Source organism: Heptranchias perlo, chromosome 4 (genome assembly GCF_035084215.1).
Source record: "Heptranchias perlo isolate sHepPer1 chromosome 4, sHepPer1.hap1, whole genome shotgun sequence".
Classification (NCBI taxonomy): domain Eukaryota; kingdom Metazoa; phylum Chordata; class Chondrichthyes; order Hexanchiformes; family Hexanchidae; genus Heptranchias; species Heptranchias perlo.
The window spans coordinates 38995777-39139955 of record NC_090328.1 but is presented as its reverse complement, the minus strand read 5'-3'; the positions used below and the strand labels follow the sequence as shown (position 1 = coordinate 39139955).

General features: G+C 44.6%; 1 long non-coding RNA gene across 2 annotated transcripts; it reads right to left on the bottom strand.

Moving 5' to 3' along the window:
• Window positions 1–26233: 26233 nt before the first annotated feature.
• On the bottom strand, window positions 26234–143580 carry LOC137320474 (uncharacterized). Of its 2 annotated transcripts, XR_010962537.1 has the most exons (6): window positions 143435–143580; window positions 68248–68391; window positions 68072–68143; window positions 66121–66210; window positions 26702–26771; window positions 26234–26570 (listed from the first exon to the last, which is right to left on the bottom strand). It is a non-coding gene; the product is annotated as an uncharacterized lncRNA (long non-coding RNA). The 2 variants fall into 2 exon arrangements; XR_010962538.1 differs by lacking the exon at window positions 66121–66210.
• Window positions 143581–144179: the final 599 nt, after the last annotated feature.

The following is a 144179-nucleotide window of genomic DNA, read 5'->3' as shown; positions in this document are numbered from 1 at the left end:
CAGCACCAGGCGTACTGAAAAATGAGGTGCCAATCTGGTGAAGCTACAACACAGCACTACATGCATCCTAAAGAGCAGAAGCAACATGTTACAGACAGAGTTAAGCGATTCCACAACCAACGGATCAGATCAATGCTCTGCAGTCCTGCCACATCCAGTCGTTAATGGTGGTGGACAATTAAACATCTAACGGGAGGAGCAGGCTCCGTGAACATCCCCATCCTCAATGACAGCAGAGTCCAGCACGTGAGTGCAAAAGTCAAGGCTGAAGCATTTGCAACAATCTTCAGCCAGAAGTGCCGAGTGGATGATCCATCTCGGCCTCCTCCCGATATCCCCACCATCATAGAAGCCAGTCTTCAGCCAATTTGATTCATTCCACGTGATATCAAGAAACGGCTGAGTGCACTGGATACAACAAAGGCTATGGGCCCCGACAACACCCCGGTTGTAGTGCTAAAGACTTGTGCTCCAGAACTAGCCGCACCTCTGGCCAAGCTGTTCCAGTACAGCCACAATACTGGCATCTACCCAACAATATGGAAAATTGCCCAGGCATGTCCTGTCCACAAAAAGCAGGAGAAATCCAATCCGGCCAATTACCGCCCCATCAGTCTACTCTCAATCATCAGCAAAGTGATGGAAGGTGTCATCAACAGTGCTATCAAGCAGCACTTACTCACCAATAACCTGTTCACCGATGCTCAGTTTGGGTTCCGCCAGGACCACTCGGCTCCAGACCTCATTACAGCCTTGGTCCAAACATGGACAAAAGAGCTGAATTCCAGAGGTGAGGTGGGAGTGACTGCCCTTGACATCAAGGCAGCATTTGACCAAGTGTGGCACCAAGGAGCCCTAGTAAAATTGAAGTCAATAGGAATCAGGGGAAAAACTCTCCAGTGGCTGGAGTCACACCTAGCACAAAGGAAGATGGTAGTGGTTGTTGGAGGCCAATCATCTCAGCCCCAGGACATTGCTGCAGGAGTTCCTCAGGGCAGTGTCTGAGGCCCAACCATCTTCAGCTGCTTCATCAATGACCTTCCCTCCATCATAAGGTCAGAAATGGGGATGTTTGCTGATGATTGCACAGTGTTCAGTTCCATTCGCAACTCCTCAGATAATGAAGCAGTCCGTGCCCATATGCAGTAAGACCTGGACAACATCCAGGCTTGGGCTGATAAATGGCAAGTAACATTCGCGCCAGACAAGTGCCAGGCAATGACCATCTCCTTGACATTCAACGACATTACCATCGCCGAATACTCCACCATCAACATCCTGGGGGTCACCGTTGACCAGAAATTTAACTGGACCAGCTATATAAATACAGTGGCTACAAGAGCAGGTCAGAGGCTGGGTATTCTGCAGCGAGTGACTCACCTCCTGACTCCCCAAAGCCTTTCCACCATCTACAAGACACAAGTCAGGAGTGTGATGGAATACTCTCCACTTGCCTGGATGAGTACAGCTCCAACAACACTCAAGACGTTCGACACCATCCAGGACAAAGCAACCCGCTTGATTGGCACCCCATCCACCACCCTAAACATTCACTCCCTTCACCACCGGCGCACTGTGGCTGCAGTGTGTACCATCTACAGGATGCACTGCAGCAACTCGCCAAGGCTTCTTCAACAGCACCTCCCAAACCCGCGACCTCTACCACCTAGAAGGACAAGGGCAGCAGGCACATGGGAAAAACACCACCTGCACGTTCCCCTCCAAGTCACACACCATCGCGACTTGGAAATATATCGCCGTTCCTTCATAGTCGCTGAGTCAAAATCCTGGAACTCCCTTCCTAACAGCAATGTGGGAGAATCTTCACCACACGGACTGCAGCGGTTCAAGAATGCGGCTCACCACCACCTTCTCAAGGGCAATTATGGATGGGCAATAAAGGCTGGCCTTGCCAGCGACGCCCACATCTCATGAATGAATAATTTTAAAAATCGGCTCTCACTTCCTTACAAGACAAAAATGTTTTGAGCTGAAGATTGCAGGAAAAAGTTTAACTTCCTGTCCAATATTTACCCACATGTTTTCCTTTTGCAAGACTAACATTTGTGCTTGCCCAGTATCAGTTATTGCAGCTCCCTGAAACGTAGGAACCAGTATGCAGATGGCACGTCTTTAGTTCCCTCATTGAGCAGATGTTCACTTCACTCTGAACCTGGCCATTACTGTCGGGTCAGTCTTAGTTCCAAAGTTCAGTGGCCACTGCTTTGAAATGGAATCATACTTCCTTGCTTAACAACAAATTCTAAAAGCTAGCATTACTACAATGTGAAGAAAAATCAATAGCAGTATTACATTAGCATGCATCCTCTGATTAACCCTTTCCTTATAGAAATGCTTAAAATTATGAAAGGATGGGGCATGGTAGAGAGATGCAGACTGTTGCCTATAGTTGAGGGGTCTAGATTGAAGGGCCATTGAAACAAAATTAAATGTAAGAACTTTAGAACAGACAGGACAAACTTCATTAAGCAGAGAGTTGTGAGGCAGCGGAAGTTCAGTTGCTAATAATCACTGATTGCTCCATGGGCTATTCCATTTGTACCCAGGCAAAGGGATTTTTCCTACTGTAGTAAACTATCCATTCCCCTATGTTGTTCTACCCTGGTTGAAATCAGGGTTGGTTGCACACGAGTCCATTACCTCGATTTTGTGCATCACAAAATAAGCAGATTGAATATAATAAAAGCTTGATGTTAATCAGGTTCTGACTGAACTACATTCAAACTGGGGGTTACCACTGAGCAGAAACTTAACTGGACCAGCCACATAAATACTGTGGCTACAAGAGCAGATCAGAGGCTGGGTATTCTGCGGTGAGTGACTCACCTCCTGATTCCCCAAAGCCTTTCCACCATCTAAAAGGCACAAGTCAGGAGTGTGATGGAATACTCTCCACTTGCATGGTTGAGTGCAGCTCCAACAACACTCAAGAAGCTCGACACCATCCAGGACAAAGCAGTCCACTTGATTGGCACCCCATCCACCACCTTAAACATTCACTCCCTCCATGGCTGCAGTGTGCACCATCTACAAGATGCACTGCAGCAACTCGACAAGGCTTCTTCGACAGCACCTCCCAAACCCGCGACCTCTACCACCTAGAAGGACAAGAGCAGCAGGCACATGGGAACAACACCACCTGCACCTTCCCCTCCAAGGCACACACCATCTTGACTTGGAATTATATCGCCGTTCCTTCATCGTCGCTGGGTCAAAATCCTGGAACTTCCTTCCGAACAGCACCGTGGGAGAACCTTCACCACACAGACTGCAGCGGCTCAAGAAGGCGGCTCACCACCACCTTCTCAAGGGCAATTAGGGATGGGCAATAAATGCTGGCCTTGCCAGCGATGCTCACATCCCATGAACGAATTTTTAAAATATTACTGTGTAAACTATGCAGCTCTGACCATTAGAAAATAAACAAATGCAGATGGACATCTTGCTAACATACAAACAAATAAGAACATAAGAACATAAGAAATAGGAGCAGGAGTAGGCCAATCGGCCCCTCGTGCCTGCTCCGCCATTCAATAAGATCATGGCTGATCTGATCCTAACCTCAAATCTAAATTCATGTCCAATTTCCTGCCTGCTCCCCGTAACCCCTAATTCCCTTTACTTCGAGGAAACTGTCTATTTCTGTTTTAAATTTATTTAATGATGTAGCTTCCACAGCTTCCTGGGGCAGCAAATTCCACAGACCTACTACCCTCTGAGTGAAGAAGTTTCTCCTCATCTCAGCTTTGAAAGAGCAGCCCCTTATTCTAAGATTATGCCCCCTAGTTCTAGTTTCACCCATCCTTGGGAACATCCTTACCGCATCCACCCGTTCAAGCCCCTTCACAATCTTATATGTTTCAATAAGATCGCCTCTCATTCTTCTGAACTCCAATGAGTGGAGTCCCAATCTACTCAACCTCTACTCATATGTCCACCCCCTCATCCCCGGGATTAACCGAGCGAACCTTCTTTGTACTGCCTCGAGAGCAAGTATGTCTTTTCTTAAGTATGGACACCAAAACTGTATGCAGTATTCCAGGTGCGGTCTCACCAATACCTTATATAACTGCAGCAATACCTCCCTGTTTTTATATTCTATCCCCTTAGCAATAAAAGCCAACATTCAGTTGGCCTTCTTGATCACCTGCTGCACCTGCATACTAACTTTTTGATTTTCTTGCACTTGGACCCCCAGATCCCTTTGTACTGCGGTACTTTCCAGTTTCTCGCCTTTAAAATAATAACTTGCTCTCTGATTTTTCCTACCAAAGTGCATAACCTCACATTTTCCAATATTGTATTGCATCTGCCAAATCTCCGCCCACTCACCCAGCCTGTCGATATCCCCTTGTAGGTTTTTTATGTCCTCCTCACTCTCTACTTTCCCTCCCATCTTTGTATCATCTGCAAACTTTGATATGTTACACTCGGTCCCCTCCTCCAAATCGTTAATATAGATTGTAAAGAGTTGGGGACCCAGCACCGACCCCTGCGGAACACCACTGGCTACTGGTTGCCAGTCCAAGAATGAACCATTTATCCCAACTCTCTGCTTCCTGTTAGATAACCAATCCTCCACCCATGCCAGAATATTACCCCCAATCCAGTGATTCTTTATCTTGAGCAATAATCTTTTATGTGGCACCTTGTCGAATGCCTTCTGGAAGTCTAAATACACTACGTCCACTGGTTCCCCTTTATCAACCCTGTACGTTATGTCCTCAAAGAACTCAAGAAAATTTGTCAGACATGACTTCCCCTTCATATAGCCATGCTGACTTTGTCCTATTAAATTATTTTTATCCAAATGTTCCGTTACTGTCTCCTTAATAATAGACTCCAAAATTTTACCCACCACAGATGAGATTTTTAATATAACCTTTGCTAAATACTTGAAAGAAAAGTAATTATTTTCAATCGTGTAAACTACATTAAACAGTTATATCAGAGTGAATGTACACATATTCTCAAGTAATTTTATATCTGTCAAATAAAAATTTCCTCAAAGTAAATGACAGTTGTCTTATAAAGGTCATCTGCCACTTTTATTTATTGACTTGTAAAAAGATTACCTTGAAGCACAAAATCTATTTTGAAATAACTGGTATGGTTCTGGCTGAAATATCTTGGCTAGGTCAAGCAAACAGTAAGCTGTCTCTATGAGGTCAAAAAATGGCTCATGTTTGCTAACACTCTGGCATCACAATGCACCATACTGCTGGAGACTGTCAGCTCGGAGACAAAGCCTTCCCTTGGTATTGAGCAGGCATCTGGTCCATTACTCTCACTGTGGATAGTGTGTCTCTTCGCATATATAATGATACAGTAAATCAAACACCAGTGAAGGCTCGGTGATGGAGGCCTTTGTTAGACTTTGAAGGAAGGACAAAGGCAATAAAATGCTGAGTGCATTTCCTCTCAGTCACTCACTCACATTCTGATTAAATTCTGTAGCCACCTTTTTTGAATAAGCAAAAATTTTATTGTCCTTTAATGTATAATTTCCATGGAATTATTTGAAAATCTGCGATAAACCAGTTGTAAAGACTCAACTCAATCAAATTAGAGTTAATTTCAGCAACACAAAACCTCGATCAGCAAAGGATTTTTAATTTACTTCCTGTCATACGCCTGTCAAAATTATAACAGATATTTTTGGTTCATCAGGGTCTATTTTTCTCAGTTGAAGCAAATAGAGAGAAATTAAACCAGTAAATTTGGAATCATTTGTACAAATCTGTCAGTCCAGCTCAGGGTGTCTATATATGGGGGAAGAATTGCTCTGTAGCAATGTAGTAAATGCATTCAATAGGATTTTGAACTTCCACCCAAAAATGGGCCTGGAGACAGCGTCAGGTGGCCCATACCATTTTCAGATTCAGGCCTCAATTGAATGCAATTATCAAGCTACAGGTGGCCAACAGACGCTCTGCTGCAGCTTGCCAGTTTTGGAAGGGCAGGAAATCAGCCATCTCCTACACTGAGCCAGCTGGCAGGTCAGGTCAGGAAGAGGGGAGCTGATCCCACAGGGAGGCAAGTGCGGGCTGGCAGTAATTTTGTGAAGCAAGGAGGAGTACCCGTGAAAATAAAAGACAAAGAGATCTGGGGTTCTTTTGTGGAGTAGCCCCAATGGTCCCTTTAAAAATCACTGGGTAGGTCACTCACCGCATGGTAGGACGATGCAACGTGTTCATGTTGCATCATCCACCCACTTGTACATCAAAATTGCTACTTGTATCCTACAATGGCACAGGATCCCGACTTGCTTATTTAAGCAGCCTCCTGCTTGAAACAGGCAAGTGTGCTGTGCGCCCATTTACAGACCCGCGTGAAAATTGCATGAAGCGGGCTTGGGGCACCCATGGGGTGGCTGAGATTCCCCCTACCCCCCACGATTTTCATCTGCTGGCCGCCTGTTTTGCAGGCAAGAAACGGGGATGGGAGGCGAGAGGGATACAGTTGAAAATCACCCCCAATATGTTTACAATGTTATATACAGTGACCAGAACAATTCTTTCCCCTTTTAGAGGTCAGTAAAACATTTCTCATGAAGAACTAGAAGCACACATAACTGACTGCCATGCAAGTAACAGCTGGTTTGCAAAGGTGTTTCTGGACACTATTTACACCATTTTCCAAATTTTGAGGTTTGATAGGGCCAAAAAGCCTTCACACCACTGGGGAAAAACATAATTTAGCCAATTACTGGGGACTAATACAACTAATTCTAGTAACACTGCAAATTTTTACTAGTTGTGAGGTATTTTTAGCTGAAGATATGAATCATATTTAGACCAGACCCTAATCTACATCAGTGGAGGAAAGTCAGTGTGATGGCAGTTATATTTTACTTTTACTTTGTGCAGAATTTATTAGTAAAATAGGATGAATATTGCCTGATGCATGTGGAGATATCATGAGGTAAAATTGACAAACATAAATGGTAGAAACTGCTGTATGTTCAATATTCTTTGGGCAACAATTTTCTGAATAGACTGCTAAAAATGGATGCAAGCATAAAATGTAAGTGGAGGAAATAATTTCTTTTGGCAACTGGCACCAGGCAGAACATCCCTCATAAGAATTCTTTAATATCATCAAGGACTCCAAGAGAACAGAGCAACAAATTGACCTGATCATTCCAAAAACCTCAACGCTTTATGACTGAGCAGGGGAAGGGTGAACGCTAGGGTAGATTTTACAGTGGGCGGCAAGTGGGCAATATGCTGTGATTTTCTGAGATGCACTCCAACAAGGATTGAAAAATTGCCCTGAAGGGAGGAAAAGAAGACATGACCGAGAAGAATAAAGGCTAGAAATTATTGTTGGTGATATTAGCAAACACTTCAGGGGATTGTATGGCATTCCTCTTTCCACTATGCTAACAGAGTTGTTAAAGCAAGCAATGTGTTCGCAATATTGTAAACATTGCAAGAAGATCTCCACTGATGGCTAGTTATAACAAAATTGTAAGCATGTTTCTTTAGAATGCACATAGGAATTTTGCTAGAGATAGAGAACCGCGGAAATCTAACCACCATGTTTACGATGTTGGTAACGTTTGGTGTCTAAACAAACACTTCCCCCACTCATCCCAGAGGTTCCACTTCTATATCATAGATGTCATCCTGATTACTTGTAAGAACCAGGTCTAGATATGAGTTCCTCCTAATACCTCTATAACACATTTGGGTTGAGATCATGCTGTGCTAGTAGTAGCAAACAAATTTTCATGTGAAATTCCTGTTTGCTCTCTAAACAAAGGCATTAAAGTATTGCTAACAAAGGAGAGAAAATGTTATACAAATGAGTTAACATGTTAATTTTAATATCTGGATGCAGTAAAGGCTATGGGCTTTGATAATATTCTAGCTGTGATGGTGATGACCTGTACATCAGATAGCTGCTCCTCTAGCTAACCTGTTCCAGTGGAGCTATGACCCATTGGCATTTACCTGACAATGTGAAAGTTTGTCCAGGTATGTCCTATCCATAGAGAACAGGGTAAAGTAACCCAGCCAATTACCACCCTATCAGCCTCCTCCCAGTCATCAGCAAAGTGATGGAAGGAGTCATCAATAGTGCCATCAAGCAACACCTCCTCACCAGTAATCTGCTCACTGGCGTTCAGTCCTCGAATTCCCTGCCTAGCACTATTGTGGGAGCACCATCAACACAAAGACTCCAGTGGTTGAAGCCAAAGGTCCAGCACCACCTTCTCAGGGGAACTAGGGGTGGGCAATTAATGCAGCCTTGCCAGTTTTGCCCACACCTGAGAAAAATAATTTAAAAAAATTTACAGTTTGATTTACCCAGTTGTGCCAAGAAGTAGTCTTGTAGCAAATTTGCTTGGACAACTGGAAATTATTACAGGAATGAAGTATCACATCTTGAGCTGTAATTATCCCGCTGCAATCTAAGATATCCATTCAACTGAACAAATGATCTATACAGAACAATAAATGTGTTCAAGTGTAATCTCTGCCATACTCTAGTGATTCTGTGGAACCATATGTGAAAATGATAAGCAGTGCCAATTAAGCAATAATGTTATTCCACCAACGTCAGTAAAAGATTTCCATCATAATTGGACTATTTTCCAGTTGTTCAAGTGTAAAACTACAATATGTTTTCTTATTTTCAGGATTAAACTGCTATGTTTAAGGAAGACTCATCTATATGAAGGAAGTTCCACAGCGTTATTCTTTTGAAAGGGAGGGGTGGAAATTGAAGGTCACTTCAGCAAGGATGATGCAGATGCTGTTCCCACTGCATACAAAGTCCTTCTGATCCCTGTAATAAGCTTTGAACAGGGAATGTTAAAATAAGTCACAAGTTGTACCAGTTGGTGAGCAGGTTAACTAGAGAGATCTTCTTTTAACTGTGTCCAACCCAATTACATATCATCATGCATCTGTGTTGTGTCTGTCCATCTAGGTGCTCTCAAGTTCCACACAGGAACTAAAATTATACATGTCTGCTTCAGCTGATATGAACACTACTCTCATAGAATCATAGAATCATAGAAGTTTACAACATGGAAACAGGCCCTTCGGCCCAACATGTCCATGTCACCCAGTTTATACCACTAAGCTAGTCCCAATTGCCTGAACTTGGCCCATATCCCTCTATACCCATCTTACCCATGTAACTGTACAAATGCTTTTTAAAAGACAAAATTGTACCCGCCTCTACTACTGCCTCTGGCAGCTCGTTCCAGACACTCACCACCCTTTGAGTGAAAAAATTGCCCCTCTGGACCCTTTTGTATCTCTCCCCTCTCACCTAAAATCTATGCCCCCTCGTTATAGACTCCCCTACCTTTGGGAAAAGATTTTGACTATCTACCTTATCGATGCACTCTGCAAGGTTCTGGGATATTCCAGGGCACAAAAGAGAAGAAAAAAGGGCAGAAACTCATGATGCCAGATCTCTGGCCCATTAACACTGCCCTAGGATTCCCTGGGAATCCCCTTTGAGTGGGAGTGTAGAATACTTGCTCCAGGAGCAGCATGTCAGCCATATAAATGAGCTGGGGGAGGCCCTAACAGATTGTTCTGCCTCATTTTCCTGCAGGCATGCAAAATAGGTGCCCAAATGTAAGGATGTCAGAGGAAGCTGACATTATGACTTGAGCTTGGCCCCCTTCAGGTACAATGATCAGAAAAAGGCCTCTCAGCTCTGCTGCAGTGGTTAGATTTCTGTTCCAGTTTTGGGTACAGGCCCCTACGAAGGAACAGGTATGTATCTGAGGAATGTCATGCCTGTACAATTGACCTGAACCTAGACATCTAGGTGGGTTCTTTTTTTTTTATTCGTTCACGGGATGTGGGCTTCGCTGGCAAGGCCGGCATTTATTGCCCATCCCTAATTACCCTTGAGAAGGTGGTGGTGAGCCGCCTTCTTCAACCGCTGCAGTCCGTGTGGTGAAGGTTCTCCCACAGTGCTGTTAGGAAGGGAGTTCCAGGATTTTGACCCAGCGACGATAAAGGAACGGCGATATATTTCCAAGTCGGGATGGTGTGTGACTTGGAGGGGAACATGCAGGTGGTGTTGTTCCCATGTGCCTGCTGCTCTTGTCCTTCTAGGTGGTAGAGGTCGCGGGTTTGGGAGGTGCTGTCGAAGAAGCCTTGGCGAGATGCTGCAGTGCATCCTGTGGATGGTACACACTGCAGCCACGGTGCGCCGGTGGTGAAGGGAGTGAATGTTTAGGGTGGTGGATGGGGTGCCAATCAAGCAGGCTGCTTTGTCCTGGATGGTGTTGAGCTTCTTGAGTGTTGTTGGGGCTGCACTCATCCAGGCAAGTGGAGTGTATTCCATCACACTCCTGACTTGTGCCTTGTAGATGGTGGAAATGTTTTGGGGAGTCAGGAGGTGCGTCACTCGCCAAAGAATACCCAGCCTCTGACCTGCTCTTGTAGCCACAGTATTTATACGGCTGGTCCAGTTAAGTTTCTGGTCAATGGTGACCCCCAGGATGTTGATGGTGGGGTATTCGGCGATGGTAATGCCGTTGAACGTCAAGGAGAGGTGGTTAGACTCTCTCTTGTTGGAGATGGTCATTGCCTGGCACTTGTCTGGTGCGAATGTTACTTGCCATTTATCAGCCCAAGCCTGGATGTTGTCCAGGTCTTGCTGCATGCGGGCACAGACTGCTTCATTATCTGAGGGGTTGCGAATGGAACTGAATACTGTGCAATCATCAGCAAACATCCCCATTTCTGACCTTATGATGGAGGGAAGGTCATTGATGAAGCAGCTGAAGATGGTTGGGCCTAGGACACTGCCCTGAGGAACTCCTGCAGCAATGTCCTGGGGCTGAGATGATTGGCCTCCAACAACCACGACCATCTTCCTTTGTGCTACGTATGACTCCAGCCACTGGAGAGTTTACCCCCTGATTCCTATTGACTTCAATTTTACTAGGGCTCCTTGGTGCCACACTCAGTCAAATGCTGCCTTGATGTCAAGGGCAGTCACTCTCATCTTCACTGGAATTCAGCTCTTTTGTCCACGTTTGGACCAAGGCAGTGATGAGATCTGGAGCCGAGTGGCCCTGGTGGAACCCAAATTGAGCATTGGTGAGCAGGTTATTGGTGAGTAAGTGCCGCTTGATCGCACTGTTGACGACACCTTCCATCACTTTGCTGATGATTGAGAGTAGACTGATGGGGCGGTAATTGGCCGGATTGGATTTGTCATGCTTTTTGTGGACAGGACATACCTGGGCAATTTTCCACATTGTCGGGTAGATGCCAGTGTTGTAGCTGTACTGGAACAGCTTGGCTAGAGGTGCAACTAGTTCTGGAGCACAAGTCTTCAGCACTACAGCTGGGATGTTGTCGGGGCCCATAGCCTTTGCTGTATCCAGTGCACTCAGCTGTTTCTTGATATCACATGGAGTGAATCGAATTGGCTGAAGTCTCATGTCAGGTCATGTTCAGGTGGAGTGTCATTTTGGTTTAAGGTTAAGATAAAGATGCATATAATTCATACCAAATTAACTAGCTAGATTTAGAACTATTATTGAACTCAAAAGCAGTAAGTGATAATATATGAATTAGACTCCATCTAGTGAAGTGCTGCAAGGGGCTTCATTCTGTATATAATATAGAGCAAGGCTACTTCATGTAATGCAATAAAATTTGCTGCTAATTGCAAGTTCTGTGATCGTAAGGGAAACCGGCAAGTTTTAGAGAGGTCTGGATAAATGAAATGGGTGGGTTGGTGAAAGAAGGATTGTAATGTGGATAAATGCAATATGATGTACAATGGAACAAGAAACATAAATATGAAATATATACATTGTGAATGGGTGTCTGTTAACAAAAGTGGAAAAAAATTTTGGAGTGATTATTGCTCATTCACAGAAAATATGAAGCCAATGTGAAGCTTTTTTTTGTGCTTGAGATAGGAGAAACACTGACCAGAATGTGTTTATTATGAATTCCAAGTTGCCCTGAGTGAACCAAATTGTCTAGACATTGACGTCTATAGGGACTCTGAAGGAGGCTGAGTGTTGTCATCCACTTGTCACTTTTAATTGAAGACACTTGCTAACATTTCAGCCTTGCCTCTTGCATTCACATGTTGGGCTCCACCATAGCTGAAGAGAGGGGGTTATGCATGGAGCCTCCTCCTCCCTTTAGTTTCCTGATTGTCCACCACCATTCTTGACTAGATGTAGTGGGGCTACAGAGCTTTGTTCTGAAGCACCACCTATTATCAAAATGAACAAAACTCATTGGGGTAGGTTTACATCTTCACTCCATCGGCTGTAATTTGGGGGAGCAGATCATCAGCCTATTATAGGTATAAGAGCGAATTACATTTCTTAATCTTTCATTGCCGGTTTCATTGTGCATCATCTTATTGTGAATGTCCACCATAACACCAACTGCTAATCAATTGTGGAAGTTCAAGATTATCAAATTCAGATTTATTACTCATCATATATTCAAGGTAAAAGGCGGGAGGTTTAGAGGGGATTTGAGAAAGAACTTTTTCACCCAGAGGGTGGTTGGAGTCTGGAACTCACTGCCTGAAAGGGTTGTGGAGGCAGGAACCCTCACAACATTCAAGAAGCATTTGGATGAGCACTTGAAATGCCATAGCATACAAGGCTACGGACCAAATGCTGGAATATGGGATTAGAGTAGACAGGGCTTGATGGCCGGCGCGGACATGATGGGCCGAAGGGCCTCTATCCGTGCTGTATAACTCTATGACTCTATGACTCTATTCTGAATTATGTGTGCTGTTTGGGTAACCTACAACTACATCCTAAATCAGTTGTTCTGGTGCAGGAGGTAACATGTTTGGGATTTATTTGAAATTGATCTTTGTTAACAACATCAATTCTTAAATTTATGGGGCCCCACAAAAATAATCTGGGCCACTGCCACACCAGGACCTCCACTCTCGGCAATCGCACCGCCCCCCCCCCCCCCCCCCCCCCCCGCCACTTACCTTGCTGGCGACCGGGGCGGCCTGATATTGGGAGGCCTCAATCAGCGTGCTGCATTGGAATGCCCGTTTGATGCCCCACAGTTCTCCGGCCCGATGTTAATAAGGATGGTGCCTCAAAATCACAACTGCCTTTTTGCCACGGATATGGGGACCTGCTCCATGGTCATCCCCAGTAAGTGTAGAAATTCATAGGATCTGTTAGAGGTTTTGTCATGGGATGTTACACCACTTGTCCTAGTAAAATGTTAAAGTGAGCACAAATACTCAAAGAGTGGTTAGAGTATGGAACTTGCTACCACATGGAGTGGTTGAGGCGAATAGCATAGATGCATTTAAGGGGACGCTAGATAAGTAAATGAAGGAGAAAGGAATAGAAGGGTATGTTGATCGGGTGAGATGAAGTAAGTTGGGAGGAGGCTCGTGTGGAGCATAAGCACATGTATAGACCAGTTGGGCCGAATGGCCTGTTTCTGTGCTGTAATCTCTACGTAATTCTATGTAAAGATCTGTTAATATTCTGGCATGGGTGGAGGATTGGTTATCTAACAGGAAGCAGAGAGTTGGGATAAATGGTTCATTCTCAGACTGGCAACCAGTAGCCAGTGGTGTTCCGCAGGGGTCGGTGCTGGGTCCCCAACTCTTTACAATCTATATTAACGATTTGGAGGAGGGGACCGAGTGTAACATATCAAAGTTTGCAGATGATACAAAGATGGGAGGGAAAGTAAAGAGTGAGGAGGACATAAAAAACCTACAAGGGGATATAGACAGGCTGGGTGAGTGGGCGGAGATTTGGCAGATGCAATACAATATTGGAAAATGGTGAGGTTATGCACTTTGGCAGGAAAAATCAGAGAGCAAGTTATTATCTTAATGGTGAGAAACTGGAAAGTACTGCAGTACAAAGGGATCTGGGGGTCCTAGTGCAAGAAAATCAAAAAGTTAGTATGCAGGTGCAGCAGGTGATCAAGAAGGCCAACGGAATGTTGGCTTTTATTGCTAAGGGGATAGAATATAAAAACAGGGAGGTATTGCTGCAGTTATATAAGGTATTGGTGAGACCGCACCTGGAATACTGCATACAGTCTTGGTGTCCATACTTAAGAAAAGTCAACCATGCTCTCGAGGCAGTACAAAGAAGGTTCACTAGGTTAATCCTGGGGATGAGGGGGCGGACATATGAGGAGAGGTTGAGTAGATTGGGACTCTACTCATTGGAGTTCAGAAGAATGAGAGGCAATCTTATTGAAATATATAAGATTGTGAAGGGGCTTGATCGGGTGGATGCAGTAAGGATGTTCCCAAGGATGGGTGAAACGAGAACTAGGGGGCATAATCTTAGAATAAGAGGCTGCTCTTTCAAATCTGAGATGAGGAGAAACTTCTTCACTCAGAGGGTAGTAGGTCTGTGGAATTTGCTGCCCCAGGAAGCTGTGGAAGCTACATCATTAAATAAATTTAAAACAGAAATCAACAGTTTCCTAGAAGTAAAGGGAATTAGGGGTTACGGGGAGCGGGCAGGAAATTGGACATGAATTTAGATTTGAGGTTAGGATCAGATCAGCCATGATCTTATTGAATGGCGGAGCAGGCTCGAGGGGCCGATTGGCCTACTCCTGCTCCTATTTCTTCTGTTCTTATGTTCTTATATGGTTGGCTGCTCTCACTTGCCTATGGTTAGCTGAACAGTTATCCAATTTTTACATATCAGGATAGACTTTATGAATTTGTGTTTCTGGCATGAAGGTACTTTCACAGGGAGGACATTTTGGGAGTTCATTTTAATGGATAGAATATCTATACTTAGCCCTCTGGCTTCTGTACCTGAATTCTCTATTTGTGCTTCAGGTGGGTAAAGCACCGCCCTGGGAGCGCAAATTCATAAAACCTAACCTGTAAGGTATTCAAATGTATGTGCATTAAAAGGACTGAAGGAGCTTGCTGAACTTCATCCATACCAATCAGACCTAAGGTCTTTTGGGGGATTAAAGCAATGGATAAGAAAACGTGTTTCATGCCTGATCCTGTTAATAGAATGCTCTGAACAAAGATTTAACTGCAAATCTCAGGGAAATCTTCTGGATATTTGATTGCAAAAATGTCAGCAGCTCTATACCCAATGTATGACTGTGCTTTACATTTAAATAGGCATTCTTTAAGTTGCATGGTTGATATATAAATACCCATTGAGATAAGAAGTGTTGACAGTATAAGGATAGTAAAAATACTTTGTCTTACAAGACTGCTTGCTTGTTCATTTTTACAAGGCTCTTAATATCATTAATAGTCCTAAGAAATACAATTCCCCTGAATCAATCATGTCTAAGAGTTTATCTATTATGCAAATTACATTTTGTACTCAACAGTCCAATGTTCGACAAGCGCTAAGTAAGGGAGCATTTGAATACAAGGAGGCAGTGCTACCATTTAAACTGCTCAGCCTATTGAAACAAACATCGAGGGATGGATTTTAACATGCAGTGGGTTTTCCAGTGGGAAACCACTCCTACAAATTAATTTCCTGCCCACTAGAGGAAGCAGGAGGCCACAAATTTAAAATGCCATCAAGATCCTATTGATGTAATAGGACCCCGATTTACATAAATTCATGAGGCTTCATCCTGCTTTAGGCGAGCGCCTCATCCACCTGTCAAACCCTGCAGGTTAATATCGAAGATGGCAGCAAAGTGTCGAGTTCTGAGCGGGTAAGTAACTTGCTCGGTTTTAACTGACCACCTGCCCAGTTTCTGCCGGATGGGCAGGATAAAAATGGACCTCCTAATAATCTTTTGTGTAATTTTATGGATATAACCATATTGGTAATTCTTGCTATCTATTCACTTCTTATGGTTGCAGTTACGTACATTGATCGATCAATTGGTTGACCAAATTCAGCTATTACTCCATGTGGGCCTTTTAAAAATCACCTATATACATTTGTCTTCTCATATCTAGCATATTTGCTTTTTTTAAGGGAAAGGTTGAATTGTGTTTTTGTTACACTGAGTAATAATGGTGCTAAGGAATAGAATCTTTTTCCTCTTTGCATTCACTCTTCAACATGATTTAGCAGCCCTCTTCGGTCAGGAAAGTTGACTAGGAGACAAGTTCTGCCCTAGGTTGCAAGGATATTTCACCTGAATTCTACCTCTTTTCATCACCCTAATCAGTATCTGTTGGTCTTTTAAATGGCAGCCATTACCTGGGGTTTTGTCTTCTTTTCATAATTTAATCTTTTGATTATTAATTATTTACATGCAATTAACCAGTCTCTCCAGATAGTTATTATTTATATGTTACTTAATAATTGAGTGTAAGTGCTGAAATAGATCCAATTTTTGATCCATCGCTAAAGTTATGTTACTGGTTGAAAAACTATTACCTAAAGGCAAACATGAGAAAGAATTCAGCAGGAATACTTCAGTGGATTATAAACTTGAATCTGATTATTTAACTATCGAGAGTGAGCCACATTTAACTGCACTGACAGAAGCACAAAATTTTCGAAATTTCCCTTGTTCCTCCATCCCTTTACATTGTACTTATTACCCAAGCCCCCAAATAGAATACGGAATGATGGTTATTCAGTACTGTTAAGAACCAAGGATTGATGAGATACTTCATCCAGAATCAAAACTATCAACAAGGCTATTATCCACAACATGGTGCATGAAATGCAACTGTAAGCTTGTGGTTAAATTGCACATCAGATATAAAGCACTTAAACCCTTATGAAATGTTGGCATACAGACACATGAAGCGGAAAGGCTTCTGGGGAACATTAGTGCTTAAAAAGCTGTATTATTCTTGAAGCACTGATAAAAAATTGCATATCCTTCAAGAGGCTTTGTAACTAGGCAAGGCCATATGAAAGATTTATCACGGGCATGGCTTCAGCCCAGCTTATTTTCAGGATAAAGGATGGTTTTTATTGAAATGCTGATGTTGAGAAGAATCAATGCTACTTAGTTTACAGCTCAGCAGCAGCAAAGGCATCTGGGAGCACGCATTAACACAACTACAGATACTGTTACGGATAACATGCTTGGGCAGCTTCCAAGGCAGCTTGATGAGATGATGCTGACGTATGCACTACAAAGTCAAAAAGTACAGACAGTTCTTTGGTGGATTTTATAGCAGGAATCAAGGGTCGTATTTAAGAAAAGGCAGCTTTGTGACACGAAACTAGGTTACTGCTATGATTTACATTTCCTGCCAAATGTCTTCATACCACAAATGCCAATGCTATTTTTAGCAATCATGAACAAACAGTTTCATTAACATTAACCAAATTCGATGAGGCATTCAAGGGCAAATTGCAGTTTGTCGTTTGACACAGATTTATGTAAAGAAATGTTGCTTAACTTCTATATCTCTTGCCTCTGTTTTGCCATAAGTATGATGTGGAGATGGTTTATATTTTTCATTAAGAATATGGAAAACAAATTATTTATTTCAGTAATTGGAATGCAGTATCTATGGCAGCTTAACTCTAAAACAAAATCCGAATAAATTCTCTAACATAAGATAAAGCAATGGCTGAAAAATAAACCCATCAGGTTAATTAAATGAACATTCACAATTTAGCTGAAATTACTTCTTAAAATATTTCACTCCGTTTTTTAATATCAGAAATGAAACAAAAGGACACTGTATGTGTTAGTGCTTTTTGCAACGGTAACTTTGTAATGATGCTGGATATGTAGCTTTGTCCCAGTGGATCAGCATTCTGTACAAACAATAAATGAACATTGTTCATAGAAAATCCAATCTATAGAATGTTCCCTTATCTTGATCCCTCACAATATTATAATTATCAGGAATTAAACGGTGCATATAAGTCAGCAAAGTTATGTAGAAAACAATCTTGCCAATGCAATAGCACCTGTCTTACAAGATGAAATCCTTCTGCTCAAATGTCACAATATGAAGTAGCATTTTTTGACATGACAGTGCCTCAGCCTTGGAGCTATAAAGCAGCACAACGGCATAAAAAATATTTTTACGGCTACTGCCTGACTGCTTGCCTGACATCCATTTCTGGATAAGCCTTAACTTCCTCCAGCTAAACATTGAAAGACTGAAGCTATCATTTTCAGCCCCTACCACAAACTTGGGACCCTCACCACCAACTCCATTGCTTCCCTGGCCACTGTCTCAGGCTGAACCAGACTGTACACAACATCACCATTCTGTTTAATGTCAAGCTGAATTTCTGACCCCCATATCCTCTTCATGGCAAAGACCACCTACTTCTACCTCCATAACATTGCCTGCCTCCACCCCTACTTCTGCCCATCTGCTGCTGAAACTCTCATTCGTGTCACTGCTAAATTGGGTTACTCCATTGCTTTCCTGGCCAGCCTCCCATCCTTTACGCTCCATAACCTTCAGTTCATCCAAAACTCTGCTGCCTCCGCATACCCTATCCTACACCATACCACCCCGTCCTCGCTGACCTATATTGAATCTCAGCCACTCAAATTAGTAAAATTTAATCCTAGTATTTGAATTCCTCCATAGCCTTGCTGCTTCATCTTTGTAACCTCCCCCAATCCTACAACCCTTCCCCCCAGAATTCTCCATTCCTCTGACGCCAGCCTCTTATACTTCCCTTTCTCCCTTTGTCCCACCATTGGCAGCTGTGCCTTCAGCCACGTACATCCCACTCACTGGAATTTCCACCCTTACTTCCCTCAGCAACCTAGGATGCATCCCATCTGGACCGGGTGACTTAGCTACTTTAAATACAGCCAGCCTTTCTAGTACCTCCTCTTTATCAATTTTTAGCCCATCCAGTATCTCAACGACCTCCTCTTTTACTGTCGCTTAGGCAGGATCTTCTTCCTTGATAAAGACAGATGCAAAGTATTCATTTAGTACCTCAGCCATACCCTCTGCCTCCATGCATAGAACTTCTTTTTGGTCCCTAATTGGCCGCCACCCCCTCTTCTTACTACCCGTTTACTATTTATAAGCCTATAGAAGACTTTTGGATTCCCTTTTATGTTAGCCACCAGTCTATTCTCAGACTCTCTCTTTGTCCCTCTTATTTCCTATTTCACCTCTGTGTACTTTCTATATTTAGCCTGTTTCTCACTTGTGTTATCAACCTGACATCCGGCATACGCCCCCTTTTCCTGCTTCATCTTACTCTCTATCTCTTTCGTCATCCAGAGAGCTCTGGCTTTGGTTGCCCTACCTTTCCCCCTCATGGGAATGTACCTAGACTGTACCCGAACCATCTCCTCTTTAAAGGCCATGTATTGTTCAATTGCAGTTTTGTCTGCCAATCTTGGATTCCAATTTATCCGGGCCAGATCCGTTCTCAACCCATTGAAATTGGCCCTCCGCCAATTAAGAATTTTTTCTCTAAATTGCTCCTTGTCCTTTTCCATAACTGATCTAGACCTTATTATACTATGATCCCTGTTCCCTAAATGTTCCCCCACTGACACTTGCTCCACTTGACCCACTTTATTCCCCAGAACTAGATCCAGCAATGCCTCCTTCCTCGTTGGGCTGGAAACATACCGATCAATAAAGTTCTCCTGAACACACTTCAGAAATTCCTCCCCCTCTTTGCCTTTTACACTATTACTATCCCAGTCTATATTAGGATAGTTGAAGTCCCCATTATCACTACTCTATAGTTCTTGTATCTCTCTGTAATTTCCGTGCAAATTTGCTCCTCTATACCCTTCCCACTAGTTGGTGGCCTATACACCCAGTAGTGTAATGGCGCCGCTATTGTTTCAAATCCATCCAAAGCCATGCTTTGCTTTAATTCTGCAACCCCTTCCAGCCTTACATCCCCTCCATACCTTGGCCTTTTGTGTGTAACCCCTTCCTTTGCCCCACCATTGGTGCAGAACATAAAACCGCCTCAGCCCTCATTTGGGAATTCCCCCCACAAACCTCCTTTTATTTATATTGATTTGTTTTCTCCCACCTCTGTAAAGTACCTTGGGACGTTTTCTATATGAAAGGCACAATACATTTTGCATCCTGAAACATGGGGGTAACTTTTACTTTCAGTGGGGAAGTAAACCTGGCCGTATCCAATCAGCGATCTGTGATGTACCTCACCGAATTTTCCTTTCTATTGAAGTCAAATCGTATTAGGAGTGAATTTCCTCATGGCTTCTCCAGTTCTGCTGCTGTTCGACTGAAGCCTTGTTTACGTGCTTATACAGGGTTTCTGATGAACTTCTGATAAAGTTATGGCAGTGGAACTGGAGAAGCCCATAGGAAAGTCACCCCAATTGTCTTCCCATTACAGATTTAATAACCACCTAACCGATAAGATGACACCTGTTTAACATCTCATGCAAAAAAACAGCATCCCCAGCAATGCAGCATTGCCCTAAAGTGTCAGCCAAGATTATGTGCCCAACTCCTTAAGTGGGTATTAGAAACCATCACCACGTGACTCAGAGGTAAGACTGCTACAAGCTGACACCCTAACAGAGGCTGGCACCCTCAATAACTAGAAATGAAGAAGGTCAGTTTAAGAAAATATTATACTTAGTGCCAAAATATTAATATAACATCCAGCATGTGAAACTCTGAAAGGCTGAGATGCATTTTCTAGCTAACCATTGATTGAGCCTAATTACTAAATTATAGTTAGCATGGATATGGGGGCAAAGTAACATCTTTTACATCAATTTTTATAACACACTACCTTCTCATGCTGATTTTCAATCTATGTATGCCTGAAACTTTGTGATATGCTTTGGCTCTCTGATAATTTCTCCATCATTTATCAAATCTCATGTGACCGTCTTTATTAATGTTCAACGTTTATAAGGAATTGTGTCTCTCCACAGAGCTGCTTGATGAAAGCATCTGTCATTTCTGTTAGGTGATTCAACACATTTCTAGCCTTCACCAGCATATCAATGAGGAGATGTTACTAACTTACCCGTCTCATTGCAAAATGCTCCAGCAGAAAAAAAGCTTCATGTTCCCCCAAAGCTGCATTAGTTTTTTTACGATGGCAGTGATGCTTCCCAGCAGACCACTATATCTGAAAAGATCCATAAATTGTTTTCTGTGATATATGATTTGTAGGCTGAAGCTGTAATAGATATGTGGATAGCAGTCTGAGAAACAAGATTGTATATTACCTACTTACAGCTAACTGTGCAATTTGGGTGCATTTCTGATAATTTTAACACAGAACTGAGAGGGGTAGCTCCTGGTTATCATAGGCTACTGTAAAATCTAGAAATAATTTGGGTGTTAGAAAACAGCCTACCTCAGTTGGTAGCACTCCAGGACTTGAGCACCTAATCTATGTTGACACCCGAGTGCAGTACTGAGGGAGTGCTGCATTGTCAGAGGTGATGTCCTTTGTTAAACTGCCAGTCTGGTGAATGGCAAAGAATCCAGGGCATTATTTGACTAAAAGGAGGGCGTTTACCTTGTGTCCTGGACTCAAAAGGCAGATTAACTGTCATTCATTTCAGTGCTGTGTACAAAGTGGTCACTGCATTTGCCTATATAATAGTTACTCTACTTCAAAAATTTTCATTGCATCTGAAGTACAATGTGAAGTACAAGAAATGTGACAAATGCTTTTTCTGACCTTTGCTTCCAGGAATGCCTATTTTCCAAGTGCAAAGGTCAGAAATATAGCAATGGATGCCCTTGCACTGGGTCTCCAGCCACTTTCCATTGCCTTAGGGTTTCTAGGCTTCTCCTGAAGGGTAGAGTTGGCCTCGAGCCTGCAATAGGTGACACCCAGAGTACCAATATCAGTAAGATGGAAGAAGTAGTTCCCAGTCTCCTGCCTCAGTATACTGTCATAGCGACCTTGGGGTGCTGAGAGGTGGCGTGCTTCAAGAAGCTTGAAGTGGACCTTAAAGGTAGGTTCAAAACTTTTTTCTAGAGATCTACCAGATCTTTGGAACTTGGATCCTTATGGATGCTGGTGGAGAAAGCAGACAGGATGCTCTGAAGACAATGGCCAGGACCATTGCTGTTGGCATCTTCCTCGTTCCACCCCATTTCCTGTTGCAAGGGCACACAACCAGGCCATGTTAATAGCCCAGCCCACCAAATTTGGGTTCAGCTTGGACTGGATAAGTGCAGCACTCTTCAGGCAGGCTGTGCTTGTATAGGATCAGGACCAAGGGGGAGGTTAGAAAATTTCCTCTCATGTCTTTCTTTGTTCACTCTGTTCTGGTGTTAGACCTGTAAGCCTGTGTAGCAAGTGCTATGAGCTTATGGATTACTGCGTCACCAAGATGTAGACCATCTATTCAGTTGGCTCTGCTGCTCTCCCCCTTCTCTTTGTCCACCAAGCCAAACCTCCCCCTGTCCCCCTCATACTCCAGCCCTGAATCCCCCTCTCTCCCAAGTTTCTCCCATATCTCTCCCATGCCCTCTCTAAATTCATCTTGATTGCAAGACCCACCTCCGACTTACTCAATCCCATTTCCACTAAACCCATCTTCGCTTCCTAGCCCCCATGCTGGCTGACATCGTAAATGGTTCCATCTCCTGGGGCACTGTCCCCCTAAGTTACCCTTGTGAAGAAAAGTTGCTTGGGTTAAATATCAAAAGAGTTGCTGGCACCCTTAGAACTGTACCCCAGCATACTTCATTCCTCAAGAGGAGACAGGAGAAATTGAAATAACAGTGGGACAATGCCTTACAAGTTAAAAGGGATCAATTGTGAAATCAAATTGAGCTAAACATGAATATTGAAGTATATTATTAAAAAAAAGCTGCCAGAACTTTGAAATAAAAAACAGGATTTTTTTTTATTATTCGTTCACGGGATGTGGGCGTCGCTGGTGAGGCCGGCATTTATTGCCCATCCCTAATTGCCCTCGAGAAGGTGGTGGTGAGCCGCCTTCTTGAACCGCTGCAGTCCGTGTGGTGACGGTTCTCCCACAGTGCTGTTAGGAAGGGAGTTCAAGGATTTTGACCCAGCGATGATGAAGGAACGTGACAAAGAAATGTGACAAAGATGTACATCCAAAGTGTTAACCTACCTTTTCTCTTGTGTCTTCTCCGACACTGGCGGACTCCTGTGTATTTCCAACATTTTTTGTTTTTAATCCAAGTGTACTTCTGATATAAAATAGAATTCTCGTGCTGTTTTCATGGAGTTCCATTGTGTAACAGCCCTGATCCTAGCATAAAATGTCTTGACAAACTAAATATTTATCAGGATTCAAGTACAATTTATATTCAAAATAATGCTGTGCTCTCTGAGAAATGCAAAAAAGCAGATGAACTATTTGACAATCTGTAGAAAAAGACTCCGATGTGTATATGGCTTTTTACTGCTGCAAAAAAAAACATAAAATGTTTGCTTAAGATGCATTTTATTTGCAGGAAGGCAGCATTGCTTTTCTTTGAAATGGGACGAAATAACAGAAATTTTGATTCACTCACTCTTATGGTTACATGGGCAGAACTCATTTAAGAGACAATAAAGCTTCATTCTGCACACATGCATACCATCTGAGTCCTGCTGTTTTGTATTTTTAATCTTAATGTAATGTGCTGATGTTACTTCAGTAGAAAAGGTAGCTTCTTGAGGAGAATGTCATATTTGTTTGTCTGGAGTCCAATATAAAGTTGGCCATCTAAGAGTATTTTCTGAGAGCAATAAAGCCTGGAGTGTTCACAAGGAGAAAGAGTCAACATTCACTTGAGAATGGATCATCCATCAGAGGAATCAATCACTGCGGGTTGTTCCACTGGTTGTTGCTGGGATATATGCCAGGGTTAGAAGTCCGCATCAGTCATCCCATGAGTGTTTATTGGGGTATCTATTGAGGAAGAAGAAAGCACTGGTCAGCAGGTCGGTCCTAATTGCCCTGTTTGAATAGAAATTAAGTGATCCTTGAGAGCTGCAATAAATGAAAATTTTGGCAATAAAGTTCCTAGTCAGCTTGTAATAAGATGACTGTAACAAATTGTACAATTCAAACAAATTACAGAGAATCAATACTCTGACGTGAAGAAAAAGAGCTCAGGATTAACCAAATAATGGAACATCTATAGAGTTAAAAGTTAGCATTATCCTTGGGTTCGGACTACCCATTAGGAGAAGTTAGCAGCATTACTCACTCTGGATTGCCCACTGAAGGGAAACAGTCAGCAGGCATTCATCAGGGGATTGAGGCCTGAACTACTGGTCAGAGAAACTAATATAGATAACACCAAAAAAAGAGTGTTCTTTTTCACATGTCAAGGTATTGATTCTCTTTAATTTGTTTAAGTTGTACAATTTGCTACAGTCATCTTGTTACAAGGCGACTGGGAGCTTTGCTGCCCAAATTTTCATTTAACGTTTTCTGATTACAATTCTTAAAGATCATCTGATGTCTAATCAAACATGACAATCACTAGAATATGCAACTGCACTACTGTAATGAGATATTTGTACCAGTCTGGCCAGGGAACTGAAAATTACTACCACAGACTGGTGATATACAGTGGAGCCATTTTAAAATCAATTTTTATTTGCCAGAAAGAACCAGATTTTAAGCAGGATTTCTCGACATTGTAGTTCCAAGAATAATAATAAAACACAGGTTTTGGCATGCTGTGGTAACCAGGCGGGTGGCAGGCATTGTGATCAATTGCACCAGCGAGAGGCCCGAATCATCTCGGTGGTCAGGCCTCATTAGTATATGGTCAGTGAGCTGCAAGCACTTGACAGGCGTTTCGAGGCAGCTCGCCTGTCCGGGAGGCCGGAAAATTGGCCTGCTCGGCATAGAAGACATATCTGGGCGGGGGAGGGGGAAGGTGATCCCAGGGTGGGTGGGGTTCCGTGTGGGAACCGTTAGCGAGTCAGAATATTTTTGTGGGTCCAGGAGCTGTACTCCTGCTCCGTCTGGCCCCGCAAAAATGAAAGAGAAATTTATTTGTCCCTTTAAGAACCGCTGATCAGGCCACTCCACACCTAGGACCAATGGACAAGGGTGTCTGTGGCACACCATCCACCCATTGGTACATGAAAATCACATCGGGGTCTTACAATGGGCATAGGACACCGATTTAAATAGTTTTGAGCAGGTGTGTTGTCCACCCACTTCAAGGCCTGCTCAAAAATTGAGTTGGGCGGGCCTCGGGCAGCCAATGGGTGGGACATTTAAAAAAACATTTGTTTGCCTATCGCTCTGTTTTCCAGGATAAACGAGGTGGCAGTCCAATGCAAAATTAGCCCCAGCATCTTACTGACAATGGGGTGAAATTTTTCTTTTGATGAAAATTGAGCTAATGTCTGTTTTCTCAAAAGCTAATTACCACAAATGAAATCATCTGAAATACTTTTAACCCCATATTGGCCTCGGAAGATTTTTAGGCGTCCCAGGCATCCGCCTTAAACAGGCGTTAGTCTCCTTGCATATGCTAATGAGGGGCCTAATGCCAATTTAAGAACCCCTTGGCAAAATTCATCAGCACTGAGTGCAGCAGCCGCCAGGTCTGCTCTGCTCATGATTTGTTAAGATTGCTGCTGCCTAACAAGCGGCCACCACCAATAACTCATTTTTTTTATCTACCAGGAGTAGGAGTGCTCCTCCCAGTTCCACAGCACTCCTGAGGGCTGCTGCGGCCTGCGATCAGCCCCCTTCAATTCATCTCTTCCTCTAGGACTTACCTGAGGGCCGGTGCCGGCAAGACAGATGACCCCAATTGAAGCACAGCTAACGGCCAAACTGTCACTAGAGGCATGAGAGATCACCCCAATTATTACAATGAGGCCCAATTTAGGGTGAGACTCTGGCTTCCTGGTTCGGGTGCATGCTACATGCGCGTGGTGAGTTATGCGCCTGAAATCGGACCATAACAAATTTCTACACCTGGGATCCAACATGGGATCAATGGAATAATCTAGCCTGGAGGTGATAAAGGCATGATTGAGGATTTCAACAGTGATGAGGGCGAGTTAGGAACAGAGGTTAGCAGTGTCATGGAAGTGATAATAGCTGATTTTGGGGACGGATAGAACGGGTGGTTTAAAATTCAGCTCCGGGTCAGATAGGACAGTGAGATTAAAATAATGAAGTTACTGCAAACAAATGCAGTCAAATCTTTATTATCATAATAATGGAAGGCACTCCTGATGGATAATGGAAATTGGTGGATAATTGAAAGTCCACAAATTATGGGTTTACACATATAGTACAACAATACCCTAGGCACAAAAATGAAGACAAATACAATACAAATAACATAATCACATTTAATATTTATTTGAATTGGGTTGATTTACATCAGACAGGAAGGGACTGATACCAGTTGGACATGAAATAAATCGACAACTCACACAAGGTTTTGTCTCACAAAAATTCTGGTGGATAATCAAGAAGATGGATAATTGGAACACATTCATTTGAGACTTCACATACACACTTAACCCCACAACTTCGGCAGGGTGAACACTGGAGGGCACCAACGGTTGTGATCCTAATGTGACTGCTGGCATCTCGGCCTACAAATTTTTAGGACCAAGTTCTTTGCATCTTTCTTACATTCTTTCTTGCTTTCTATCCTTCCCGCTCTTCCTCCTTCCATAGGCATTTTTTTTCAGAACAGGCTCTCAACTAAAGAGCAGAACAGAATATTATATTATGTAGAATATTAAAGGCAGAGCAGAGCTGGTAAAATGGATAAGTGCAGCATTAGGTAAACGTGTTTAATAAGGGTAAGGCACACATGTGAATGATACTTTCACCTTTTGGTTTCAAGCAGCAGCAAGAGAGTTGATGTTGTCCAAGAAAAACATTGAAACCGAGAATATCTGACTGGAAAGAAGAGTTTTTAAAAAATAAGTAAGACATACACATCAAAATCAATTTAACCAGCAATAGAGCTAAGCTTTCCCTTTCCTTTCCATTAAACATACTAATCATATCACTGACTTCAATTCTGTGTTATTACAAGAACTGATGTTAATAGATTCTTCAGAAATTAAATATTAATCACTTACGTAGCTTTTAAAAAATAATTTTCTGTGGTAATTTCGGTGTGTAATGGACAGTTCCATGCAATTCCCATTGATTAAGAATCCAATATTAATATTTTCCTGTTAGCATGTAGTGTATTTCTGTTCTTAATTAACAAAATTTCTGTTTAATTAGGTTGGGGCCAAAAATCCACTGCACCTCCAACACACTCCCAGTTTTTGCAGTTGCACCAGAAAGAGCTAAATTAGGCAGGGGCCTGGATAGGCTGGATTCCTCGGCCTTAGGGCAGAGATTCCAGAATGGCCTGTTGGAGGCGGAGCTTCCACTCACCCCAAACAAAGCCATCAGCATAAGAGGGGGCATGGAGTGCGTACAATAGGAGTTACCACTTTCCTGACCTTCAAAGGGACTAAGCACAGGGTCAGTGGAGATACATTTCATGAGAGCAGGCCGACCAATGGCAGCAGTGGGGCTCACCAGGTTCGGATCTATTTTTTAAAAATCATTTTAACGCAACCACCTTACAACGTGGACTGTGCAAGGTCTTTCTAATGGGGACCTGGTATCCCCCTCACCCCTGGAACTGGCTACTTTCACCTAACTCCTCAGCATCGCCAAAATGGCAGATGCCTTAGATGCACCCCTAGAGCACCCACCATTCCCATGGTAATGTGACCTACTCTGACCTCTGAACTTTGGCGGGGTGAGCAGAAGAGGTCCCAAACAGGCACACAGTGGCATGTATGCCGTGATGTTTCCCCACCGCCCCCCCACACACACACACAGATTTTTAGTTCCATCAAATTTTACAATACTGATTTTTTGGTTTTATCATTCAAAGTTCTATGTACACAATATAACAGAAATCTCAAACTGCCTTTCCTTTCACCAGTGCTTGGGGATATTGTTAATGCCCTCGCTTTGTACACGTACTGTTCTGCAGCCCTTTTAAACTACTGTTAACACCCTATTCCTTAAAAAGACCACTGTTAACTCCTGCATCCTCTCCTATTACAGTCCCACATCTGACCACTCTTTCCTCTCTAAAGTCTTTAAATGCATAATTGCTCATTTGTCCCACAATTCCCTATTTGAATTTCTTCAGTCCAGATTCTGGTCTCTCCACAGTACTGTGATCACCCTGGTCAAAGTCACCATTGAGATCCTTTGTGATGGTGACTTTGGCATGTTATGCCTTCTTTCTCTTCTCGATCTCTCCAGGGCACTCAGTGCGGTTGTCCTTGCATGGTTTTATTCCTATCTGTCCCAACATAGTCAGCGCTTCTCTAGACTTGCTTCTCTTCCCTCCCCTGTATCGTCTTATCGGGAGTACCCCAAGGATCCATTCTTGGATCTCTGCTTCTCCTTATTCACATGTTGCCCCTTGGCAACATTACCCATAGGCATAGCATCAGCTTCTATATTTATGCTGATGTCACAAAGCTGTACCTTTCCACCACTACTCTACTGTACCTCTACTCTCACATTGTTTGTCCAACATCATGCTTATGGTCTCCTAAATCTTCTATTATTGCTCAGTGTCCATTCCTCGTCTGTGAATACCTTAGGCAGTTTACCATTTATAAAGTGAAAGGGGTGTGAAACGGGCTGCCGATTCACTATTGCCCATTTTGTGCTACCAAAGACCAATTTCACCCCCACAGAATTAAAACAAGATCGAGTCCACCGAAAATAATACCAATTTTCAAAATATTTGGCCATTTTTCCACAATTAATCACAGATATACTGGGTTGGATTTTCCTGTGAAAATAATGGTGAGGCTAACCGGGCTCACCATTATTTCTGTACAAATCGTACAGTGACTTCCGGCAATTGCACATGTGCAGTCAAATGCGGAAATCCTGAAGTTGCTGCACCAGGTGCCCTGCTCCTCCGTAAACTCCGCGAGTACGACATCTCGCTGGCTGCCTCCCCATTCAAATGAATGTAACAGCATGAAGTTCCTGCACTGACCTCATGGATATGAACTAATCTCACCAAAAAAAGGTACGTCAAGTCAGTTTAAGTCTAAGCACACTTTTAATGGCGTGGTAAGTTTTAATCACTGCTAAACAACCTCTCTGGCACTGAAAATTAACTTTTACAAGTGTGGAGTCTCATTCCTTCAGATTTTAATTATTGTTGGACATTTAAAAAAAAGTTTTTATTTTTAGTTTTTACTTTTTCTTTCTGTCTCGTTTATCTTAATTCAATATTTCTTACTGTCTCTTTATTTCACTTACTGTACCTGATTTTACACTGACTTCACTATTCTGACTTACACTTCCTGGTTCTGACTCTGTGCTGCTTATTAACATGCTTCGCTCTGACTGGTTAAGGAGATACACAGTTGCTTACCCCGTTCACACAGGTTCCAGATGCCCGGGAGGGGGCGCCGCGCTGGACTGAATGCCCCACGAGAGGAACTTGCATTGCAAAAGCCCGTGAAAAGTACACGGGCAAGTCCAAGTCCAACAAACGGCGGACGCCATTCATTCGCCACTCACCAGAAAATCCGGCCCATTAGTTTATAATAAAAAGTAAATAAATTATACAATCAATACAAAAAGTTTTCAGCAGGGATAGTTTGTTTTCTGGGCTGGGAAAGCCATGAAAGCTGCTTCTTAGGAATTCATTTTATAGTAGGAAAAATCCCAATTTTTTTATCATGCAAGTGAATGAAATGTATTAATGAGTAATATTACTGCCTGAATACAATGAAAAGCTCAGCGTAAACATCCTGCCTATAAGAAGAAAAAGAATGTCTCCAGCAGATAAATAGAAACTAATTCCTCCTGTCTGCATTGAATGATTCTTTCAATTACGCCCTATAGACATGTTCACTTCAGTTTATCTACTGCAAATACTGATTCTCATGATTGGAAGCCAGTTTCTGACACATGCAATTAGTTTCAGGTCAGGCTCATTGCCTGAAAGAATACAGAATTGCACCTTCTTTGAATTAGAGATATCTTAGGCTGGATTTTCTCCAAATTACCACCTTTTTTGGGGCAGATTTGGGGCAGTAAACAAAATAAAATGGATCCTTAGAGGCTGAAACCCACTGCACCTAAATTATCCTCCAAAAGAATTGCCAGTGCCCTTTAAGGCCCTCTGGGAACATAATCCATTACATACAAATGTTGCCTTTGGGCATGGTTAACCCTTCCAACTCATTTCTTCCAACTTCTATCGCAAACTCTCCTGCCAAATAATTGCCACCACTATATAAATAGTCTAAGAAGCGGCAGGAAATGGATACCACATTGAGGAGGCCATTTTGTGTTGCTACTGAAGGCTGTTGTTACTTTGCCTGCATATTGATCTGCTTTGGCGATTCAGTCAGGATCTTTGTTATTAGTTTTACTCTGCTTTGCTCGAAGTACTGCTTTTCATTATGTACATGGATTTCCCATTAGGAATCCCTCTATTCTTACGCTATGAAGAGGAGAATGAGCACAAGGAATTTTCTAAAATGGAGGCTCTTAGATTGAAGCATCACAGAAGCAATCCCTTCTCAATATACTCTCAAACCCACCCAGTATTTATAAGCCAAGAAGGTCTTGCTTAGATTTTTCTGACTGTCAATGCCTCAAAAGGCTGCACTTCCCCCAAAGGCCATTAGGAAAATACATCAACTACTGGCTGAAGACCTGCCGCCCACTTCCACCAAGAGAACAGCATTGTCTGCACCAGTCAAGGTCACCACTGCCCTGAATTTCTTTGCAACTAGGTCCTTCCAGGAAATATCTGGTGATCTGGTGATCTTTGTCATATCAGTCAGGCAGCTGCTCACCACTTCATCAAGAAGGTAATTGATGTTCTACTTAAGAGGGGTGCGCAATTCATATTCTTCCCAATGAAAGTATACAAACTAAAAGGGAGAGAGAGCTATCCAGTTCTACAAGGCTGGCAGAGTTCCCACAGGTCCAAGAAGCATTTGATGGAAAGCGTGTGTCACTCAAAGCCCTAGATATAACTCTCTTGATGTTATGCATAGGAAAGGCTTTCATTGTATTAGTGTCCTGTTTGTGTGCAATACCAATCACCTCATTCTGCACATCACTGCCAGATACCCAGGATCCTGCCTGACACCATGCAACAGTCCACCATATCATGATGACTTTAATAAGACTTCCACAAACAGAGAACAGATATGATGAGGCTCGAGTCAGCACAAGAAGTGCCATAGAACAGACTGTAGGAATTCTTAAATTCTATTTTAGGTACCTAACAAATCTCATGGAGAAGTCTACATTTCTCCTGCCATCATACAAAATCCCCCAAAAAGTGAAAGCATATGCAGAAATGAACTCAGAACTCTGTTCACAAGCCACGTTTTCTTACAGAACAAAATTCACCATAACGTGCCATAAATTCCTGTCCACAACCATTTCATAACACCATGTCTACCTTTTGTGCTTACGCTCCTAATCTACTACTGTTATGAGGTGCTCCTTGAGAACGATGAGGTTGTTGAGATGGTCCCCTGGAGGTTTGAGATGACTCTTGTCTCATGGAAGCAGCTGACTCAGAGGCATTAGCTTCTAGCAGCCTTTCTCTTTCACTGGCCGCCTCATGTCTAAAGCTCCCTCGTGTAGGCACTGAAAGGGACGTTAATGCAACAGGTTTAATGCCAGTCTCTGGAGATGATGTGGAGATGCCGGTGATGGACTGGGGTTGACAATTGTAAACAATTTTACAACACCAAGTTATAGTCCAACAATTTTATTTTTAATCCCACAAGCTTTCGGGGGCTTCCCCCTTCCTCAGGCGGTGTGGAAATGACATTTTCGAATCCTTCGCATTTTAAGATCACAGAACAATGCCTGGTGATTACTGCCCGTTGCCAAGGCAATCACAGTGAGCAGACAGAAAGGTGTCACCTAAAAAGGCCACCGAATATACAAACCCCCCAAAAAAAGAGAGAGAGAGATAAGGAAGACAGTCAATGATCCGTTATATTAAAAACAGATAGCATTTGTTCGCTGGTGGGGTTACGTGTAGTGTGACATGAACCCAAGATCCCTAGTTGGTGTCTTTGTGCTGGTGCATGAACAAGTAAGATGCCACAACACAGTTGGTGAGGCTTGGCAGCAGGTGAAGTTTTGAAATTGGCAGGAGATTCCCCATTGGGAGTACCTGGTGGTCATCATTGTGACCAGACTCTTCATGCAAGGTACCCCCTATGATGTGAAACACAGAAGAGCTTGTTTAACTGCTCACACAGGGACATTCACCCTTGAAATAGTTGCTGTGTGTAAGGGCATTGCAATACATTGAGAAAGCACATAGCTGACATTACCTATAATGAGCAATTCCCAGCTTTTATCAACCTTCTGTTACCACACCCTTTTCCATAGGCTCTCCTGTCTGCCTGCCCATGATTTGTAGTTCCTCCTCTTCATGTGCACTCTGGGTTTTCAGCACTACCTTTGGTTATATTTCTGTGGTACTGGATGTAGTTTGGCTTTTCCTTGTGAGAGAGAGAAGACAATATTAAGGGCATATGTGATGATAAGATGTGGAAGTGCATTGTCCCTTTAAATTAACTATCCTTTACAATTAGCAGCAGAACTTGTGGCAGGCAATGTGAGTTGGCCAAATAGTTTTGAGTAAAGATGATGCTTGAGTGTATATAGAAGTTGCTCCTTGCAAAAGTGAGTTCCCCTAACAGCCAGATGTTGAGCGAGAAAGAGTATGATCGGCATGGAGCTAAGAGAAGGCCCTATGAGTGGCCAAAGATGTGTATTGGCACCAGAACGATGACTTACCTTGGCCACCCTTGTGTGGTTATCGAACCTCTTTCTGCACTGTGTGGCAGTTCTTGGGGATGAGTCAGATTGCACTGACTGCCTCTGCCATTTCCCTTCAGAAAGCCTGCACCACTCTCTTGTGGGACTTCCTGCCCTCAGTACCCAACAGTTTGTCTGTCCTGGCCTTCAGTTCCATCACCAGCACCTCCAGAGATCCATCTGAGAATCGAGAGACCCTTTCAGATGCTGACCTCCCCCCCACCCCATCCCCTCCCCCCCACCCCATCCCCTCCCCCACCCCATCCCCTCCCCCATTTCCCCCCACTACCTCCACACATTCCACCACCCCCCTCCCCCCCCACCGAGATGCTGCTGATGCTTCAGACATTCCTGTCATTCTTCTTCCTGCTGCTCAGAAAGTGATGCTGCCCTTTACCCAGCTGCAGCCTGCTTCCGGGAGGAAATTACAGTGCTAAATGGCAAAATCACATGGGTAGGTGGCATTCCTGCTCTGCCACGAACCCACCAACAGAAGGAGAATTCAGCCCCCGGAATCACCACCTCCACCTGTCACCTCCTCTTAAAGGCAAGGCGAAAATTAGGAACTAACGGTAGTAATTCCCCTGGCAGTACTCCTGATCTGTCACACTAACCTTGGTGGAAGGTCAGTGGAAACTCCATGGTGTATCCGAAACCCGATCAGGAGAACCCCTGAGGAAATTCCCAGCATTAGTGTCCACTCAGTCACTCGTTCAAGCACGCACCATCCCAAAGACACACACTCCACTTTTAGTGATTTGGAAGAGAAATCACAGGGTGAGTCACTTCTCACAGTTATGAAGAGGCAGAGATGGTGGCTACCGAGCAAAGTGCATAGCATTGCCAAGGACCCTATTGAGTTGCTTTGTGATTCTGACTTCATGGAGCCAGCTATCAAAAGGAGAATTCTTCGGGTTCACAAATTAGTGCATCAGTCACATGCCTCCTTGCAGATGTTGATACAAACTGTACCTCCAGTTGGACAATATTGAGCAGACGAGTTCTGTCTTCTGCAGATTGCCATTGAGCAGCATATAGCATCAGTGGCATTTATAGAAAAGACCTCTGGAATGCCAGTAATGAGCACATTTACAGCGTCTCTCATAAATGCTACTGATAATTTAGAGGTATTGGATCCAATATGCAAGACACAATAGTAGCTGTCTGCAATGTATATTGAGACAGACTCTAGGGGGTCATTTTTCATTTTTGAACAATGGGTGTTAGTGGATCATACACCCCGCCCAATTAGAAGACCTCATGACAGCACAATGCTCTGTGCTTGAATGGTAACGTGTTAGAACTTGGCCTCCAGCAGGAGAATGTGGCTAGCAGCACAGGAACAGGCAGGTGGCGTTCTATTGCCATCAGCCACCTCTGGACAAGTATAGGAGAAACCCCTGAAAGCAAGCAAGTTCCCCCAGCTGGAATAAAATAGACTACTCCTTTCACACAGGCTGGACTGAATGGGTCTGTTACATGTAGATGTAAATGGGCAGCTGAATCGCAAGCAGTTCTGAAGCCACCTACTCCTTCCAGTATGTATCATGTATGGGTAGGAGAGTAGAACATATATATTTTGAATGTCTCCTCCAGCATGCTGTGGTGTTGAAGGGCCAATACCTGTCAACTATGGCTGATGAGTTCCCTTGTCTTTTGTGGCATCCTTTTTAACTGTATGATGTTATCCAAAGATAGTCCCATGGTGAAAACCATGACAGCTTAGCAGCACAATAATATTTGATCACTTGTCTTCAAGAACAAGGGCATGTTGCTTCTTTCCAGACATCTCTGCCCCAACATTTTGCTGCCAGCGATCCCAGTGGTTGGCTGGGATCATGCCCACTGGTGCCCTCCAAGATTGACCCCTGTCGGAGTTTCAGGATCATTGGGAAGGCCCCTCATTTGCATGGGGCAGCGGGTGGAATTGCCATTTGGGGCAATTCTTTGACACCGTGCCAGTGAAAATTGTGCTGGCCACACACCCATGCAGGAAGTTGTCTAGACAACCCCATCCAACCCAGTACTGCTCCAATCAGCCCTTTGGCAAGAGGGCTTATCCATGATATTTCCCTCTTTAGTAGTCCAGACCATTTACCAGGCCTGATCCGCACCAGTGGAACCCACATGTGCCCTTGGCAAGGCAGGTACACTTCATCTCACTCAGTGTACTGGCTGCAACTGATAAGATAAGTCTCCTTCCTGCATCTGCTCGGTGCGGCATCTTTGAGATTAGGGAGTCCCCACCCCAAGATCTACTTCAGCCCATCATTACTCTTGTAAGGGGCGGTTGGAAGTTCTGCCTTTTACAAGGCATCTCAGAAATGGTGAAGACCTGTCCTAACTGGCTTTCCTCCACTTTCATGGGGATTCCACCAGTCTCCCGCTGATGGGAGATGAGTAGAACCCTATGGAATTTTGAGGCACTCATTAGTATTCTCAACTATCTCATTGCATCTTCCAGTATGGTGAAGGATTCGAGATGTGACTGTGAGGAACAGGATCTGGAAGAATCACCTGCAGAACTAAGGAAGACTATCAATCTCTTACCTTTGTTGGTATTACTTTTATACCCTTCTTCATCTATCAACGTTCTAGATCTCACTATCTCTTAAGATCTCCATAGAATCCCTACATCTCCTCCATTGCTAAAGCTGTCTCCACTTTTTTCCTTTAACAACTTTTAATTGCCTGTAAGGCCCAAGTCTGCCCAAGACTTGAATACTGCAGCTATATGTGAAAGGGAAAGCTTCTCTAACATCTCCAATGAACTGCTGGGCAGGAAACAAGAAAACCTGTGATCTGATAGGCAATTTCTGTCTCACCTCTGGAGTCCACCTTGCTTATGCCTCTATATTTTGTTGGTGGTAGTACAGTCGAATAGTCTCGACACACTGGGGGGTAATTTTAACTTTCTTTGCCAGGCGAAATACACGATAGCGAACCGACAGCCCGTTTTTACACCGCGCCCGATTTTCTGTTCCATGCATTTATAGCTTTGTGGTAAATATAAGATGGCTATAGCCACGACACTGACTACAGTGACTTTATGCCTGACATACTGCCTGTCCCTCCAGTCCCTCTGCAGTTACTGCTACTTTATATTCAGCACTTGTCCTTCTTAAATCCCAGTAAGGCTGGACAATTTTTGTTCACTATATCACTAAAGTCATCTTTCACTTGGATTTCTGAATTCAGTTTACCAAAGATGGCATTTTTGCAATCTGTCAGTGCCACCTTCTTCTGGACATTTCATATGTTCGATGATTGAAAAGGAGAGATTATTGCCCCATTAGATTTATCAAACTGCTGGCGAGAAGTTCAAAACACTTGAGAAATAAATCAAAATGAAGCAATCTGCAAAAAAATAAAACATGGCAGAAAGACGGTCCTCACTGCACACTATGCATTAGTGCATTTTAATAGAATTTCAAAATTTACTAGACTTTTAATGGCCATGCTTGAAAGTTTGAATGAACATTATATAATTTTCTGAAAATTACATTGCGGTTCTAAGCTTTTACTAAAGGGATGGATGGAAATTCCTTTACGCCCATTTTCGGGCCCTAAATGAGCACTGAGCGTGGACCCCCATCCCAGTTTGGGACTGGCCTCGGACCACATTAATATTATTTGGGCGAGCTGCCAGCACCTGTCATGCCTCTACAGGTAGCTCGTCCATTTTAAAAAGATGATTGGCGGGCCGTTTGCTTCGATGGTAAGTCCCAGGAGTAGGCGGGGGTGGGGGGGGGCTGTGGGTGGTGGAGCAGCAACATATTCATTTCCACCACCCAGGCATCACTCTGGCAGGGCGTATCGCCCACACTCTGCAGAACCCACCTGACCCCCATGTATTATTCAGTCAACATAGGCCCTGAATTTGCTCAATGTCCGTAGCGCCATTACAATGCTGTTATATCGCAGGAAAATAAAACCATTCACAAGCAGGGGAAGCAGCACGGAAATTTCCTGGGTAAATTCATTTGCATACGAAGTGGTGTTAATTGTGGCATAATAGCATTGTAAGGGCGCTCTAAGCAGCGTAGGCCCCAGGAAATGTTAGTGCAGAAACGGCACAGCTTCTGCAAAGACTGCATTCTTCATCAGAGCATTTAGGGACAGCAAGCAGAGACTGGATCACTCAAGGCATTTCTCACCTTTATCTGAAGTGCCTCTTGCCAGAAGCATGACCAGTCAATGGCCAGATGTGCCCATTGGGGCACCGTGACAGGGCAGCAAGTCCCCAAAGAGCTGTGCATTTTTCTCAAGAAGAACTGCAAGCTCTCCTGGAAGAATTGGAAGACAGGAGGGGTAGACCCCTTGGTGTGCCAGGCAGAACTTCACCCAGGGGTGTCAGCCTTGTCACCTGGAGGGAGGTGGCCCAGGCACTCAATCCCAATTCCCTCACACTGAGGACTGCGCAGCAATGCCGAAAGAAGTTCAACAGCTTGATCAGGGCAGGCAAGGTAAAGTCCAAAAAAAGTGACGTTTAGTCAGCAAGGGGAATCAAATTGTAAATACAAGCACTATGTTTGTTAGTTTCAAGTGAAAACATGTTTTTATCACTGTACATTTTACACTGATCTTGTACTTTGTTGTTCACGGACATTAAAGTCATTTTTGAAAGGAACCGTTCCACTGGTATGGACATTTATACTCAGGTGATGAATATTGGCACAGTCCTGTTGGGGCATCGAGGGCTGCCTAGTAGTTATATGCTGAGGTTGGTAATGGTTTCAAGGACGATCACTTTCTTGGCAACTGGCACAGAGGTACAATATGCCACTACAGATGATCAGTGGTCGAACACCTCCTGCACAATCTGATTTCGGATGATGCTTGCAGCAGCCACGAATGATCCTTTTGAGCGTTCATCCTTTCAAATTGCTCGGGCCTGCAGCTACCTTTCCTCGGGCAGCATTGGCTGCATTGATGGCCTTTCCTCAGTGCAAAATTGTGCAGAGCACAACGTGCTCTTATGATCCTCGCGACTCTTTGGGATGCGTAATGCAGTTCTCCACTGGATCTGTCCGGACACTGAAATCTGCTCTTCAACAGTCCTATGGTCCTCTCCACAACAAGTCTTGTTGCTGAGTAGGCCTGCTTGTATGCGTCCTCTGCTTGCGTTCTCGATCGCCTTTGTGAAGTCACGAGCCACGGCTGGCAGGCATTTGCCTTGTTTCCGAGGAGCCGTCTTTGGATATGGTTGACCTCATGGAAGAGGTCAGCGAGTGTAGAGTGGCTAATCATGAAAGAATCATGGCAGCTGCCGGCATGCCTGGCATTCACATGCAGGATGTTTTGGTTGGCATTGCAGACAATCACAACATTAAGTGAATAGGACCCTTTCCTGTTCACGAATGTCAGCAGATTTTCTTGCCATGTGTGTGCCATCTACAGCACCCTGCTCCCTGGGGAATCCAGCATTGCGGTAGAACTCTTTGGCTCTCTCCTTCTGCTGTTTGAGTGTGATGCCAAAGTTGATAAACTCTGCCACTCTGCTGAAGAGCACATCCGTGACCTGTCATAACCACTACCTGACTGATGCTGCACAGAGCTCCTGTGGCACCTTAAAAAGATTTGGTGCATTAAACAATTCAGGACTGTGGTCACTTCCATTGCGACAAACAGAGCTGTTCTGGCAGTGAAGCAAGGTTGAAGATCTTTGTGAAGAAGGTCGCAGATATATCCAATGACATCCTTGGACATTCGCAATCTTTGAACACAGAGCTCCTCTGTGCTGTCGATAGACACATGGTCAACGGTAGTACCTGGTGAGCTGGCGCCTTCTGCCATGTTGCTTTATTCACCTCAACTCCACTCAATGCTGTTGCTCTTCCACCTCCATAATGATGGCATCAAGCTGTATACTCAAGGCGAATCCTTTACCTGCTCCAAAGTTACTCCAAGTACGTGGGGGGTCGGGGGGACTGGAGACGTTAAAAGATGTGAGGTTGGGGTGAGACTGTGGGGGACGGTGAAGTACAAGTCTCAATGAGCAAAACTGTAAAACAATGGGTTGAAAAAATGTTTGTGAAGCCAGAAATCAGCAAAGAAAGTTTGGGGACTCAGCAAAACTTTTAAACCTCTCAATACTACTTGCATCAGGTATCTCGATTTTAAAATTACCTTCTTTGTGTTCAATTCCCTCCACGGCCTCGCCCCTCCCTATCTCTATAACCTCCTCCAGCCCTACAACTCTCTGAGATCTCTACACTCCTCCAATTCTGGCCTCTTGTGCATCCCTCCTTTCCATCGCTCCACCTTTGGTGGCCGTGCCTTCAGCTGCCTAGGCCCAAAGTTCTGGAATTCCCTCCCTAAACCTCTCCGCCTCTCTACCTCTGTCTCCTCTTTTAAGACGCTGCTTAAAACATACCTGTCCTAATATCTCTTTACTTGGCTCGGTGTCAAATTTTGTTTGAAAGCACTCCTGGGGAGCGCCTTGGGACATTTTACTAAGTTAAAGGCGGGATATAAATGCAAATTGTTGTCCGGGGGAGCAGCTGCACCTGGTTCACATAGATTTAATTTACCCAGAGTGCAGTAGTGCTATTAAAGCAGAAAATTCTCGTGCATGACACCACCAGATGATTGGCGCTCTTGTGCAAATGAACCTATAACAGTATAATAGTATAACTACAGCATTACTGCCAAAGATTGTGAGGAATTTCACCACCAAAGTTTTAAAACATACCTAAGAGAGTCTAGAACTAGGGGTCATAGTCTCAAGATAAGGGGCTGAGATGAGGAAGAATTTCTTCACTCAGAGGGTTGTGAATCTTTAGAATTCTCTACTCCAGAGGACTGCGGATGCTCAGTCGTTGAGTATGTTCAAGACTGAGGTCGATAGATTTTTGGACACTAAGGGTATCAAGAGATATGGAGACAGGGCAGGAAAGTGGAGTTGAGGTAAAAGATCAGTCATGATTGTATTGAATGGTGGAGCAGGCTAGAGGGGCCGTATGGCCTACTCCTGCTCCTATTTCTTATGTTCTTATGTACCTCTGCATTTCCCGCATCTAAGGTTTAACTTTAATAGATTTGATAGGTAAAAGGTTATTTGAAATAAATGGAATGTTAAGTACAATAGTACAAAATAACTTATAGTAGATCAATTTTTTTGGCAAAATTAAATGGCAAATTCAACTCTTAAAACACCTTCTTTAAGAGGTAATATGAACAATGCAGCACAATAGTTGACATTTTTATCCAAATAAACTTTTGGATAGAGATAATTCCCCACTGCTAAATTGCAGGGATGGATGTTTGTAGTCATGCAGAATGGTCCAACTCATTATACACTGCTGGATTTTCATTAAAAACAATTAGTTAAATTAACAGCTAAGGGAATTAATTAACGTATTATAGCATGTATTCATTGTGTGTAACAATACTGTGCAAATTATTCACTCAGGAGTATGTTAAAAAAATATAATTAAATACTTAACCTTGCCATACTGATCTTTAAGCACAGACCTTGGTGATAGTTGCTTGAATCTGCTAAACGGAGTGTCTTGCTCAACCCTGATGACGGGAATTTGGTGAGAGTGGGAATTCAGTGCAGAGGGGGAAGGAGGTACTAAATAATTTAAACCAAGAAGCAACAATAAGTAAATATATAAATAATCAGAATAATTAATTATGCCTAAAGGGATAAATTAATGCGAGGCAGATTAAGTTGAGTTTGGAGTGCATGTGCGTAAATGCCTGGCTCAAATAAGGGGAGGAATGAGCACTTAATATTCCTGGCTACAATGTATTCAGGAAAGATAGGGAAGAAAAAAAGGAGGAGGGGTGGCAATATTGATCAAAGATTCTGTTACAGCACTAGAAAGGGATGATGGACTTGAGGGCTCGAAGACAGAATCTATTTGGTTAGAATTAAGGAACAACAGAGGAGCTTTTACACTGCTGGCTGCAGGATGTATACTATAGGCAACCAGATAGTGGGAAGGAGATAGAGGAGCTAAATTGCAGGCAAATTGCAAAAGAATTTCAAGAAGTTTAGGGTAGTGATAATGGGGGACTTCAATTATCCAATATGGGAAAATAAGAATGTAAAGGGAAAAGAGGGGTAGGAATTCCTGAAATTTGTACAAGAGAATTTTCTAGATCAGTATATTTCCAGCCCAACGAGGAAGGAAGCAGTCCTGGATCTAGTTCTGGGGAATGAATTGGGCAAGTGGAGCATGTTTCAGTGGGAGAGCATTTGGGAAACATTGATCACAATATCATTAGGTTTAGAGTAGTTACGGAACAGGACAAGGAAAAATCAAACGTGAAAATACTCGACTGGAGGCGGGTTAATTTCAGTGAGTTGAAAAGGTATCTGGCCCAGGTGGATTGGAATCAAAGATTGGAAGGTAAAACAGTAAATGAGCAATGGGAGTCCTTCAAAGAGGAGATAGTTCGGGTACAGACTAGACTCATTCCAACAAGGGAAAAAGGAAGGGCATTAAAAACTAGAGCTCCCTGGATGACTAAAGATATAGAGATTAAAATGAAACAGAAAAAGAAGGATTATGATAAATGTTGGGTTCATAATTCAGTAGAGAATATAAAAAAATACAGAGGAGAACTGAAAAAGGAAATAAGAGAGGCAAAGAGAATATATGAGAATAGCTTACTGGGTAACATAAAAGGGAACCCAAAAGTCTTTTAAAAACATATAAATAGTAAAAGGATAGTAAAAGGAAGAGTGGGATTGATTAGGGACCAAAAGGATCATCTTGTGGAGCCAAAGGGCATGGCTGAGGTACTAAATGAGTACTTTGCATCTATCTTCACTAAAGAAGACGATGCTGCCAATGTCACAGTAAGGGAGGAGGTAGAAGAGAAATTAGATAGGATAAAAATAGACAAAGAGGAGGTACTTGGCAATGCTCAAAGTAGAAAAGTCACCTTGATGGGATGCATTTTAGTTTGCTAAGGGAAGTAAGGGTGGAAATTCAGGAGGCACTGGCCACAATCTTCCAATCCTCCTTAAATATGGGAGTAGTGCCAGAGGACTAGAGGATTGCAAATGTTACACCCTTGTTCAAAAAGGGGAGAGGGATAAACCCGGCAACAATAGGCCAGTCAGCCTAACGTCAGGGGTGGGGAAAATTTTAGAGACATTAACCAGGGACAAAATTCATTGGCACTGGAAAAATATGGGTCAATAAATGAAAGTCAGCATGGATTTGTTAAAGGCAAATCATGTTTGAACAACTTGATTGGGTTCTTTGATGAAGTAACAGAGAGAATTGATGAGGATGGTGCGGTTGATGTGTATGTTGACTTTCAAAAGGCATTTGATAAAGTACCACATAATAGACTTGTTAGCAAAATTGAAGTCCATGGGATTAAAGGGACAGTGACTGCGTGGATACACAATTGGCTAAGAGACAGAAAGCAGAGAGTAGTGGTGAACGGTTGTTTTTCAGACTGAAGGGAAGTGTGTAGTGATGTCCCCCATGGGTCAGTATTAGGACCACTGCTCTTTTTGATATATATTAATCATAGAATCATAGAATCATAGAAGTTACAACATGGAAACAGGCCCTTCGGCCCAACATGTCCATGTCGCCCAGTTTATACCACTAAGCTAGTCCCAATTGCCTGCACTTGGCCCATATCCCTCGATACCCATCTTCCCCATGTAACTGTCCAAATGCTTTTTAAAAGACAAAATTGTACCCGCCTCTACTACTGCCTCTGGCAGCTCGTTCCAGACACTCACCACCCTTTGAGTGAAAAAATTGCCCCTCTGGATCCTTTTGTATCTCTCCCCTCTCACCTTAAATCTGTGCCCCCTCGTTATAGACTCCCCTACCTTTGGGAAAAGATTTTGACTATCGACCTTATCTATGCCCCTCATTATTTTATAGACTTCTATAAGATCACCCCTTAACCTCCTACTCTCCAGGGAAAAATGTCCCAGTCTGTCTAACCTCTCCCTGTAAGTCAAACCATCAAGTCCCGGTAGCATCCTAGTAAATCTTTTCTGCACTCTTTCTAGTTTAATAATATCCTTTCTATAATAGGGTGACCAGAACTGTACACAGTACTCCAAGTGTGGCCTCACCAATGCCCTGTACAACTTCAACAAGACATCCCAACTCCTGCATTCAATGTTCTGACCAATGAAACCAAGCATGCTGAATGCCTTCTTCACCACCCTATCCACCTGTGACTCCACTTTCAAGGAGCTATGAATCTGTACTCCTAGATCTCTTTGTTCTATAACTCTCCCCAATGCCCTACCATTAACGGAGTAGGTCCTGGCCCGATTCGATCTACCAAAATGCATCACCTCACATTTATCTAAATTAAACTCCATCTGCCATTCATCGGCCCACTGGCCCAATTTATCAAGATCCCGTTGCAATCCTAGATAACCTTCTTCACTGTCCACAATGCCACCAATCTTGGTGTCATCTGCAAACTTACTAACCATGCCTCCTAAATTCTCATCCAAATCATTAATATAAATAACAAATAACAGCGGACCCAGCACCGATCCCTGAGGCACACCGCTGGACACAGGCATCCAGTTTGAAAAACAACCCTCCACAACCACCCTCTGTCTTCTGTCGTCAAGCCAATTTTGTATCCAATTGGCTACCTCACCTTGGATCCCATGAGATTTAACCTTATGTAACAACCTACCATGCGGTACCTTGTCAAATGCTTTGCTGAAGTCCATGTAGACCACGTCTACTGCACAGCCCTCATCTATCTTCTTGGTTACCCCTTCAAAAAACTCAATCAAATTCGTGAGACATGATTTTCCTCTCACAAAACCATGCTGACTGTTCCTAATTAGTCCCTGCCTCTCCAAATGCCTGTAGATCCTGTCCCTCAGAATACCCTCTAACAACTTACCCACTACAGATGTCAGGCTCACTGGTCTGTAGTTCCCAGGCTTTTCCCTGCCGCCCTTCTTAAACAAAGGCACAACATTTGCTACCCTCCAATCTTCAGGCACCTCACCTGTAGCGGTGGATGATTCAAATATCTCTGCTAGGGGACCCGCAATTTCCTCCCGAACCTCCCATAACGTCCTGGGATACATTTCATCAGGTCCCGGAGATTTATCTACCTTGATGCGCGTTAAGACTTCCAGCACCTCCCTCTCTGTAATATGTACACTCCTCAAGACATCACTATTTATTTCCCCAAGTTCCCTAACATCCATGCCTTTCTCAACCGTAAATACCGATGTGAAATATTCATTCAGGATCTCACCCATCTCTTGTGGTTCCGCACATAGATGACCTTGTTGATCCTTAAGAGGCCCTACTCTCTCCCTAGTTACCCTTTTGCCCTTTATGTATTTGTAGAAGCTCTTTGGATTCACCTTTGCCTGATCTGCCAAAGCAATCTCATATCCCCTTTTTGCCCTCCTGATTTCTCTCTTAACTCTTAATGACCTGGACTTGGGCATACAGGGCAAAGTTTGCAGATGACATGAAACTTGGAAATGTAGTAAACAGTGAGGAGGACAGTAACAGATTTCAGGAGGGCATAGACAGACTGGTGAAATGGGCAGACACATGGCAGATGAAATTTAACGCAGGGAAGTATGAAATGATTCATTTTGGTAGGAAGAATGAGGAGAGGCAATATAACAACATCAACAACAACTTGCATTTATATACCGCCTTTAATGTAGTGAAATGTCCCAAGGCTCTTTACAGGAGCGTTATCAAACAAAATTTGACACCGAGCCACATAACGAGATATTAGGACAGGTGACCAAAAGCTTGGTCAAAGAGGTAGGTTTCAAGGAGCATCTTAAAGGAGGAGAGGGAGGCAGAGAGGTGGAGAGGTTTAGGAACGGATTTCCAGAGCTTAGGGCCTAGGCAGCTGAAGGCACAGCCGCCAATGGTGGAGCAAAAATTAAAAATCAGGGATGCGCAACAGACATGAATTGGAGGAGCGTAGAGATCTCGGAGGGTTGTAGGGCTGGAGGAGGTTACTGAGATAGGGAGGGGCGAGACCATGGAGGGATTTGAAAACAATGATGAGAATTTTAAAATCGAGGCGTTCCCGGACCGGGAGCCAATGTAGGTCAGCGAGCACAGGTATGTTGGGTGAACAGAACTTGGTGTGAGTTAGGATACGGGCAGCAGAGTTTTGGATGAGCTCAAGTTTATGGAGAGCGGAAGATGGGAGGCTAAATGGTACAATTTTAAAGGGATTGCAGGAACAGAGAGACCTGGGGATGTATGCACACAAGTCTTTGAAGGTGACAGGACAAGTTGAGAACGCTGTTAAAAAGGCATACAGGATCCATGGCATTATAAATAGAGGCATAGTGTACAAAAGCAAGGAAGTTATGCTAAACCTCCATGAAACACTAGTTAGGCCCCATCTGGAGTATTATGTCCAATTCTGGGCACCACACTTTGGGAAGGATATCATGGCCTTAGAGAGGGTGCAGAGGAGATTACTAGAATGGTAGCAGGGATGAAAGACTTCAGTTACATGGAGAGACTGGAGAAACTGGGGTTATTCTCCTTAGAACAGAGAAGGTTAAGGGGAGATTTGATAGAGGTGTTCAAAATCATGAAGGGTTTTGACAGAGTAAATAAGAAGAAACTGTTTCCGGTGGCAGAAGGGTTGGTAACCAGAGGACACAGATTTAAGGTAACTGGCAAAAGAACCAGAGGTGACATGAGGAAAAAAATGGGGGTGATTTTAAACCCCAAGAATGAGTAGCTTGGGGACGGGTGGGAGTTGAAAATAGTTGTTTTTTGGGTCGCGACCGCAACCCGGTTTAACGTCGGCACGTAAAAGTCCAGGCTTCCCACTGGGAATGCAAAGTCTTAAATTTTTGCGGTTGCGACCCAAATAAACAACTGTTTTCAACTCCCACCCGCCCCCAACCCACTCGTTCTTGGGGTTTAAAATCACCCCCAATGTTTACGCAGCGAGTTGTTATGATCTGGAATGCACTGCCTGAAAGGGTGGTTGAAGCAGATTCAATAATAACTTTCAAAAGGGAATTGGATAAGTGGAAAAAATTGTAGGGCCGTAGGGAAAGAGCAAGGGGGTGGGACTAATTGAATAGCTCTTTCAAGGAGCCGGCACAGGCACAATGGGCCGAATGGCCTCCTGAACTGCATCATTCTATATTTCTATGATTCTATGATACTATACACAAATGTATGTTAACTTGTTGAACTTTGAGGAACAGAATAATAAGGTTAGTTCTGGTTCCATACAGTGTGAAATATTGGCAAAGAATATGCATTGTTAGCATATTTGAGCCCAGAAAGTACCGTGGGCTGAATGCTTAATACATTCTTATGACATTCCTTTGTCCACTATTTCAGTAGAGGCCGTGACCCATTTAAAATAAATAAGTTAATGTCTGCACTGAGAGTAGATTGAGGAATTTCATATGAACAGGTTAAGCATCCACTATTATTGCCAACTGTAATTACTAGTCTTTATTTTGTAATTTATTTGTACCTCAGTTTTGAACTTTAAGAAAATGACTCTATTACAATGGCCTGTGGAAATGGCTACCATCAGGAATTACAAATAGCCTGAGATTTTAACCTGCACCAACGAAGCCCTATACCAGACCTACATACAGCGAGGTACAAACTACAGATAGACTTGTAACATAAACGATGAAATTGCAAACAGAATCCAACATGGTACGAGTATTAAAGACTCCTGTGAAACAATTACACATCAGAACAACTTTTGGAGATTGAATGGTATCCAACTAGTCACAATATTGTGAGTGATTGCCAACAAAAAAAAGTGGTGTACAAGAATCAATTGAAAGATGACTGGAAAGAATCGTTATTGCAGTAAACTGAAACATAAGTAGAAAGAAGTGAGAAACAAGCCAGAGAAAGTTTAAACTCCAGAGGAAACCATGAGGCACATCTCCCCTGCAAGGCAATCAAGACACAAAGGTAAAGGCATCTAGGAGCTTTGATTCAATTATTGATATTATTGTCAATTTTGGTAAAGGATTTGTACAGGAACTGTTTGTTCCTTTCTGTTGAAAAAACCTGGAAAAAATTACAGAGCTACATGCAAATGTTAGAAAAGACAAAGGCTTGCAAAAAATAGCTTCTGCCAAATGTTGGCAATAAGAACACACAGTTAAGTTGAGTACATCCTGGCCCTATCCTCCCACTGAATGAAGAATCTTCAAAGTTCAGTAACTGGCTGTTAAGCTTATCTAAGAAACTAAATAAAACAATCAGATTTATTTTTAAAAGGGAATGAAAGTTCGGCTAGTCCCAAAACCCATGGGGCCAATTTTCATCTGCAGATCTAAGTCAGTTTTAAATGCTACAAATCCCATCCAAAAGATCAAGTGCAAATTGTATTTCATTCTCTGGTGTAAGCTCATTTGTATAATTATTCACAGCAACAGGTGCAGATTCAAACAGGTCTAGGGAGAATTTAGTGGTGGGAAAGGAAAATTGGAAATAAATTAAATTTCAAGCAAGGGGGGCAATTAAAGGAGAGTGTCGCAATAGGGGGGCAAAAATTCAGAAAGCCTTTGGAGAGCCTTAAAAGGCATCTCAATCCATCAGCAGCCTGTGACAATTTTGAAGAGGCAGACGATTTAGAAGTGGCAGGCAAAAATGAAGGGAAAGGGAACTATGTGCAGGCATGAGTCTGCAGAAAAGTGACCAATGCAATAACCCCCTGTTTCATGGCTGCTGAAGTTGCAATACTGCTGCATGAGGTGCTTGTGAAGAGGATGCTCTCTGTACCATTCAACTGCATTACCACCATAAGTTAGCACTACAGCAACAACAACAACTCGCATTTTTATAATGTCTTTAATTAGTAAAACATCCCAAGGCACTTCATGAGAGCGTAATCAGACAGAAAATTGCCTGCAAAGAGCTGCAGCCAAGCTTTAGGCCACAGATGTCCATTACTGCCCCTAATCATAGCATCCCTGTGCTGCAGGGCAGTCACAGGTTTCTCTGAAGCAGATGGAAAAGCTCTGCATCTGCCTCCCTGCTGACACAGACCCTGGCTATCATCATTGGCAGGTAGGTGTGCCAGGGTCTCCAGAAATGGTTGGTGGCATCTTGTGAATCAGCCAACACTAATTCTTGATCTCTCTGGCATGCCTTCTTTCATACAGTTTCACCTATAGCATGACATGCTGTGATTGGGGTGCTTCTGAAGAACCATTCAGCATAAGAGTTAGTCATGCATTCACATATCATTGTGATGCAATTGAAGGTGTGCTGACACAACTTCCTTTGGGAATAGGAACTTCCACCAGCATTACATCTATCAAAGTAATATAATTTCACAAGAGAGGTAATTTCACCTCTCTACAGATGCAGGTGCCAGTAGGAGAGCATAGAGCACCTCTTGGGTAACCTGACCTACCTGGCATTCCTCTGTACATTTTCTTACAAACACATTGGCTCAGAGCATTCCCATTGGGAAACAGATTGGTGTCAGTAAAGGGAACTGGGGGCAAGAAAATAATGTAAGGAATCTTACAACACCAGGTTATAGTCCAACAGTTTTATTTGAAAATCACAAGCTTTCATAGAATCATAGAATCATAGAAGTTACAACATGGAAACAGGCCCTTCGGCCCAACATGTCCATGTCGCCCAGTTTATACCACTAAGCTAGTCCCAATTGCCTGCACTTGGCCCATATCCCTCTATACCCATCTTACCCATGTAACTTTCGGAGGCTTTCTCCTTCGTCAGGTGAGTCATCAAGAAAATAATGATTAATGATAACGGGCACAAGGTTCCCGAAAGCCTTAGTGACAGCAGGGGGATAAAGGAAAATAACAAAGCTGGCCTTAAACTGGTCTAAAAACACTTAAGCCCTTATTTTAACCTGGGGCACATTTGGGGTGGGCAGGGTGTGATGCAGGCGAGTGTCTTCCATTTTAACTCCCGGGCTCATCTGAATACATGCAGACACAAATCGGGCAGCTGCCGAACTCTCAAACACCACTTCCGGGTCCAGCATTTGAAGAGTATTTAAAGTGACGATGCACCTCTTAAAACTTGTAGAATCTGGGCTCATTTGGAGTGTCCTTTCAGGAAGCCGAGACTAATCTTCAGTACCTGATAGAATGAGAGAGTGATGAGCAGAAGTGCTGCTCTCCACCTGTCAGATGGCTCCGTGGAGGTTTTGATTGAGGTGGGAGGTCCTCTTCTCCACCACAGGCACATGCGTTCCCAACAGTGTTCCAGACCATACAGAGGTTGCGGGGAGGATCAGTGCCAATTAGTATCACCCCCCACCACCCCCCCCCCCCCCCACCGCCTCCCCCCCATCCCCCACTACGGACATGGCTGCAATGCCGGAAGAAGTTCAATGGCTTCATGAGAGCAGCAAGTGTGGTTACATCTCTTCATCTCTCCACCTTTCTCAGCAGCATTTTAGAAAATTCCTTTCACCCCCCCTCCCCTACTACTCACAACAATTCCCTCCACTCCATCAAATCCTTCAACTTCCTATCATAAGGGCACACTGGAACACTTCTCTATCTCATCACAAGCACACTCACCTCTTGCTTTTCTCTCATGCTACACACTAACACTATTTTCTTTTCGCATGCACTATCACCAACTCCTCCCACCTTCCTCACTTCGTATCACACAAATTTCCCTTTGCATCGTCGCATCGCCCTCCTTATTTCATTTTGCTGCATCTCCACATCTCAACACATCAATTATTACACAAGCCAGGCCTTCATCACCTCTATTACATTTGACCTTTGGTCTACAGTGTGGTTTCATAGCAGCTTCTGAGACTGCATTCTCAGTATGCTATAGATATGGAAGTTGTCTGAATGGTTTGAATGTTATTTAATGCAGGTGAAGTGATTGCTGAAGGAGGTATCAAGGATTGTTAAGCAGAGGTGCTCTGTGTAAGTTTTCAGGGCAGGAAAATGACCTGTTCATTCATACAGAAGAAAGTGATTAACACACATAATTGATAGTAGCCTGTAATGCACACTAAGAATAGTACAATTTTACTTCCTATTTCTTAACGCTATCCATATGGATTCTGTATTAACTCAACCCCCAGAACCTCCATACATTCTAACACTGTGATAAAATCCTTTACTAACACTGGTAAATCCTTTACCACCTCCCTATCTCCCCTAAAAGTGCTTTAACCAGGAATATTAAGTTCCCTGTCCAAACCTCAATCACATCTCCGTTATAGCTACTATATCTTATCCCTCCACATTAACGATTCTACCTCTCCAACTCTGTTTTGAATGCTTTGTGTATTTACATGCATATCACTCAATCCTGACTCTATTTTTGGAACATTGACCCTTATTCCTGGTCTTCTTATATTATATTTTGATATCCCCTTCTACTAGCTCATAGCCTGGTTCCTTCCCTTTGCCCTCTGATAGTATATATTTATTGTCATTACTGATTTCAACTAAGCCTCCGGCTTCTATTTCAATGACTTTATTAATCTTGCTTTCCCTCCTTAGTCTCAAACCTAGACTTTCCCATCCCTAGGGTGATCTCTCCCACTGCAACTAGCCCAACTATCTGAGACACTACTGCAGGGGACCTAAGGTTTCCAAGAGACAACAACTTACACTTATATACTATTTTAGTATAGAAAAAATCCAAAGGCACTTCACAGAAAGATAGATCAGCAGATGATTAGGGGAATTATGTGCATTAAGCACTTTCAGGCACATACTGTCTGGTTTGAAAAAGCTATCTAATAATAGAATCCTAGAATTTGTTTGATTCTAGTCTTTAAAAATGTAACTGACTTTCATCACAGTCTCCTGCATTTCCTTTCCCTCTTGAATATCAATTGATTTTTTTTTCACAAAGGCGGACCTTGTTATTACGCAACTCTATTACAGATAAACTTGAATGACTGCCATGGAGTGCTTATTACCTTTGTTTTGTACTGTGCTAATGATGTGAAAAGTTCCATTTTGGAAAATTAGGCCCATCCGCATTTGGTCTTAGGCAATACCTTCTGTCCCTTACGGCCACCAGTGCAACGTCACACCAGCTGCATTGGTCAAGTAGTTCTTTTCCCAAGTCATCATGGTAAATTTTAACCATTTCCACAAACATGTGATTAGATGGCTTATATGACTGAGTAAAGTCTTAACGGAGCTGAAAACAGGGAGCTATTGACTTGGCAGCAACAATATGTGGTTACTGCAACAAACGTGTCTAAAGCGCTTTTACATTCAACCATGTAAACTTAGCTCATTGCACTGTTACATGACTAAGAACACAACGTGCTATTTCAGCTCTGCCCAACAATATCTAAGATTTGGATCTCAATAAGACGTTGCATGAAATGAAATATTGCTTTCAGGAGTGGTATCTTGGAATAGTGAAGCTATTCATGGATCAGGGTAAATTGGTTTGAAAATTAAAGTAAAAAAGCCAATCAGCTGTAAGAAAGACTTTACATTTATATAGCGCCTTTCATGTCCTCAGAATGTCCCAAAGCACTTCACAGCCTATGAAGTACTTTTGAAGTGTAGTCACTGTTGTAATGTAGGCAAACACGGCATACAATTTGCACTGAGGAAGGACCCATGAACAGCAATGAAATAAATGACCAGGGGGTAAATTTTAATCAGTAGCTGGGAAGGGTATGGTAGCATAGTGGTTATGTTACTGAACTAGTAATCCAGAGTCTATGAGTTCAAATCCTACCATGAGTAGCTAGGGAACTTAAATTGGATAAATTAAATTAAATGTAGAATAAAAGAAAACTAGTATCAGTAATAGTGGCCATGAAACTACCAGATTGTTGTAAAAACCCATCTGGTTCACTAATGCCCTTTAGGGAAGGAAACCTGCTGGTCTGGCCCATATGTGACTCCAGACCTACAGCAATGTGGTTGATTCTTAATTGCCCTCTGAAACGACCAAGCAAGCGCGCTCAGTTGTACAATCTTTTTTTAAAAAAAGTCATAATAAGAATAAAACCGAACAGACCACTAGGCACCAGACACAACAAAGGCAAACCAAGCCCAGTCAATACTGCAATAGTCCTCCTCACTAACATCTGGGGACTTGTGCCAAAATTGGGAGAGCTGTCCCAACGACTAGTCAAGCAACAGCCTGACATAGCCATACTCACAGAATCATACCTTTCAGCCAACATCCCAGACTCTTTCTTCACTCATCCCTGGGTATGTCCTGTCCCAATGGCAGGACAGACCAACCAGAGGTGGTGGTACAGTGAAATACAGTCAGGAGGGAGTAGCCCTGGGAGTCCTCAACATTGACTCTGGACCCCATGGCATCAGGTCAAACATGGGCAAGGAAAACTCCTGCTGATTACCACCTACTGCCCTCCCTCAGCTGATAACTCAGTCCTCCTCCATGTTGAGAAGCACTGACTGAGTGTGGCACCAAGGAGCCCTAGTAAAATTGAAGTCAATGGGAATCAGGAGGAAAACTCTCCAGTGGCTGGAGTCACTAGCACAAAGGAAGATGGTAGTGGTTGTTGGGGGCCAGTCATCTCAGCCTCAGGGCAGTGTCCTAGGCCCAACCATCTTCAGCTGCTTCATCAATGACCTTCCCTCCATCATAAGGTCAGACATGGGGATGTTCGCTGATGATTGCACAGTATTCAGGTCCCATTCACAACCCCTCAGATAATGAAGCAGTCTGTGCCCGCATGCAGCACGACCTGGACAACATCCAGGCTTGGGCTGATAAGTGGCAAGTAACATTTGTGCCAGGAAAATGACCGAGTCCAACCACCTCCCCTTGACATTCAATGGCATTACCATCGCCGAATCCCCCACCATCAACATCCTGGGGATCACCATTGACCAGAAACTTAACTGGACCAGCCACATAAATACTGTGACTACGAAGAGCAGGTCAGAGGCTGGGTATTACTGGCGAGTGACTCACCTCCTGACTCCCCAAAGCCTTTCCACCATCTACAAGGCACAAGTCAGGAGTGTGATGGAATAGTCTCCACTTGCCTGGATGAGTGGAGCTCCAACAACACGCAAGAAGCTTGACACCATCCAGGACAAAGCAGCCCGCTTGATTGGCACCCTAAACATTCACTCCCTCCACCACCGGCGCACCGTGGCTGCAGTGTGTACCATCCACAGGATGCACTGCAGCAACTCGCCAAGGCTTCTTCGGCAGCACCTCCCAAACCCGCGATCTCTACCACCTAGAAGGACAAGGGCAGCAGGTACATGGGAACAACACCACCTTCACATTCCCCTCCAAGTCATACACTATCCCGACTTGGAAATATATCGTCTCTGGGTCACAAGGAGTGCAATAAACTTAAGAACATAAGAAATAGGAGCAGCAATAGGCCATACGGCCCCTCGAGCCTGCTCTGCCATTCAATAAGATCATGGCTGATCTTTGGCGTCAATTCCACTTTCCTGCCCGATCCCCAAATCCCTTGATTCCCCTGGAGTCTGAAAATCTATCGATCACAGCCTCAAATATACTCAATGACTCAGCATCCACAGCCCTCTGGGGTAGAGAATTCCAAAGATTTACAACCGTTTGAGTGAAGAAATTCCTCCTCATCTCAGTCTTAAAGAGCCGACCCCTTATCCTGAGACTATGCCCCCTAGTTCTAGACTCGCCAACCAAAGGAAACAATCTCTCAGTATCTATCCTGTCAAGCCCCCTCAGAATCTTACATGTTTCAATGAGATCACCTCTCATTCTTCTAAACTCCAGAGAGTATAGGCTCATTCCACTTAATCTCTCCTCATAGGATAACCCTTTCATCCCAGGAATCAATCTAGTGAACTTTCATTGCATCGCCTCCAAGGCAAATATAATCTTCCTTAAATAAGGAGACCAAAACTGTACAATTGCAGCAAGACTTCCTTACTCTTGTACTGCAACCCCCTTGCAATAAAGGCCAACATGCCATTTGGTTTCTTAATTGCTTGCTGTACCTGCATGCTAACTTTCTGTGTTTCTTCTATGAGGACACCCAGATCTCTCCGAATACCAACATTTAGTAGTTTCTCACCATTTCAAAAATATTCTGTTTTTCTATTCTTCTTACCAAAGTGAATAACCTCACATTTCCCCAAATTATACTCCATCTGCCTCCTTCTTGCTCACTCACTTAATCTGCAGACTCTTTGTGTCCTCCTCACAGCTTGCTTTCCCACCTAGCTTTGTATCGTCAGCACTTACCTGCTGTTTCGGGCTTTCTCGCCTCCTCTTACATCGCATGAAGCAGAAGGCTCCCAGGAGTTAAAAATAAAACAGCTTTCAAAATGGAAGCCCGCAGCCTCCTTAAAAGTTTTCAATGGCCGGCCTGCCTCCTGAGAGCGAATTGGTTGATTGCCCCTCTTCCTGCCTCCGTAAAAACCGGAAGTGGGTGGGTTGGAGGCAGATTGGGGTCGGATTTTAGTTTTTTACAGTTTTTATCTTCCCACCTGCCCTCAACCCACCTGCTCGTGGGGTTAAAATTTACCCCCAGATATCTGTAGATACGCATTTGATATTTTGTAATTATATTAAACAGGTGCAAGGGGAGACCATGCATCAGAAGAAACATGCTCAGAATTGTTGCCAGGATGGTGGAGAGAAGAATCATATTTTTGTGAGGGTTCTTAGCCATTTTGTCAGGGCCCCTTTCCCCATTATCTTAAAACATCAATCATGGGGTACTGAGGAGAGGAGCAGCAGACAGGAAAACCAACCTTCAGTGCATCGATTAAAACATTTTTTGGTGGGGGAGGGAGAGTGATTAGTATCAGGATTGTACTACAGGATTGAATTTGCATTTTAGTGTTATGGTGTCGTATAATTATAGAATCATAGAGTGATAAAGCACAGAAGGAGACCATTTGGGCTATCACGCTTGCGCCAACTCTTTGAACTAGTTATCCAATTAGTCCCACTCACTGCTCTTTCCCCATAGCCCTGCAAATTTTTCATTTTATGAACTTGAACTCATCCAAAAACTCGCCCGTGTCCTAACTCACACCAAGTCTCGTTCTCCCTTCATCCCTGTGCTCGCTGACCTACATTGGTTCCCGGTTCAGCAACGCCTCAATTTTAAAATTCTCATCCTTGTTTTCAGCTCCCTCCATGGCCTCACCCCTCCCTATCTTTGTTACCTCCTTCAGCCCTAAAATCCTCCAAAATCCCTGCGCTCCTCCAATTATGGCCTCTTGCACATCCCTAATTGGTGGCCATGCCTCCAACTGCCTAAGCCCTAAGCTCTGGCATTCCTTCCCTAAACCTCTCTGCCTCGCTATCTCTCTCTCCTCCTTTAAGACATGCTTTAAAACCTACCCTCCTGGACCAAGTCACCTGTCCTAATGTCTCCTTATGTGGCTCAGTGTCAAAATTTGTTTGATAACGCTCCTGTGAAGCACCTTAGGATGTTTTACTACGTTAAAGGCGCTATATCAATTCAAGTTGTTGTTGTTGTTATATATTTAATTACCTTTTGAAAGTTACTATTGAATCTGCTTCCACCACCCTCTCATTGTCAGGTAGAAGCTGAGGCGTGAGTAAGCAGGAGAAAAAAGTTTGCTCTTGGAACATGGGGAACGCTGGCAAGGCCACATTTATTGTCACCCCTAGTTTGCTAGGCCACTTCAGAGGGTAACAAGAATCGACCACATAGTATGGACTTGAGTCATGTGTAGGCCAGACTGGGTAGGTGGTGGCAGTGTCCTTTCCCCATTAGTGAACCCGATGGGGTTTTATAACAATACGTCTTTGATGTTACTTTTTCTGCTGCTAGCACACAAATTGTCAAACTGATTGATTTCAATTTCAGAACTAGCCATAGAAGGATGTCAATTTACAACCTCAATCCAGTACCATAACTATTACAATACTCATAGGAACATAGGAACATAGGAACAGGAGTAGGCCATTCAGCCCCTCGTGCCTGCTCCGCCATTTGATAAGATCATGGCTGATCTGTGATCTAACTCCATATACCTGCCTTTGGCCCATATCCCTTAATGCCTTTGGTTGCCAAAAAGCTATCTATCTCAGATTTAAATTTAGCAATTGAGCTACCCTACCCATATTTTCAAAGTGCTTTACATTAGTTCAGCTTGAATCGTAACTGAACCCTAAACCCTTATCTCAGTGGTGCCCAAAGTGAGTTATACTGAGAGTCAATTCAGATACTAATACAAAATGGGATATTACAAAGTGGTTGTTGCTTCAAAAGCTTTCACTCCTCAAATCTAACATTTCTAATTAAAAGCTACAGCCTCTGCTGAAACACTACAGGAGTAATATAACAAAACAAGAGATAAGAAACACACTGACATCAGACTTGACAACTGTATGACAAATAACCACAGAGATGTAAACATATTTTGGCAGCTGCATGCCAGCTAATCTTAAAAAAATGTCATACAAAACCAGAATTCCAATAACAGAATATTAGCTTATCAACATTATACAGTATTGCATGTGATGCCCCTGAGCATCAAACACTCTATAAAGCAAATGAATAATGTAGCTGGGATATGGAGTTATTCAAGAATGCATTCATTTCAGTCAAACTTTATTAATAACTAGTACTATATTATGGAAATGTGACATTTTCAGTGTTTGTTGTAGCAGCCTGTTTGTGCTGAACCAGAGAAATTTAATCAAGTTCATTACCTTGAAAGTGGCACTAGGATACATTAAGTATCAACCACTTAATACAACAACACCCACAGCATTGAACTTGAAGATCTGTCCAGCATTGTAGCAAACACAGTACTTATGATCTCATATAGAGTATTTTCCACCTTGCTTATACAAATAAAGTAGTCCTTGCAGTCAATGTACAATTTGTTTCAAATCCCACCGCCGCAAGGGTAGTAGAAATCTGGAACATTCTCCCCAAAAAGCTATGGATACTAGGACAATTGAAACTTTCAAGACTGATTCTATGTGGGGAAAAAAAAAATGGATAAGGGCTGTTTTGGGGTGCGGGTAGCGTGATGTGCTATTACCCCGCACCCAATGACCCCTGCAGCCTGAGGACTCACCTGCAATCAGCGTTCCATTCCGGGCCTTGCACATGGAATCAATGCAATTCGCACTTTCCATGAGCAGGAGGAGCCCAATCTCTTAAAAGGGAGGATGTTTCTTAGAAATCTCTTAAAGGTAGCTGGTACCTGTTATTTGCTGAAAATAACAACCTACTGTCTGCACGGAGTCTCAACGGAGATCAGACAATGCACATGTAAAACACAGATGCAGGTCCCATCCCTATGTTTACACACAGATGAGTTATGTTGAAACATTGAATAAAGGTTGCGCACTATAAATCCCACATTCTCCAATCTGCATGCCAGACCTCATCAATCTGTCGCTCTGAGTTGGTACCAGGCCTGCGAGAGTGCGTGCACTAAGGTTCTCTGCTGATGCACTAGGGGCCTTGGTGCAAGAGGGGGACAGAAGGAGGGACATCTTATATCCGCAAGGTGAGGGGGGGGGGAGCAAGAGGCCCTCCACACATATATCCAAAAGGCAGTGGGAGGCAGTGGGTGAGGAAGTCAATGCCAGGCACAAAGCATCATGAACATGGATGCAGTAAAGGAAGAAGTTCAATGCTTTGACATGAGTGGTCAAGGTGAGTGAGGTCAATTGTCAAGTGGTGTTTCCTACCAACCACACCACGGACTACACCCTACATCACCCACACTCTTTCCATCAGTACTCAACTCTTCCAATCAGATGCTTCCTCTCACCCTTGCACATTACCACTGTTTTAAGCCACCCACCCACAATTCACAAATCACACACATTGGCAGCTGTTCAACCATGACACGCACATCACCCAGACACACGTCCCACTTTCTTTCAGGAGAAGGTGGCACATATCAGGAGGCAGCAAGTGGCAGTGGCATTTAGCCCCTCAAGCATGTTACGCCATTCAATAAGATCATGGTGGACCTGTGACCTAACTCCATATACCCGCCTAAGCCCCATTTCCTTTAATACCCTTGGTTCACAGAAATCTATCAATCTCAGATTTAACATTCACAAGTGAGCTAACATCCACTGCCGTCTGCAGAAATACATTCCAAATGTCTCCCACCCTTTGCATGTAGAAGCATTTCCTAATTTCACTCCAGCACGTCCTAGCTCTAAATGTTAGGCTACATCCCCGCGTCTTAGTATTCAAGTCTAGGAGACCTCCAAAAACAGTTACAAATATTTCGGCAGCTAGAAGCAATAATCCAGCCACTAACCTGTAAATCCTACATGGTCCCTTTAAATAGCGCTGGTGGGGGGTGCTCCAGGCACTCTAAGATACGTTCAGATGGCCGGGGTTAAGACTGTGCATTGAGTTGAGCGTTAAGTCCCAAAATCGTGTTTTTCACTTTAAATCAGCATTGCACACTGATTGTATCCATTTTCTCCCTACTTTACATGATTCCAGTGTTTGTTATCCGCGCCTGCACTAACTCCCATATCAAGATGGCGTCCGGCGCGCGTCTCGCTGGAAACATTCATGTGCATCCAAGACGCCATCTTGGATGTCAGGGAGGCCGTGTAGCGCCGAAACAATGGGTGCTACATGGCTGAATTTAACGCCCTATGATTCTATGTTGGTGATAGAATTTTGTTGGGTAAGGGCATCATGGGATATGGATCAAAGACATGTAAATGGGGTTGAGGTACAGATCAGCCATGATTTAATTGAATGGTGGAACAGTCTCAAGAGGCTGAATGGCCTACTCCTGTTCCTATTTCCCACAAAGCTTTATGGTACATAGGAACAGGAGTAAGCCATTCAGTATAAAAGAGATGCATAGTGGGGAAGTGTCTTACAACATTGGGCTTTGGTACAGCACATACCTTCTTTCCGATTTTCCTCTTGTTCTGTTGCACGTGGCAGAGATAAGACCAGTCTCAAATGCAAGAATGTCAACTTTATGAAAATAATGAAAAATAAAAACAGTTCGCACATAAAGTGGATCTTATCTACAGTGAGAAAGAAATCCAGAAATGTAGGAGATTACACGGGTTGGTGGATTATGGAAAATAAGCTACCAAATGGTATTGACCCATACCTCATGTGCACTGCGAGCCATTACATGAATGGTTTATTTTGAATACACTACTGATCCTCATAGTTTAAACAATTTACTGAAACCGTTTTTTTTTTACAAAATATTTTTCCAAGAATTTTTGTACTGCAATGTTAGTGCTAGGTGATAAAACACCTTCTCATTTGGGTGTCCAGTGTTAGTATAAAGCACTCCGAGATTACATATATTACAATTACAGGTGGATTAGAGCTCCCTCTACTCTGTCCCAACAACCCCAACCTCAGGAAAGGATCTCCTATTGCGGCCTGTCTGAGGGAGATTGCTAATTTTGTGCCAAATAAGGGGCAATTCAACTCAATTACATCGAGTTACATCGAAACTACAGCACAGAAGCAGGCCATAGGCCATTCAGCCCAACTGGTCTATGCCGGTGGTTATGCTCCACATGAGCCTCCTCCCTCCTTACTTCATCTAACCCTATCAGCATACCCTTCCAATTCCTTTCTCCTCCATGTGCTTATCCAGCTTCCCCTTAAATGCATCTATGCTATTTGCTTCAATGACTTTTTGTGGTAGCACGTTCCACATTCTCACCACTCTTTGCGTAAAGAAGTTTCTCCTGAATTCCCTATTGGATTTATTAATGATTATCTTATATTTATGACCCCTAGTTTTGGACTCCCCCACATGTGGAAAGATTTTCTCTACATCTACCTTATCATTATCATAAAGACCTTTATCCGGTCACCCCTCAGCCTTCTCTTTTCTAGAGAAAAGAGCCCCAGCCTGTTCAGTCTTTCCTGATAAGTATATCTTCTCAGTTCTGGTATCATCCTTGTGAATCTTTTTTGCACCCTCTCCAATGCCTCTATATCCTTTCTATAATATAGAGACCAGAACTGTGGTCTACCCACGGTTCTATACAAGTTTAACATAACTTCTTTGGTTTTCAGTTCTATCCATCTAGAAATGAACCCTAGTGCTTGATTTGTCTTTTTAATGGCTTTATTAACCTGCATCGCTACTTTTAGTGATTTCTGTATCCCATTTAGACTTTTATTATCCAAGCAGTCTATTCTTTCTTATTCTTTCTACCAAAATGTACCACCTCACACTTATCTATATTGAAATTCATTTGCCAATTACCTGCCCATTCTGCAAGTTTATTAATGTCCTCTTGCATTTTGATGCATTCTTCCATTGTATTAACTATATCCCTCAATTTGGTGTTGTCCACAAATTTTGAAATTGTACTTCCGATTCCCAAATCCAAATCATTAATGTAAATTGTGAACAACAGTGGTTCCAGCACTGATCCCTGTGGAACATCACTTCCCGCTTTTTGCCAGTCTGAGTAACTACCCTTAATGCCTACTCTCTGTTTTCTATTTTGTAGCCAGCTTACTATCCATTCTGCTACCTGTCCTCTAACTCCACATGCTCTGACCTTAGCCATGAGTCTACAATGTGGTACCTTACTGAAGGCCTTTTGAAAATCCAAATATATTATATCTACTACAATATCCATGTCTACTCTTTCTGTTACTTCTTCAGAGAATTCAGTAAGGTTGGTCAAGCATGACTTTTCCTTCTGAAATCTGTGCTGACTATTCTTTATTATATTTTCGTTCTCTCGATGTCTTTCTATTACATCTTAGGTAAAGATTCCATTATCTTTCCTAGCACCAATGTTAAGCTAACTGGTCCATAGTTCCCTAGACTTGTTCTATCTCCCTTTTTAAATATAGGAATAACATTAGCTCTCCATCAGTCCTCTGGCACTTTTCACTTTTCTAGTGAATTATTATATATGTGTAATAGTGCCTCTGCTATCTCTTCCTTAACTTCTTTTATTATTTGCAGATGCAATCCATCTGTACTAGGGGTCTTATCCTCCCTTAGTTTGATTAGTTTATCAATTATCTCCCCCCGTTCTATCTTAAATGTTTTAAGATCTTGTTTGACCACTTCTTCTAATGTCCTGCCCACCTTGTTAGTCTCTCTGGTAAATATGGAGGCAAAGTAATGATTCAATATTTCTGCCATTTCGCTGTGGTTACCTGTGAGTTCATCATGTGCATCCCTTAGTGGCACTATCCCTATCCTGATTTTTCTTTTGTTATTTATGTGTCTGTAGAATACCTTACTTTTTTATATATATTCCTTGGTAATTTAATGTTGTTGTTCCTCTTTGCTTTCCTAATTGATTTTTAAAATTCTTTCCTAACCTCTTCATATTCCCTTTTGTCATCCTCTCCTTTATTGTCCATGTGCTTAGAGTATGCCTTTTTCTTTAGTTTCAATTTTACCCTTATCTCTTTATGCATCCATGGTGTTTCATTATTGTCTAGTTTGTTCTTGCTTTTTAGAGGAATATATTTCTCCTGAACTCTATTGGTCACCATTTTAAATATTATCCATTGCTGTTCTATTCCTTGTCTGTCATTTTTTTTCCAGTTTACCCTCCCTAGTTCCACTCTCATCCCCTCAAAATTAGCTTTACTCCAATCTATTGCTTTGGTCTTTGTCTTACTTATGTCTTTCTCAATTATTATTTTAAACCTTATTATGTTATGATCGCTATTGCTTAGATGTTCCCCTATGCTTACTTCTCTTATCTGTTCTGGTTCATTTCCCATTACTAGATCCAGCAGTGATTCCTCTCTTGTTGGGCTCCTCACATACTGGATAAGAAAGGAGTCCTGTACACACTGTAAAAACTTCTTGCCAGTTTATTTGAGGGTAGTTGAAATCTCCCATGATTATTATTCAATGCTTTTTTACTCATTTCATAGATTTATCTACATATTTCATCCTCCACTTCCCTTCCAATATTAGGTAGTCTGTAGAATATGCCTATTAACGTGATCGATCCCTTCTTTTGTCTCAATCCATATGGATTCTGTTTCTATCTTTATGTTACTTATGTCCCTTTTTTCTTTTGCCATTATGTTGTCTCTACTTAGTATAGCTACCCCAACCCCTTCTTTCTTTATCCTTTCAAAATACATTATATCCTGCAATATTTAATTGCCAGTCCTGTTCCTTGTGTAGCCATGTTTCATTTATCCCTACTACAGCTGGCTTCTCGCTATGAATTATTGTCTCCAGTTCTCCCATTTTGTTTCAGATGTTGTGCACATTGCTGTACAGGCAATTTAATTTGTTTTTAGTAATTGTTCCCCTCCCTTTGTTTTTAACAGTCATTTTGCTTTTATGTTTTATAACTATATTTGTTACCTAACTGTTTATGTTGCCCATATTCCTTAACTTGGTCTGACCTTTACTCTTATTTCCTATTTCTTTTTTCTTCAGACTTATGTTATCTTCCCCAGATCCCTCCCCTCGTCTTACTATTGACAGGCCTATTTATCCTTTCCACTAGGTCACTGGTCCCACTCTGGCTCAGGTAGAGCCCATCCCAACGGTACAGCTCCTTCCAGTCCCAGTACTGGTGCCAGTGTCCCATGAAATGGAACCCCCCCTTCCCACACCAGTCTTCAGCCCCGCATTCACCTTTCTGATCTGTTTATCCCTATGCCAATTAGCAAGTGGCTCGGGTAGTAATCCTGAGATTACCACCCATGATTTAGCTCCAAGCTTCTGATATTCCCTCAGCAGGACCTCATCCCTTTTCTTCCCTATATCGTTGGTCCCAACATGGACCACGACAACTGGATCTTGCCCGTCCCTTTCCAAGTTCCTTTCCAGTTGCTCTGAGATATCCTTTACCCTTGCACCAGGTAGGCAACACACCCCCGTGGACTCTCTGCCGCGACTGCAGAGGACACTATCTATCCCCATAATTATCGAATCCCTTATGACTACAACCTTTCTATTCTGCTCCTTTCCCCTTGGACTGCCTCCTGCTCCATGGTGCCATGGATAATATTCTGGCTGTCCACTCCACAGCCTACATCCTTATCCTCACAGATAGAAAATACATTGTAGCTGTTGGATAGGACCAGTGTCTGTGGAACCTCCTTCTCTGTCTCCCCTTGGTTCCCCTTCTCCTGCTGAGCTGTGTCAGAGTGTCTCTAACTCACGCAATAACTCAAGGTGGAGACATTTCCTGCAAACGTGGCAATCCGGGACAGTCTCATTGTGCACAGATTCCCATGTACCACAATCCCGACACACAGCCTGCACGGCCATTTCTAGATTTTATTTACTTATTTATTTGTTAGTATTTATTTAGTTCTACAACTAATAGAAACACTTAAGGTCTAGATTATATTTAGTAGATGGATTTTAGCTTGATTTTGAATTAATTAGTGGTTAATTATTCTGAATATTTATTTATTTAACTATTTATTTATAGTTTATAGTTAAAGATAAAGTGTGTATAGTAAATAAAAAGCTTAGTTTAATTTCCTCGGGTTCCGCCACTCCCCCCTCTGTGCTGTCTATCACGTCATCTTTTGAGATATTTTCCCTGGGTTTGTTTAACTGCTCTGGTTTCCCACTCTCTTTAACTGTTTGATTAGCTTTAAAGCTTTTTAACTAACACTAACAGACTAACCACTAAAAACACTAACCACTGAACATAATAACCATTAAAAACACTTACCAATAAACTAAATACTTACACTGACTTACCCTCAGCGCTCCTCTGTGACCTCACTTTTTGTCTTTCTCTTGATTTTTTTTTGATTTCACCACTCAGGTCCGCTCTCCCTGCCTCTTTTATTGGCCGTTCAGGTCCGCTCTCCCTGCCTCTTTTATTGGCCGCTCAGGTCCGCTCTCCCTGCCTCTTTCATTGGCCGCTCAGGTCCGCTCTCCCTGCCTCTTTTATTGGCCGCTCAGGTCCGCTCTCCCTGCCTCTTTCATTGGCCGCTCAGGTCCGCTCTCCCTGCCTCTTTCATTGGCCGCTCAGGTCCGCTCTCCCCGCCTCTTTCATTGGCCGTTCAGGTCCGCTCTCCCTGCCTCTTTTATTGGCCGCTCAGGTCCGCTCTCCCTGCCTCTTTTATTGGCCGTTCAGGTCCGCTCTCCCTGCCTCTTTTATTGGCCGTTCAGGTCCGCTCTCCCCGCCTCTTTTATTGGCCGCTCAGGTCCGCTCTCCCTGCCTCTTTTATTGGCCGTTCAGGTCCGCTCTCCCCGCCTCTTTCATTGGCCGTTCAGGTCCGCTCTCCCTGTCTCTTTCATTGGCCGTTCAGGTCCGCTCTCCCCGCCTCTTTCATTGGCCGTTCAGGTCCGCTCTCCCCGCCTCTTTTATTGGCCGTTCAGGTCCGCTCTCCCCGCCTCTTTCATTGGCCGCTCAGGTCCGCTCTCCCTGCCTCTTTCATTGGCCGTTCAGGTCCGCTCTCCCCGCCTCTTTCATTGGCCGTTCAGGTCCGCTCTCCCCGCCTCTTTTATTGGCCGTTCAGGTCCGCTCTCCCCGCCTCTTTTATTGGCCGTTCAGGTCCGCTCTCCCCGCCTCTTTCATTGGCCGCTCAGGTCCGCTCTCCCCGCCTCTTTTATTGGCCGTTCAGGTCCGCTCTCCCCGCCTCTTTCATTGGCCGCTCAGGTCCGCTCTCCCTGCCTCTTTTATTGGCTGCTCAGGTCCGCTCTCCCTGCCTCTTTCATTGGCCGCTCAGGTCCGCTCTCCCTGCCTCTTTTATTGGCCGCTCAGGTCCGCTCTCCCTGCCTCTTTCATTGGCCGCTCAGGTCCGCTCTCCCTGCCTCTTTCATTGGCCGCTCAGGTCCGCTCTCCCTGCCTCTTTCATTGGCCGCTCAGGTCCGCTCTCCCCGCCTCTTTTATTGGCCGTTCAGGTCCGCTCTCCCTGCCTCTTTTATTGGCCGCTCAGGTCCGCTCTCCCTGCCTCTTTCATTGGCCGCTCAGGTCCGCTCTCCCTGCCTCTTTCATTGGCCGCTCAGGTCCGCTCTCCCTGCCTCTTTCATTGGCCGCTCAGGTCCGCTCTCCCTGCCTCTTTCATTGGCCGCTCAGGTCCGCTCTCCCTGCCTCTTTCATTGGCCGCTCAGGTCCGCTCTCCCCGCCTCTTTTATTGGCCGCTCAGGTCCGCTCTCCCTGCCTCTTTTATTGGCCGCTCAGGTCCGCTCTCCCTGCCTCTTTTATTGGCCGCTCAGGTCCGCTCTCCCTGCCTCTTTCATTGGCCGTTCAGGTCCGCTCTCCCTGCCTCTTTTATTGGCCGCTCAGGTCCGCTCTCCCTGCCTCTTTCATTGGCCGCTCAGGTCCGCTCTCCCCGCCTCTTTTATTGGCCGTTCAGGTCCGCTCTCCCTGTCTCTTTTATTGGCCGCTCAGGTCCGCTCTCCCTGCCTCTTTTATTGGCCGTTCAGGTCCGCTCTCCCCGCCTCTTTTATTGGCCGCTCAGGTCCGCTCTCCCTGCCTCTTTTATTGGCCGCTCAGGTCCGCTCTCCCTGCCTCTTTTATTGGCCGCTCAGGTCCGCTCTCCCTGCCTCTTTTATTGGCCGCTCAGGTCCGCTCTCCCTGTCTCTTTTATTGGCCGCTCAGGTCCGTTTTCCCCACCTCTTTTAAGTTCTGAGCGTATCCACATTAGGAATTAGATTAGACCGCCCACATTTATCTCGATTAATTCCTTACAACCAACAGACTGAGAAACAGTTTAATTTTCAATTTCTCACTTCTTTTTGTTTTGCTCTTTCCATACAAAGCAAACTTACTAACAGAATAAGGACTGGGGGATAAATGAAAGAGAATTTATTAACATTTTAAAAGAACACATTTACCATTGTGCTAGAAATAGAGATGGGAGGAAATCTTTCTGCTGTACTTACAATGTACCTGACACAAAGTGACAAGAAGAAATCTTCCCAATTGCCAAACATTGAGAGTGGGCTGTACTTAAAAGTCTTTCCCTGATCCTATAATTGCTTCTGGGAGTAAATCATTAATACACAGATCTGGTATTAACAGTTATTTTTTGCTCGCTAAGGGTTTATCAAGTACCGATTAACAAGAGAATATGCAACTTCACTCATGGTTGCCTTCAAGTACACATTACATTGATGGTATCAACATAAAAGGTGGCATTAGTGCAGCAGAGAGAGCTGGCAGAGGTCCAGTACAGAGCAGAGCATGGTAGGAGATGTTGACAGGAGCAACTCAGTTGTTTCAGTGCATACTACAACATGTAAGTTTCACTTTCCTAGACACAATGAAGGAGGAGGAAAGCCAAGATTTTCTGATTAGACACAATCCCAATTGCAATGAGGAGCACGCTTGCCTGACATCATGAGCAGTGATTTCTATGATATTTGGGGCTGCTTCTAAGTAATATACTACATGTATGGATTGTACAGCAAATCATGAATCAGGAGAGGTCTTCAGAGGACCTGTGTGTGATGCCACTGCCTGCCTATCCAGATTGTCCCGCATGCATAGCCTTCCTAATTTAGCTTTGCGGCCCACGTGCATTGAAGACTTACCATATTACTGAACCGCAGGCAGATGCAGCCAAGGGGCTAATGGCAACTTGCCAGTCACCTGCTTGTCTCTGGACTTATGCACTGATGTCACTGTTGGAGGCAGAATACATGAGGCGGTTATTGTTCTTTATGAACAGAGGCTGTTGCACTGGTTCAAGGGGCTCGATTTAAAAAATAAAAAACAGGTGGGTTGGGGGCGGGAGGGCATTGAAAATTGCCACCATTTCAGACCCGCCCCCAACCCGCCCATTTCTGGTTTTCATGGGGGCGGGACGAGGGGTGGGCAGCCAACCCGCTCCCAGGAGGCGGATTGGGCCTTAAAATTTTTCAAGGAGGCTCCAGGCCTCCGTTTTTAACTAATTCCCCATTTCAACCCGGGGGGCTGGGATTCCCGGGCCTTCTGTTTTACGCCTCGTGAAAGGAGGCGAGAAGGCCCGAGACTGCAGGTAGGTGCCTAGAAAGGCAAAGTTTGTGTGCTCAGAGGAGCAAGAGTGCTTCCCCCAGGCCCAACAAGCCTACCCGCACCGACCCCTCCCTCCCACGATTGCGAGCCCCCCCAATCGTGGACACTCCCAATCGAGGACCCCCCCCCCCAAATCGCAGATCCCCCCCCGATCATGGACCCTCCCTGATCCCGACCCCGATCCTCCCCCTCCGACCCCGACCCCGATCCTCTGACCCCGATCATCTGACCCTGATCACTCGACCCCCTACCCCGATCCTTCGACCCCCAACCCTCCCGCTCAATGATTGTGGACCCTCGCGATGATCCCCGATCCTGACCCCCCCCCCGTGACTGACCCCCAATCCCATCCCACATGACTCGCGACCCCATGCCCACCCGTGCCCACCCTATGCCCACCTGTGCCCCTTAACCACCTGTGCCCCTTGCCCACCCATGCCCCCGTGCCTTACCATGGCCCCCCCATCCCCCATGCCACCCCAATCCATGCTAAGACTTAACTGCAGACGTCCTCTCCCTGGCTGGTCTCCAATGGACTGAGACCAGCCTGTCAATCAGCCGGTCAGTCAAACGGGAAACCGACAAAAAAAATGTCCTGATGTCAAAATCGCAAGTTTCCCGACCTCAAATTGACCCCCCTCACCTCCTTCCCGGCTCTGTTTGAACATCAAGCCCTAGGTGTCTGACTTCACCCCCTCCCCCCCCCTCCCACCAAGGGTAGTCGTGATTGTCTTTCCAAGCAGGCCAAAAACTGGACTCCGATGCCTCAGTATGATCAGTGACAGTATTCCAAAGAGACGCACCAATTGTGGTCACCACCTGCATGAACAAGGCTTCATTTGAAGCTATATGGTGCTTAAGTTGTAGCACTCTCATCTCTGAGTCAGAAGGTCGTGCATTCAAGCCCTACTGCAGAGCCTTGAACACATAATTTAGGCTGACACTCCAGTGCAGTACTGAAGGAGTGCTGCACTGTCAGAGCTGCTGTTTTTTGAAATGAGATGTGAAACTGAAGCCCTGTCCGCCCTCTCAGTTTGACGTAAAAGATCCCACGACCCTATCTGAAGAAGAGCAGGGGAGTTCTCCCAGTGTCTTGGCCAAGATTTGTCCCTCAACTAACTACACTAAAACAGATTATTTGGTCATTTATCTCAATGCTGTTTGTGGGACCTTGCTGTGCGCAATTTGACTGCCACATTTCCCCACATTACAACAGTGAATACACATCAAAAGTACTTCATTGGTTGTGAAGCGCTTTGGGGTGTCCTGAGATGTGAAAGACACTATATAAATGCATGTTCTTCCTTTCTTTTTCTTAATGGCAGACATCTCTTACTGCAAGGTATTACTCAACTGGTTAGTAGAATCTGCAATTCTAGCAAGCACAGTTTGTAACATAGTCCATAAGGAATCAAATGATTAGTAAACCCATTCATGCTTATGAAGCACCTTCCATTTCATAGCTGTTAGGTCAGATTCAAAAGATACCTATGCCATAGAATGCCTCCACTCTGCAGTAGCCAGTCCTTCTCATTCCATCTTCAGATACCTTTGGTTTGCCTATAAAACAACAGTTCAAAAGTGATTCATTGATTGTGAAGCAATGTGGGATGTCCTGTGGATGTGAAATGTGCTATATAAATGCAAGATTCTTTCTTTGTCACCTATGTGCTTTCCACACTTATGAAAAGTGTTTCCTCTTCAAAACCAATAAAATCTTCTGGAGTGTCTAAATTTGGGCTGGCGCTTCTTTCAAGCGAAGATCTTTGGACGAGGGACACATTTTCTGCCCTAAGGTCCAGGCATATCTGTATAAACAAGAGAATGGCACACAATGAGTACAAGCATAGTTAGATATTTTGTTGCTGCATAGACAATAATAACAACAACGACTTGCATTTATATAGCTCCTTTGTTGTAGAAAATCATCACAGAGACGTAAAGAAAAATAAATGCCGAGCCAGGTACTGAGATATTGGGAGGGGTGACCCAACGCTTGGTCAAAGATGTGGGTTTTAAGGAGGATCTTAAAGGAATAGAGAGAGGTATAGGGGATTAGGGCAAGAATTCCAGACTGTGGGTCCTAAGTGGCCGAAGGCATAGTTGCCAATGGTCAGATAAAGGGAGGGGGGAACGCACTGTAGGCCGGAATCAGAGGAACAGAGAGCTCAGGGAGATTATAGGCCTGGAGGAGGTTACAGAGATAGGAAGGGGTGAGGCCATGAAGGGATTTAAAAACAATGATGAGAATTTTAAATTGAAGGCATTGGGACAACAGGGACCAGCGAAGACAGGGGTGATGGGTGAGCAGAGCTTAGTGTGAGATAGGATATGTGCAGCAGAGTTTTGGATGAGCTGAAGTTTGTAGAGGGTGCAGAATGGGAAACCGGTCAAGAGAGCAATTGAATAATAGTCTGGAGGTGACAAAATAATGGATGTGGGTTTCAGCAGAAAATGGGCTGAATTAGGGGTGGAGTCGGGCGATGTTACAGAGTGGAAGTAGATGGTTTCTGTAATGGAGAGGATATGGAGTTGGAAGCTCAGCTCGATGTCGAATAGGATGCTGAGGTTGCAAACAGTCTGGTTCAGCCTGAAAGAGTGGCCAAGGAGAGGAATGGCATTGGTATCAAGGGTATGGAGTTTTAATAAGTGGTGAAAGATCATGGGGGGAGAAATGGTCCTTATTGCACCTGCTTTCCAGGCAGAAAATGGGGGCAAAAATGTCCAATTTCATGCAGCTATGTCCCACGCCCCAAGGATATGTGAAAAATGTCTGAACCCACCTAAAACAAGCAGCTGGTCCCTTGCATATGTTAATGAGTGGCCTAACGCCAGGTCTGAACTTAGTATTATTGGGTCTATGCATGGCCTAGCCAGCAGTCCTTAAAGGTCACCACAAAAAAGCCAAATATTTTTCATATACTTACCTTAATATGGAGCCAGGAGGAGCAGGATCCCCACTCCACCCCTATTCTCATACTGCCTCCCCTGTTCGCCTCGCCCCCAGGACTTAACTTAAGGCTGCTGCCAGCAAGACAGCCAGCCTAAATTGGAGGGCACCACAGCAGAAAGCTGCTTCTGTATGCTCAACTGGTGCTTGCAGCTATCCCAAATTATTAAGATTAAGCCCAAAGACCAATTTTGGGTGGTCCTCAGGCTGACGCCTTCTGGTGCATGCAGCCTGGTTCCTGTATGAAAACAGGCACGAACAAATCTATCCCTGATGGCTTTATTTTTCCTGATATTTAACTGGAGGAAATTGCAGCTCACCCAAGACTGAAGATTACAGAAGCAATCTAACAATGGAGAGGCAATGGAGAGGTAGAGCTGGGTTCATAAGTATGCATGTGGAAGCTGACTCCCCGTGGATAATGTTACCAAGAAACAGCATGCAGGTGAGGAAGAGGCAGAGGCCAAGGACGGATCTTTGGGAGACTCCCCCAGTGACGGTGCACGGGTAGGAAAAGAGTAGAGATGCTCTAGCTACAATTAGATAAATAAGAGTGAAACCAAGGAAAGGCAATCTCACCAAACTGGATGATGGAGAGGAGGATGGTACAGTCAAGCGGCAGAGAGTTCATGGAGGGATAATGCCCCATGGTCACAGTCATAGAAAGTGTTGTTTGTGACTTTGGAAGGGCCATTTCAGTTTTGTTGGAGGAGTGAAAACCTCATTGGAGGGAATCAAACAGGGAGTTAAGGGAGAGATGGGCAAGGATCTGGGAGGTAACATCATATTTAAGGACTTTGGAAAGGGAGATTGGCGATGGGATGACTGTAAATGAGGTGGTAATTGGCAAGGACACAGGGGTCAACGGTGAATTTTTTGAGGATGGGGTGCTGATGGCTGTTTAGAAAGGGAGAACTGCAGTGCCGGTGGAGAGGGAACCATTTACAATGTCAGCTAGCATGAGGGCCAGGATGGGTAAGAGTCGGATGGCCAGCAGCTTCGTGGGAATAGGGTTGAGGGCGCAGCAGGATGGTTGGTCTCAATCATGACATGAGCATGGACAGGGCATGGGAGAAGAACTAGATAGAGACTACACTACCAATAGCTGCAGTTCACCTTACTTCCTTTTTGGGGGTGAGTGATAAAGATACATTCACCAATCTGCTCTCCCAGCAGGGAGCTATGCTTGAAGGTAGTGCAGGTCAGGCAATCAGCCTGATGGGGTTGTAATCCTACCTCTGACTTCTGCTTCCTTCAAGTGCACTTCCCACTGGGAGCACAGGATCGACAAATTTACTGTATAGTGCTTAACATGGGGAGATCAAAAGGAAAGGAAAAGTTTTTAAAAAGTGAGGATTAAAAAATAAACAAGTGGAATATTAAGACACAAAAACAAGTGATAGTTGTACAGTAACTAACTACATAAGAAATGAACACTGAGAGGTGTAGAGGAACAAAGGAACCTTGGAGTGCATGTCAACATATCCCTGAAGGTAGCAGAACAGGTAGATAAGGTGGTTAAAAAGACATACGGGATGCTTTCCTTTATTAGCCAAGGCATAGAATATGTCTGAGGTTATACTAGAACTGTATAAAACAATGGTTAGGCCACAGATTGAGTACTGCGTACAGTTCTGGTCACCACATTACAGGAAAGGTTTGATTGCACTAGAGAGAATACTAAGGAGATTTACGAGGATGTTGCCAGAGCTGGAGAATTTTAACTATGAGAAAAGATTGGATAGGCTGGGGTTGTTTTCTTTGGTACAAAGAAGGCTGTGGGGTGATTTAATTAAGGTGTATAAAATTATGATGGGACTAAATGGATGGATAGGAAGGACTTATTTCCCTTAGCAGAGGGGTCAGTGACCAGGGTGGACAGATTTAAAGTAATTGGTAGAAGGATTAGAGGGGAGCTGAGGAGAAACTTTTTCACCCAGAGGGTGGTGGGGGGCTGGAACTCACTGCCTGAAAGGGTGGTAGAGGCAGAAACCCTCAACTCATTTAAAAGTACGTGGATGTGCTTTTGAAGTGCCGTAACCTACAGGGCTCTGGATCAAGTGCTGGAAAGTGGGATTAAGCTGGATAGCTCTTTTTCGGCCGGCATGGACATGATGGGCCAAATGGCCTCCTCCTGTACAGTAACTTTCTATGATTCTATGATACTATGATAAGAAATGAACAGAAACTTGTAGGTTGTTGTTAACTGCATATGCTGATCCCAGATTGATACAAAAATCATCTTATCAGTAGCTTGTTGCAGTTGTTACTGGACTGGAAAGTTCATATCATTACAAGTTAGAAAGAATGCTGGACCGTCTTAATTTTTTAGAAGTGATATCCCACAAACCACTAAGAAAAAAGGTTTATTACTAATAATTTCACTCCACAGCAATTCAGTTTTTGACTGAACTTGATAATTGTAATTTAAAAAGGAACCAGAGGGCTTTTATACGGCTCGTTGAACTAAATATGCTTCTTTAACTGACTTTTCAATTTTGGCAAATACAAACTATCAATGTTCATCAAAACAGCAGAAGGCCACAGTGAGTAGTCAGCATGGCTTTAGAGGTAATCGGTCATGCTTCACAAGTCCACTGCAATCTCAGAGAAGCTAACTAACTTAACTGAAGAAGGTTACCCAGTGGCCATCATTTATGTGGGGTGTCTTAATAAAACTTGGCAAACAAGACTGCTGTGATTTTGGCTTTAAACCCAAAAGCTTTTCTCATTTACACAGGCAGCTTCACTATGTGAGCTTATGTTCCCTACAATCTGGAACTTAACCTCATAGAAATAATATCCAGGATATAGCATGTGCAGGGAAAATTATGCTCCATTTTATAGTTGTAAACTTGCTATTGGATAGTATATAGGATTCCGCTATGTTTCATATTACTTCAGAAGACAGATAATATCAGCTATGTCAAACACTTTTCATCACAGGCAAAATTATTAATTAGGTTTATTCACAGTCATTTAAAGAAGCAATAGTATATATTGAACACTTCATAACAAAACAGAATAAATCTGGAAACAGATTACAAAGGGCTAATCAGACAAACCCAGTCAGGCAAGTCCTTTTGATTTCTTTGTATAGAATTTCAGCACTTCTCATGAAGGAAATAAACATTTTTAATCCTGGGTGAAAGCATAATCTAGGAATTACATAATTGTAATCTTATGAAGCATAATGTACCTCCATCACCTATAACAAGATAGATCAAACTATGAGCACAGAATGTATTTTTTATACTCATGGGCCTAGAAATTCTTTCACCCCGGCACAACTAGGCCTGAGGCACACCCGATATTGGGCCTCATTTACGAGACAGATAAGCTGCAGACGCCTGCTGAGTGTCTCCCAGGATTTTAATTTTGGGCCATAGGCCCTGGTTGATGGGAGAAAGTGATTGGGAGAGAGGAGTCGAACAGGAGTGGGGGAGGTGGGAGTGAGCGAGAGGTGCGGGAGGTGATCAGGAGAGGAGAGATGCGATCGGGAGGGGCAAGAGATGATTGGGAGATAGGAGATGTGATCTGGGGGGGGGAGGGGTTAATCGGAGGAGTGGTAAAGTTATCAGGAAGGGGGGCAATTGGGTGAGGGGGGAAGTGATCAGAAGGGGGCTGAACAGGGGCCCGCAATGGTCTTCGGCGCTGCAGTGGAGCCAGAAGGAGCATTCCTGTTCCACCCGGCTCCACATTCAGGTAAGCGTTTTCTTTTAAAAAACGTACATTTTTGGTATGGCCTCCAGCGGTCCCTTTAAGGACCGTCAGTTAAGCCACATCAGACCACATGTTCCTGAACCCAGCCGACCCGGTGCCAGCTGCGTTCAGAGCAGCTCAATTTCATAAAGGGGGGGCTCAAACAGGCATTATTCGCCTACGACTAACACCTATTTCAAGCATGGGCCCTGGACCAAAATGGCCGGTGGTGAACTTCTGGCGTGTAATGAGTGTACACTTCCCGCCCGTCATATTGGATGCTTAGATGCCCATTTTGCGCTTGAAAAATGGGCGTGGCACCATTGAATTTCTCGGCTACGACCTCTTTCAAGAACAGGCTTTGAAGGCCTATCTGTCAGATAAGAAAGGTAATTGACTGATCAGGAATCTTTCCAACCAATAGACAGTAAAAATGAAGGTAATTATCTGGGGGTGTTGATGAGAACTGCAAATATACATCATTTGAGTTTGGTAACTTTGCCACAGTTTCAACCCACGATAGACATTTAATGCATTCCATTCACACCTGGTTCAAAGCCGCTTTAATTTAACTGTTTTATTTTAATCAAAAGCAAGTAGCTTTCGTCCTGCAACCCATCCTAGTCAATATATTAGCCTGTCAACACATGTTGGCCCCTTGTCATCCAGACTTCTCATCCCCGAGCAAACAATGCTGATCTTAATGACAGGACAGCTCTGCTTTGCGTGTGATATTTTTAAACTGCTATGTTTAAAACCAAGTGAAAAGACAAACCTTGGACAAGAATTCCATTTTTGTCGCATTGATAATTTATGTGGAGTTTTAGAAAGCATTTAATAAAGTTGGCATGCAAGGCTTTTTTGAAAAGATTAATACTTGTGGAATTAATGACAATTAATTGAGCTGGAGACTGGCTTGACATAGGAAGCAAAAGATGATAAATGAACAAGCCTCTGTCTGGGGGAGGGGGCATTTGTTCTTGGTTTCTGTCTGTGTACATAATTCATAAATGATATGTAAGGAGTCTTACAACACCAGGTGATAGTCCAACAGCTTTATTTGAAATCACAAGCTTTCGGAGCTTTCACAAGCTCCGAAAGCTTGTGATTTCAAATAAAGCTGTTGGACTATAACCTGGTGTTGTAAGACTCCTTACATTTGTCCACCCCAGTCCATCACCGGCATCTCCACATCATAAATGATATGGGCAAGGCTACATATAGTAATATTAGCAAATTTGTTAAAGGCAAATTACCAATGTAAAGGAAAGTGATTGCATTTGCTTGGGTCAAGACAAATTAAATGGATGGGCTAAGGATAAATGTAAGGTATTTACATTGGAACAGGTGACCAGAAGCATGGTACACAATAGAAACATAAAGAATTTGGGTGATATTATGAATCAGTTGCTTAAAGTTGCCATTTATTGTGGAAGCGGGTGTCAACAAGTCTAACCAAACACCAAGATGCATCTTGAGAGCATTCAATTGTAAGTCAAAACAGATTATTTGAATCCTTAGTGATTACTGTAAGGCCATGTTGAGAATATTATATGCCATTTTGGACGCCATGGTCTTAAAAGGATATTGATGAAATGGAGAGAATTCAGAGAAGAATAAAACCAGGTTCCATCATTTCTGGCAATATAACCCAATTATGTGCTCCTAGGGTCAGCTTATTTGAATAATTAGCATAGGTTCCGAGCACAGCTTTGCTGTTGTGCCAAGGGCTGGGCTGACAGGGCATGTGGATAAACGGGCTAACAGCTCAAATTTAAAGGAATGTGCCTCATTTCAAGGTATGCGGCTGCATATGAGGACAGCTATTATTTCAGACTTTACAAAGGCTGAAAATTGATTCAAAATATTTATCAGCCTTTGCTAAAGCTTTGGAGGTGAAGCATGGCCGGCTGCAATTTTTGCACAGGCTTCTGGGCAGGCGCCCAAAAGCATTGGTGTCCTTCTTTAAAAAGGAAGATCAGGGTCTGATGATCTGACTGCAATTTAACTCAGGCCTGAGTGGGGAGGTATTGTGGTTTTTTCACCCAGCTGAACAGAGTCAGGAACTGCCAGGAAGATGAAGAAGCCCAAATGTATTTTTAAAAAATTTTTCTTTGTGGGGCTTGTTTGTGTGGATTGCCATAGTGAAAGTTATATCATTGCTATAAGCAAGTTAAAAGTGGTATATTCTGAATCTCAACTCACAGAGCTGTTTTGGGAATGTTTACACTTTTCTAAGTGTTGCCTTGTTTTGGGAGTGACTGATTTTCTTTATGTTTTTAACTTTTTGGGTTGTTTTTATTACATTCAGTTAGCTGAAATGTTTTTGTGTGAAGTTTGCCATGTTATTTTGCATCTTTAGATATTGTTCATTTCTTCCCCTTTTTACCTCCTACCATTAACCAACTTTTCAGCCACCTAAACTTAAATGAGCACTTCAGCTAAATGTCCCACCCACCAAAACATTAACAGTCCTGTCCAAATGTGCTGTAGTACAGAGACTAAATGCACCATCACCAACATAAAGGCCAATTTTAACTGCCGGTGCAGAATGGTTTGCCGGTGGGAGGAGATTGAATTACAGTTCTCTTAAGCAGTCATGCAGACTGCACAGATGCGGCTAGTGGACCCACCCCACAGTCATCATCAGACCTTGCAGGATGCTTTTCACACTGCATAATGACTGCAGAAAATATTGATGCACAGATACCATCCAGGTCAGAGGTTGGGTATTCTGCAGTGAGTGACTCACCTCTTGACTCCCCAAAGCCTTTCCACCAACTACAAGGCACAAATCAGGAGTGTGATGGAATACTCTCCACTTGCCTGGATGAGTACAGCTCCAACAACACTCAAGAAGCTCGATACCATCCAGGATAAAGCAGCCCGCTTGATTGGCACCCAATCCACTACCTTAAACATTCACTCCCTCCACTACCATCGCACTGTGGCTGCAGTGTGTACCATCTACAGGATGCACTGCAGCAACTTGCCAAGGCTTCTTCGACAGAATCTCCCAAACTCGCGACCTCTGCCACCTAGAAGGACAAGGGCAGCAGGTGCATGGGAACACCACCACCTGCACATTCTCCTCCAAGTCGCACACCACCCTGACTTGGAAATATATCACTGTTCCTTCATCGTCGCTGGGTCAAAATCCTGGAACTCCCTTCCCAACAGCACTGTGGGAGAACCTTCACCACATGGACTGCAATGGTTCAAGGTGGCGGCTCATCACTACCTTCTCAAGGGCAATTAGGGATGGGCAATAAATGCTGGCCTTGCCAGCGACGCCCATATCCCATGAATGAATTTTTAAAATCCTTCTTTTAAATACAGGTTCTGTGAGGTCTGGATTCCGGAGCTTTACAGCTAGGGAAGGATGGGAGCTGGCTGTCAGGCCAGCAGGTTCCTGCTCCTCCTCTGTCTCCACAGCCTGCTCCTGCTCACTTGGATTCTGTGATTCACCTGATGCACTCACCTCAAAGCAATGACCTAAATCCCTTGGGCTGGATGTATCTGTGCTAGTGCTTGCTATGGGCTGGATGTATCTGTGCTAGTGCTTGCAATGGAGTGAATGAGTGAGACTGAGTGCTGTGAGGTGCTACGGCTGCAGCTTCTGCTTTAGGAAGGCTTATGAAATAGAAGATGTATTAAAAGGATAGTTGAAATGTAGGCATGAAATAGGGCTTACAAAGCTAATGTATGTCATGATTAGTTGCTGCAAAGTATGCATCTGAGTAAGTGAGTGCGTGAAGGAAGAATAACAAGAAAAAGATAGGTTCTTATGAAGAGTTGGAGCCCAAAATCCCAACTTACTGTTCTCTGACCAACTGGCGTTCTGTTTCTCTAGTACTTTTTGTTTATTGTTTAAGAAAAGGATAGAACTAGCTCTAAGCTTCAAGGAGTCCTCCAGGTTCACCATGGCTCAATCTCTCTACATTCTCAGACCCCACCATGTCCAGCGTGGCACGCTTATATTGACTGAGGGATCTAAAGTAAGGACCACCTACTCTGGTTCTGCTCCCTCACCTTATGCACTGCCTTGTCCCACAAGCAGAGAAATTGAGTAAATTTCTATCTTTACCACTTTGGTGTTATGATTTGCTCGGGCAGAGTGCAGAGAGGAAAATTGGTCGGGGAGGGTCACGTGCTGTAATGGAGCCTACCTGATATTCCTTCCATTTAAATTAATGGAAGGATAATTAAGTGGGCCATGTTAAAGATGCACGATCCTCCCTGCACAATCTTCCTCTCTTTGTTCTGCCCACTCAAGTGATGCTTAACATCCAGGTGTAATGGTGAAAATCTACCCCATAATGTTGAGATGTTGGAAGTTTGAAGCGCACACAGATGACAGCTTAGTGACCAGCCTGCATCCCCACTTCTGTATGACTAAATGAACAGTCATCAGCAGGCAAGCTGTGTGAGCTCACCCTTCCAAAAGGTTATGAAACTGCAACTTCCAACGAAGTGACAGTAATAAAATGTGCCTTGCTTCAGTAGGGCCGTGGACATGATGCTTGGAAAAAGCTGTTTACAGAGGGGATGGCATGCATTCTGAGGCATTGTGTAACAAGATGATAAACTCTTTGTAACATGCTTAATTTACCCACCTACATGATATGGTGCAATGACGTCCTGTGGTATTCAACTTTTTGGCCATCTGCTCCCATGTTCTCTGGATGTTTGACACTGCAGTGGCGCTGGTAGCCACCTCATTGCAAGCAGTCTGGATATCTTTTCTGTGATGAGGGAGCCAAAGAGGGTGATCCTCCTCTGCTGCACTTCTTCCACAAGCACTTCTAAACATGCCTCAGAAAATAGAAATGACTTGCCCCTGCCTTAACCCCTCTTCTTCTGAAACCCTTATTCATGCTTTTGTCACCTCCCATTCTTCACAAACTGCAACTTGTCCAAAATTCAGCTGCTCATATCCCGTCCCACACTAAATTCCACTCATCCATAACTCCCATCCTCACTGACCTGCACTGGGTCCCTGTCCTTCAATGTATTAAATTTAAATTCCTTGTCCTCATTTTCAAATCCCTCCAAGGCCTTGCTCCACCCTATCTCTGCAACCGCTTCCAGGTTTATTGCATTCCTTCAGTCCTCTGACTCTGGCCTTTCATATATCCTCCCTTCCAATGATGGCAAAGCTTTCAGCTGCTTTGGCCCTACCCTCTGGAACTCCTTCCTTAAACCTGTGCCTCTCCACTACTCTTTCCTCCCTTAAAAGCTTTCTCATATATTTGACCAGCTTTTGGGCACTCCTCCTAATCTCTCCCTCCGTGGCTCATCATTTGTTTCTCTATTTATTTCCATTTGTGAAACAACCTGGTACTATTTTTAATATTAGGCACTATGTAAATGCAAGTTGTTGTTATTTCTCCATGAGTGCCCTTCAAAAATGAATTAATCTCTTTTTTAAATAGCACCTGTGGCCTTTAAAGTCTGTAACTGTGTACTGTTTCCTGCTTTCCCCCACCGACAGTGAGCTCATGCAGGCAGGACCAATCCAGTCTGGGAGTTCACTATGACTAGCTAATGAGGCTAACCTCATGAAACCAGCCCAACATGATATCAGAAAGCATTGGGTTCAATTTTGAAATGGTGGCGGGTTGGCAGCGGGGGAGGGGAAGGGGAAGGTGCCCTTGACAAACCCGAATAAACAAAACTTACCGTTTCCGACACAATCGCATCGTAATTGATGGTGAGTAATGTGCTCTCCGGGTTTCGCGCCCGGCAGCCAGCCTGATTGACAGGCTGGCTGTTGTCAGGAGCTGCAACACGGTGGGGGTGGGGGGGGAGAGGAAGAGAGAGCGCGAGACGTCATCCAGCACTGGAACGGAAGATCGGGGAGGGGGGAGGGAGGAGAGGGGAAGATCGGGGGAGGGAGGAGAGGGGAAGATCGGGGGGGGGAGGAGAGGGGATGATGGGGGGGGGGAGGAGAGGGGATGATGGGGGGGGAGGGAGAGGGGATGATGGGGGGGGGAGGGAGAGGGGATGATGGGGGGGGGAGGGAGAGGGGATGATGGGGGGGGGGAGGGAGAGGGGATGATGGGGGGGGGAGGGAGAGGGGATGATCGTGGGGGGAGGGAGAGGGGATGATCGGTGGGGGAAGATCGGGGGGAGGGGGAGGAGAGGGGAAGATCGGGGGGGGGAGGAGAGGGGATGATGGGGGGGGGGAGGAGAGGGGATGATTGGGAGGGGAGGAGAGGGGATGATTGGGAGGGGAGGAGAGGGGATGATCGGGGGGGGGAGGGAGAGGGGATGATCGTGGGGGGAGGAGAGGGGATGATCGGGGGGGATGATCGGGGAAGATCGGGGGGAGGGGGCGGAGAGGGGAAGGAGAGGGGAAGATCGGGAGGAGGGGGAGATCGGGGGACATCGGGGTGGAGAGGGGAAGATCGGGAGGGGGAGGAGAGGGGAAGTTCGGGAGGGTGAGGGGGCGATCGGGGGACATCGGGGTGGAGAGGGGAAGATCGGGAGGGGGAGGAGAGGGGAAGTTCGGGAGGGTGAGGGGGAGATCGGGGGACATCGGGGTGGAGAGGGGAAGATCGGGAGGGGGAGGAGAGGGGAGGTTCGGGAGGGTGAGGGCGAGATCGGGGGACATCGGGGGTGAAGAGGAGGAGATCGGGGGGGGGTGAAGAGGGGGAGATCGGAGAGGTAGACATCGGAGCAGGGTGGAAAGGTAGGTTGATTTTGTGTTTTAATGAGGTACATTTGGCTCATTAACTATCATCCGGATTCGGGAACCCCGCAGACACGAGTGCGTCCGTGGGGAACTCAAAAGTTGGCGGTTTGGAGCCGGGCTCCGAACCCAAACGGGATTTCCCCGATTTTCGGAGCCCCCCCGCCCCCAACGCACCCACAATTTCCCTGGAAAATCGAGCCCATTATATTTGCTGATCCGAGGCTGTATTGATGTGGATCAGTATTGCCAAACAGTTACTTTTCTAATTCTGAATGTTGCCTGTTGGGGTACATTGCTCTAGCTGCCAAGACTATCTCTGCAATTTGTTGCACAATCATGTAATTGTAACTGAACAAAATGTGCCACCGTTCTCTTATTCTCCCTTTCTTTCATCTATTCTGCTTTTCTTTTTCATTTCTATTGTTCATTTTAGCTATCTGTATCTTTTGATTCATCTATCTATTCACCTTCCTTTCCTCCTTGCTTATTTTTCAATGAATAACAGTGTTGGGTCTTATTAGAACAAAATCAGAAATGCATTTATAAAGAAACCATTTACGATATCTCCACACACTTACGGAGTCATCCTGTAAAGTGAGTTAAAGGAAGGTACAAGGTTTTTATATTAGCATTGCAGCACAAGGAACAACCAGCCCCATTTTGATAAAACATTAAGATTGACAGGGACCTATAATGGCAGAAACCACTATAGGCTTGCCTTGATCCAACTAAATTTATAGGATAGAACTTCTGTAGGGGTTCTCCTGATCACCTACTAGAAAATCAGCAGAAACCCTGGAGAAATGTTTCCATTGATCTTCCACCAAAGTTCCAAGAAATCGGAAGAACGCCCACGGAAATGTTACATATATAGTGCTATATATTTAGTGTTAAAAGTAAAGGCTCAGCATTTTGGCTGCGCACCGACTGTTTCTTGGGTGCAAAACAGCCTATTATGCTTCCAAAATGGCGGGCAGGAAGTGCATGTACATTTCTGGTGAAGGTAGAAGTGCTGGTGGCAAGAGCGCACGCTGGCAGCATCTTAAGTGGGGAATACTTTATTTAAATTCGATCGTCCCCGCACTTTACTCGCCACGTGCTGAATTCGTACAGCACAACGTGGTGCTAACCAGCAGGAAGGGCCCCATACTTACCTGAATGTGGAACCGGGAAGGAGCAGTAATGCTTCTCCCACAAAAGATCATGAGATGCTCCCTCCCCACCCCCCGGCCCAAACCCCGGCCACCGATTTCCCTCCCCGCCCACCAATTTTTTTTCTTTCCCGCCCCCCACCCCCAGCCTTCCCTCCCTGGCTACCATTTTCCCTCCCCGGCCACCAATTTTTTTTTTTTCTTTTCTCACCCCCCCCCCCCCCAACCTTCCCTCCCCGGCCACCGATTTTCCCCCGTCCCCCAGCCCGAGGTCCGATCAACCACCCTTCCTCGCTTACCCAAGGGCTGCTGCAATCTTCATTGTTGATTCGCCAGCAGCTCTGCGCAGCTGACTGGCTCCACTGAAGTGAGGTCCGAGGCCCAATATCAGAGGCGCCTCAGCCCTCGCCGTTGAGGCACAGGGATAGAACCCCCCGTGCCAAAATTGGGCGCGTCCGAGTTTCTAGGCCGTAGTGTTTTGGGGAGTCAGTTCATGATTAATTCCAGGGAACTATTTGGTTTTCCTTTTAAACAAGCAGCCTGCGGTGTGCCTTTAACAATATGTTCCACATACCACTCCCCAGCACTGTCTCCCTCACCTTGGTGAGTACTAAACGTCTGAGAATATTTTGAATAATACATTTAATAAAAGGGTCATAAATAAATCATCATGTCACTCTTGGCCAATCGGGAGCTGAGATTTCACGTATGAGAGGGCACCTTATTTTTTAATAGAGTTGTTGGGAACCAGCCCACATATTCTACTAATTAACAGCCAAGGGACTGTGCCAATTGCCTCCTTCTCACAGCAATGTTATGCTATGTATTCTAAATTTATCATTAAATTAAATATAAACAAAGATTGCTCTTAAAGATAACAATGGTAATGATGCATAATTCATAACTGCGTGTTGAAGATTGACCAGTTGTTTCACCATTCATGAGGGGTTTTATGATCCTAGTAGTGTAGGCCTCTGCCCTTGCAAATATTTAAATTGAAATGTAGGGGAATCTGAATTAAAAATCAGAAACATATAGAATCAATACAGCAAAATAATAAGTAAAATACAGCAATCCATATTACATCTGGCAAAATAGGAATTTTCTGTATGCCGTACTTTTCTTTTCTTCAGACTGGACTATAAATTGTAAGCAGCATATTCCATTTAATTACTCGACACTGAAGCAACGTGACTTCTCAAGTATGTAATGGTAAGAACATATAAGTAGGTATATATCGTAAATAATATCAAAATGGCATTGTTTCCTTACTCATGAATGTTTGAGCAGATTCAGTTCCTGGTAAAGCCAGGAATTGTTTGCTCCAAAAACTCTTTTTCAATGATTGCCATCGTGACCATTCATTTGTGCTGCAGAATATGCTCTATCTATTGCACTGTGGATTTTTACATTGGCACGTCAACAGGGATTTTGGAAGCAGAATGGTTATTCTGAAGGTGGAAATGAGCAAATCAACCATATTCAAAGTCTAGAGGTAAAAGGGCACACGAAGCACTTTAAGTCTGGAAGCATAGATCAGAGCTGCAAAGAGATCAAGATAGGTGGGGAGCTGCTAAAGGGTGTGGAAAGTAACACATCAAAGTTCTACATCATCCTTTCTATTTCAAAAATATTACAAGGATAGAATCATAGGGTGGGACACAGTACAAGATGCATGTGATATTCAAGCTGAAAGGAATATTCCCGCTCCTGGTTTGTCCAGTCATAATTGCGTAACTTAACTGGTGTAAATCCATGCCACAGTTAAGTCATCGAGTCTCCCTCGTGCACATTTTGGCAGCTGCTCTGGACCCAAGCACATTATTTATCTCTCTTTTTTTATCTTGGCCCATTTTGGACCCTGCTCTCCTGTGTCTTTCCCTTTCTGTCACCCAGTCATGCCTCTTTTAATTTCTCCACTCTTGGGGACTTTGCCCACGGTACGAAAGCATAGTGGTTATGTTACTGGACTAGTAATCCATGAGATCTGGACTAATAATCCAGAGCCATGACTTCAAATCCCACCACGGCAGCTAGGGAATTTAAATTCAACGAATTAAATAAAATCTGGAATAAAAAAAACTAGTATCAGTAATGGTGGCCATGAAACTACCGGATTGTCGTTAAAAACCCATCTGGTTCACTAATGTCCTTTAGGGAAGGAAACCTGCCGTCCTTACTCGGTCTGGCCGATATGTGACTCCAGACCCACAGCAATGTGGTTATTCTTAATCGCCCTCTGAAATGGCCTAGCAAGCCACTCAGTGGCGGTTCAAGAAGGCGGCTCACCACCACCTTGCCAGCGACGCCCACATCCCTTGAACGAATATATAAAAAAAATTCAAATGTCTACCCTGAGTTAGATTTTAACTCCCTCCATGTAGTGGGAAACAGGGCGGTAGCGGGATTAAAATGGCATCCCTGATTTAATTTACCCCTCCGCCATGCCTTCAGTTGTCCACGTCTTAAGCTCTGGAATTCCCACGCTAAATCTCTATGCCTCTCTTCTCCTTTAAGATGCACCTTAAAACCTACCTCTATGACCAAACTTTTGGTCACCTGTCCTAATATCTCCTTATGTGGCTCGGTGTCAAATTTTGTCCGATAACGCTCCTGTGATGTGCCTTGGGATGTTTTACTACATTAGAGGCGCTATATAAATGCAAGTTGTTGTTGTTGTTGTTGTTGTTGTTGTTGTTAAAAGGGAGGTGGTAGACTTACCACCTGGTTCCTGCTCTGCCACCATTTTTCTCAGGGACTTCCACTGGATTGCTGAGGCGCCCCCCTGAATTATGCAGGACCCTCATTAATCTCTGCAAATCGGAGAACCGTGACATTCATAGGACCCTAATGCTATTTTAACTGCCCACCAGGCAGCAGAAGACACCCTTCGAGTTAAGTGATAAGATTATTTAGTGCGCTTCTGCAGGCCCCACAAGAATAATGTGGGCTGCTGCAGCCCCTTACCCCGCACCTCCCCCCCCACCCCCCCCCCCCCCCCCCCCCACTCCATCCCTCATAGCAATCATCTACCGTTCCCCGGACCTACCCTTTCCCCAGCCTGTTTGTCACATGCAGCCCACCGCATAAATGTTGAGGAGGCCCAGCCCTCGAAATGGACGAGGTCTCCTGCCGGCACTGTTGGGCATGCTCCGTTAGTTGACTGACCGATGGTTAAAATCTACCCCTAACCCATCACTACTCCTTTGCATTCCTACTGCCCTGTCACCATTGCAGGCTTGAATCCTCCTTGAATAAGCCCATAGGAGGGAATCCAGGCTTCATGAGCAAACAATTTTTTGACGTCTTCAGTTCATCTGTAGTGCTGTGATGTCAGAAGCAGCTTTATAACTGTAATAGCAGCTCTGCACCACAGAAGGACTTATGGACTGCAGCCGTTCAAGAAGAAGGCCCACCACAACCTTCTCAAGGGTAACTAGGAATGGACAATAAATGCCGGCCTTGCCAGCGATGTCCATAATCCCGAGAATGAATAATGAAACAAACTAATTAAATAAAAATAAATCTGCTTTTCCTATTTTCTATTTTTGCTCCCCATATCTGCTCCATTACCAAATCCACTTTCTTCCATCTCCATGGCCTTGCCTACCTTTACCCCATCTCTCTCCTACTGCTATTGAATTTTAGTCCATGCCAGCATCATCTCAAGGCTTGACTTCTTCAGTGCCTTCCTAACTGGCCTCCTTGCATCAACTCTCTTCAAGCTTCAATTCATCCAAAATACTGCAGCCCATAGCCTCGTCTCACTCATCCCCAAACTCCCATCATCTCATCACCCCCGTCTGTCACAAGCTGCACTGGTTCCCTATGCCCCAGCATATCAAATTTTAACATTCTCATTTTTGTTTTCAAATCACTGTATGACCACAATCTACAATGATCTTGCTCACTCCATGATCTCCTCCAACCTTATATCTCTATACATCCCTCTGCTCATCTAACACTGCACTTCCTCTCACCCCTCATTTAGCGACATGCTCCTGCCTTCTGAAATTCTACAGATTTCTCTTCACCTTTCCACTTCTCTCTCTAATTTCAAAACCTCCTTAAAACCCTTCTCTTTTATCGTGCCTTTGTTTCCCCATCCTAGCCTCTTCATTCCCTTCTCCTTTTCCCATGCTTAGTGTCCACCATATATTTATGTTTTCCTTATTGAAATCAATGGACAGGAGATCATGGGCAGCATCCATGTGTGCCCAGAGGGCAGCAGGGCAGGGCTACGCCCAGGAGGAGCACCCAGAACTTCTCTGATGAAGACCTCCAAGACTCCCCTGGACAAGATTGAAAGCAGGAGGCACAGACCCCTGGATTTGCAATCCACCAAGCTGGCCAGGGCTGTCAGTTGTGCCGCCTGGAAGGAAGAGTCACTAACACTCACTGCCAACTCCTCCTTGGGCCATGCATCTCCTGTAGTGTAGGAGGCAAAGAGATGACCTGCTCCCTGACCTTTGCCTGTGCCGCTTTAAAGCATACTACAAAGAGACATACAAGAGTGGTGTTGTGACAGGGCCAGTGGTTCCTCCGTCCTTCCCTCTTAAGAATCACTTGGCCTTAGCTTTGTGACTCCCCCACATCAGTCCAGCTGAAATTATGAACTATATGAAATGGAACTTTAAACCTGCGCCCAACTATGGCATGCCACTGCATGTAGCTGGTTAATAAGTAATTCATTAGACTCTTCAATTTGTGAGAATCTGCAGTGTACAGTGATAGTAAAGTACTTATAGTGCAAAGGGTCATATATGAGCAGAGAATTAATCATTTTAATATTAGGGCTATAACTGCTATACTAAAGAAATGTCTCTGTGATGTATGTATTATTTTTCTACTCGACAAACTACGAACAAAATATTTGGTAATTTGTAAAATATACAGAAGTGACATGGGGTCTGATTTTAGCTCAGAGACGGGAACCCAGCGCGTCCGTAGATATTCGCGTGGGGAACACGGAAGTCAAATACTCTGCGATCACAACTCAATTGAAGCTAAGTATTTGTTCTTCCGGGTTTCCCGCACACCAGCCTATCAATCTGGCTGCCTGTCGGAAGGGAAAGGAGCCGCGAATCGGAGAAGGGGGAGGGAGGGATAGAGAGATTGTGGGCCGAGGGAGAAATTGGAGAGGTGGGGGGATGGGGAGGATGGTGGATGACATCAGGTGGGCCTTGGAGAAGATCAGGGGGTCAGGTGGAGGGGTGGAATCCAGCATCGGGAGGGTGAGGGGGGGCGGCTGATCGCAGGCATCCAATCACACCAGGGGTGAGCTTGTTGGGCCTGGATGAAGCACTCCTGCTCCTCATGGCCCACAAACAGTGCAATAAAGACCCTCACCTCATGGATCTAGCCCTTCCTGCCTGCTTTCACCTGACGTGAATTGGAAGCGATGGGAAACCAGAACAGGTAAGGTTAAATTTGTTTGACATTTCTAATGCACAAAAAGTTAAATGCACAATTATTGCAATGAGGTCCATTGCCCCTTTAAGTATCGTCCCGCTGGCTTTAAGTGTGGATGGGACTTCCGGGTTTCTGTTGCGTGTGCATCCAAATGAACCTGGGTTAAACCCAGAAGTTGGTGCATTGGAGCCGGGATGTTGTCCGGCTCCAAAAATTAACTATTTTTACTGCCCACCCACCCCCAACCCACCCGTTCTAGGGGGTTAAAATTACCCCCATGGTCTTTACTAGATCAGACCAGAAGCTATCCATTTTGTTTAATGCACAAAAGAAATTTAACCTGCTGTTGAAAATTGCAACCAAAAGATGATAAATAAATCAGAAAGCAAAAATCATTTTATCCTTGACAGCAACTGCTACTGGCTGGAAACTCAGGTCAATTGCTAAGCGTAGTTACAAATTTGTTTAGATGACATTATGAGTAGCTGTGCCAAGCAAAACTAAATGCAGCAACGGAGATGGAACAACAATCTAAAGTGATCTTCCCTCTGAGAAGAAATCATGTCAGTCTGATGTTCTTACAGAAACTGTGACTGGAATGATTCAAGAGATTGAGACCTGCAGCAGCAACATCTTTAGCTACCGTTATCCTGCCACTTTCATGTCAATATGAAGTATCTCCATATGCACATTGACATGAAAGTGGCAGCATCATTCTGGAGTCAGATCTGACTCTGCAACACACTAAAGCTAAGCAGTGTGACCCCCTCCTCCAGAGACTATCTCACGCACTTGGGCTTTACACAACTGAAGTATAACTCCAATTCAGTGTGATTTGGGTTTAAAAAGTGATCGGGTTGGTCCATTGAACCTACTGTGCACTTTTAAACTCAGACTTTCACTGCACTAGAATTATACTTCACGTAGTATAAAGTTCGAGTAGTGTCAGATGGCCTCCTTGAGTCTCTCTCTTGCTATTAAAAAAAATAGCCATGGGGGAATGGAGCTCTATGCTCACACATAGAAGTAAGCATACACAGAGCTCGCTCCTGGCAGGCAAGGTTTCATTCATAGGCAAGGGCAGCTATTATACACCTAATATGTTGCTAGCACATTTCACACTCTATATAGCTATTTATCTCAGAATGATGGTGCTGTATGACTACAGTTTTTGATGAGCTGACATCATCTGTTGCAGCTAAGCAATTCTAGGAGGTTCCCAGGATTTCTTTTTACCCCAAAATCCTCTATCTGTGTAGGAGTATTTTAGCCATCGGCCAACTCCCTATGTGTTTCCAAAGACAGAGTTTGTGGTTAATATGCAGTGTTTAGTCTGTTTAACACTTGCATTCAGATGGTGTGATGAAAGAAAAAAGTCTAGCTCCTCACTATGGAATTACTCATGCATTTTGTTTATAAATAAATGATTTTAATAATGCCTGCATTTATTGATTTCAATTATTTTTGTGTTTCTTTAAAATCAAGCAGCATCAGAAATGTACATTTGTAATTTATTTTAATTGATCGAGGCCACCTTGTGAAATAGAATTATATTTTTTCAAAATAAACAGTAACTGAAAATATGGTTCAGTAGAAGAGTTCACATCAACCACAATAACCGTATTAATGTTTTGGCTGGTGTTTCAGAAGAATAGTTTTTCTGGCACAGTGCCGTATACAACCATGTCTGATCTGCTTGCCCTTCATGTGTTGAAAAGTGTTTTTGCAGACGAGTACTAGAATTACTCTCCTATCATGCTCTGCATATTCTGTTTCTGTCCTTGGGATGACCTAGTATGCAATCCCCAGGACTTCAACTCAGAAATCAGAGCTAATCTGTCACAGGGGATGATTCTTAATCTTCTTATATCAAGCTGCACAGTATTCCTTCTCTGATTTATCCTTATAGAACTAAGTTTACATACATTAACCTTTTAAAGTAGTGTAGTCATGTACGACTACAAAATCTTGTGCAACATCTAGGAAACAATGTTATAAATGTGCTTGTGTTCTTCAGGTATTTTTAGTGTAACTGCTGTGGTTTGCAAAAAAATGTACTTATAAAAATATTTACCCTGCATGTGAATACTGGTTAAACATTGTGGGGAGAAAATTGGATAGGGCCTATTATTGGGCGGGGGTAATGCGGTCCACTATTACCCCGCGCCCTGTGCAGGCCGGACAAGACTTTCTGAGGCCTGAGGACTTAACTTCCAGCAAAGTTCTGAATTAGCGTTGACGTGAGGATTCAATGCAATTTGCACTTTCCACCAGCAGGGGGAGCCCCAATCTCTTAAAGGCAGGCTGTCTCTTAAAAATCTCTTAAAGGTACATGTTATTTGCTGAAAATAACAGTCTGCTGTCTGAACGGAGATCAGACATCACACATGCAAAACACAAATGCAGCTCCCGTCCCTATGTTTACAAACTGATGAGTTATGTTAAAACATTGAATAAAGATAGGGAAGGAAAGAAAGGAGGGGGGGGGGTGACAGAATTGATTAAGGAGAATATTGCAGTACTGGAGAGAGAGGATGTCCTGGACGGGTCAAGGACAGAATCTATTTGGTTAGAGTTAAGAAATAAAAGAGGTGCCGTTACACTACTGGGTGTATTCTATAGGCCACCAACTAGTGGGAAGGATAGAGAGGAGCAAATTTGCAAGGAAATTAGAGATGTGCAAAAGCCATAGAGTAGTGTTAACTGGGGACAAATAATAATATAAAGGGCAAAGAGGGGGAGGAATTTTTGAAATGTGTTCAGGATAACTTTCTTGAACAGTACATTTCCGGCCCAACGAGGAAGAAGGCATTGCTGGACTTTGTTCTAGGGAATGAGACGGGCCATGTGGAGCAGGTGTCAGTGGGGGAGCATTTAGGGAAAAGCGATCATAGTTTCATAAGGTTTAGAATAGCTATGGAAAAGGACAGGGACCACTCTAAAGTAAAAACAGTCAATTGGAGCAGGGCCAATTACAATGGGATGAGAACTGATCTGGCCCGGGTAAATTGTAATCAAAGATTGGCAGGCAAAACTGTAATTGAACAATGGGCGGCCTTTAAAGAGGATACGGTTCGGGTACAGTCTAGGCACATTTCCACGAGGTAGAAAGGTAGGGCAACTAAAGCAGAGCTCCCTGGATGACGAAAGAGATAGTGAGTAAGATGAAATGGGGAAAAAAAGGCCGTATGCAGATGTCAGGTTGATAACACAGGTGAGAACCAGGCAGAATATAGAAAGTTCAGAGGGGAAGTGAAAAAGGAAATAAGAGGGGCAAAGAGAGAGTATGAGAATAGACTGGTGGCCACATAAAAAGGAATTCCAAAAGTCTTCTACAGGCATGTAAACAGTAAATGGGTAGTAATAGGAGGGGTGGGGCCAATTAGGGACCATAAAGGAGATCTACGCATGGAGCAGAGGGCATGGCCGAGGTACTAAATGAGTACTTTGCATCTTTACCAAGGAAGAAGATGCTGCCAGAGTCTCAGTAAAGGAAGATATAGTTGAGATACTGAATGGGCTAAAAATTGATAAAGGAGAGGTACTAGAAAGGCTAGCTGTACGTAAAGTAGATAAATCACCCAGTGCGGATGGGATGCATCCTAGGTTGCTGAGGGAAGTATGGGAGGAAATTGCGGAGGTACTGGCCATAATCTTCCAAACATCTGTAGATACGGAGGTGGTGCCAGAAAACTGGAGAATTGCAAATGTTACACACTTGTTCAAAAAAGGGTGTAAGGATAAACCCAGTAACTATAGGCCAGTCAGTTTAACCTCAGTGGTGGAGAAACTTTTAGAAACGATAATCCGGGACTGAATTAACAGTCACTTGGACAAGTGTGGATTGATTAGGGAAAGCCAGCACGGATTTATTAAAGGCAAATCATGTTTAACTAACCTGATAGAGTTTTTTGATGAGGTAACAGAGAGGATAGATGAGGGCAATGCAATTGATGTGGTGTATATGGACTTTCAAAAGGCATTTGATAAAGTGCTGCACGGTAGGCTTATCATCAAGATTGCAGCCCATGGAAAAAAGGGGGTAGTAGCAACATGAATACAGAATTAGCTAAGTGACAGGAAACAGAGAATAGAGAATCATAGAAAGGTTACAGCACTGAAGGAGGCCATTCGGCCCATCGAGTCCGCACCGGCTCTATGCAAGAGCAATCCAGCTAGTCCCACTTCCATACCCTATCCCTGTAGCCCTGCAATTTTTTTTCTTTCAAATACTTATCCAGTTCCCTTTTGAAGGCCATGATTGAATCTGCCTTCACCATTTCCTTGGGCAGTGCATTCCAGATCCCAACCACTTGCTGTGTAAAAAGGTTTTTCCTCATTTCACCTTTGGTTCTTTTGCCAATCACCTTAAACCCATGCCCTTTGGTTCTTGACCTTTCCGCCAATGGGAACAGTTTCTCTCTATCTACTCTGTCTAGACCCTTCATGATCTTGAATACCTCTATCAAATCTCCTCACAACGGTCTGTGTTCCAAGGAGAACAATCCCAGCTTCTCCAGTCTATCCACGTAACTAAAGTCCCTCATCCCTGGAATCATTCTCGTAAATCTCCTCTGCACCCTCTCTAAGTCCTTTACATCTTTCCTAAAGTGCAGTGCCCAGAACTGGATACAATACTCCAGTTGTGGTTGAACCAATGTTTTATAAAGGTTCATCATGACTTCCTTGCTTTTGTACTCTATGCCTCTATTTATAAAGCCTAGGACCCCGTATGCTTTTTTAACCACTTTCTCAACCTGCCCTGCCACCTTCAACGATTTGTGCACATATACCCCCAGATCTCTCTGTTCCTCTACCCCTTTTAGAGTTGTGCCCTTTAGTTTATATTGCCTCTCCACATTTTTCCTACCGAAATGCATCACCTCGCATTTTTCCGCTTTAACGGTAGTGGTGAACGGTTGTTTTTCGGACTGGAAGAAGGTGTACAGTGGTGTTCCCCAGGGGTCGGTGCTGGGACCACTGCTTTTCTTGATATATATTAATGACTTGGACTTGGCACAATTTCAGAATTTGCAGATGACACAAAACTTGGAAGTGTAGTAAACAGCGAGGAGGATAGTGATAAACTTCAAGAGGATATAGACAGGCTGGTGGAAAAAAGCATATGGGATCTTGGGCTTTATAAATAGAGGCATAGAGTACAAGAGTATGGAAGTCATGATGAACCTTTATAAAACACTGGTTCGGCCACAACTGGAGTATTGTGTCCACTTCTGGGCACCACACTTTAGAAAAGATGTGAAGGCCTTAGAGAGGGTGCAGAAGAGATTTACTAGAGTGATTCCAGGGATGAGGGACTTTAGTTACGTGGATAGACTGGAGAAGCTGGGGTTATTCCCCTTGGAACAGAGATGGTTGTGAGGAGATTTGATAGAGGTATTCAAAATCATGAAGGGTCTAGACAGAGAAAAACTGTTCCCATTGGCAGAAGGGTCAAGAGCCAGAGGACATAGATTTAAGGTGAGTGGCAAAAGAACCAAAGGTGACATGAGGAAAAGCTTTTTTACACAGCGAGTGGTTAGGAATGCACTGCCAGGGAAGTTGGTTGAGGCAGATTTAATCACAGCCTTCAAAAGGGAACTGGATAAGTACTTGAAAAGAAAAAATTTGCAGGGCTACGGGGAAAGGGCAGGGGAGTGGGACTTGCTGGATTGCTCTTGCATAGGGCCAGCGCGGACTCAATGGGCCGAATGGCCTCCTTCCATGCTGTAACCTTTCTATGATTCTATGAAAGGTTGCTCACTACTAAATTCCACATTCTCCAATCGGCATGCCAGTCCTCACCAATCTGCCGATCGAGTTTGTACCAGGCCTGCGAGAGAGCATGCACCGAGGTTCTCTGCTGATGCACTAGAGGCTTGGTGCAAGAGGTGAACAGAAGGAGGGACATCCTATATCCACAGTTGGGCAAGAGGCCCTCCAGACATATCCCAAAAGGCAATGGGAGGCAGCGGGAGGCGAAGTCAATGCCAGGTGCACAGCATCATGAACACGGATACAGTGCAGGAAGACGTTCAATGCTTTGACATGAGTGGTCAAGGTGAGTGAGGTCATCATGTCAAGTGGTGTCTCCTACCAATTGCACCACTAGCCGCATCTACAGCTCCACGCACTGCACCCCCCATCACCCACATACCAACTAACTCTTCCCATCAGTTCTCAACTCTTCCACTCAGATGCTTCCTATCACCCTTACACATTACCATTGTTGCAAGCTGCCCACCCACAACTCCCAGGCCACATATACTGGCAGCTATTCAGCCATGACAGGCACATCACCCAGACATACATCCCGTTTTCTTGCAGAAGGTAGCGCATATCAGGAGGCAGCAAGTGGCAGTGGCATTTAGCCCCTTGAGCCTGTTCTGCTATTCAATGAGATCATGGTGGACCTGTGACCTAATTCCATATACCCACCTTAGCCCCATATCCCTTAGTACCCTTGGTTCACAGAAATCCATCAATCTCGGATTTAACATTCACAATTGAGCTAGCATCAACTGCCGTTTGCAGAAGAGCATTCCAAACTTCTCCAACCCTTTGCATGTAGAAGCATTTCCCAACTTCACTTCTGCAAGTCCTGGCTCCAAATGTTAGGCGATGTTCCCTAGTCCTAATATTCAAGTATAGGAGACCTCTAAAAACAGTTACAAATGTATTGGCAGCCAGAAGCAATAATCCAGCCACTAATCTGTAAATCCTGCATGGTCCCTTTAAATAGCGCTGGTGGGGATCCTTCATGCACCCTAAGAAACGTTCAGATGGTCGGGGTTAAGACTGTGCGTTGAGTTGAGCGTTAAGTCCGAAAATGGTGTCTATCACTTTAAATCAGCGTTACACACAGATTGTATCCATTTTCTCCTTACTTTACATGATTCCAGCGTTCAATATTTGCGCATGCACTAACTCCTATATCAAGATGGCGTCCAGCGCACGTCACACTGGAAATGTGCATGCGCAGCCAAGATGCCATCTTGGATGTTGGCGAGGCCGTGTAGCGCCGAAACAATGGGTGTTATATGGCCCAATTTAGCACCCTGTTTGTTTAGCACCACTGATCTTGAAGTAATATGTTTTACATGCTCTTGGTTTAACTGCTTTTTAATTAATTCATAAGTATGGCAGACATGTATCAAAGATACCATTTGTGGAAAAGGAATTTAGTAAATAAAAAGTTGATGCTAATTCCTTATTGTTGAAACTTTATCTGTGAGTAATTGAAATAATTAAATCCTAAGGGTTTATCTGCTTTCTGTTCCCTGCTGTAGTTTCTTTTGCACATTATTAATTATTTGATCAAGTAAGCATCAGGTACATTTTGAGGTTTGGAAAATTAATTATGTACATTCTATGGGCTCTCTTCAATAAGAACCCAAGCAAATAACTATGGGCAATGCACAAGGCAGATAAGCTCTATGAAATTTCACCACGACCACTCAGGATAATTCAGTAAAACTGAAGACTATTAATTAAACTTTACTACCTGTGGTTACACCTCTAACCAATTGCATTCTATAAGTGACACATAAATATTCCCAGCAGTGCAAGAATCATAGGGGAGGGATTTCCTCACTGTTTCCCGTGTACTTATTGCGTTGGGTCGATGTAGATCGATTTCCAATGATGAAACTCGGGTGGAAGTAATTTCCTCTGCTTGTGTACTTTTAAGTCGATTCCCCGAGTTTCCTCAATCTTTATTGGCCCTTCCTGTGATCCTCCCGCTAAGCCCCCATAGAGCCCATTTACTTGCCAACGTCTGTCAGCCAGGTATCTCACACTGGGTAATTTACACCCAGATAAAAGAGGCACAGCAGCATTTCTGTTACCCAATCCACACGAAGGTAAGGAGCTTGAGAGCTTTATAGAGAACCCAAACTTTGCTTGCTAGTTACTGGCTTCTAAAGATGTTTTTTCATCCCTTTTTACTTACTGGGCCCTGCACTTCATTGTGAGTAAGTGCTAGTGTGATGCCAAAGCTGATGAAGTGGGATGCTGTAATGGGTGCTACTGCATGCCCTTACTGCTTCCTGGCTTATGCTGCAGAGATCAAATGTAGCTGCCTAAAAGGAGCCTGAGACGTCAAAGTTCAGGACAACGGTGGCCTTCACAGCCATTGATACATGCAGCATAATCTTCCTCCAGCTTAGACCCCTGTTGCTGCGGTGGATCTGCAGGAAAATATGGCAGAAGGTAAAAATGAGCATCGATCCCTCGGGATGAAGGAGACTTAAAAAGGATGGCGTGTGTATGGTGCTGCAGAGGGCTGTCAGGATGACATTATAGGGGCTCAGTTACTAACTTGGTGTCAGCAAGATGCCACCAACCTCAGCCTGATGGGGGCTGGAAAGGATTGGGTAAGTCTCCCACTCCATTTGAACTCCCGTTCCCCCACCCTGCCTGGTTTCCGTGAGGCAGGAAGAGCTTTACTTCATCTTGCAGAATGCTGAGTTGCTCTAAAAGCAGGACAACACTAACCGTGACTGAGAGCCACAACAGCACTTAACTTTCTTGCCACAGGGTCATTCCAAATGGCGACTGGCAGCTTCTGCCAGGTTAGTCAATTTGCAGTCCACTCTTGCATAAGGCAAGTAAGTTTTTGCCAGGGTTCTTTATACTTGATGCAGGAACAAGATAACTGACGAGGCCATTCATTTTTATCACATCGCAGTGTTTCCACAAGTGCTCAAAAACAATAGCTTGTACTCGTGGCCAATCCTTCTCATCAATGCCCAGTATGCAGGGAGCTGCCAGGGCTTGTTCCTACACTCTTTTAGAATCAAGCTGCTGGCTGGCTTCTTGGAGACAAGGGGTATCCAATTCTACATTGGCTGCTAACACCATTGGGATGAACCACCAGTGCAGCAAAGGAATAAGAACATAAGAAATAGGAGCAGCAGGAGGCCATACGGCCCCTCAAGCCTGCTCTCCCATTCAATAAGATTATAGAATGGTTACAGCATGGAAGGAGGCCGTTTGACCCATCAAGTCCGTGCCGGGTCTCTGAAAAAGCAATCCAGCTAGTCCCACTCCCCTGCCCTATCCCCGTAGCCCTGCAAATTTTCTCCCTTCAAGTACTTGTCCAATTCCCTTTTGAAAGCCATGATTGAATCTGCCGCCACCACCCTTTCAGGCAGTGCATTCCAGATCATAACCACTCGCTGTGTAAAAAAGTTTTTCACATGATCATGCTGATCTCTGACCTCAACTCCACTTTCCCTCCCAATCCCCATATCCCTTGATTCCCCTTGAGTCCAAAAGTCTATCTATCTCAGCCTTGAACATATTCAACGACTGAGCATACACAGCCCTCTGGGGTAGAGAATTCCAAAGATTCACAACCCTCTGAGTGAAGAAATTCCTCCACATCTCAGTCTTAAATGGCTGACCCCTTATCCTTAACCCATGCCCCCCAATTCTAGATCTCCAGCCAAGGGAAACAACCCCTCAGCATCTACCCTGTTAAACCCGCTCATAATCTCATATGTTTCAATGAAATTACCTCTCATTCTTCTAAACTCCAGAGAGTATAAGCCGATTCTACTCAATCTCTCCTCATAGGACAACCCTCTCATCCCAGGAATCAATCTAATGAATCTTCATTGTACCACCTTTAAGGCAAGTATATCCTTCCTTAGATAAGGAGACCAAAACTGTACATAGTACAGCAGGTGAGGTCTCACCAAAGCCCTGTACAATTGTAGTAAAACTTCCTTACCACAATGCTCACATCTGAACTCATAATTAAGCATGCTGGAGGGAAGATTCAGGTGACTTTTTTCAGCAAGATTGTACAACTGAGTAGCTTGCTGGGCCATTTCAGAGGGTAATTAAGAATCAACCACATTGCTGTGGGGCCAGAGTCACAATAGCAGGTTTCTTTCCCAAAAGGACATTAGTGAACCAGATGGGTTTTTACAACAATCCGGTAGTTTCATGGCCACCATTACTGATACTCGTATTTTAATTCCAGATTTTATTTAATTAATTGAATTTAAATTCCACAGCTGCCATGGCAGGATTTGAACTCATGACTCTAGATTATTAGTTCAGGCCTCTGGATTACTAGTCCAGTAACATAACCACTATGCCCACTGTACCCATGTACAATCTCACTAAAAAAAGTCATAAAAAGAATAAAACCAGACCACTAGGCATCGGACACGACAAAGGCAAACCAAGCCCAGTCGACCCTGTAAAGTCCTCCTCACTAACATCTGGGGACTTGTGCCAAAATTGGGAGAGCTGTCCCACAGACTAGTCAAGCTGACATAGCCATACTCACAGAATCATACCTTTCAGCCAATGTCCCAGACTCACCATCCCTGGGTATGTCCTGTCCCACCGGCAGGATAGACCCACCAGAGGTGGCGGTACAGTGATATACAGTCAGGAGGGAGTGGCCCTGGGAGTCCTCAACATTGACTCTGGACCCCATGAAATTGCATGGCATCAGGTCAAATATGGGCAAGGAAACCTCCTGCTGATTACCACCTACCGCCCTCCCACAGCTGATGAATCAGTCCTCCTCCATGTTGAGCACCACTTGGAGGAAGCACTGAGGGTAGCAAGGGCACAGAATGTACTCTGGGTGGGGGACTTCAATGTCCATCACCAAGAGTGGCTCGGTAGCATCACTACTGACCGAGCTGGCCAAGTCCTGAAGGACATAGCAGCCAGACTGGGCCTGCGGCAGGTGGTGAATGAACTAAAACGAGGGAAAAACTTACTTGACCTCGTCCTCGCCAATCTACCTGTCGCAAATGCATCTGTCCATGACAGTATTGGTAGGAGTGATTACCGCACAGTCCTCGTGGAGACAAAGTCCCATCTTTGCACTGAGGACACCATCCAACGTGTTGTGTGGCACTATCACCGTGCTAAATGGGATAGATTCAGAACAGATCTGGCAGCTCAAAACTGGGCATCCATGAGACATTGTGGGCCATCAGCAGCAGCAGAATTATATTCCAGCACAATCTGTAACCTCATGGCCTAGCATATTCCTCACTCTACCATTACCAACAAGCCAGGGGATCAACCCTGGTTCAATGAGGAGTGTAGAAGAGCATGCCAGGAGCAGCACCAGGCGCACCTAAAAATGAGGTGCCAACCTGGTGAAGCTACAACTCAGGACTATACGCATGCTAAACAGCGGAAGCAACATGCTATAGGCAGAGCTAAGCGATTCCACAACCAACAGATCAGATCAAAGCCCTGCAGTCCTGCCACATCCAGTCATGAAAGGTGGTGGACAATTAATCAACTAACGGGAGAAGGAGGTTCTGTAAACATCCCCATCCTCAACGATGGTGGAGTCCAGCATGTGAGTGCAAAAGACAAGGCTGAAGCATTTGCAACAATCTTCAGCCAGAAGTGCCAAGTGGATGATCCATCTCGGCCTCCTCCCGATATCCCCACTATCACAGAAGTCAGTCTTCAGCCAATTTGATTCACTCCACGTGATATCAAGAGACGGCTGAGTGCACTGGATACAGCAAAGGCCATGGGCCCCAACAACATCCCGGCTGTAGTGCTGAAGACTTGTGCTCCAGAACTAGCTGCGCCTCCAGCCAAGCTGTTCCAGTACAGCTACAACACTGGCATCTACCCGACAATGTGGAAAATTGCCCAGGTATGTCCTGTCCACAAAAAGCAGGACAAATCTAATCCGGCCAATTACCGCCCCATCAGTCTACTCTCAATCATCAGCAAAGCGATGAAAGGTGTCATCGACAGTGCTATCAAGCGGCACTTACTCACCAATAACTTGCTCACCAATGCTCAGTTTGGGTTCTGCCAGGACCACTCGGCTCCAGACCTCATTATAGCCTTGGTCCAGACATGGACAAAAGAGCTGAATTCCAGAGGTGAGATGAGAGTGACTGCCCTTGACATCAAGGCAGCATTTGACCGAGTGTGGCACCATGGAGCCCTGGTAAAAGTGAAGTCAATGGGAATCAGGGGGAAAACTCTCCTGTGGCTGGAGTCATACCTAGCACAAAGGAAGATGGTAGTGGTTGTTGGAGGCCAATCATCTCAGCCCAATGACATTGCTGCAGGAGTTCCTCAGGGCAGTGTCCTAGGCCCAACCATTTTCAGCTGCTTCATCAATGACCTTCCCTCCATCATAAGGTCAGAAATGGGGATGTTCGCTGATGATTGCACAGTGTTCAGCATTAGCAACCGTTCAGATAATGAAGCAGTTCATGCCCGCATGCAGCAAAACCTGGACAACATCCAAGCTTGGGCTGATAAATGGCAAGTAACATTCGCGCCAGACAAGTGCCAGGCAATGATCATCTGCAACAAGAGAGAGTCTAACCACCTCCCCTTGACATTCAACGGCCTTACCATCACCGGGTCCCCCACCATCAACATCCTGGGTGTCAACATTGACCAGAAACTTAACTGGACCAGCCATATAAATACTGTGGCTACAAGAGCAGGTCAGAGGCTGGGTATTTTGCGGCGAGTGACTCACCTCCTGACTCCCCAAAGCCTTTCCACCATCTACAAGGCACAAGTCAGGAGTGTGATGGAATATTCTCCACTTGCCTGGATGAGTGCAGTTCCAACAACACTCAAAAAGCTCAACACCAACCAGGACAAAGCAGCCCGCTTGATTGGCACTCCATCCACCACCCTAAACATTCACTCCCTTCACCACCGGCGCACTGTGGCTGCAGTGTGTACCATGCACAGGATGCACTGCAGCAACTCGCCAAGGCTTCTTCAACAGCACCTCCCAAACCCGCAACCTCTACCACCTAGAAGGACAAGAGCAGCGGGCACATGGGAACAACACCACCTGCACATTCCCCTCCAAGTCCCACACCATCGCGACTTGGAAATATATCGCCGTTCCTTTATCGTCTCTGGGTCATAATCCTGAAACTCCCTTCCTAACAGCACTGTGGGAGAACTGTCACCACACGGACTACAGCGGTTCAAGAAGGCGGCTCACCACCACCTTCTCAAGGGCAATTAGGGATGGGCAATAAATGCTGGCCTCGCCAGCGACGCCCACACCCCATGAACAAGTAAAAAAAAAGATTCATTTGCAGAGGTAGGCCAGGGGTTTTTCTTCAGTATACTCCCAGAACTGTGCCGTGAATTGTGCTGGCCTGCTGTATCCTCCACAATTTCAGACTTCAAAAAGGCCTTAAAATTGGAGGAGGATAGATAGTCGAAATCTGAACCCCTTGATGCCGAGGAACATGGACATAATGATGATGCATCGAGGTCACCCTCAGCAACAGGGAGAGAAGGGTAAGACAGACATATCCGGGTCACTTGCAGTAATGTGTAATCCTACTATTGCAATTTCATATCTGCAATAACCAGATAGCTCCATTGAATTCCAACATACAACTCCTCAAGATACAACAGACATAATTAAAAGCAGAAGTCTCATGAAGGTCCTAAGGATACAAACATCTTCTATTCCAGTAACAGTTTATATAACATTCAGAATAATCATCAACAATTTTCAAAATCTTCATAACTGAACAATTCACTAGGATTCACACCTGTGTACATCCCTTGTGGCAGTTTTACTTCTTGCTTGGCATATTGGAAACTTTTTCTAAGTGCCAAGTGAGGGCCTGGGGTGTGAAATATGAACAACTGCTCAAAATAACCATAAGCTTCTTGGAATGGTGGTGGCATTTCTTTCAAGGCCACTGAGCTCTGGGATAAACGTGCAACAGACTGCTTCTCTGGGCTGCCATCTCCTATGTCCCTGCTCAGGAACATCATTCTCCGTTTCTATTATTTCACCCTCTGGCTTCCTTCTGCATTGTGCATTATCCTGTGTCCTTTCCTCACTTAGATTATTTACATCACCCCAAATGGATCTATTGATTCTGGTGAGTGCATTGATAGAGTGAATGACAGAATGGGTGAATTTCTGCTGTCTATGCCTCACGTTGAAGGTCTTGACATCTGTTCTTCTGTTTCTCCATCCATTACAGCATTAGCTGAATCCTTAGCTGAGGATCACAATTGCCTCTTCCTCCTGTTAGGGTAAGACTCGGATACCTGCTGTTCCTCCTCCTGTTGCCTTGCATTCTCTTACATTGTGAGCTGTTTTCTTCTGCATCAGAAAAGAATGCTTGTTGCTGTCTGTACTGGACCTCCATTCTTACATTATACTTGGTTTAGTTTTGCTATCATAACTGCTGTTGCAATGTTCTCACAGGGAAGGTGCGGCTCCAAAGGACATGCATATCTCACATTATGCTATTGCTATATAACTGGAGGCATCCATGTGAATGAGTAACTGCAGTTCAGTTTGTGCAAAGGGTGAGATCCTTTGGGTGCTGGTTGAACCTTTAGGGTAAATATTGGTCAATTATCTGGCAGGTAGAAAATAAAAATTCATGATAGCTTGCAGCCGTATCACCTCTGCTGCCCTTGTTAGCTCATTAAACTTCTTGCAATGGAGGAGGGTTAAGGAAGTGTCACTAACTCTCAGAGCCACGTCTTTCCACATTGTTTTTTTTTTATTCATTCACGGGATGTGGGCGTCGCTGGCAAGGCCGGCATTTATTGCCCATCCCTAATTGCCCTCGAGAAGGTGGTGGTGAGCCGCCTTCTTGAACCGCTGCAGTCCGTGTGGTGACGGTTCTCCCACAATGCTGTTAGGAAGGGAGTTCCAGGATTTTGACCCAGCGACAATGAAGGAACAGCGATATATTTCCAAGTCGGGATGGTGTGTGTGCTGTTGTGCTGCTGTATTGGTAGGTTATTGGCAGCCAATAATCCAGGCTCAGAAGAATGGAGGGAGGAGCTAGGACAGGAGGAAGTTGCAGATGCAGGGCGGGGTGAGGCCTTAGAAGGACTCAAGGGTGAGAGTTTTGAATTCAGTGCACTGCAAAATGCGGAGCCAGTGAAGGTTGGTGAGGACAGCGGTATATGAGAAACGGTCTGATAGGGGTGTGCTGCTGTGATTTCCCAAAATGTGCTTTATGCAGGCACCATTCCCAACTGGGAACACCAGATTATGGAATTACCCTTTATATTTAATTGTCATGATGGGGGCTCAAGATTCACAGTGATGTAGAAGTCAGTATGTGTCTATTTTCCCAGGCAATTGCGGAAGAGGAACTTATCCCTGGCTACATAATATTAAATATATATACTGTAAGTTAGTGTGAGTAGGATGGGGATGGAAGAGGAGGTTCCTATCCTCGATAGTCTATGTGTATTTTCTCTGATGGTTTCTTCAGGACCTAGTGGTCTAATAGAGTGCATGCATCCATTTTCCTTGGTAGTGCTGATGAGTTGATCAGCCTGGATGGGGGGATGCCAGTGTGTCTGTGTCTTTTTTCCCAATCAGTATAATAGAGAAGATAGACAATTTCTAACTGACAGGAAGGAGGAATTCATCATCATGATCATCATCATCATTATCATCATCTTCGCTCGACTATCGTTAGAGCTACTGTGACTGACCTCCACTTTAAGATAAGGACTTGAACTCTGGCATTGTGTTTCGGTCTGTCCATGGTTGCTCTTCCATTGACTCGTTATGTACTGCAGCTGCATCACCACTTACAGGTTGTGGATGCCATTGGTTAAATCAAGGATTAGCTCATCTGCCTTTTGATGGCATTTCCTCCATCAAGGGTCCCACTACCATTCTCCAGGTGCTCGTTCACCCAAAGCCATTGACACTTTCTGGAGGTGGCCAGATAACATAACTGCCCCTTGGCTCTCGGCGTTGACCAGTCACAGGTAGTGCCACCTACTGTCATTACGGTAGCAGGTTTTAACACTTAACATGACATACCAGATAACCTGTTTTAATCATGTTAATTATCACACTGCTGTTTGTGGGAACTTGCTGTGCGCAACTTGGTTGCCGCATTTCCTACATTACAACAGTGACCACGCTTCAAAAATTACTTATTTGGAATATCCTGAGATCGTGAAAGGTGCTATATAAATGCTCGCCTTTTAAACATTTTTATATAGATATAGATATGGAAATATAGATATAGATATAGCAATTACATCTTTGGCTTTATGAATTTTGATTCAGAAGAAACATGAATTCTCACCCGTGCCCTGGACACAGTATTCTGGATAGTCACTGTGTTGTAACTTAATCAGATATCTTAAATAACATCATTATCCACACAGTAAAGATATCACCGACCTTGCCTGAATATTGAGATTAAATTATAGCCCCGTAAATCACTCCCAACCATCCAATGTTTGGATGATAAACATTGTGGTCCTCAGTAAAATGGAAAGTTCTGATGATGACATTTGAAGGCAGAACTAAAATTACACTGATTGAAGACTTTGAGATAATACTGGGATGTCATCAGTGCAGAATAACCATCTCACACGATTAACAGGAGAGTATAGTAAGGGATTACCTTATTGATGGGAAGTAGATTATGCAGCCGGTCAAATTGCAGCATACGATAAATGCCAACTCATAATTTATCAGGATTATCTCCAGGAAAACATTTACATGTTTGCCAAAATTATTTTCCAAGAGTTTTACAGAAAAAATGTCAAGTTTGTGCCTAATTCTAGGTTAGTTGCTACAGAGCAACATGTCTTTAAATTGGCTCATTTCAATAAATGATAATATATGTAAATTAAGTATGTCATCTCCACTTAGTTCCATTTTAACCCTCTCTGTGTAACATGTTTCTACGACATCATTGTTTAATACCTAGCTATCTTTGGCTGTTTTTATGATTGATTGTAAGCATCTGCAGGGAAGTATATGGAAGAGGTACATATTCCTGAAACACTAATGTCAGCGAGGAAGAAATTACAAGACTTTTGGATGAGGGGTATAAATTGTGAAAAAAGCTATCACTTTTCAAAATGTTGTAAATGTGAGATTGTCACTTTTTTTCATTCATGGGATGTGGGCGTCGCTGGCAAGGCCAGAATTTATTCCCCATCCCTAATTGCCCTTGAGGAGGTGGTGGTGAGCCGCCGCCTTGAATCACTGCTGTCTGTGTTTTGAAGGTTCTCCCACACTGCTGTTAGGAAGGGAGTTCCAGGATTTTGACTCAGCGACAATGAAGGAACGGCGTTATATTTCCAAGTCAGGATGGTGTGTGATTTGGATGGGAACGTGCAGGTGGTAGGTATTCCCATGCGCCTGCTGCCCTTGTCCTTCCAGTTGGTAGAGGTTGCGAGTTTGGGAAGTGCTGTCGGAGAAGCCTTGGCAAGTTGCTGCAGTGCATCTTGTAGATGGTACACACTGCAGCCACAGTGCTCCGGTGGTGGAGGGAGTGAATGTTTAAGCTAGTGGATGGAGTGCCAATCAAGCGGGCTGCTTTGTCCTGGATGGTGTCGAGCTTCTTGAGTGTTGTTGGAGCTGCACTCATCCAGGCAAGTGGAGAGTATTCCATTACACTCCTGACTTGAGCCTTGAAGATGGTGGAAAGGCTTTGGGAAGTCAAGAGGTGAGTCACTCATCGCAGAATACCCAGCCTCTGACCTGCTTTTATAGCCACGATATTTATATGGCTGGTCCAATTAAGTTTCTGGTCAATGGTGACTCCCAGGATTCTGATGGTGGGAGATTTGGCGATAGTGATGCCGTTGAATGTCAAAGGGAGGTGGTTAGACTCTCTCTTGTTGGAGATGGTCATTGCCTGGTACTTGTCTGGCGCGAATGTTACTTGCCATTTATCAGCCCAAGCCTGGATGTTGTCCAGGTCTTCCTGCATGCGGGCTCGGGCTGCTTCATTATCTGAGGGGATGCGAATGGAAATGAACACTGCACAATCATCAGCGAACATCCCCATTTCTGAACTTATGATGGAGGGAAGGTTATTGATGAAGCAGCTGAAGATGGTTGGGCCTAGGACACTGCCCTGAGGAACTCCTGCAGCAATGTACTGGGGCTGAGATGATTGGCCTCCAACAACCACTACCCTCTTCCCTTGTGCTGGGTATGACTCCAGCCACAGGAGAGTTTTCCCCCTGATTCCCATTGACTTCAATTTTACTAGGGCTCCTTGGTGGCACACTCGGTAAAATGCTACCTTGATGTCAAGGGCAGTCACTCTCACCTCACCTCTGGAATTCAGCTCTTTTGTCCACATTTGGACCAAGGCTGTAATGAGGTCTGGAGTCGAGTGGTCCTGGCGGAACCCAAACTGAGCATCGGTGAGCAGATTATTGGTGAGTAAGTGCCACTTGATAGCACTGTCGACGACACCGTCCATCACTTTACTGATAATTGAGAGTAGACTGATTGGGCAGTAATTGGCTGGATTGTATTTGTCCTGCTTTATGTGGACAGGGCATACCTGGGCAATTTTCCACTTTGTCGGGTAGATGCCTGTGTTGTAGCTGTACTGGAAAGCTTAGCTAGAGGCGCTGATGATTCTGGAGCACAAGTCTTCAGCACTACAGCCGGGATGTTGTCGGGGCCCATTGCCTTTGCTGTATCCAGTGCACTTGGAGAGAATCGAACTGACTAAAGACTGACTTCTGTGATGGTGGGATATCAGGAGGAAGCCAAGATGGATCATCCACTCGGCAATTCTGGCTGAAGATAGTTGCAAAGGCTTCAACCTTGATTTTTGCACTCACGTGCTGGGCTCTGCCACCATTAAGGATGGGGATGTTTACAGATCCTCCTCCTCCCGTTAGTTGATTAATTTTCCACCACCATTCATGACTGGATGTGTTAAGACTGCAGAGCTTTGATCTGATCCATTGGTTGTGGGATCGCTTAGCTTACAGCAGCTATGGAGAAAAAATAACTAGGGCAAAATATGGAAGGTCTCTATTACCTCAGTTGCATGAATATGAGGAGTGCTAGTTTGTTTTTAATAAATAAAGAGGTGCAAAGGTCCAGAGATTCTACTTTGAGATATTTATTAGCTAATACTGTGCTTGCAGAAAAGGCTTTTATGTGTGAAAAATCAAGTACAACCAAAGGCTGAAGCTGGCTGAGAGGTTAAATGTGCTTTGATTTAAATTAGGCAAGCGAATGTTTGCGATGCGCTCCCACTGGGAGAACAATGTAAACACAATTTTACATTTTCACATCTTTTCATTCCATATTTTTAAGAACTTCATGAATCAAGAGCTGTTGAAGTGCAAGTTGTACCAAGGCTATATTTATATTCTGTTTGGTTTTCCCTTAAATGCAGACAGGAACAATAGAATTGGTGATTTCAAAGTCCCGAAGCATGGCAATGAAATGGGTAATTCAAACAAATTCACTTTCCCTTATCCCCAGATTTATCCATCAGAAAGATTTTCATCCATACTCATCAGCCATATTTAAATGAAGTTTTTTTTTATTCGTTCATGGGATGTGGGCGTCGCTGGCAAGGCCAGCATTTATTGCCCATCCCTAATTGCCCTTGAGAAGGTGGTGGTGAGCCGCCTTCTTGAACCGCTGCAGTCCGTGTGGTGACGGTTCTCCCACAGAGCTGTTAGGAAGGGAGTTCCAGGATTTTGACCCAGCGACGATGAAGGAACAGTGATATATTTCCAAGTCGGGATGGTGTGTGACTTGGAGGGGAACATGCAGGTGGTGTTGTTCCCATGTGCCTGCTGCTCTTGTCCTTCTAGGTGGTAGAGGTCATTGGTTTGGGAGGTGCTGTCGAAGAAGCCTTGGCGAGTTGCTGCAGTGCATCCTGTGGATGGAACACACAGCAGCCACAGTGCACCGGTGGTGAAGGGAGTGAATGTTTAGGGTGGTGGATGGAGTGCCAATCAAGCAGGCTGCTTTGTCCTGGATGGTGTCGAGCTTCTTGAGTGTTGTTGGAGCTGCACTCATCCAGGCAAGTGAAGAGTATTCCATCAAACTCCTGACTTGTGCCTTGTAGATGGTGGAAAGGCTTTGGGGAGTCAGGATGTGAGTCACTCACCGCAGAATACCCAGCCTCTGACCTGCTCTTGTAGCCACAGTATTTATATGGCTGGCCCAGTTAAGTTTCTGATCAATGGTGACCCCCAGGGTGTTGATGGTGGGGAATTCAGTGATGGTAATGCCATGGAATGTCATGGGGAGGTGGTTAGACACTCTCTTGTTGGAGATGGTCATTGCCTGGCACTTGTCTGGCGCAAATGTTACTTGCCACTTACCAGCCCAAGCCTGGATGTTGTCCAGGTCGTGCTGCATGCGGGCACAGACTGCTTCATTATCTGAGGGGTTGCGAATGGAACTGAACATTCGCAGTGGTATAAACTGGGCGACATGGACATGTTGGGCCGAAGGGCCTGTTTCCATGTTGTAACTTCTATGATTCTATGATTCTATGATAACACTGTGCAATCATCAGCGAACATTCCCATTTCTGCCCTTATGATGGAGGGAAGGTCACTGATGAAGCAGCTGAAGATGGTTGGGTCCGGGACACTGCCCTGAGGAACTCCTGCAGCAATGTCCTGGGGCTGAGATGATTGGCCTCCAACAACTACTACCATCTTCCTTTGTGCTAGGTATGACTCCAGCCACTGGAGAGTTTTCCCCCTGATTCCCATTGACTTCAATTTTACTAGGGCTCCTTGGTGCCACACTCGGTCAAATGCTGCCTAGATGTCAAGGGCAGTCACTCTCAACTCACCACTGGAATTCAGCTCTTTTGTCCACATTTGGACCAAGGCTGTAATGAGGTCTGGAGTCGAGTGGTCCTGGCGGAACCCAAACTGAGCATCGGTGAGCAGATTATTGGTGAGTAAGTGCCACTTGATAGCACTGTCGACGACACCGTCCATCACTTTACTGATAATTGAGAGTAGACTGATTGGGCAGTAATTGGCTGGATTGTATTTGTCCTGCTTTACGTGGACAGGGCATACCTGGGCAATTTTCCACTTTGTCGGGTAGATGCCTGTGTTGTAGCTGTACTGGAAAGCTTAGCTAGAGGCGCTGATGATTCTGGAGCACAAGTCTTCAGCACTACAGCCGGGATGTTGTCGGGGCCCATTGCCTTTGCTGTATCCAGTGCACTTGGAGAGAATCGAACTGACTAAAGACTGACTTCTGTGATGGTGGGATATCAGGAGGAAGCCAAGATGGATCATCCACTCGGCAATTCTGGCTGAAGATAGTTGCAAAGGCTTCAACCTTGATTTTTGCACTCACGTGCTGGGCTCTGCCACCATTAAGGATGGGGATGTTTACAGATCCTCCTCCTCCCGTTAGTTGATTAATTTTCCACCACCATTCATGACTGGATGTGTTAAGACTGCAGAGCTTTGATCTGATCCATTGGTTGTGGGATCGCTTAGCTTACAGCAGCTATGGAGAAAAAATAAATAGGGCAAAATATGGAAGGTCTCTATTACCTCAGTTGCATGAATATGAGGAGTGCTAGTTTGTTTTTAATAAATAAAGAGGTGCAAAGGTCCAGAGATTCTACTTTGAGATATTTATTAGCTAATACTGTGCTTGCAGAAAAGGCTTTTATGTGTGAAAAATCAAGTACAACCAAAGGCTGAAGCTGGCTGAGAGGTTAAATGTGCTTTGATTTAAATTAGGCAAGCGAATGTTTGCGATGCGCTCCCACTGGGAGAACAATGTAAACACAATTTTACATTTTCACATCTTTTCATTCCATATTTTTAAGAACTTCATGAATCAAGAGCTGTTGAAGTGCAAGTTGTACCAAGGCTATATTTATATTCTGTTTGGTTTTCCCTTAAATGCAGACAGGAACAATAGAATTGGTGATTTCAAAGTCCCGAAGCATGGCAATGAAATGGGTAATTCAAACAAATTCACTTTCCCTTATCCCCAGATTTATCCATCAGAAAGATTTTCATCCATACTCATCAGCCATATTTAAATGAAGTTTTTTTTTATTCGTTCATGGGATGTGGGCGTCGCTGGCAAGGCCAGCATTTATTGCCCATCCCTAATTGCCCTTGAGAAGGTGGTGGTGAGCCGCCTTCTTGAACCGCTGCAGTCCGTGTGGTGACGGTTCTCCCACAGAGCTGTTAGGAAGGGAGTTCCAGGATTTTGACCCAGCGACGATGAAGGAACAGTGATATATTTCCAAGTCGGGATGGTGTGTGACTTGGAGGGGAACATGCAGGTGGTGTTGTTCCCATGTGCCTGCTGCTCTTGTCCTTCTAGGTGGTAGAGGTCATTGGTTTGGGAGGTGCTGTCGAAGAAGCCTTGGCGAGTTGCTGCAGTGCATCCTGTGGATGGAACACACAGCAGCCACAGTGCACCGGTGGTGAAGGGAGTGAATGTTTAGGGTGGTGGATGGAGTGCCAATCAAGCAGGCTGCTTTGTCCTGGATGGTGTCGAGCTTCTTGAGTGTTGTTGGAGCTGCACTCATCCAGGCAAGTGAAGAGTATTCCATCAAACTCCTGACTTGTGCCTTGTAGATGGTGGAAAGGCTTTGGGGAGTCAGGATGTGAGTCACTCACCGCAGAATACCCAGCCTCTGACCTGCTCTTGTAGCCACAGTATTTATATGGCTGGCCCAGTTAAGTTTCTGATCAATGGTGACCCCCAGGGTGTTGATGGTGGGGAATTCAGTGATGGTAATGCCATGGAATGTCATGGGGAGGTGGTTAGACACTCTCTTGTTGGAGATGGTCATTGCCTGGCACTTGTCTGGCGCAAATGTTACTTGCCACTTATCAGCCCAAGCCTGGATGTTGTCCAGGTCGTGCTGCATGCGGGCACAGACTGCTTCATTATCTGAGGGGTTGCGAATGGAACTGAACATTCGCAGTGGTATAAACTGGGCGACATGGACATGTTGGGCCGAAGGGCCTGTTTCCATGTTGTAACTTCTATGATTCTATGATTCTATGATAACACTGTGCAATCATCAGCGAACATTCCCATTTCTGCCCTTATGATGGAGGGAAGGTCACTGATGAAGCAGCTGAAGATGGTTGGGTCCGGGACACTGCCCTGAGGAACTCCTGCAGCAATGTCCTGGGGCTGAGATGATTGGCCTCCAACAACTACTACCATCTTCCTTTGTGCTAGGTATGACTCCAGCCACTGGAGAGTTTTCCCCCTGATTCCCATTGACTTCAATTTTACTAGGGCTCCTTGGTGCCACACTCGGTCAAATGCTGCCTAGATGTCAAGGGCAGTCACTCTCAACTCACCACTGGAATTCAGCTCTTTTGTCCATGTTTGGACCAAGGCTGTAATGAGGTCTGGAGTCGAGTGGTCCTGGCGGAACTCAAACTGAGCATCGGTGAGCAGGTTATTGGTGAGTAAGTGCCGCTTGATAGCACTGTCGACGACATCTTCCATCACTTTGCTGATGATTGAGAGTAGACTGATGGGGCGGTAATTGGCCAGATTAGATTTGTCCTGCTTTTTGTGGACAGGACATACATAGCAATTTTCCACATTGTCGGGTAGATGCCAGTATTGTAGCTGTACTGGAACAGCTTGGCTGGAGGCGCGGCTAGTTCTGGAGCACAAGTCTTCAGCACTACAGCCAGGATGTTGTCGGGGCCCATAGCCTTTGCTCTATCCGGTGCACTCAACCGTTTCTTGATATCAAATGGAGTGAATTGAATTGACTGAAGACTGGCTTCTGTGATGGTGGGGATATTGGGAGGAGGGCGAGATGGATCATCCACTCGGCACTTCTGGCTGAAGATGGTTGCAAAGGCTTCAGCCTTGTCTTTTGCACTCATGTGCTTGGCTGTGTCATCATTGAGGATGGGGATGTTTACAGAGCCTCCTCCTCCCGTTAGTTGTTTAATTATCCACCACCATTCACGACTGGATGTGACAGGACTGCAGAGCTTTGATCTGATCCGTTGGTTGTGGAATTGCTTAGCTCTGTGTATAGCATGTTGCTTTCGCTGTTTAGCATGCATGTAGTCCTGAGTTGTAGCTTCACCAGGTTGGCACCTCATTTTTAGGTACGCCTGGTGCTGCTCCTGGCATGCTCTTCTACACTCCTCATTGATCCAGGGTTAATCCCCTGGTAGAGTGAGGAATATGCCGGGCCATGAGGTTACAGATTGTGCTGAATTACAATTCTGCTGCTGCTGATGGCCCACAGCACCTCATGGATGCCCAGTTTTGAGCTGCTAGATCTGTTCTGAATCTATCCCATTCAGCACGGTGGTAGTGCCACACAACACGTTGGATGGTGTCCTCAGTGCGAAGACGGGACTTCGTCTCCACGAGGACTCTGCGGTGGTCACTCCTACCAATATTGTCATGGACAGATGCATTTGCGACAGGTAGATTGGTGAGGACGAGGTCAAGTAAGTTTTTCCCTTGTGTCGGTTCGCTCAGCACCTGCCGCAGGCCCAGTCTGGCAGCTATGTCCTTGAGGACTCGGCCAGCTCGGTCAGTGGTGGTGCTACCGAACCACTCGGACCTAGATTTTCCGATCATAATGCTAACAGCAATCTACTTAAAATGAATGAGTTACCCTCGGCAGTACAATCGGAAAACCTAGGCTGTTTAACCTATGGTTACTTTAGAACATAACCTATGGTCAGAAGCAGATCAGAGGATAATTTCTCTTGGTGGCTCTGGAACCGGTGAAGCACAGCAGGGCGAGCATGTGAATTGTCCAAATCACATTGAGTTAAACAGGGCTCAGCTCATTGAAATAATTAGTTAAAACTGCATGCAAGGAGCTGATCTAAACGGTGAGATGTAAGTGGAAATTGAGTGAGCATGCAATATTTAAAAGGGATGTTATCACTCAGGGGTAAGCAGCTGTATGTAGAAGGGGCAATAATTCTATGGGTCCTTATAAAAGCAAAAATTGATTCAAAACAGTTTTTTCAAGGCTCTATGGGGAGGGGAAAGAAGTAAGGGACAAAAACAAATGTCCCAATATTTGCGGGGAGGGAACGGGGTGGGGGACCGGAGTGGCGAGGAGCCCGGGATAATACAGGGAATTTACAGGGAGGACCACAGTTGAATTTTTTTCTCCATTTCCCAGCTGGCAGCCAACTAGATTGAGAGGCTGGCTGACTGTCAGGCGGGTAGGCCTGTGACACAAGGCTGCAGCCGGGGAGTGGAGGGAGCAAGAGAGAGATCACGGGCCGGGGGCAAGGGGGTGAGATCGCAGGTCGGGGGGGTTGAAGAGATCGCAGGTCGGGGGGAGGTGAGATGAGATCGCAGGTCAGGAGGGGGGTTTGAAGAGATCGCAGGTCTGGGGGACGGTTTGAAGAGATCGCAGGTCAGGAGGGGGGTTTGAAGAGATCGCAGGTCTGGGGGGGCGTTTGAAGAGATCGCAGGTCTTGGGGGGGTTTGAAGAGATCGCAGATCTGCGGGGAGTTTGAAGAAATTGCAGGTCTGGGGGGGGTGGTTTGAAGAGATTGCAGGTCTGGTGGGGGTTTGAAGAGATCGCAGGTCTGGGGGGTTTTGAAGAGATCGCAGGTCTGGGGGGGCGTTTGAAGAGATCGCAGGTCTGGGGGGGGTTTGAAGAGATCGCAGATCTGCGGGGAGTTTGAAGAGATTGCAGGTCTGGGGGGGGTTTGAAGAGATTGCAGGTCTGGGTGGGGGGTTTGAAGAGATCGCAGGTCTTGGGGGGGTTTGAAGAGATCGCAGGTCTGGGGGGAGTTTGAAGAGATCGCAGGTCTGGGGTGGGTGGTTTGAAGAGATTGCAGGTCTGGGGGGGTTTGAAAAGATCGCAGGTCTGGGTGGGGGGTTTGAAGAGATCGCAGGTCTGGGGGGGGTTTGAAGAGATCGCAGGTCTGGGTGGGGGGTTTGAAGAGATCGCAGATCTGGGGGGAGTTTGAAGAGATCGCAGGTCTGGGGGTGGGTTTGAAGAGATCGCAGGTCTCGGGGGGTTTTGAAGAGATCGCAGGTCAGGAGGGGGGTTTGAAGAAATCGCAGGTCTGTGGGGGGGGGTTTGAAGAGATCGCCGGTCTGGGGAGGCGTGTGAAGAGATCGCAGGTCAGCAGGGGGGTTTGAAGAGATCGCAGGTCTGGGGGGGCGTTTGGAGAGATCGCAGGTCTGGGGGGAGGGGTTTGAAGAGATCGCAGGTCTGGGTGGGGGGTTTGAAGAGATCGCAGGTCTGGCTGGGGGGTTTGAAGAGATCGCAGGTCAGGAGGGGGGTTTGAAGAGATCGCAGGTCTGGGGGGGGGCGTTTGAAGAGATCGCAGGTCTGGGGGGGGGAGGTTTGAAGAGATCGCAGGTCTGGGTGGGAGGTTTGAAGAGATCGCAGGTCTGGGGGGGGTTTGAAGAGATCGCAGGTCTGGGGGACGGTTTGCAGAGATCGCAGGTCTGGGTGGGGGGTTTGAAGAGATCGCAGGTCTGGGGGACGGTCTGAAGAGATTGCAGGTCTGGGGGACGTTTTGAAGAGATTGCAGGTCTGGGGGGGGGTTTGAAGAGATCGCAGGTCTGGGTGGGGGGTTTGAAGAGATCGCAGGTCTGGGTGGGGGGTTTGAAGAGATCGCAGGTCTGGGGGGGGGGGTTTGAAGAGATCGCAGGTCTGGGTGGGGGGTTTGAAGAGATCGCAGGTCTGGGGGGGGTTTCGAAGAGATCGCAGGTCTGGGTGGGGGGTTTGAAGAGATCGCAGGTCAGACGGGGGGTTTGAAGAGATCGCAGGTCTGGGGGGGGTTTGAAGAGATCGCAGGTCTGGGGGACGGTTTGAAGGGATCGCAGGTCTGGTGGGGGGGGGAGTTGAAGTGATCGCAGGTCTGGGGGACGGTTTGAAGAGATCGCAGGTCTTGGGGGGGGGAGTTGAAGAGATCGCAGGTCAGGAGGGGGTTTTGAAGAGATTGCAGGTCTGGGGGACGGTTTGAAGAGATCGCAGGTCTGGTGGGGGGTGCGTTTGAAGAGATCACAGGTCAGGGGGAGGTGAGATGAAGAAATCGCAGGTCAGGCGGGGGGTTTGAAGAGATCGCAGGTCAGGGGAAGGTGAGATGAAGAGATCGCAGGTCAGGGGGGGGGGGGTTTGAAGAGATTGCAGTCTGTGGGGGGGGGGGAGTTGGAGATCGCACGTCTGGGGGACGGTTTGAAGAGATCGCAGGTCTGGGGGACGGTTTGAAGAGATCGCAGGTCTGGGGGACGGTTTGAAGAGATCGTAGGTCTTGGGGGGGTTTTAAGAGATCGCAGGTCTGGGGCGGGTGAGGGAAGATATTGCGGGTTGGGGGGGATTGAAGAGATCACGGGTCGGGAGCAAGATCATGGGTCGGGGGGGGGGGGGTGCATCGAATCATGGGGAGGGAGGTTGATCGCAGCAGGTTTGCTTGGGGGGCTGTGGGGAAGCACTCCTGCTCCTCCTGGCCCACAAGCAGTACTGGAAAAGCATTTACCTGCTAGATCCGGCCGTTCTCGCCTCTCTTCAGCTGTTAGGTTTCCCGAGCCCTGGGAAACCTGGCATGCAGCCGTTAAATGTAGCAGACTGTTAAAATTTGAGGCATGAAGCCTCATTAACATATTTAAATTACTGACCCGCCTCTTGAGAGCAAGTTAGTCGCCTGCTCCCTAACCCGCGTCCGTTAAAACCAGAAATAGAGGCGGGTTGGGGTCGGGTTTCAGATTTTTGAATTTTTAAAGCCCCCCCTCCTCCCTTTCCTGGGGGGTTAAAATTCCCCCCAAAGTGAGGCAAACCCAATATTGAGGCACAAAATGGAGTCTGTGGGCAAGTGGAGGAGCGGCACAGAACCTGGCTTCCTATTTAGTGCTGGAGAAGTTTGATGCTGAATAGGATGAGCGCAAAGAGGGTTGTTCTGTTTGGCTCTTCATGGACTCTCATCACAGGATAGCAGTGCAGCTTGCCTAGCAGGGATGGCAGGCAGGCTCAATATTATCTACACTACCTGTGGACCTGACAACATGCCAAGCAAAGACAGCAGACTTTAAGGAATCTGGCAAGGTAAAATTACCCAACAGTCCCATGTAACAGGTAGATCACCCAAGTCTTACCTGCCAACCTGTTCCACAGTTACTGCTTGCCTATGTCAAGCTGCCACATGAGCTTGCATCAATGCATGTCATGCAAACCCATGTTTCAGCAGGGCAAAGATTCAAACTGCAACTTACAGTTAAAAGCTTTGCCACACTAGCATCTCCTAACTGCTTCACATGTCGAATCATTGTAATGAAGGCATGGTCACTTACTGAAATCCAGGATGGAATACAGATTGAGCACATGTTTGCCACTGTGTATGTTCTTCAAATTACAACTCAAGAATACTTCTCTGTTTACGCAACAAGATGACACATAATACAAGGAAGCCAACACAATCTGGAGAATGGCTCAGAAATCATAGGCTCTTGACTCCCTTGGAGGAGGCCAGCTTGAAAATCATGGAAGCAGTAGAAAGTGATGAAGCAGCAGGCCTCCTCCAAGCCAAGGGCTAGTGCCATTCTGCATTATGTCTCATCCTCCTTCTCAGTCACTCCCACACAGGCAAACCTATAAACATCATGCTGAGTTAGTATCTCGTAATGCAAGCTCCGTTTAGAGGCGTGGGGAACCAGTATACTAACATTTGTCCCATTATGTAATTGTAGCTCTGGAACAACAGCCTGCCGGCACCAACAATGACTCAGAACAAGACAGCATCCCACAGTACCCTTCACCCCTCTGGACAACATTTGCAAGCTCCAGTACTGCTACATTAATCCCAGAGGTGTTAACTTGAGGCGAATTAGTTAAGGCAAAATGAACAAGTAGAAGGACCAAATGGTGTTGGAAGAGGAAGGGCAGGAACCCTGTGGTCAATTGGCCACATGGCTGCCATTAATGATCCCCTGAACTTCCTCAAATGCAGCAGAGCAGTGAAAGTGGGCTCCTATTTTTTACCTTTCACATGTCAAATTTTTGTATCAAAATATATAGTTTTTTAAAACTTCCATACATTCTCCAACAGAAAGTATTTACCTGGTGCATCGAAATACGTTAAAATAAAAAAAATAACAATTTACTGGTAAAGTTAGCTGAAGTGCAGGGAAGACTTCAGTACTTGCACTGATTGAACTAAAACATTGCCTCATCAGGATATTTTGATAAATATTACCAGCAAGCTTACCTATCTGCCATTTTATTTCGGTGAACAGAAGACCATAGGATCATAGAGGTTTATAGCACAGTAGGAGGCCATTCAACCCATCAAGTCTGTGCTGGCTTTTGACGTGAGCAATCCAAAACTAATCTCACTGCCCTGTTCTCTCTTTCTATAGCTCTGTATTTTCTGCCCTGTCCTCTCTCTCTATAGCTCTGTATTTTTTTCCACTTCAGATGTTTATTTGCTCTTCCATTCAAGGGTACAATGCCACACGCCGTAATTAACCTCTGTGCAAAACATAAGAACATAAGAACATAAGAAATTCGGAGCAGGAGTTGGCCAATCAGCCCCTCGAGCCTGCTCCGCCATTCAATAAGATCATGGCTGATCTGATCTAATCTGATCTGACCTCAAATCTAAATTCATATCCAATTTCCTGCCCGCTCCCCGTAACCCCTAATTCCCTTTACTTCTAGGAAACTGTCTATTTCTGTTTTAAATTTATTTAATGATGTAGCTTCCACAGCTTCCTGGGGCAGCAAATTTCACAGACCTACCACCCTCTGAGTGAAGAAGTTTCTCCTTATCTCAGTTTTGAAAGAGCAGCCCCTTATTCTAAGATTATGCCCCCTAGTTCTAGTTTCACCCATCCTTGGGAACATCCTTACCGCATCCGTCCGATCAAGCCCCTTCACAATCTTATATGTTTCAATAAGATCGCCTCTCAATCTTCTGAACTCCAATGAGTAGAGTCCCAATCTACTCAACCTCTCCTCATATGTCCGCCCCCTCATCCCCGGGATTAACCGAGTGAACCTTCTTTGTACTGCCTCGAGAGCAAGTATGTCTTTTCTTAAGTACGGACACCAAAACTGTATGCAGTATTCCAGGTGCGGTCTCACCAATACCTTATATAACTGCAGCAACACCTCCCTGTTTTTATATTCTATCCCCCTAGCAATAAAAGCCAACATTCCGTTGGCCTTCTTGATCACCTGCTGCACCTGCATACTAACTTTTTGATTTTCTTGCAGTAGGACCCCCAGATCCCTTTGTACTGCAGTATTTTCCAGTTTCTTGCCATTAAGATAATAACTTGCTCTCTGATTTTTCCTGCCAAACATTTCAATTCTCCTAACCTTATTCCCCACTCTCTTAGTGACAAGTTTAAATTGGTAACCTCTAGTCACTGACTCCCCAATCAAACAAAATGGTATTTCCTTATCCACCCTACCAAAACCCTTCATAATTTTAAAAACCTTCTTTTACCATTCTCTGCTCCAGTGGAAATAGAGCTGGTATCTCAAGTCTCCCTTCATAACATTAGTTCCACATCCTTGGTTTTATCCTGGTGAATCTATGCTGTACACTCTTTATGGCTTTAATGTCTTTTCTATAATGGGGCAAACAAAACTGCGCACAGTCCTCTACCTGGGGGCTAACTATTGTACAAATTTATCATTACCTCTTTGCTCTTGTACTCCATCCTCCTTTATAAAACCCAAAGAGCTTTTGGTCTTTCTTATGGCTTCATCTACCTGCACTCGCACTTTCAAGGAATAATGGGCCCAGTATACTCAACCGCTTTTCACTATTAGTAACCAAAATGCAATCATAGTGGTACAGATTCCCGCTGACCCCATACAAGCGATGTGGCCTCCCACTAACCCCGCAAACTCTGACCAGATTGAAAGGTACCAACTGGCTCAAACCTGGTGCAAGTGCATTTTATGGGGCCATGCACTTTAAAGCAGGACATCACTGGAAAGAGATCAAGAGCAAAAATGGACCTTTTTCCCCTTTCTAGAAAAGGGACATTTATACGGGTTCACTGCTGCCCCCCGCTAAGATAACTTGACTCTACACAAACTAGGGAGTGAACCTGGGACCTTGGTGCTCTCTATGGTTCAGTAATGCTTTACTAATTATTTGAGAAATACTTTGGCACAGGAAACATTGATGTATAATGATGTAATATCTTAAGCTTTCAAGGTTAAATCAGTCCAGCATGTAACAATGCAGCATTGATTTAAAATGCAAACACAGCCAAATTACTTCACCCCCAATCTAAATATGATTTACCTACCAGCCTTATGATAAATGAACATCTAAATAGCCCTCAGGAGAAAATCTTTTAATTTCTTCGCACCTGTTCTGCATGATTTCTACAACCCCTTTTCTTCTTACTTTACTTATCATATATGCTCACACATAAGACTTTAAATTTATGGCCTAGTTTGGGGGTATGAGGCTCACCTTGTACCCAGAGCAATTTCTCTTCAGCTGGGTGTGGCCAGCACTAATACCATACCAGCGTATTTCTATCAGCTGTTACTGTCAGCTGCTGTAGTGCTGTTTTTCTCCAGCACTGTGACAGTTAAATGGCAACTTTCCCTCCAGACTTCTGATTGAAGTCCAGGCTTCTGCTCCTGATTTAAAATCAGACAACCCAGCAGGATTTTAATTCCCTGGTGGAAGTTGTGCAGGCGGGGGCCTAGGTGAAGGGAAACATTGTGTACAACATCTGCAGGACCCAGGAATAGATGTGGGAGAAGACAGCATACTTTAAGGAACTTGACAAGGTAAGGCTACACAATAGTACCACTTCTGACGAAAGGTCTTCGACCTGAAACGTTAACTCTGTTTCTTTCTCCACACATGCTGCCTCACTTACTGAGCTTTTCCAGCATGTTCTGTTTTTATTTCAGATTTCCAGCATCCACAGTATTTTGTTTTTGTAGTAGTACCACTTACTAGTTAGATGGCCGAGATCCATAAGATGTTGTCTGTCAACCTGTTTCACATTTACTCCTCGCCCATGCCAAGCCCTCACCCAACCTCACAGCTTTTTCATTGCATGATGCATACCCATGCTTTAGTAGGGCACACAGTCAAGATACAACTTGAAAGCCTTGCCTAGTCACATTTTCCAAGGGCTTAACACATAAAAAACATGATAATACAAACATGTCAACTTATTGCATCTACAATGGGCTTCAAGTTGTGCACATGGCAGGTATCACTGAGCCCTGTACTTTGAGAAAAGCACCTGTGCAATTAGATTGGGCAGTTACTGTGTGAAAGTGCCGGTGCTGTTGATGGACGCATCAATCACCTGCTTGATATGTGTTTGAGCAACACATTAGCTGATGCTCCAGTACTAGACAGGAATGAACTACAGACATAGCAGTTGACGGCAGTGGTGACTTTGCCAATCATCGGCTGTGCTGTCCCTATGTTGCAAGTTGCTGGCAAATGTCCTTGTTACAGATGGCAAAGCACTGCAGCTAGTTTCCAGCTGATCAGTAGGAAGCTGAGGCATTTGTCCTCTGTCATTGGTGGGTAGGTGTGCCAAGGTTTGTAAATGTGGTCTGGGCCTGCTGATCTCCCTGACATGGCTTCTTTCATCTTGTTCCACTTCAATCACGAAATACTACATTTGATGTACTTTAAAAACAAACTTATCTTAAGGAATGAAAAACAATTGGATCCCAATTTTTTTCCAAAAATAAATATTATTAATAAAAATGTCATTTTTAAAAAAAAATCTCCAGTAACAACACTGTACTACAAACATTGCAAAAAATGCAAAGCCTGTGGTAATTTAAGAGCTTCAATTATGGAGTTTCCCTTAGTGTCATTCCAAAAGGATTGCCTAGGTCAGAAGAGCTCTCCTGGTGCAAATCCTGCAGAATTGAACTAAGGGAAAGAATTGCAATGAGGGTTCACCTGAACGTCTGCCGTAACTTCAGCTGTTTATCATTTCTCGAGCATTTCCGTGAATCTTCTGCCAAAGTTATGGCAGATGATTGGGAGAACACCTGTGCAAATTAGTAGCGTAGGTGTTCATTTGAATCAAGTCTGGGACCCCAGTGAGGCTAGAGCACATAATAGGTACAAGCACATAATAAGACAAATGTTGCCATTCCTTCATCGTTGATGTATCAAAACCCTGGAACCCTTCCTAACAGCACTGTGGGACTACCTTCACCACATGGACTGCAGCAGTTCAAGCGGGCGGCTCACCACCATCTTCTCAAGGGCAATTAGGGATGGGTAATAAATACTGGTTTTGCCAACGTGCCCATATCCCAAGAAAAAAAACACTTGCACACCAAATGCAATATACTGCAGAATTGCAGTCCAGTAGGAAATGGATGAAGGGCTTGCTCTCCCAATTATGCACCCCCACTTGTTCTCCTGTCAGTGTCTTAGAATCTACTTCATACATATGATCTTTATGTCCATATGTTTTCATTCTCTTTGATTTACAAGATTCTGAGGGGACTCGATAGGGTAGATGCTGAGAGGATGTTACCCCTCATGGGGGAATCTAAAACTAGAGGAGGCATAGTCTCAGAATAAGGGGTCGCCCGTTTAAGATGGAAATGAAGAGGAATTTCTTCTCCCAGAGGGTCGTGAATCTTTGGAATTCTTTACCCCAAAAAGCTGTGGAGGCTGAGTCATTGAATACATTCAAGGCTGAGTTAGACAAATTTTTGATCAGCAAGGGAGTCAAAGGATATGGGGAAAAGGCAGGAAAGTGGAGTTGAGGTAAAAATCAGATCAGCCATGATCTCATTGAATGGCGGAGCAGGCTCGAGGGGCCGAATGGCCTACTCCTGCTCCTATCTCTCATGGTCTTATGGTCTTATGATTTGCTTTTATTTAAATTAAGTTGTGTTTTCACATTTATTTTCAATTTCTATAACCTATTGGGGGTAATGTTAACTTTGGGTGATGATGTAAAATGGTCGATATCAAATAAGCCGCCCATTATACACCACACCTGATTTCACTTTCCATTGAAGTCAATGGAAGGGAAAATCCAGCAGGGCGTATAATGAGTGGCTAATTCGGCATCGCTATTTTACATCCTTGCCCATAGTGTACCCTTTTTTACCTCCTAGCAATGAAGTGGAAAATCATGGCCGAGTAATCTAACATTAATTTACAGTTCAGAAAATTCCTGATGTCTAATCCTCGTGTGCACAGGAATGCTGAAGCAGAAAATCCCGGCTTTGGTTTCTTTTGTCAGAATGACAATGACTGCAAATCCATTTTATTGTGAAACCATAATTTACTAAATCATGCTTAATTATGAAGTTCTTGAAATGTACCTTGTGTACAAATGCAGCTTACTGTTCTTGCTTTAGATTGTACAACACAACAATTCAGTCACACATAGTCGGCAAGCACTTTGATTTTCTTTGTGCTTTGAAGTAATCATGCGCCAGGTTGGATTGGAAATACAAAACCAGCAACACTGACCTGGAGAGATGCAACAGGTACCTGCTTTCTGTAAAGACCTGCTGCACACAGCTAGAGCATATCTGGATATCACTGAATTTCTTTCTTTTAATACAGAGAAATCTCAAGTATCCATCAAAATGAAAAGATCCCCCGTGAGTAATAAAAATGGATGGGTAATCAAGAGTTGCTTTATATTTAGTCTGACACAGTGGGAGCACTTTCTGATTTGTTAAAGCCATGAAATGGGTGCAGTTGGGGTGTAACAGAGAGCTAAATTAGGCAGTTGCGTCTGATGTGTGCGTATTCTTGGCCCCAGTGGATTTTCTGGGTGGGTCTGGGGTGGGCGATCCCACCTGCAGCAGGTAGAAGTTTCATTTCTTTATTAAGGCGGAGCATGATGTCCTGTGCATGATTTCCTGGTGTGTGAGCCTACAAGAAGCCATGTGCAAGGCAGGCCCAGGAAATTCGGCAAACAAGATTTCTGGGGTGGACAGCTCAGGGAGCGGGTCATTTAAATGGTATAGAATAGTGAAGTACGTATTTTCAGCCATTTCCAGCTCATTTCTGTTCATTTTTTCTGCTGGTACTTAGGCTGTTATGAGCCTTTGTTCTTAATTTTTTTTCCCGCAGCACCATTACTGGCACCAATGGGTTTCCCAATGGGAATCTGCTGAGGAGACGAGGAAGAGGAGGACCCACAGAGTAATTGCAGACAGGTCAGTCCGCAGACGAGCCGCAGTAACAGTCAAAATATATCCCAAAGCAGCCATTAGATAGGTATGAGCACAGTAACTCAGAGAGACATACAGGAGCCAGATATTAGTAACTGACAGACAATGGGGCAAAGAGAATCAACAACTCTACAATAAGAGGCATCCTAGACACATTTGCAGGGCTATGGGGGAAGAGCAGGGGAGTGGGATTAATTGGGTAGCTTTACCAAAGAGTCTCCTTCTGTGCAGTATCATTCTATGACAATATGATTCTAAGCATTAAGAACAAGAGAAGTAATTGTCTGAATTTGTGCTGCTGGCAGGGAATTTTGTGCACCAGAAGCGCACATCATGAATTTAAGCCTGTGCTCCCAAGATTTTCTGTCCATAAAAATCAATGAAAATTAATAGGGGGAGCATGCACTGGAATTCTTTGGGCTCGATTTTACAATTGTGGCGGGTTGGCAGCGGGGTGTCGAAGGTGCGCATGGCAAACCCGCATGAATAAAACTTACCGTTTCCGACGCGATCGCATGTTGATTGATGATGATTAACGACCTCTCTGCATTTCGCACCCGGCAGCCAGTCTGATTGACAGGCTGGCTACCGTCAGGAGCTGCAATGCGAGGTGGGGGGGAGGGGGGCGGGAAAGAGAGCGAGACGTCATCCAGCGCTGGAACAGAGGACCGGGGAGGGGGGTGGAGAGGAGAGGAGAAGATCGGGAGGGGGGGGAGAGGGGAAGATCGGGGGAGAGAGGTAGATGATGGGAGAGAGGGGGAAGATCGGGGGGTGAGGGAGGGGAAGATCGGGTGGGGAGAAAGGGAAAGATCGGGGGAGTGAGAGGGGAAGATCGGGGTGGTGAGAGGGGAAGATCGGGGGAGAGGAGGAAGATGATGGGGGAGAGGGGGGAGAGAGGGGAAGATCGTGGGGGAGGGGGAAGATTGGGGGGGTGAGAGGGGAAGATTCGGGGGGGAGAGGGGAAGATCGGGGGTTGAGAGGGGAAGATCGGGGGAAGATGGGGGGTGAAGAGGGGGACATTGGAGGAAGATCGGGGACACATTATTCCAACTGTGGCCGAACCAGTGTTTTATAAAGCTTCATCATAACCTCCTTGCTTTTGTACTCTACGCCTCTATTTATAAAGCCCATGATCCCAAATGCTTTTTAACCATTTTGTCAACCTACCCAGCCACCTTCAACAACCTGTGCACATATACCCCCAGGTCTCTCTGTTCCTGCACCCCTTTAGAATTGTACCATTTAGTTTATATTGCCTCTCCTCGTTCTTCCTGCCAAAATGTATCACTTCACATTTCTCTGCATTAAATTTCATCCGCCACGTTGTCTGCCCATGCCACCAGCCTGTCTATATCCTCTTGAAGTCTATCACTATCCTCCTCACTGTTCACTACGCTTCCAAGTTTTGTGTCATCTGCAAATTTTGAAATTGTGCCCTGTACACCCAAGTCCAAGTCATTAATATATATCAAAATAAAGCGGTGGTCCTAGAACCAACCCTTGGGGAACACCACTGTATACCTTCCTCCAGTCCGAAAAACAACCGTTCACCACTGCTCTCTGTTTCCTATCACTTAGCCAATTTCATATCCATGCTGCCACTGCACATTTATTCCATGGGCTTCAATTTTGCTGACAAGCCTATTATGTGGCACTTTATTAAACGCCTTTTGAAAGTCCATATACACCACATCAACCGCATTGCCCTCATCAACCCTCCCTATTACCTCATTAAAAAACTCAAATCAAGTTAGTTAAATACAATTCACCTTTAACAAATCCGTGCTGGCTTTCCTTAATTAATCCACACTTGTCCAAGTGACTGTTAATTTTGTCCTAATTATTGTTTCTAAAAATTTCCCCACCATCGAGATTAAACTGACTGGCCAGTAATTGTTGGGTTTATCCTTATTTCCTTTTTTGAACAAGGGTTTAACATTTGCAATTCTCCAGTCTTCTGGCACTACCCCCATAACTAAGGATGTTTGGAAGATTATGACCAGCACCTCTGCAATTTCCACCATTACTTCCCTCCGCAACCTAGGATGCATCCCATCCGGACCTGGTGACTTATCTACTTTAAGTACAGCCAGCCTTTCTAGTACCACCTCTTTATCAATTTTTAGCCCATCCAGTGACTCAACTACCTCCTCCATGGCTAATTCCAATGGATGGTGATGAATATAACATGCTGGAGAGTTTAGAACTAGGGGTTTTAAAAGAGGTGGCTGCAGCAATAATGGGTGCATTGGTTTTGATCTTCCAGAATTCCTTAGATGCTAGAAAAGTCCCTGTAGATTGGAAGGTAGCAAATGTAACACCTCTATTCAAGAAAGGAGGGAGAGACAAAACTGGGAATTATAGGCCAGTTAGCCTGACATCAGTAGTAGGGAAAATGCTGGAATCTATTATTAAGGATGTAGTAACAGAGCACTTAGAAAATGATAATATGATTAGCCAGAGTCAACACAGTTTTATGAAAAGGAAATCATGTTTGACAAATCTATTAGAATTTTTTGAGGGTGTAACTAGAAGAGTAGATAAGGGGAACCAATGGATGTAGTATATTTGGATTTTCAAAAGGCGTTCGATAAGATGCCACACAAGAGGTTGTTACACAACATTAGGGCTCATGGGACTGGGGATAATATATTAGTATGGATTGAGGATTGGTTAACGGACAGAAAACAGAGTGTAGGAATAAATGGGTTGGCAGGTTGTAACTAGTGGGGTGCCACAAGGATCAGTGCTTAGGCCTCAGCTGCTTACAATATATATCAATGACTTAGATGCGAGGACCGAGTGTAATGGATCCACGTTTGTTGACAATATAAAGCTAGGTGGGAAAGTAAGCTGTGAGGAGGACGCAAAAGGCTGCAAAGGGATATAGACAGGTTAAGCGAGTGGGAAAGAAGGTGGCAGATGGAGTATAATGTGGGGAAATGTGAAATTATCCACTTTGGTAGGAGGAATAGGAAAGCAGAATATTTTTTAAAATGTGAGAGACTAAGAAATGTTGGTATTCAGAGAGATTTGGGTGTCCTTATACACAAAACACAGAAAGTTAACATGCAGGTACAGCAAGCAATTAGGAAGGCAAATGGTATGTTAGTCTTTATTGCAAGGGGGTTGGAGTATAAGAGTTCGGAGCTCTTGCTGCAATTATATAGCGCTCTGGTGAGACCACACCAGGAGTACTGTGTACAGTTTTGGTCACCTTACTTAAGGGAGGATATACTTGCCTTAGAGGGGATGCAACAAAGGTTCACTAGATTCATTCCTGGGGTGAGAGGGTTGTCCTCTGAGGAGAGATTGAGTAGAATGGGCCTATATTCTCTGGAGTTTAGAAGAATGAGAGGAGATCTCATTGAAACGTATAAAATTCTTAGAAGGCTTGACAGGGTAGATGCTGAGAGGCTGTTTCCCTGGCTGGAGAGTCTGGAACTAGGGTCATAGTCTCAAGATAAGGGGTCGGCCATTTAGGACCGAGATGAGAAAAACATTTCTTCACTCAGAGGGTTGTGAATCTTTAGAATTCTGTACCTCAGAGGACTGTGGATGCTCAGGAGTTGAGTATATTCAAGACTGAGATAGATAGGTTTTTTGACACTAAGGGAATCAAGGGATATGGGGATAGGGCAAAAAGTGGAGTTGAGGTAGAAGATCAGCCATAATCTTATTGAATGGCGGAGCAGGCTCGAGGGGCCATATGGCCTACTCCTGCTCCTAATTCTTATTTTCTTATAGAGTGTTTAATAACAATAGGAGAGACAGAGTCGGCAATGATATAACCCTTTATATCAGGAACAACTAGGAGGTTAGCAAGTTATTTTCTTAATGGCAAGAGACTGGAAAGTACTGCAGTACAAAGGGATCTGGGGGTCCTAGTGCAAGAAAATCAAAAAGTTGGTATGCAGGTGCAGCAGGTGATCAAGAAAGCCAACGGAATGTTGGCTTTTATTGCTAGGGGGATAGAATATAAAAACAAGGAGGTATTGCTGCAGTTATATAAGGTATTGGTGAGACCGCACCTGGAATACTGCATACAGTTTTGGTCTCCATACTTAAGAAAAGACATACTTGCTCTCGAGGCAGTACAAAGAAGGTTCACTCGGTTAATCCCGGGGATGAGGGGGCGGACATATGAGGAGAGGTTGAGTAGATTGGGACTCTACTCATTGGAGTTCAGAAGAATGAGAGGCGATCTTATTGAAACATATAAGATTGTGAAGGGTCTTGATCGGGTGGATGCAGTAAGGATGTTCCCAAAGATGGGTGAAACTAGAACTAGGGGGCATAATCTTAGAATAAGGGGCTGCTCTTTCAAAACTGAGATGAGGAGAAACTTCTTCACTCAGAGGGTGGTAGGTCTGTGGAATTTGCTGCCCCAGGAAGCTGTGGAAGCTACATCATTAGATAAATTTAAAACAGAAATAGACAGTTTCCTAGAAGTAAAGGGAATTAGGGGTTATGGGGAGCGGGCAGGAAATTGGACATGAAGCTGAGTTCGGATCGGTCAATGCCCTGTGGGTGGCGGAGAGGGCCCAGGGGCTATGTGGCCGGGTCCTGCTCCGACTTCTTGTGTTCTTTAGATTTGTGGTTGGGATCAGATCAGCCATGATCTTATTGAATGGCGGAGCAGGCTCGAGGGGCCGATTGGCCGACTCCTGCTCCAATTTCTTATGTTCTTCTTATGTTCTTATGTTAAAAAATTTGATCCAATAGAACCATAGAAGTTTACAGCACAGAAAGGGGCCATTCAGCCTATCATATCTGTGCCAGTTCTTTGCTAGAACAATCCAAAACAAATCCCACTGCTTCACTCTGCCCTTTTAAGATGCAATGGTCTCTGTCTCAACCATTCCCTGTGGCAAAGCATTCCATGCTCCAGCAATCCTCTGCATGAAGAAATCTCTCCTAACCTCTCTGCTCACTCTCTTGCTGACAATTTTATATTAATGAAACCTCATCATTGAATGGAAAAGTCTTTCTTTATTCACCCTATTTCAACCCAACATAATTTATTTTTAAATTCTAATAAATCTCTTCTTAGCCTTCTCTGCTCCTCTGGAAATTGTCCCAGTATCTCAAGTCTCTCCTCATAACTATAATTTCCCATACCTGTCATCACCTGAACTCACATCTTCCATAGGCATCGCATATCAAAACATTTAAACACAAACCTGGCCACTTACTGACAGCAGGCACATGGCAGTCATCAGTGACCCTCTACACTTAGGAAAATGCGATCCTCGGGTGACACAAGTGGCCAGTTTATGTTATTGGTAAGAAAGGACCTGACCATGTTTTTTTTTTTTATTCGTTCACGGGATGTGGGCGTCGCTGGCAAGGCCGGCATTTATTGCCCATCCCTAATTGCCCTTGAGAAGGTGGTGGTGAGCCGCCTTCTTGAACCGCTGCAGCCCGTGTGGTGACGGTTCTCCCACAGTGCTGTTAGGAAGGGAGTTCCAGGATTTTGACCCAGCGACAATGAAGGAACGGCGATATATTTCCAAGTCGGGATGGTGTGTGACTTGGAGGGGAACGTGCAGGTGGTGTTGTTCCCATGCGCCTGCTGCCCTTGTCCTTCTAGGTGGTAGAGGTCGCGGGTTTGGGAGGTGCTGTCGAAGAAGCCTTGGCGAGTTGCTGCAGTGCATCCTGTGGATGGTGCACACTGCAGCCACAGTGCGCCGGGGGTGAAGGGAGTGAATGTTTAGGGTGGTGGATGGGGTGCCAATCAAGCGAGCTGCTTTATCTTGGATGGTGTCGAGCTTCTTGAGTGTTGTTGGAGCTGCACTCATCCAGGCAAGTGGAGAGCATTCCATCACACTCCTGACTTGTGCCTTGTAGATGGTGGAAAGGCTTTGGGGAGTCAGGAGGTGAGTCACTCGCCGCAGAATACCCAGCCTCTGACCTGCTCTCGTAGCCACAGTATTTATATGGCTGGTCCAGTTAAGTTTCTGGTCAATGGTGACCCCCAGGATGCTGATGGTGGGGGATTCGGCGATGGTAATGCCATTGAATGTCAAGGGGAGGTGGTTAGACTCTCTCTTGTTGGAGATGGTCATTGCCTGGCACTTATCTGGCGCGAATGTTACTTGCTACTTATCAGCCCAAGCCTGGATGTTGTCCAGGTCTTGCTGCATGCGGGCTCGGACTGCTTCATTATCTGAGGGGTTGCGAATGGAACTGAACACTGTGCAGTCATCAGCGAACATCCCCATTTCTGACCTTATGATGGAGGGAAGGTCATTGATGAAGCAGCTGAAGATGGTTGGGCCTAGGACACTGCGCTGAGGAACTCCTGCAGCAATGCCCTGGGGCTGAGATGCTTGGCCTCCAACAACCACTACCATCTTCCTTTGTGCTAGGTATGACTCCAGCCACTGGAGAGTTTTCCCCCTGATTCCCATTGACTTCAATTTTACTCGGGGTGGTGCCACACTCGGTCAAATGCTGCCTTGATGTCAAGGGCAGTCACTCTCACCTCACCTCTGGAATTCAGCTCTTTTGTCCATGTTTGGACCAAGGCTGTAATGAGGTCTGGAGCCGAGTGGTCCTGGCGGAACCCAAACTGAGCATCGGTGAGCAGGTTATTGGTGAGTAAGTGCCGCTTGATAGCACTGTCGACGACACCTTCCATCACTTTGCTGATGATTGAGAGTAGACTGATGGGGCGGTAATTGGCCGGATTGGATTTGTCCTTTTTGTGGACAGGACATACCTGGGCAATTTTCCACATTGTCGGGTGGATGCCAGTGTTGTAGCTGTACTGGAACAGCTTGGCTAGAGGCGCGGCTAGTTCTGGAGCACAAGTCTTCAGCACTACAGCTGGGATGTTGTCGGGGCCCATAGCCTTTGCTGTATCCAGTGCACTCAGCCGTTTCTTGATATCACGTGGAGTGAATCGAATTGGCCGAAGACTGGCTTCCGTGATGGTGGGGATATTGGGAGGAGGCTGAGATGGATTATCCACTCGGCACTTCTGGCTGAAGATGGTTGCAAACGCTTCAGCCTTGTCTTTTGCACTCACGTGCTGTACTTCGTCATCATTGAGGATGGGGATGTTTGCAGAGCCTCCTCCTCCCGTTAGTTGTTTAATTGTCCACCACCATTCACGACTGGATGTGGCAGGACTGTAGAGCTTTGATCTGATCCGTTGGTTGTGGAATCGCTTAGCTCTGTCTATAGCATGTTGCTTCCGCTGTTTAGCATGCATGTAGTCCTGAGTTGTAGCTTCACCAGGTTGGCACCTCATTTTTCGGTACGCCTGGTGCTGCTCCTGGCATGCTCTTCTACACTCCTCATTGAACCAGGGTTGATCCCCTGGCTTGTTGGTAATGGTAGAGTGAGGAATATGCCGGGCCATGAGGTTGCAGATTGTGCTGGAATACAATTCTGCTGCTGCTGATGGCCCACAGCGCCTCATGGATGCCCAGTTTTGAGCTGCTAGATCTGTTCTGAATCTATCCCATTTAGCACGGTGATAGTGCCACACAACACGTTGGATGGTGTCCTCAGTGCGAAGACGGGATTTCATCTCCACGAGGACTGTGCGGTGGTCACTCCTACCAATACTGTCATGGACAGATGTATTTGCGACAGGTAGATTGGTGAGAACGAGGTCAAGTAAGTTTTTCCCTCGTGTTGGTTCGCTCACCACCTGCCGCAGGCCCAGTCTAGCAGCTATGTCCTTCAGGACTCGGCCAGCTCGGTCAGAAGTGGTGCTACCGAGCCACTCTTGGTGATGGACATTGAAGTCCCCCACCCAGAGTACATTTTGTGCCCTCCAAGTGGTGTTCAACATGGAGGAGGACTGATTCATCAGCTGAGGGAGGACGGTAGGTGGTAATCAGCAGGAGGTTTCCTTGCCCATGTTTGACCTGATGCCATGCGATTGCATGGGGTCCAGAGTCAATGTTGAGGACTCCCAGGGCCACTCCCTCCTGACTGTATATCACTGTACCACCACCTCTGGTGGGTCTGTCCTGCCGGTGGGACAGGACATACCCAGGGATGGTGATGGAAGAGTCTGGGACGTTGGCTGAAAGATATGATTCTGTGAGTATGGCTATGTCAGGCTGTTGCTTGACTGGTCTGTGGGACAGCTCTCCCAATTTTGGCACAAGTCCCCAGATGTTCGTAAGGAGGACCTTGCAGGGTCGACTGGGCTCGATGTTTTGCCGTTGTCGTGTCCGGTGCCTAGTGGTCCGATGCCGGGTGGTCCGTCCGGTTTTATTCTTATTATGACTTTTCGTAGCGAGATTTTACAACTGAGTGGCTTGCTAGGCCATTTCAGAGGGCAATTAAGAATCAACCACATTGCTGTGGGTCTGGAGTCACATATAGGCCACACCGGGTAAGGGCGGCAGGCTTCCTTCCCTAAAGGACATTAGTGAACCAGATGGGTTTTTACGACAATCCGGTAGTTTCATGGCCATCATTACTGATACTAGTATTTTAATTCCAGATTTTTATTTAATTAATTGAATTTTAATTCGCCAGCTGCCGTGGCGGGATTTGAACTCATGACTCTGGATTTTAGTCCAGGCCTCTGGATTACTCGCCCAGTAACATAACCACTATGCTACCGTACCTGATGTGTTTAGTAACACATCAGATACCTGTTTGATCCAATACCTGATACTGCAGGGCTCATTGGAATTGAACCATATGAATAACAGTTAAGGCCAGAAATGATCTTGTCCACCACTGGCAGAGCTCTCCCAATGTTGCAAGTTGGCTCCAAATGTCCTTGCTGCTGACAGCAAGTTCTGCCCTACTGATCTGAAGCAAGCTGAGCCAGTTTTCCTTAGTCATTGGCATCCATGTGTGCCCAGGTCTGTTGGAGGTGTCAGCTTTAGCTCAGTGGTAGTACTCTCCCCTCTGGGTCAGAAGGTTGTGGGTTCAATACCCCCTCCAAAGATTTGAGTATATAAATCCAGGTTGACAGTACTGAAGGAATGCTGCACTGTTGGAGATGCTGTCTTTTGGATGAGGTGTTGAACCTGGTCAATATTTATCCCTCAATCAACATCACTAAAACAGATTATCTGGTCGTTAGCTCATTGCTGTTTGTGGGACCTTGTTGTGCACAACAAGCTGCCATGTTTCCTACAGTGCAACAGTGACTACACTTGAAAAGTACTTAATTGGTTGTAAAGTGCTTTGGGACAGCCTGAGGTTTTGAAAGGTGCTATATATTTTCATCTAGGTCTGCTGAAATGGTCTGTGCTGGCTGATCTCCCTGGCAAGCCGCCTTTCATCTTAAACTAGCTCCAACATGGATCATTATTTCTGAGGCACATTAAAAACAAACTTATCTTTAGAAGGAAAAAAAAATGCTTCCCAATTTTTTTTCAGTAAATAATATTAATAAGATTGTCAGAAACCTCAAAAAAATCTGTAATAAAAATAACTAAAAAGGTACTGCAAATATTGCAAAGAAAAACAAAGCCAATTTAAGAATTTCTTCATCCATGGAGTTTACTCTGATCCAGAAAAAAGATCAAGACCAGCACAAATACTACACAATTGAACTATGTGTCTATTCAAACATGTCTGCATCAAATCTGAGGCATTAACATGGCTGAGGCACAACATGGACTCAAGCACTGTAACACACAAAATGCAGAATGGCGCCGAATTGCAGCCTAGAAAGAAATTGGCACAGGACCTGCTCTCTCAATTCAGTGCTCTCTCTGCCTTGATTGCACACCTGTTCTCCCAGCGCACAGCCAAAGTGTTCATGTAAAGGATTGAGTGGCAGACTCTGTAAGTAACACATGTTCACTATACCTTGAGAGACGTCAGAGTAAACATTGAGTAACAATATCCATATGATTGCTGGCTTAAGCTGCACTGAATTCATGCCTTTTACATTGGTTGACTGGACCATCTATTATTTTCAAAATGTACTCTGCTCTGTTTGAAAATCCCAAAGAATTATGCCATGGAGTGGCAGGGCACTAGTTCAGGCTTGTCATCCTAACGCTAATCATAGAGAGGCAGTGAACAGAGATCAGGAGATTCCCCAAAAGGAGAGAGTGGAAATTAAAAGGTGAATTGCTAGAGACGGCTCTTATGTATAATCTCAGTGGCTGGTTCCAAAGCATTGGTGATGGTCTTGGAGCAGATTTTATGCCTCTCTTCTCAGCTGGGACAATGTGTGGCATGAGGGAGACCTAGAAAGAATAAAGGGAAAATATAGAAAAAAATAATCTTAAAATTAAGACAGGCCAAAAAAATAATTAAAATTTCATGTGCGGTGAGGGCGCAGATTGCACCAAGTTTGTAAATAAATTTGTATATTTGGGGAGGGGGTTAAAAAGGGTCTTTCTGATCACTTTTTTTTCAATTGTCTCTATTTTCTTCATCGCTTATCCTAAAGGTGATGAATCATACTCGGGTATAACGTCACAAGCATAGGCGGCCTTAACCATCACCCAAGTTGCCATCCATAATGTCTGAGTGTTACTCAGCCATAGATATCTTCTTGAGTTCAGTGACGTCAGTCATTCCCAAAAGCAGTCTAAGCATCTTACTTTTTATGAAAGTTTGTCGGAGAAATGCCATAAGAATTGTCTTAAATGTGTCCTCAAAATGGAGTCAGAAGTCAGACTGAATGCTACAAAGTTAAGGGTTAAATCTAATTGAACCATGCAGGCTTATACAAATAAAACATTCTTTACCAAAGATAGAAAACAAGCTATGAAGACCACAGGGCCAGAGATGGCTGATTAAGCTGGGCATAAAGATATCCTGCCTTATCTGGACCTGTGTGTGACCCCTTTGTTAGCAAAGACCTGAGAAGCTAAGGAACAAATGATTAACCTGGCATGCCAAGGTACCGGCGATTCATTGACTTGGAGGCCATCAAGGGTACCAAGAGGATTACGTGAGGTGGCTGACACCAGAAGGGCTGAACTCTTCTAGTACATGTATCACTCAGATTGGTCAGTAGAATTGAGGGGGTTTCTTTAGAAATGAAGGATATACAAGATAGTGTTTTTGCACTAATGTCCAGTCTTCAGTTCTGGGTTTCAGTCCTCAGTCTTCAGTCCTTATGTTTTAGTTTAGTTCTAGTTCATTTAGTAGTCTTTGTAGTAGAAGGTGTAAAAGTACTATGGCTAGTATATGTAAAAGAGTATCTCTGTAAAATTGGAACGTGTATCTCCAACAAAGAGAGAGAGAAAGATTTCAGAAGAAACTTAACTGGACCAGCCATATAAATACTGTGGCTACAAGAGCAGGTCAGAGGCTGGGTATTCTGCGGCGAGTGACTCAACTCCTGACTCCCCAAAGCCTTTCCACCATCTACAAGGCACAAGTCAGGAGTGTGATGGAATACTCTCCACTTGCCTGGATGAGTGCAGCTCCAACAACACTAAAGAAGCTCGACACCATCCAGGACAAAGCAGCCCGCTTGATTGGCACCCCATCCACCATCCTAAACATTCACTCCCTTCACCACCGGCGCACCATGGCTGCAGTGTGTACCATCCACAGGATGCACTGCAGCGACTCGCCAAGGCTTCTTCAACAGCACCTCCAAAACCCGTGACCTCTACCACCTAGAAGGACAAGGGCAGCAGGCACATGGGAACAACATCACCTGCATGTTCCCCTCCAAATCACACACCATCCCAACTTGGAAATATATCGCCGATCCTTCATCATTGCTGGGTCAAAATCCTGGAACTCCCTACCTAACAGCACTGTGGGAGAATCTTCACCTCACAGACTGCAGCGGTTCAAAAAGACAGCTCACCACCACCTTCTCAAGGGCAATTAGTGATGGGCAATAAATTCTGGCCTTGCCAGCGACTCCTACATCCCATGAACGAATAAAAAAAAAAGTTAAAATTATATAGCTATACCAGACAGATAAAAGTGTGTCACTTAGATGTACTAGTTTTCCTGAGATCAAGAGAGGTGAGATCTTACCCAATTAATGCAGATACACCTATCATCATAGAGGGTGTATTTCCCCAGGAGTAGAGGAACCGGGAGGAACGGATAACACCTCTACAGATGGAAATTCATCACTCTGATGTTTTAGAAGGCTAGGACCATCTTCTCAGAGAAAGGTGAGGCAATTAGTTTATCCATTGCAGGCCATTAGGATGAGGTTGTCTAAGTCCAAGCACCATTCCTAACTACAAGCATATAGGGGGTATTTCTAACCTAACCCGCTTGTGGGGGGGTGGGGGGGAGTACCCATTTTACACCCCGCCCAATTTTGCTCCCCACTGACTTTGTTGTGTAAAATGGGAACCTAACTCAAACTCATCCATATCCCACCAGGCAGATTAGGTTAAAATTACCCCCATAGACTTTAATCTATTCAATAGACTGGCTATCTAATGCCAATAATGTCTAAGTTATCTAAGAAGTGTAATCCTCAATTAATTTCACCAGTTTATATCAATCTGAGACATTGATCTCAACTGTAAATTTGTAATCAGTAAGTAGTTAATGTTGAATTATTGTAACATAACTGAACTGCCCTGTAGCCTCTGTTATTTATTTTATCAATGAACTTATTTGTATGCTCAATGTTTAAGTTTAAGTGCTGGTAACAATGATTCTAACATTAATAAACAATTGTTAGTTCATGACTTTGACGCCTTCAATAATTAGCGAGAATGGATTAATTATTCACACAGTAGCTTGTGTGGATCTTGATGGTGGTTGGTAGCTTAAATGCTAATAGAATCTGAACTGGTTGATGTATAACAATTGGCAAGCTCAATTTAGGCTTCACTAACTTCTAGGTTTAGACTGGGTGGAAAACCCCAGACGGTTTCTTGACAACATGTTAAGGTGAAGGGTTAAGGATTAGTATGGTGGCCTTAATGAGTATTCTTGTCAGGGTATTAAACCTAGTGTTACATTTTTGGGGGACTCGTTGCCAGGATTTGAATCTCCCAAGATTTGTGGGGGCACTATTAAACTGGGATTAACCTTTTAAATGTATAAATTAACTTGAAGTCTTACTGTGCTCTGTCCAGGCATTGCCTATCACCCAGAGAGTAAAGTGTTCACATTTTTGGAGTGGGGCTTGAACCCATGAACTTCTGAATCAGAAGTAAAAAGTGCTACTTCTGAGCCATGGCTTAAGATGGGACCCACATATTTAAATTGGCGTTTGATTCTCTGAAGTCTTGAATTTATCTGTATATAGTTACACCTTATTGCAGTATGAAGTGGCAATGGTTCTGAGCCTAAACTAAACTGAAGTAGCCAATTAAAAAAATAGAACAGGAGAAAATAGAAGAGGTAAGAAAAGACCAATGGAGCCACATTTAAGGGCTATCATGTGTCTGCACTGTTAGAACTTGCAGTGAAGTAACCTATCAAACAGCAGGGCTTCCTAATTTGATGCTTAAAAATTGCAATAAAAATGGGCTTGGCTCCATCTTTTCTGGACCTTGAGTAGCTGAATAAATTGCCTTTGTAGTCAATTTAGTGCCAATCAGGGACCGATTTTTATCCAGAGACCAATTTTTATGATGTGGACCCCTTCTTAAAAACAGAGACACGGGGAAACAGCTAAGTTAAAGTGTTTAAAGTTAGTTTTGTAAGTAAAGAAAACTTGTTAGAGTATGGTATATTAGATATAAGGAGAGGTTTTCCAAATCCTTGCACATAGCAAGTTATTTTACTTGCCTGAGCATGGACTGGAAAATTATAGGTCTTCTTCTGAAGTGGCAGCCAGTAATGGTCAATCCACTATAAGTACAGAATTAGCTACCTACTCAAAAATGTCAATACATTAACATTCTTAAAACATGACAGCCTGCTTCTAACACTAAAGTAACTCTTCCTTTGATTTTCATTCCCCACAAGGCGAGGCTGGGAACACCGGGTGAATTTCCGCAGGGATTCTCCCGTTCATCCGCCATAACCTCAGGAGAAGCGCTGCAGAAACCCTGAGTTTCCGTGCCTCTTCACCCAAAGTTACAGCAGATGAGTGGGAGAACTCCCATGGACATTCACCCCCACAGTGTCTAGATTGGTCTGTGTCTAGACTGCCTGTGATTCTAAAGTACCATATTATTTACATTCCAAAGAATCCTAATACCGCGTCTAGTTTTGGTCATCTCACATTGTGAGGAACATAGAGGCCTTAACAGCAAGGAGGACTATTAGATTGATACCTAGTTTAAAGGCCCTCAGTTACCAGGATGGGTTAAGGGAGCTGGAGCTATTTATTTTAGAAAAGTGTAGACTTCGAGGAGATTTGGCTGAGGTCATTAAAATAATGAAAGAATTAGACTCGGTCCAAGTGGCTCGGGTATTCGAGCTTAACAAGTTAGGGAGGACCGGGGACATAAGTATACATTATGTAAACACTGAATTAGGTTAAATAATAGGACGTACTTCTTTACGCAGAGAGTCGTTGACCTCTGGAATAAGTTGTAGCACATGCAGTGAGCACTGCCAGCATTCAAAAAGGAGCTAGATGAGTTCATGAGAGTCGCTATCATAGCTACGTGTAGAAGGCAGGTGGTCATTCGGGGTTGTGTCACCCAGTCACCGTGGTCTCCTGGAGTTTGCTTAATTGCCTTTGTGGGTTGGAGAGGAAATTCCTGCAGAGTTGGCCTAAGATTTTTTTCTCTTTATTTTGCCTCTGCCAGGAGATTGCATGGGTGGAGTCAGGGGTGGGGGGGGGGGTGCGGATTGGAGGTGAATAGGTGCAGAAGTCACATCATGATAGAATGGATGGACCAGCTGGTCTCTATCTGAACTCTTTTGTATTTTTTTATGCTAACCCTCTCAACAACAGTAGTGCAAGACAGTTTAAATGGCGATAATAATGGTCTGATTGTTGTTCCACCTCCAGGTAATGACAACAATCAACATGCATCAATAAATTCAATTGACTAATCGGTTGGGGTCACGTCAGACTGACTCTTGTTAGCATTATAATTTAGTACTGATGCCGTCTTCCACTTTCAGTTTTCCTGATTGTAATAAGTTGATGAAAGTGTAGTGACAGATTACATTGACATCTTTTTGTCATACAAAAGCAATGTATTTGGCTTGACCTAATCAATAGATGCTTCAGATGCTTTCAAGTTCTTGTGAACTACAAATTAGATCCAATTGGGCTGGTCAATGTACACCATAAGTAATGAGGAGTGTAGAAGAGCATGCCAGGAGCAGCACCAGGCATACCTAAAAATGAGGTACCAACCTGGTGAAGCTACAACTCAGGACTACATGCATGCTAAACAGCGGAAGCAACATGCTATAGACAGAGCTAAGCGATTCCACAACCAACGGATCAGATCAAAGCTCTGCAGTCCTGCCACATCCAGTCGTGAATGGTGGTGGACAATTAAACAACTAACGGGAGGAGGAGGCTCTGCAAACATCCCCATTCTCAATGATGGCGGAGTCCAGCACGTGAGTGCAAAAGACAAGGCTGAAGCATTTGCAACCATCTTCAGCCAGAAGTGCCGAGTGGATGATCCATCTCAGCCTCCTCCCGATATCCCCACCATCACGGAAGCCAGTCTTCGGCCAATTCGATTCACTCCACGTGATATCAAGAAACGGCTGAGTGCACTGGATACAGCAAAGGCTATGGGCCCCGACAACATCCCAGCTGTAGTGCTGAAGACTTGTGCTCCAGAACTAGCTGCGCCTCTAGCCAAGCTGTTCTAATACAGCTACAACACTGGCATCCACCCGACAATGTGGAAAATTGCCCAGGTATGTCCTGTCCACAAAAAGCAGGACAAATCCAATCCGGCCAATTACCGCCCCATCAGTCTACTCTCAATCATCAGCAAAGTGATGGAAGGTGTCGTCGACAGTGCTATCAAGCGGCATTTACTCACCAATAACCTGCTCACCGATGCTCAGTTTGGGTTCCGCCAGGACCACTCGGCTCCAGACCTCATTACAGCCTTGGTCCAAACATGGACAAAAGAGCTGAATTCCAGAGGTGAGGTGAGAGTGACTGCCCTTGACATCAAGGCAGCATTTGACCGAGTGTGGCACCAAGGAGCCCTAGTAAAATTGAAGTCCATGGGAATCAGGGGGAAAACTCTCCTGTGGCTGGAGTCATACCTAGCACAAAGGAAGATGGTAGTGGTTGTTGGAGGGCATTGCTGCAGGAGTTCCTCAGGGCAGTGTCCTAGGCCCAACCATCTTCAGCTGCTTCATCAATGACCTTCCCTCCATCATAAGGTCAGAAATGGGGATGTTCGCTGATGACTGCACAGTGTTCAGTTCCATTCACAACCCCTCAGATAATGAAGCAGTCCGAGCCCACATGCAGCAAGACCTGGACAACATCCAGGCTTGGGCTCATAAGTGGCAAGTAACATTCGCGCCAGATAAGTGCCAGGCAATGACCATCTCCAACAAGAGAGAGTCTAACCACCTCCCCTTTACATTCAACGGCATTACCATCGCCGAATCCCCCACCATCAACATCCTGGGGGTCACCATTGACCAGAAACTGAACTGGACCAGCCATATAAATACTGTGGCTACGAGAGCAGGTCAGAGGCTGGGTATTCTGCGACGAGTGACTCACCTCCTGACTCCCCAAAGCCTTTCCACCATCTACAAGGCACAAGTCAGGAGTGTGATGGAATACTCTCCACTTGCCTGGATGAGTGCAGCTCCAACAACACTCAAGAAGCTCGACACCATCCAAGATAAAGCAGCCCGCTTGATTGGCACCCCATCCACCACCCTGAACATTCACTCCCTTCACCACCGGCGCACTGTGGCTGCAGTGTGTACCATCCACAGGATGCACTGCAGCAACTCGCCAAGGCTTCTTCGACAGCACCTCCCAAACCCGCGACCTCTACCACCTAGAAGGACAAGAGCAGCAGGCGCATGGGAACAACACCACCTGCACGTTCCCCTCCAAGTCACACACCATCCCGACTTGGAAATATATCGCCGATCCTTCATTGTCGCTGGGTCAAAATCCTGGAACTCCCTTCCTAACAGCACTGTGGGAGAACCGTCACCACACGGACTGCAGCGGTTCAAGAAGGCGGCTCACCACCACCTTCTCGAGGGCAATTAGGGATGGGCAATAAATGCTGGCCTCGCCAGCGACGCCCACATCCCGTGAACGAATAAAAAAAAAACCCTCTTACTGCATCACCTTCTTGTTTTACAAATAAGAACACTGCTTTGAAGTATAGCACAGTACATGCTGCATCTATGTTTTAGACCAAAGCATCACTCAGTGTACTTCCGTGCATCACTATATTGGATAAGTCCTTTACCCTTTAAATAGATTTGAAAAGCTAGAGACAGTAATATGTCTGATAATTCACTTCATTTATTATTAAAAAAACATTAATCTTAAACACCCATACAAAGCAGCGCACATTAGCCTTACATCTAACACTTACGTGCGTGGATATAATGAGGAATCATGAAGATGACTTCTCCAAGCCTTTCATGTCACTGGATATATTAAAGGTAGCAAGATTTCACTTTCTAACTAAGTAAAAACACTGTATTGCTTTTTTATACCATTTTATTTATGGTCTGCTTCCTGATGAATACAACACTATCTGATGTATTATGACCACCTAGTTGTTCGAACCGAACAGAGATGAGAGGCCCCATGCCTTTTCACACCATACTGTTACTTCCTATCATTGCTTTCCCTGAGCCATAGCTTTGTTGTAAACAACCTTTGATGCATGCTCTATAGCAACATATTGCCTTTTATATTGCGGCAATCTCCTCTTACACTACCCCCTGCTGTGATGAAAAGCCTGTGTTTTAAAAGCCTATGTATTTCAATCTTAATAAATCTTTAAGCTCAATATCACCCACCTAGCTTATTTATTTATATGTGCCTATCTTTACAGTACAATGTCCTTGGCCTGAAATTCATCCTTCTTTATAGTTAACAGCAACATTGAGGGGAAAAGCCAGGCTTTTCGAGACTACGAGTTAACCCATTTCTGACTACATTATTGTTATGTCTTTGTTAGAAATAAAAGTAATGTAAAAACATATAAATATTCTTACATTCCCCACTTTTTGGATCTAATTTAAGTAGAAACCCTCCATACATAATCGTCTTTGAGATCAGTTGTCCTTAATAGTCTTTGTTGTTCGGATAACATCCCCTGTCTGCCTATTTATTTCTTTAAACAGTCCCTTTCATTACTTGCATATTGTTTTATCAGGTCCCCACATTCTCTTTACATCAATTCACCTGATTTTCTTCCCGCATTTAGTAAAATCGTGTAGCATTTCTCTTAGCAGTGCATGATTACATCTTACATATATACAATTACATAAATCGGAAGACAAAGATACAATAGGAAAATTGAACAAAGAAGGAAAATTCCGAATCACGAATCACTCAGTCCATTATTTGGCCCTGCTCCTTGGCTCGGACATTTCATTAATTCATCATGGTCCAATTTAGTTTTGTTACATATGGAATCTTGCCTTGTTGCCTTTAACATGAGTCTGCAGTTCAAACAATTGCTACAACTGATGAAGGTTAATTTATTTCCTTTTATGTGGTCGCCAGAATAATGAAAAATTTAAAGTTTTGGGTGCATCATTCTGCTAGATAAATATCGGCCCACCTTGCACTGCCAATTGTCATTGGTAAGAGAAGCATTCAGGTACTCTGCTACCTCGTTCCTCACTGATCACAACAAAATCCATCAGAGTAGCAAGAAACATCCACGCCATTCTTTCAATCTAAAAAGAAATAACTCTTCATACGGGTTACAATTTAATCAGAAGTTAACCAAATTTATGAACTGAAAAGGGGAGGCTTTTCAACGGTGTGTACCCCGAAAGGGTTCATGGCAACAGCTTGCTTTAACATATCAGTCATTGGGGCAGCATTGAGGTATTTCAGAGACGCTCTTTCATGACCTGTAATAGCTTCAAAAGTCAAAAGGCGTTACTTCAGTACTTTTAAACACAGTTCCTCTAATTGCCATCAAAATTAGGGGTAATTTAAGATCTCAGTCTCACTGACTACTTTCTTCATCATAGTTTTGACTGTTCTATGTGTTCAAGCCTGACACTTGCGGATGCGATGGGATGTGTAAATTTTGTTCTGTCCCTAACATTGTGCACATTTCTTTCATGACTTAGCCCATAAATCATGCTCCATTATCCCTATCAATCACCTCGATTTCTGCACCTTGAAAGAACTTGTTACTCACCTCCTGACTCCCCAAAGCATTTCCACCATCTACTAGGCACAAGTCAGGAGTGTGATGGAATACTCTCCACTTGCCGGATGAGTACAGCTCCAACAACACTCAAGAAGCTCGACACCATCCAGGACAAAGCAACCCTAAACATTCACATCCTTCACCACCGGCGCACCGTGCCTGCAGTGTGTACCGTCTACAGGATGCACTGCGGCAACTCGCCAAGGCTTCTTCGACAGTACCTCCCAAACCCGTGACCTCTACCACCTAGAAGGACAAGGGCAGCAGGCACATGGGAACAACACCACCACTTGCACATTCCCCTCCAAGTCACACACCATCCCAACTTGGAAATATATCACCATTCCTTCATCGTCGCTGGGTCAAAATCCTGGAACTCCCTTTCTAACAGCACTGTGGGAGAACCTTCACCACACGGACTGCAGCGGTTCAAGAAGGCGGCTCACCACCAACTTCTCAAGGGCAATTAGGGTTGGGCAATAAATGCTGACCTTGCCAGCGACGCCCACATCCCATGAACGAATAAAAAAATACTTTCACAGTAGTGAGCATGGTGGTATCATTTTGAGCTGATACTTAAAAAACTATTACAGCATGTCTTTACATTCAGCAATTAAATGTGGTAAATAGAAGTAAGGGGTTAATTGCTCCTTCACTGAAAAATCCTTGGGGGTGGGGGAGGAGCTAGCCAGCACAATGGCAGTTTCAGACGTGCTGTTAAGTCAATTAAAAAAAATGCTTTGAAAAAGTTCAAACTGTAACTTTGTAAGTCTTCAAAGCTGTTCTGACCTTTTTTTAAGAAAAAACTCTTTGTGCATTTCAACAGTGGTATAATGTAAATTACAGTCAAAATAAATCCATACCACACGTCTGTAATTTAAAATGTATAAAGTCAAACACTTTTATGAAAGCACAAAGGTTTTCCTTAAATCTCACATAATCTGGGGGTATAATCTTAAAATGAACTAAACATAACTTTTAACAACAACATTCACGCTCTCATAACAACTCCAGGTATCTTAATCACACTCAATCATTCAAGCCATATTTGCTCTCATCCACCTTAAAATATTGACTCAATACTCAAATGTGACAAATTTTATGTGATATTCCCAAATCACGAGCTAGGGATTGTTCTCATAATTTACATAACCATTTTTTTTAAAGTGGCCACCAATAGAAAAGCAGTATTCATAATTTGATCATTTGGTCAGACATTCAGTCTGTAAATTTCAAATTTCAAACCCAAAAACAGAAGGACTCAATATCGCAAAAAATACACATTTGTATAAATAGACGGAGAAATCAATTAACAAACGTAAACCAGCATATGCTCACAGAAAAGATGATGATTAATATGCTTACATTACTCCTAATATCAATAACAGGGACTACAGAGGGTAAAACTGCTTTTAGTTCTGTGAGACACCACAGCATGAAACAATAGAAAGCAGCACACATTTAAAGGGACAGTACATGAAACACAACAGAAAGTTAGTCTTTGACTTCAAACCTGTTTTCTCATAACAATTTTAATCACTGATATTTGCTGTTGGCTTTTAATTTTTTTCTCTTCCTATATCTGTTCTTACTCTTTGCCTATCTAACAAAGGAACTTTTACATAACTGGTTGATAGCTTCTGCCATGAAGGGGCTAATACAAACTTATCAACCTCCTGCACAATTACTTGCCTTCCTTTCTATTGAACAAAGAAAGGGGTGTAATGGCATAGAGTACATGAGAAAGGGGGCACATTGGAACTCATCGAAAACTCCCGTAAATTTCTCAGTTGCTAAATCATTACAACTGCCTCTCTCACTCCTGCAAGTCCCAGATCATCCTCACACCTCTCACATTTACCTTTTTCATTCTCAGTTTCAAGACCATCCCTTTCTACAGAAACTTTAAATGCTTCTAAACAAGCTACTGCTGCTTGTTGGTCAACAATCTCACCTTTAAATTACTGGATTTCTTTCTCCTGTGCTTCTTACTTTCCACCTAAAACTCTGCTTTGGGTTTACGCCCTCTGGGTTTCGGTGCCCCTGAGGGCCCCTCCAAAGACTGCTCCTCTGCACCTGTGCACGGGCAGACTCGGCCACCTGGAGAGGAGGCAGCATTGTGGGTATTGGTTGAAAGGGGGGCATTGGGTGAGACATGGGGTGTTTTGAGTGGCGTCCCCACTTCCATGTCCCCTTTCCCCATCATCCCGCCCCTGGGCCAAGCCCACACCACTCCTAACATTCTGCTGGATGACAGTTTGGAGGACATGTGTGAAGCCTTGTAAGGCCAATGCTAGTGTATCTGCCTGCCTGTTTAAGGTGGCAGAATGTTGTTCACCCTGAGTCCGAACGGCCATTATCAGGGCCTGAATGGACTCATTTGTGAGCCATGCTTGAAGCTCCATGGAGGCTAGCCTTCCTTCCATCGCAGACATCCCCGCACTTACCCATGACACTATCTCAGAGATGCCCTCGCGTCCCTGTGACACTATCTCAGAGATGCCCTCACATCCCTGTGACAGTGTCTCAGAGATTCCCTCCCGTACCTGTGCCACCATTCCACTCATGCAGGAGCTGGACTCCTCCATCCTCTGCGCGATTGTGGAGAGTGCACATGGCACCTGTTCCAGCACCTCGCAAATGAGCTGCTGCCCATCGATCATTCTCCTTTTAATGGATGGCCCCCAGGGTTCAACATCTGTGTCCAGCTGAGCAGAGCCTGGAGAAGAGTGCTCCCACCGATGCGGACTCTCCACAGCTGCCCCTGCCGCCAGTGTCTGCTCGTGCTCACATGTGTGCGGTAACTCACCATGTGCGACCCCAATTAACTGCGGACGGGTCCCACCGAGATGTGTGTATCTGCGCTGGTGGATGGCTCGCTCAGATATGACGGTGCCTACTCAGAGGCCAGCAGGTCCTCCAAGGAAGCACCCTCTGCCGTTACAGCGGTCGCTGAAGGTCCTGTAAGAGAACAGAAGTCAATATTAAGCATGATCACAGATGTTGAGGTGCTGAAGATGACAAGGCATGTTAACATCAATTCATATTGTGTGTGCTGAATGTTAAAGTTTTGTCACCAGACGTTTGTCGGGTGCTAGTCTCGGTGGCCCTGGTGGACAGGCTCTCGAGGGTGCGGCTCTGCTCGAGCGCCTCCTGCTCCGCGTCTGTGAGCACGACTATCTGTTGTGGCCTCCCTCCGATCCCCACCCTTTCCTGTGCATTCTGAGCTTGAGTGAGTAATGATGATGTGGCCAACCGGTTTGGGTGCGGCTGACCGTGAAAGAGATGCATCAGAGGGTGAGTATGAGACAGAGCCTTGACATTGTATGAGGATTGGGTTGAGTGGTAGTGGTGGGGTGAGTACTGGGGAGGTGAGGAAGTGGTGAGGAAGTGCAGGTAAGTTGAGGATGAGCTTTGAGTGGGTGTGAGGAGTGATGTGATAGAGTAGTGTTGGCAGTGCAGAATGAGTTGGGGGGTGGGAGCTGTGATGTGGAAGACGAAATGTAGGAGAATGAGTAAGTGTACTCACTTTGGCTGACCTAGTTAGGTCATTG